At 44.4% G+C, this 144179-nt stretch overlaps 1 non-coding gene across 1 annotated transcript; it reads left to right on the forward strand.

The window, feature by feature from the left end:
• Positions 1–97926: 97926 nt before the first annotated feature.
• LOC129336394 (U11 spliceosomal RNA) lies at positions 97927–98066 on the forward strand. Its single transcript, XR_008597710.1, has one exon. It is a non-coding gene; the product is annotated as a U11 spliceosomal RNA (small nuclear RNA).
• The last annotated feature ends 46113 nt before the right edge of the window (positions 98067–144179 follow it).

The raw sequence follows: 144179 nt of genomic DNA on the forward strand, positions 1-144179 counted from the left end.
ACTCCACCTCCTGGGTCGCCCTGGAGGAGCAGAAGTGTACTCCCTTCTCCACCGAGCACTTTGGAGGCAACTGCGGGGCCAGTAAAGGTGGAGCCACCTAATCAGGCTGCAGGCTCTGCCCCCGGCCAAGTCCCGGATGCCCTGGAACAGGTGCCATCTCCCCTCTTTCCATGGCTGCAAAACATGTCCCCCGTGCTGCTGGCCGGGAGTGCCGCATTGCAGTTGTATAATTTGGCAGCTGGTCAGCCACAATAATGAATTCTCTCTTCCATCTCCATACTTTCCTTTGTACATGACTTCATGCAAGACTTGTCCTCTGTGGTAGCCATGTTCATAAGCAGTATTCTCAAATAACTCATGTTGTCCCTGTGGCATTCACATGGCCACATTCTTTCTTTGTATGTATAAAGAACATACTTTATATCTATCAGTCAGTCATATTTTTTCCTTACCTTTGTTCCAAGCAGCTCAAGGCAGCTACAAAGTTCTCATCTCATCCATATTTTCCTCAGAACAACAATGTTATACTGAGAGATAATGGAGAATGAGCCTCCCCAGTTCTAGTTTGAGACTGTAGTAACCATTATACCATACTGATTCTTTCTCTCATATGCATAATGTTGCTTTTGAAATGCTAACTAAAACTCAAGTTTTCCATCATTAGATTCAATCTCTTAATAATGACTCTTGGAACAACTCTTCTAACCTTCCACCTAAATGAGTTAAAACAGAAAACAAGAACAACCCTTGTGGTTACTTGATCTTAGGAAGGTCGGGTTTTTTTATGATAGTACAGATGAATCTGTCTACAGTTTGACAACCCAGATGGACAGTATATTTTGTGAGACCAACAAAAGCAGCTCTTTTAGTCACGCTTGCTTTGTTCTGTAGCCCTCCCCCAAACCAATACTGTCAGAGTTCCAAATGTCACATTGTCTTGCTTTCAACTGGATTGGCTTCACATCAGATTCTGCAGCCCATTTTAGGGGCTTGGAACTTAGTCTACCACACAATTTCCCTTCTTTTACTTTCCTGTTTCGTAGTGATGTGTCAGATTTTTAAGGCCTGTGGATTTTAGTATCAGAAATAAATAGCAAACCCATTATTTTCGATAAAAAGAGCATTTGGAAGCTTGTTTAGACATGATGAAAAGGTAACGTTGTAGCTGCCAGTCACACAACATATTTCTTGGTTTGCATCTTATTTCCTAATAATTTGTGGGTAGTTTACACACGCAATATTTTGTTTATTTATTTAATTTATTTTTATTTGTTTAAATTTGTATTATGCCCTCCCTGCACCAGCAGGCTCAGGGCAGATCACATTTACAGACATTAAAATTACAAGCACAATTTAAAACATAATAAATACAATATAAATATTTAAAAATAAACACAAGCAGCACAAACAGTTCATTAATCCATTTCCAACTGTCACTGAAAAATAATCAAAGAAGAAGGAGACTTCTTTTTTGGAGGTGGATGTTCTAATGGGGGTGGGGCATTCTACCCTATTTCGGCAGGCGGGGACCCTACCCAGCATCAACCAAACGCCTGGCGGAACAGCTCTGTTTTACAGGCCTGGTGAAATGATAACAAATCCCACCGGGCCCTGGTCTCATTAGACACCCAAGTTAAGTGACAGCCCTAGGGCTGCTCAGTGGTTCCTTCTATTTGGCTGAGTGCTTTCCTTGTTATTACTGGAGTTGTGTCAGAGCCAGAGAGACATTTTTGCTTCCCTTCCTGGGAAAAAGTCAGGGTAAAGTATCCCTCACATACCTTAGGGAGAAAGAGCTTATTGTCATTTTCTCTTAGTAAATGAATCCAACAAAGGCACACAGAGAACAACCCAGAAATGACCCCAAATGCCACAGAACTTTGGACAGCTAATCATGCATGGCTGTATGTGATTACATTATTATACCTACAAAGAGAAAACAAAGGAAAAATAAGTATCGTTTTAATTTTGGCTAGTTTTCTTGCTTTCTGCTTTCTTATTTCTTGGTTTCTTTAACTTTGTTTCTAATTGAAATAAAAAAGGTTAAACAAAAAAGGAAGTTGCTTATTAAGCAGCCCATACAGATTCCTCATGTCAGACCCTTTAACTCATTCTGTGTGGCAGTTGCTTTAGAGGTTGCCAGCAAGCCAGAATATAGCTAGCTAGACAGAATATAGCTAGCTAGAATATAGCTAGACAGCAGAGAGACAGACAGACAGATTTGGTGCTTCATTTCTACAAGATACATGCTTTTAAAAATCAGAAGATGACATACAGCATATCTTCTGAAACACTGTCCTAGTATAGCACGCTATAAAACCCTGTATCCCACCAGAAGGGGAAAAATGTTTCTGGCATGTGGACTTCATATAGTGAGCTTTTCCAGCTTCCCCCTTTCACCTACTCTAAGACAGTATCAGCTGAAAATCTGAAAATAAATTTCTACTGCTTCTTGGTAGTAAATATCTATTGCAATAACTGAGAGAATGGATTCCTGGGAAATATATCATTATTATTTTTAGATAGACAAACACTAAAACACCTGGCTTTTGTGGTCCTATAGTTTGTAATCATAGATTTTGTTTTATGGAAAAGAAGAACATTTGCTCAGGGCTTTAAGTTTTATTCTCATTTGCAAAGCATATTTGTAATAAGGGGATTCCAGCAGGAGTTGATGGAAGATGTTGAATGGTTTGATTTGAAGACAATGGAATTGTTTTGTCAGAAAATGTAACCCATTCAATGAATAGGGTGTATTTCATTCACTTGGATAGATGGCATTTTGATTGAATAACTGGAAACTCTGATGCAAACAGTGATTATTGCCATGGCTACAAATCACATTAGTGGAGGTGGAACCCTCAGGAATACATCATTTTTTGAATGCAGTCCTGTATTTAAATGAATGGCCAAGGGGCTCAGCAACTCTCCCCTCAGCTATTCCTAGCAGGTCCCCCATCCCCAAGAAGCAGCTTTTGTGGGAGAGGGAAGGCGGGGGCACTTGTGCCATCCACAGAAATTTTAGGCAGGGTAGAAGCCCAATGTTTCTTATACACCTAGGAGCCTCTCAGGTAATGTGTTAATGGGTTTGTATCCTGTAGATTTAAATACACTTGGTTGGATCCTATGGATCCCCTCTGTCCATAGAGACACTTTCCTTCAGTCAATAATAATAATAACATTCGATTTATATACCACCCTAAAGGACAACTTAACACCCACTCAGAGTGGTTTTCAAAGTATGTTATTAATATCTCCATAACAATCACCCTGTGAGGTGGGTGGGGCTGAGAGAGCTCCAGGAAGCTGTGACTGACCCAAGGTTACCCAGCTGGCTTCAAGCGGAGGAGTGGGGAATCAAACCCAGTTCTCCAGATTAGAGTCCAGCGCTCTGAAGCACTACACCAAACTGATTCTACACCAAACTGGCTTGTGTAGAGAGAGACTGAGTTTAAATGCTACTTGTCTCAGATGACAGCTGAGTGGCTCCTAATATCTCCTGCACAACAGGATTCGAAAAACAATCAAAAGTGTTCTGATATGAATGCTAAGGCAGATGTGATGTTGTTGGAATAAACAGCAGCAAATCTTTCAGGAGAGAATACTTTCAAGTTGCCCAATTTAGAATATATGAATGTTGTTGGCCAGCAACTATTAAGAAAGAATCCTGATTCCTGATACCTGTAATGCAAAATTCAAAGATAAGGTAACAATCAACAGCAGAATGCAGAAATTCTGACCACAAAGAATCTGCATGAGAGTTTTCCATCCTGTGAAGCCACCTTGCCATATTTCTCCCACAAACATTGAACAAAACAAAAAGAAGCGCCTCTGTAATGTAACTCAAGTTTAAGAACTGCTGTCACAGTCACACATCCTAATACGCCCAGGGAAGCCTGTATACAGATATTAGGGTCTAAGTACTGAACAAGATTTTTACAAAGCTTCATCCTTCAAACCAGGCTCCATGCAGAATGACCCTTACTAGTCATTTCTATGTGCACACCTGTTAAACAGATGGTCTACTCCATCCGTTCCAACACCTGGTTAGGAGTGGGACTAAATCCAGTCACCCTTTACCACTATACATCCCAAAGGGAGAGCATCACTGTCAATGCTAATAATACCAACAACCAACCATCTGTTTATAGGAAATCCTTGCATGTGATATTTAGATATCTACACATACAGACACCTAGAGAGCCCAAGCGGCAATGGACCAGAGAGAGGAGGCCTCATTATTCTAAAAGTTCACACTGCTGGAATGAAATATTCCTCCCTCCCTAATTCATTTTTGAATCCTGCCCAACAATACAACCCCAACTGGGTTGTCATCAACATGGCCTATTGTCAGCATGACTATAATGTATTCCTGCCAGAGAATGTGCCTGCCAACAACAGCACAAGGTCTTTTACAATGCCATCCCAAGTAGAGTTCCACTCTTCTAAGCCTATTGACTTTGTAGACTATGGAGGATGCAACTCTGTTTAGGATTGCACTGTGAGCCTCTCACCTTATTCTGGTAGCACAGCTTGCAACCCAACTCTCAAGCAAATGGCAACACATCAGGATGCCAGACAAAATTATTTCAAGGCTGACATTTATAGCTCAGTATTAATTCAGAGCCACAGCGGGCAGCAGTAGTTGGATTAATGACAGTGACCATTGTTTTGTGGCTCATAAACCATCCTTTTTCAGTCTCATTTTACTCTTGGGTACCTCTATTTTGGAAGAAAAACCTTACAATTTCTTGTTTAGGATCTTGTTGCAAGCAGCCACCAACAGGATTCATAGCAACTGGAAACTGTATGGTCTGTCTTCTCCCTTTACATATCCTAACCTGATAAAAGAGGATTTAACTTAAACAAAAAGAAATCTATAATATATTGAATGTACATTTGTACAACTGTACTTCTGAGTCTGCAGTGTTTGTATTTTGTCCCAAATCTGGATATCTGAATTCTCTATTCATAATTTGTTGCTTTCAAAACCATTCAAGATATACACTGGTCTTAGGGTTACCAACCTTCCAGCTGGGACCAGTAATTTTCTAGGAACTGCAGCTGATCTCCAGACTTTAGAGATCAGGTCCCTTAGACAAAATGGCAGCTTTGGAGTGCGGACTGTATGGCATTACATCCCTCATGAATTCCTTCCTCCTACAAAATGCCACCACCCCTACTGGAGAGTCCTTAGATACTGACCCCAAATCTCCAGGAATTTCCCGAACCAGATTTGGCAATGCATTACTGAATTCTTAGATGCAGGTCTTTGGGGGAGGGGAATCTGTTACTGCCCTACAATGTCTCCACCCCCACATGCCAGTTCTTCCTCTCTCCAAGCCACTTTAAATCAGACCTAAATCATGTTGAATACCATATAGATAATATTTTTGTTAATGTTTTAGGTTTGTTACTGGGGTTAGTACATACTATCACAGAATCTCTGCATCCATTCTAAGTCTTTATTATTCATATGCTGCAGGAGAAACTCATTGGATTGATGGGGTTTTGGATGATGCCTAACGAACAGTGTGCGTGCATGCTCATCTGCCCAACACTCATCTTGATGCATACCTTCCCCATTCCTCAGAGTCCATTAACACAGATCCCCATTGTTGTGTGCTCTCAAACTCAGTGGGTCAATGGTTTAGAAGGAGGACTGTGTTTTCTGTGCGATTTTGGTGCTGTTGCATGAAAAAGCATCTGCCCTAGATCCTTGCTTCCTTGAAAAGAAGTGTGTGCATTTGCACATGCATGGCCAACACATGCCCAAAGGGCCAAAACTCATGAAATGAAACAAACAAACAAACAGATCAGTTCTGAGCCAGCATTGCCGTAACTGGAAGAAACCGGTAATGAGATGCAATTGTTCTGTAACTCCCAGAACTGAAACTGAAATGGAAACTTTCTAGATTCGTGCCCTAGTGGGACCCCAAATGGTTCACATTGCTCCTCCATTTTATTATCACAATAACCCTGTGAGGTGTCTTAGGCTGAGAGTATGTGACTGACCCAAGGACTCCGAGCAATTTTTTATGGCAATGTGGGAAGTTGGGTCTCATAGATCCTTGTCAGAAACTCCATCTGGGTGACCTTGGATCAGTCACATGCTCTCAACAGATCCCTGTTCAGCACTCTAATCATTACACCACACTAGCCTATTGCAGAAAACATGCTGCTCTCCTTCCTTGGGTAAAGCAAGCTTTTTCCAAATTGATCCCTTAATGCCAATGTCATTGCCTGGGAAGCTCCAAAGACAAAATGCACTCATGTGCAATGCACACATTCTTGTCCCTGCCAATGGAGTTATAATACTCTAGGGCTCAGTCTCTCCCCTTGGGATCCAATTGGTTGGTTGCTATTCAGGAAAACTGTTAGATCTGCTGTTGCCTTCTGCTGCTGGCCCTGTGCCTGCCTGCCTGCCTGGGCTGCCACTGCAGTGTAATCAAGAGAATATTCAAGGACGTATTTGTGCTTAGTGAACATGTTCACCAAACAAGGTGCTATTTGAGGTAAGGCAGGCACTCTGCAGCAGCTTTATGCATGGAGGTTTGATCTTGAGAAGGAAGTCCTGTACTGAAAGATTCATGTAGACAATGCATGAAAGAGTCATGTAAATTCATGTAGACAATTCATGTAGACATGTAGCCATCGTCCTGGGTGAGCTATGCAGGGTGGGCCTATCCATCGGGTGCACGTAGGGTGCCAAAGGTACCCAAGGTGAAGGGGCACTGACCAGACTAGTTCCCTGCCTGACCACAGAATCAGAGTCTGCCACAGCAAGCAGAAGCCCTGGGAGGTGCCCTGAGTTCGGGACATGCCCCAGCAGGAAGATCATGGGGATCCTGCTCCTTCCCTCTGTTCCTCTGTCAGTTGAGCAGGGTGTGGGTGGGCCTGGGCAGGCCTGAATCTCTTCATCCTTCCCACAGTATTTCTACCTTCTTCCTGCTGCTGCACCTTCACTGCAATGCAGGGGGCTCGAGGAGGTGGGAAGATGGATCCTGCCATGCCAAGGTGGGTATATGGCAGTTGAGAGGTTTCAGGTGAAGCCTTCAGCTCAGCTCAGTGCACCTCATTGCCTCACTTTGCAGGTGTGTAGGAGAGACAAGGAAGCAGGTGGCAGTTCTAACTGCACATCAGTTATTTGATGTGTTTGATGTAACTACACTTAATAATATAACTTTGAAACCTTATATTAAATTTTTAGATAACAGTAACCATAGGAGAATTTTTACTCTTTTAAGGTATAATGCCCTACCATCAGCTATATTGGAGGCCAGATTTACTAGATCTTCAAAGAAAGGCTGCATGTGCAGGATGGGAGCTGATGAAACATTAGAACATGTTATTTTTGAACGCAGCCTATACCAAAATATTAGGGAAACTCTGGTTATGCCTATTGTCAATTCCAACCGTGGTTGCAGCAGAACGATACTTCTGTCAATTATGCTTGCAGATGATAATCAAAAGCTGACTAGGATGGTCACCAGATTTGGTTGGTTGGCTTACCGAATTAGGGAAGAGACAAAGAAGCACAAATAGGGTCATTTGATCTTAATATTAACTTTTAGATCTTAAAATTTTAAACTTTTATGTATAATTTTAGAAAGTATTCTATTTTATAATTGTATTGTTTTTACTTGTTATTCAATACTTTTATTGTACTATTTGCTGGTCTTGGACCATAACAATAAATCTATGAGCTCAGTGCCAGGGAGTTGAAAGTAAGTGGTGGCTTCTCAGTGGTACTGGGGATGGGGTGGCTTCCCTGTAGTGAAAGAAAGGGGTTGCTTAGGGTGTCAGAAATCCTTGGACTGACCCTGGAGCCATGGTGGTGGAACCAGCCACCACCTCATATGACTTTGTGACTTGTAACCTGTTTAAGAGTGTATTGGGAGTAGAGATGGGCACAAACCGCATTACAAACATCAAAAACCCACGAAAATGGCGATCGCGCGATCGTGACCTGGCGGATCGTGATCAGCCATGGCCAACGAACCAGCGGTTGGGACAGGCCTGGTTCGGGGCATTTGGGCTTGGTTCGGGAGGCCAGACACTCAGGCGCCAGCAATCTATTCCCCTGGCAACAAAGCCAGGGGAATGCCTGAGCTCTGTCTGCCCTCCTTCTCTCGCCCTGGAAACCCGAATGGAAGCCCAGCTTTCCTTGATCAGCAGGGCTTCCTTCCAACCATGGAGCTGCAAAGCAGTTACAAGTTGGGAGAAGCCACCCAGGGGAGGAAGGGGGAAGGGGGTGTTCTGTAGCCATGGGCATTCCAATCTCATCCCTGCAAACCCTGATAGGTAGCTCTGATGGCCAAACACAAACCTTCTGTGTTGCTGAATGGGACCCATGCTTATAAATAGCCATGGTCTCCCAGGCTGGGTTTCACTTTCTGCTAGCAGTGGAGTGGGACAGAGCTCTTGCTTGCCACTTGCTAGCCTTTGGAGAGAGAGACTGAGAGAGTACAATTGAGCTTGGCTTTGGGGGATAGGGATCTATCTCCTCTGGTTCCAGGGCTGCTGCCGGGCTCTGGGGCCAAGCTCAGTGGGCACCTCGGCTGAGGGCTCACATTGATTATTAATCAGTGCCTGATCTGTTCAGGTCTGTGGGAGTGGTGGGCTAGGGCTCTAGTCCCTCCATCCCTCTGGTGCCAGGGCTGCTGCCAGGCCCTGGGGCCAAGCCTGCAAGGCTTCCCCCTATCGGTCGTGGAGGGCGTGGGCTTCCAACTGCTGCTCCAGCACTTTGCCCCATGGTTCACCATGCTGTCAAGGTTCACCGTTGGGTGTCGAGTCATGCCCGCCCTGTACAAGACAGTGTGAGACATGGTGTGCAGAGACCTGCCGGCCACCCAAGGCAGAACAGTGCACTTCACGGCCGACTTGTGGAGCAGCTGCCATCACGGGTACCTCACCATCACTGCCCTCTGGTGGCAACCAGAGGACCTCCGCCTCCCCAGGTCAAGATCTGTCAGCCATAAAAAGGTGCCCAGCTTGAGCCCGGGCTACAGGGCAGTTCTCCTTCAGGCCTCGGGGATGGACGAGGTCCACACAGGGAAGAACATTGCCACCATCATCAAGGCGGCTCTGAGGAAGTGGACGTCCAGGGTGGAAGGGTTTGTCCATGGCTTCATGGTCACGGACGCGGGAGCCAACATGTTGGCAGCCCTGAAAGAGGCATCCCTCCCGGGCTGGGGAGCAAGCCAAGGGAGAGCTGGGACGAGGGAACCTTGAAGACACGCAGTCTGCTGGACAGCTGCCATTACATCGCTTCCCACTTCACATGCAGCATCAACTCATCCCGCAAGCTGCTCTAGAGGCAGGGGGAGGAAGGAGACCCCGAGCACCAACTGTTCCAGGACCTGCCCACCCACTGGAACGGCTCCTACGACATGATATGTTGTTTGGTGGAGCAGAGGTGCATGGTGCAAAACATCCTGTCCTCTTCGGATGAGCCCTCTTCGGAGGGGAGAGGAGTTGGGCCTCAGCTCCATGGACTGGAGAGTCCTTGCACAGATGTCCCTGATCCTGAAACTGTTCAAGGATGCCACGGAGCTCTTGTGCTCCTACCAGGCCAGCCTGGGTCAGGTCCTCCCTCTGATCCACGGCCTTGACCAGTTTCTGGCCCAGGAGCTCCAGCAAGGGCAAGAGCTTCTCCCCAGGGTCCGGGACTTTGTCCGGAGGATCCAGGCCTGCGTTGCCGAACGCCTGCATCCTCTCCGCTGTGAGGCATCCTACCAACTTGCCTCCCTCTATGACCCCCTCATCAAGGGCAGCATCGCCACGCAGGCAGGTCAGATGCAGCACTGGAAAAAGGAGCTCTGCAGAGCGGTGCTCCGTTTCCAGAGACAGAGGGCAGGAGAGAATGAACTGGGCAGCGGTGAGGGGCAGGCGGTGGAGGAGGAGGGTGAGGGCGAGGGGCAGGAGGTGGGAAGAGAGCCACGCCAGGGAAGAGCCACCCCAATGGACACATTCGATCTCTGGGCCTCGTGGGTGGGCAGTGTGGTTGGCTGCTGCACAGCGGGCGCATCCCACCCAGTGGAGGACTCGGCAGGGGCCATGGTGTGCGAGTACCTTTTGGAGCCCACTGAGCCCCCCCATGCCAACCTGTTGCAGTATTGGGCGAGGAAATCGGACCGATGGCTGGAACTGTTGATCGTCGCCACCAACATCCTTTCCTGCCCTCCCACCAGTGTGCAGAGCGAGCGGGTGTTCTCCCACCTGGGAGACCTCCTCCGTCCCTACCGCGCATGTCTGCACCCGGACCTGGTGGACATATTGATATTCATCAAGGTGAACCTCAACCTACTGGGGCACCCTCCCATGGACCTGGACCTACCCGGGGACTGAGCCACCCGGGGGTGGTAGCCGGCCCAGCTCGTCCACAATGGGCTCAAGCCTCCCTCAGTTCTCGGAGCTGCTTCCATGGATGGTGACCCTTTGCCCTCCTCTCCCAGAAAAGTTCCCATTCCCTCTTCACACCTCTCCCTCTCCGGATCTGCTCAGATGCCTCCCAGCCTCTCCTTTCTTTCCATCCCGTCCTTTCTGCGAGGGCAGGAAGATGCCGTGCTGCCAGCTGATGCTGCTTCTGGCCAAGAGGAACAGCTCGGCCACTGTTGCCGATGTGAGAGTGGCACTGTGCGGAACCCCCCCTTTCCATGGGCACCGGCTACCCCCTCTGAGCAGGGGGGAATGGGTCCCTTGCCCTCACACCCTTTCCGTGAAGGCCGGACGGTGGGTGTTGTATGATGCTTTGGCTTTAGGCCAAGAGGGACAGATCAACTACTGTTGCACATAAGATTGTACGTCACGGTGGCCCCTGCCAACAGCAGCAGCGGTCCCCTGTGGGCAGGGGTGAATGGGTAATGCCACCACGACCAGTCACGTCCTTTCCGTGAAGGCAGGAAGGTGTGTACTGTTGGCTGCCACCACAGAGTAGCTCAGTGGGAGCTTCGGAGGAGGCCTCACGGCTGTTGGTGGATCTTCCCACTTCCCCTCCAAATGACATCTCCTCTCCCTCCCGTCCTTTCCTGCAAGGCAGGAAGGTGGGTGCTGTTGGCTGCTGCTGCACTGTTCATCAGTGGGACCCTCAGGTGAGGACCCTCGCTTGCTGGGGCATCAGGCCCCCGTCCAAATGACATGTCCTCTCCCACCCGTGCTGGGAATACCAGTGTGCTCCTCTTTGGCCTGGTGGGTGGGCACATGGGGGGTGCTGCCAGCGAGTGGCCAGACCCCCAGACCCCTAAAGGGGAGGTGGCTCATTGCTGCCTCTCCATGTCTGCTAGGCTCGGCAGCCGCCAGGCTCAACCACATTCCTGCCCTCACTGGGAATACCAAGGCACTCCACTTTGGCCTGGCGGACGGGCACAAGGGGGTTGCCACCAGCAAGCAGGCAGACCCCCCGCCTCCTCCCCGTGCTCACCAGGCCCAGCAGCCACCAGCATCACCCACCATTCCTGTATCGCTGGGAACAGTGGTGTGCCCCGCTTTGGCCTCCATGAACCACGATCTGGTTCAGTTCGGGAACGGGAGATGTTTGTTGCTGTTCAGGAATTCGGGGTCATGGTCCACACCCAACCATGATCCTCTGGATCATTAATTTTTTTTGGTTCGTGCTCATGTCTAATTGGGAGCCTGTTGTGTTATATGTCTTTGTTTAAATTGGGGTAAAATATTGAAAAAATATATTAAATAGAAGCTTTCATATCACAAATTTAAAAGTTTTTTTTTTTAAATCTCAGATAGGATGTGTCAGTGTCATCTGTATGATGTTGTACCCTTGGCCTAGTCATGGATACAGCCTTGTATTCATGCCTCCATTCAAATAAAAAAAGCAATGTGAAGGCTAACAAATGCATTCTTGCATAATGTTTGAACACTACACAGCACTTTACTGGATGCATAAAATGGTCAAGAATCTTTGTGAGCAAATAATGTACACTGGAAGCTCATGTTTCAATGCAAAAGTCATGTTAGACTCTAGGGTGCCATTAACCTAACTGAAAAGAGTCCAGTAGCACCTTTAAGACTAACCAATTTTATTTTATTGTAGCATAAGCTTTCGAGAATCAAGTTCTCTTCATCAGATGCCTGATCCGAACTGGTCAAATACAGAAGAGGAGGGGAGGGGAAAGAACAGGACATATATCACAAGAAGACAGGATGCAATTAGTGTGAAGGCAATCAAAACATTCCTTTGCTTGTAAATGTAAACATCTCCTTTTGGTGTGGAGTCAGTTTGCCGCAGTGAAGGTATACAATTCCTATGTAGTATAAGCACCATCACAGTAGGAGTCTCGGGATACATGGACTCTATCCTCAGGCCCTATGCCACCAGCACACGCAGCTACTTACGGGACACCACTGACTTCCTCAGGAAAATACAGTCCATTGACAACCTACCAGATGACACCATCCTAGCAACCATGGATGTGGAGGCCCTGTACACCAATATCCCACATGCAGATGGACTGCAAGCCATACGGAATATTATCACGGACAAAACCACAGCACACCTCGCCACTGAACTTTGTCACTTCGTACTCACTCACAATTACTTCGAATTTGGTGACAACTTATATCTACAGGTTAATGGCACAGCCATGGGCACACGCATGGCACCACAATATGCTAACATATTCATGGCGGACTTGGAGCAACGCTTCCTCAGCTCCCATCCACTGGAACCACTACTATACTTAAGATTCCTGGATGACATCTTCATCATTTGGACCCATGGGAAGGAAGCCCTTGAGAGATTTCATCAGGACTTCAATAACTTTCACCCTACTATCAACCTAAGCCTGGACCACTCTACACAACAGGTACACTTCCTGGACACCACTGTACAACTACATAATGGACGAATAAATACCACCTTATACCGGAAACCAACAGACCAATACTCATATCTACATGCCTCCAGCTTCCACCCTAAACATACCACTCGGTCTATTGTCTACAGCCAAGCCTTACGTTACAACCGTATCTGCTCTGATGCTCTCGACCGAGACTCACACTTAAGAGATTTACAACAAGCATTTTTGAGACTACAGTACCCACCAAATGAAGTGAAGAAACAAATCAACAGGGCCAGACTAGTACCCAGAAACAGTCTGCTCCAGGACATACCTAAAGGAACTAACAACAGAACACCACTGGTTGTCACCTATAGCTCCCAGCTCAAACCCATCCAACGTATCATCAGGGAGCTACAACCCATCCTGGAAAATGATACCTCTCTCTCAGAAGTCCTGGGTGGAAGACCTTTCCTTGCCTACAGACAGCCCCCCAATCTTAAACGACTTCTCACTTACAATCATGCACCCAGATGCCAGCTCTGCCCCTATATCTACCCAGGGAATACAATTACAGGACCCAATGGCATCAACTACACTGTCTCTGGCTCTTACAGCTGCTCATCCTCCAATCTGATATGCCCTCATGTGCCAACAATGTCCTTCTGCTCTGTACATTGGACAAACCAGCCAACCTCTACGCAAAAGAATAAATGGACACAAATCTGACATTAGAAATGGAAACGTCCAAAAACCAGTGGGAGAACACTTCAATCTACCAGGACATTCCACCAAAGACTTAAAAGTCGCTGTGGTTCAACAGAAACCCTTCAAAAACAAAATCCGACGGGAGGCTGCTGAATTGGAATTCATATGCAAATTTGACTCTGTCAAGCTGGGACTGAATAGAGACTATGAATGGTTATCACATTATCACAGGTAACAGATTTCCTTTACAGAGGCGTGGTCTGGGGGAGCCCAGAGACGCCTGGTGTGGGCTTTGTTTGTCAATTATCTCAGCCTGAGTGCGTATGGGCTTTCGGGGACCACAGTTCTCTTTGTCAGATGCAGCTGGCAGGGAGAGCTGTGGTTATTGAGGGCTTATACTACATAGGAATTGTATACCACTGCGGCAAACTGACTCCACACCAAAAGGAGATGTTTACATTTACAAGCAAAGGAATGTTTTGATTGCCTTCACACTAATTGCATCCTGTCTTCTTGTGATATATGTCCTGTTCTTTCCCCTCCCCTCCTCTTCTGTATTTGACCAGTTCGGATCAGGCATCTGATGAAGAGAACTTGATTCTCGAAAGCTTATGCTACAATAAAATAAAATTGGTTAGTCTTAAAGGTGCTACTGGACTCTTTTTGATTTTGCTACTACAGACTAACACGGCTAACTCCTCTGGATCTATTAACCTAACTGATATGTCACAATTAGGGGTATGCGATTTAGGTTTCCAATTCGGGATAAATACCCAAATTGGACCCAATTTGTAAAGATTCGGAATTTCTGAAACAAAGCTTCCCGAAGTGATTCAAGTCACTTTGGGAAGCTTCAGGGCATTTTCAAACCCCACAGCTGGCTCCAGCTGACAGGCTGAGGAGGATCCCCCCCACCCCACTGGGCAGTTGAAGTTTAAAACTCCCTTTCCATGCCACTTGCAAGCAGCAGGGCCCTTCCTGCACTTTAGCTGGCTGGCAGATGTGTGGAAAGGGCCCCTTAAACTTCAGCTGGCTGGCGGAGGGATCCACCCTGTCAGCCAGCAGCAGTGCAGGAAGTCCTGCTGCCATTTATTTCACCCAATGGAAGGAGGAGGAGGGAACCCCCCTTCAGGTGAAATAAGTGGTGGGGTGGGAAGTTTCGGTGTGCTCCGAATCTTCACAGAGCATACCGAAGCAGGGCAATAAGCGGTAGCTTATTTCTGATTTCACCCCCCCTCACTTTGGAAATTCCAAAGCGGGAAAACCAAATCTTTCTGTCCCTGCACACCCCTAGTCACAATAGATACACGTGGGAATTTTTCTGGAAGGCACAGTTGCTTGAAACACCATGCAGCTATTTCAACTGCTTCATTATATTCAATTCTAGGGCAAAACCTACTGAGCATACCATTTTTTGTACCAAAAATTAGGCTTCATGACAACTTCTATAAGAACACACTGAACACATGGTGTCAGACCACTTGTCCAAGGTCAATATTGCCTACTCTGACTGGCAGTAGCTCTCCAGGTTCTTAGGGAAAGCTCTTTCACATCATCTACTGCATGATCCTTGTTAAACTGGGGATGCTAGTGATTGACTCTGGGGCCTTTTGCATGCAGAGCAGATGCTGTCTGGATGAACCATGGCCCCTCTCTTGTCCAAGTTGAGGAAACATTAGCCATTGTTAGATATGGGTACCTAAAAGTATCTGCTTTGGTCATACATTCCATACTCATATATCATAATACTAATGGGCAGTGGTACACATAGCACAGCAGAATATGTATGCTGGCTGCTGAGGAACAAAGTTTCACATAGAGCCCACTTTTATCTTAAGTAAAGATATAGGAATCCTTTATTTAAAGGAACTCTAAATTGGACAGAATAGAGTAGAGACAGCACTTTAAATACACTAGGATGAAGAGAGATGGAGAAATGTGTCCTGCTTTCATGGCAGAAGATGGAGAAGAGAGCAAGAGAAGGTGTCAACCAGAAGGAAGAAAGATTCCTTAAGAGTAGCAATCTACACTTCAAAGGGCTAGCATCAGAGCAGTAGAAATGAAAGCTGCACACATCTTGACTTACCTATTTCTCTAGCTCTCTATAGTCCCTCTTTGGAGAGTGAGACTAAGAGATAGTGTGTATTCCTTCCCTTCCAACAAATGCAACTGCAATACAGCCATTATTTCTCATCTAAGAAATCATCCACCGCTTGGTGGTTTGTACTTCTAGAAACTTACAGCTTTGCTGAGGACTCTGTTATACATGTTTCTAATTTGGAACCGCCTAATATATGTACAGATTATTTACCCCTCTACAAGAAGTCTGAAAATAACTTGACTTGAGCCTTTTACTTGCAGGTTTTTCAAACCACCATTTTTGCTTAGAATCAATGCAGTTATTATGGGGAGGGAGGGTGTTCTACTTTCTTAAGAAGGAGATAGAATGCCATGTAGCTAAGGAAAAATATTGATTTAAAAAAATGTAAAACAAGAAAGGCAAGAGAGAAGACAGAAAGAGAGAGAGAGAAAGAAAGAAGCAGGAAAGCTATTGGGGATGAATACTTCTTTTCATAGTTCACACACAAGATTGAACTTGGCGCAGAAACGGCTCTTAATTCAATCCATCTGCAAATTGCCCACTGCTCTCTTCAGTGCCAGCATTCAAGAGGAAACAGAATAGAAACTGTACCTTGAATTTGCAAGAAATGTGAGGGCCTCAAATTCATCCCTTCATCAAATATAGAATCTGCACTAAGTGAATCACTTGAAGTCCTTCATGTCATATATTTATGTTTCTTAGTATAGAATACTGCAATATTATAAGATTATAATAGCATAACTTTTATGATAATAATAATACCAAACATACCCTAAAAATAGAATCAACTTCATGCTAAATCCACCTTAATAACAATCCCAGTTAATAAAGTCGAGCACTGTAAGAAAGAGGCACTGCACACCATGCACAAAGCAAACTCTGAGCTTGTTAAATCTTGGATGATGAACTTTTAGCAACTAAGCTTCAAGTTCCAGGGCAGTCAGCATTACCTAAGGATAACTTAAAGCTTATATTCATCTAACAATTATAGTAGCTTTCTGTTTCTCTCTCTCATTTTCCCCTCTGTGTCTCTGCAATAGGGCTGCAAGTGCATACTATATATTAAAACAACTCGTAAAAGTTTCTAAGGCAAGTTCTAGAACTTAAGCAAACTGCTAGTTCTTCACCATGTTACATGTAAGTGAATGTTTCTAAATTATAAATTCTATCACTATGAAGTCTATCAATATATAACTCTTAAATAATGATAAACTTTGAATTGGGGAGTACTACCGCTTAAGCCATAGCACAGCAGTGTTAAAACATTCAAGCATACAAATTTTGGTAGGTATAAAATTATATGAAGCACCAAATGGAATTTGCGTATCATTCCTTTTTCTGCAGACACTCCATTTGTCTTTTGTAAGTTACTGGGTTCAATTCAAGGTGCTAGCTTTCACCTACAAACCCTTTACAGGTATTAGACCCACATACTTGCAGGACCGCTTCTCCTGTTATGTTCCACTAACTGAGCAAAACTTTCTGAACATGCTACCCTGCAAATAGATAAAATTGGCAACTGCCTATTCACATGTCTTCTCTGTGGTGACTCTTTTTTGAATATTTGTAATTTGACTTGGTCCCAGCAAGAAAAGGGGTCTATAAATCATAATCATAAGAAGCAGCAGGAGCGGCATGGGGTCAGAGAAACCTCTGTCAGTCTAAAAAGATTGATAGGGGAAGATAAGAAATTAGAAAATTCCATTATGGAAAGAATTTACTATATGAAGGTAGAGAAAAATCAGATGTAATGTAAAATGACCAAGATAAAGACTAGGTTTAGAACTTTAATTGGGTCATTTCTTTTGTTCCCATAATTTCAACAAAAACATATAATTAGACAAATAGGTTCAGATCTCTTTTTTAAATTAACTATTATTGTGTATATACTGGAAAAAGTCCGCATGAGTGACTCCCCACAGAAGATATAGAGCCAGGACTATGGAAGATTAGGGTTTTTGTCTATCATTTTCCTGAGTAAACCAGCACAAATGAAATTTGTATTCCATATGCCTTCCACATTTGTCATTATTCTGTTCCAGTGTCCTCTATCTGTCTGAGAAGTTCTCTTAGTGCATGCTGAATTCCCTTAAAAGATCAACATAAGAAATATTTCCAGAGCTGCTCATTTTTCTTGGCTGTATGTGAGTGAAGACTGTTGTCCCAATGTCTTTTGTAATAAGATAAGTGAATGTTTTTTTTAATTAATTTTTCATCACTTTATTTAAAACATTTCTATGCTGCCTTTCTACCACAATGGGGTCCCCAAGGTGACAAACATCAGATGTTAAAACATTTCAACATTAAAAACATTTTAAACCAAGTATATATACAACAGTTCAGTAAAAATATATGAACACACATAACACTAAAAACCAGAGAGGAGGCCAATAACAATTATTGAGGATATGCCAAACAGAACAACAACAACAACAAAAAGTCTCCACCTACTGCAGAAGGCAGATTAAACTCTTTGGGGAGAAAGTCCCAAAGTGCCACAATCATGAAGGCTCTTTCTCAGGTTGCCACTAGAGATGGGCATGAACAGAAAAAAACCCAGAACATGATGTTCGTTGTTGGTTGCCATCCACGAACAGGGACTCACGAACAACCACGAACATGGCCCTGTTCACAATCATGTTCGTGGTTGGCTGTTCGTAGGGTCCAGCAGACTCTCCAGCCATCATCCAAGTTTGGTCAAGATCCCTACTGCACCACTCCTAGAAACCTGACCTGAGCAGGCACCAGGAAAGGTACCAATAATAAATAATAGCTGGGTCCTAGAGCCTGGCAGCAGCCCTGGAACCTGAGGGTGGGTAGATCCCTACCGCACCACTCCCAGAAACCCTACCTGAGCAGGCAGCAGGAAAGGTACCAATAATAAAAAATAGCTTGGCTCCTGAGCCTGGCAGCAGCCCTGGAACTTGAAAGGGTAGATCCCTACCACACCACTCCCAGAAAGCCTACCTGAGCAGGCAGCAGGAAAGGTACCAATAGTAAATAATATGTTGGACCCAGAGCCTGGCAGCAGCCCTGGAACCTGAAGTGGTAGATCCATATCCCACCACATACAAAGAAAAGTCAAGCTCCAATGCACTCTCCCTGTCTCTATCAAAATGCCAACAGCAGCTGTCTCTCCCTCTCCACTGTCTGCAAAAACTAGCCAAAGCTGGGAGCTCCCCCTCCCCCATGGTCTTTGCTCTCTTATAACAAATTTGGAGCTCCACACTTGGAAGGAAGACCTGCCTATCAAGCTAAATTGGGCTTAGATTGGGGTTTCCAGGGCAACAGCAGGAGTTCAGACAGAGTTCAGACAATCCCTGCCTAAGTTGTCAAGGGTATTGATTGCAGGTGCCAGACTATCTGGCTTAACAAACAGCAATGAACAGCAACAAACAATGCTTGCAACGACCATGTGTTTGTTTAGAATGGGGCCTCATGAACAGCTTGTTCGCGAACAGCAGATTGGGCTGTTCGTGGCTTTTTTCCGTATTGTTGTTCATGCCCATCTCTAATTGCCACACCTCTAGTCTCAGAGGGAAGGGGCAGGGCTTCCCAAGATGATGAATGGGTGCATAGATTGATATGGGAGAAAGTATGCTGGTCCTGAAGCCATATAGGGCTTTAAAGATCAACACCAGAACCCTGAACTGAGCCTGAAAATAAATTGGGAGCCAATATAGATGGAACAAAACCAGAGTGACCCACTTTACTCAATGTTCTGATCACAGTATTCTGTACCAGCTGTAGCTTCTGCGTAGTCTTCAAGGGCAGCTCCATGTAGAACACACTGCAATAATTTAATCTACATGTTACCAGAGCATACACCACAGCAGCAAGGTCCACCCCGCCCCAAAGGGCTGAAGCTGGTGAGAAACATTCCTGACCACCGTTGTCACTTGTTTATCCAACAAGAGGACAGGTTCCAGCATCACCCCTAAGCTACAAACCTGCTCCTTTAGATGGAATGCAACTCCATTTAGAATAGATAACCATTTCCTGAGTCATACCCCCCCCCCACACACACACACTAGTAGCATCTCTGGTTTGTTGGGATTAAATTTCTGTTAGCCTTTATCCATTCCAAAACTGCCTCCAAGCACCTGTTCATAGTTTCCACAGCCTCCTGGGATCTCTTGGAAGCATGTATTAGAGCTGAGTATCATCTTCATGTTGGTGGCAACTCGACCCAGTTCTCTGGATGGACTCTCCCAGCATCTTTACATAGATGTTGAAAAGCAAAATGGAACCTTGTGAAACTCTGTAGGCCAGAGACCAAGCAGAGCAGGAGTCCCTCATCATCACACTGAAATCTACCTTTGAGGTGGGTTGCAATAATAATTCAATCCAAAGCAAAGTTATGCCCTTTTAAACCCATTGACTTGCAGTCATCTATAAACAGGTGTAACTCTTCTTAGGACTGCATTGTAAATAATCCAATATTTTGACCTTGATTTTAAATGTCATAGACTTCTATCACTTAAAATTATTGCACAGAATTTTTCAACATCGTTAGCTCCTTACATCATAAATAAATGCATGAGAAGCATTAATATTGCATAAGAATGCTCAGTATTAAGAGAACTCCAAGAACTAAAATGATCAGTCTTAGGAATCTACAATGTCAAATGCCAAGTGTCATTTTATTTCTCAAGTGCTGCAGAATTATAAAAAAGTACACATTTTTAAAATCCCTTCCATTATTTAGGAACCAATATGTCAAAATTATTTTAAAATGTATCTCACAAACAGGTATATCATGTACCATAACCAAACAATATCTTTAAACGCTGGCATTATTTCAAAACAACCAGTGAAGCCATTTTGTTCTGGAATAAGCAGTAATCCATATGTTACACAAAGGTTTGATGCTCTAAGACTGGAGAGCCCTCAAAACATTAGAGACCATCCTGTAATATTAGCCCTATCTGGAAATCTTGGTTAGTTTCATTTCATTTATTATTATTATGGTTCATAACTAGCATATATCCATTAAACAAATTATACTGAAGAAAAACAATAGTGAGCCAATGAAAGCTGAGGAATTGCGTGACTGTCAGATAAAAATCTCTTCGTGTTATCTGAAGGAAGATATTTGGAAAATCTCTTATGCAAGGTTTGTAGGATCTTCACATGAACATCCTGATAAAAACAGTAATGAAGCATGATATGGTCAATTGTCTCAACCTTGCCTACTCCACAAGGGCAGGTCCTCTCTGCCTTAGGGAACTGTGGTTTTTCTTCAGATCACATAAATCTTAACTAGTTCTAACTTTGTTCAGCTAATTGCCTGTCATGTTTACATTCTACTTTTCCATCTGAGAAGGGCGCCCAAAGTGGATTTTACTTTTAAAAAGAAAAGGACCAAGAAAAGTATTAAAGTACAGCTTTTAAAACACGACATTAAAAAAAAAAACTTAAACAGAAATTCAAATTAAAAATGTGCCAGCTAGCAATAAAATGTCAGGGTCTACCAGTGAAATCAATGGGCTCAGACTGGAGTAACTCTACTTCGAATTTCACTGTAAGTTGTTTGGAAGGAACAGTAGCCTTATTAAAGCTAAGCAGATCTGATAATGTATTGTCGATGTATTGTCGAAGGCTTTCACGGCCGGAGAACGATGGTTGTTGTGGGTTTTCCGGGCTGTATTGCCGTGGTCTTGGCATTGTAGTTCCTGACATTTCACCAGCAGCTGTGGCTGGCATCTTCAGAGGTGTAGCACCAAAAGACAGAGATCTCTCAGTGTCATCTGATAATGATGAGAACAGCTCATCAATATGATCCTGTGAGGCATTTAGCTCAAGAGAAAACATCTTTTGATGTAAGCCATGTTTGATTTTTGAACATTTTATTTGCAGAAATCAAATCCCTGCTAATATCAATCACTAGAAGAACCATGAGTGAAGACAAGTTCTCCCTGTACCAACCCATCCGCCAGCTGTTGCCATTGCAGCAACTCTTCTTAGTACCTTCCCCGTGACATATTCAGACTCTGCCTACCGTTGGGTTTTATCAAATGCTACCTTGGTGTTATGGACCAGCTTTCTAGAGGATTTTTGGAGGACTGTTCCCTGATAGGCTGTAAGAGAATACTCTTTTTGATGGCCTTTTTCATGATGGAAGTGTCCTTGGTAGAACATGACTTGTTCGACAGACCATTAATACAACTCCAATTCTGGTTTTTTAGATGTTTTTGTTAACAGAGTGCATAGTAGGCAGAGAAAAATGCAGTGTAGGAGTTGTGTAGTGAGTGTGCAAGAGAGAGAGAGAAAACAAACTTACATTCAAAGCCTTGTTTAACTTAAGAAAAGAAATGAGTTTTTTATTGTGTGAATTCCATACAGGATAAGAAATATAAGAGATAGATTCCTATCTAGCTGTCCAGTCTAAGGATGCCAATGGATGGCAAGATGAGAGGACCAGGATCCATAGTACAAGATGGAGAGGAAAGATTGAAAGTGTGACAAAGAGAGGAAGATGAGATGTTCTGAAGAAGAAGTCTCCAAAAATGGCATGCTATACATCAAAGGATAGTGCCAGGCCAGTAAAGAGCAAGCTGTAAACAGATCTCTGACCTCTCTATCTTTCTAATTATTTGTTTTATCTCTGGGCTAATAGAAAGAAGTATATATATATATTAAATAAAATAGATCCTAGCAAACAGTTTATTAAAATGAAATGCAGTAGTTCAAGGCACTGGGATAGAAAGCTACTTCCCCCCAATTCACCAGAAGGTCAGGTGGCAGGGTGAGGTGATTGGTGGAAGCTCCTGCCACAGTGGCTTGGCCTAGGCAGCTTCTTTGGGCTCTGCATGACTGCATGGGAGCCAATGGTGTGCAGAGATCTGGCTAGCCAATCAGGACCAGCCAGCCAGGTGTGGGGGCATGCTGTGCAGGAGGACTTGGGTGGCCTAGTTTTCCCTCAGGTCCTTCCAGAATGCTTATCATGCTGAGCTACCTGAGTACCATGTGTTCTGCCACGGTCTGCAAGGCTCAGGCAAGCTGTACACAATAGAGTTGTGGCCTTTTTATCTCCAGTCTTAGTCTCTGTGCTTCTGTTCTCCACCCTTGCCCTCATCCCTCAAGCTGGCACAGCAATTAGGATTGCCAGCCTCCAAGTAAATCCTGGAGATCTCCCAGAATGACAATTGATCTCCAGACTACAGAGATCAGTTCACCTGGAGAAAATGGCTGCTTTAGAGAGTGTATTCTATGGTATTATACACTACTGAGATCCTCCCCTCCCCAAATCCAATTTCCCAATGTTCCACTCTCAAAATCTTCAAGAAGGGAAGGAAGAAGACTTCACGGGATGTTCCCTAACATATCTTTCTGCTGGCAGGTGAGACAATTTAGCAGCTTGCCCTGCTCAAAAGCTTTCAGTTGGTTCTGAATCAAATTCAAGGTATTGTTTTTAACCATTAAAGCCCTTGCTGGGACCCTCACACCTACAGGACTGCCTATCATGGTACAACCCCATGCATGCCCTACAATGTGCAACTCAGGGCCTGTTGGTGGTTCCTGGCCCTAGGGTTATTTGACTCTTTTCGACCAGAAAGGAGGTTATTAACGGTTGTGGGTTCCTCCTTCTGGAATGCATAAACAGAGGAGACTCCCTCCCCCCTTGATTTGGTGAAATTCTGGAGGGCCTACCAAGCAGAGATGTTTTGTCTGGCATTTGGATGCTGATTTAGATAATTTTAAATTTATTGGCTTGACTCCATATGATTTATTTATTATAGACAGTGGGCATGAGCAGGATTAAGGGATAGCACTGTTCTTTTAGATGTATAGGTTTTAATGTTTATATTTTACTATGTTATTGGTTTTTAACGTCTGTATTCCATTTTAATATTGTATTAATGTTTGTATTTTACATGTAAGCTGTAAACCACCTCAAGCACCAGACATGGTAGAGAGGTGGAATGTAAGTTGAATTAAATAAATAAATAAATAAATAAATAAATAAATAAATAAATAGAAAAGAATTTCCCGACCTGGAATTGGCAACTGTGGGCCAAGCTACAAGTGACGAATGACACTTGAACGGCAAGTGGATTGAGTGGAGCGCAAGTGAACAGGGAGAAATACACTTGCCGTTCAAGTGTCATTCGTCACTTGTAGCTTCACCCTCTGACAAAACTCTTCAGAGTTTTAGCTAGTTCAAGGGAAAACATAATAAATATGATCTTATGACAGAATTTAATAAATCAAATTGCCACTGAAGAAGGGTTTCTCCCTCAAATGTACTGAATTATGGAAATTAATTTCAACAAACTATCTCTTTCTACCTCTCCTTTCTTATTTATTTATGTAATGTTGTTTAGATGCTATCTTTAGAGTTATCAGGAATCCTGTTATAACAGAAAACCTCCTGGTGAAACCCTTTGTTGAACCCCTTCATTGAGGCCACTAAGAAACAGTGGGGGGATGGGTATGCCAACATTGTGTCAGTGTACTAATATCACTTCTGTCAAAAACCAGAAGTGACATCATGATGTCAGGGGGATACTCTAGGATTTGCAGTAACTCTATTGTGACACCAAATCCTAGAATGTTCCCTCTCATTACATAACTCTTTTGACAGAAGTAATGTCAGAGTGCCGGTGTGATGCTGCGGCACCATTCCTCACCCCCACAAAGGCTCACAGAGGTTGCTGGCTGCAGCCTGGTAATCCTAGCTGTCTTACTGCCTGACAACAGGCCTTCACAGTTGCTCACAATAAGATAAAACTAAGATGCTATGAAGGACAATATGAATGGCTCACTCCCTCGCCTGCTTACTGCAACTGCTGTTCAATAAAGTTTCTGTGATGGCTGAAAGGGAAATAGCCCCAGAACTGTGCTACTGAGGAAGCAGGGTCAGGTAGCACCAGATGTTCTGGGCCTTCTAGTTCTTTCCAGCAGCAGCACTGAAAGAGATGCACCACCTGGGGATAATAGGAGATATGAGATAGGATTGTTTAAAAAAATATATCTTTTTTTCATTGCGTGAAATGCCCCCCTAGACTGCAGTCCTAATTACTTTTATTACAAACTGCATTCTCTAAAAAACAATGAAACATAAGGCCAGTTCACTTATGGCCCCAAATTCTCCACATGGCAGGTCAGGAGCAAGGTTTGCACTGATAATACCCTCTCATATTCCCTTTGTGAAACTTTTAATGTGAACTGGAGCCTACGTATAGAAAATCCTGCCTGAGAAGGCCCATCTGCTACTAAAACAGTAGATTGTTCATTCTGGATACACGATTCATCTGCTTCACTCCTAGAAGACCTGTTTTCAACTCAAGGCCACGAATGGCCTGAAACTGCTTAACTTGACGCAATAAATGCAAACCAGCATTGTGAAATAAAATAGCACTGGTACATTTAGAAGGCGAAACTGTGTATTAGCAGCTATTGCTCTATTACAGTTCCCCAGTCAGGAATCTACAAAATGTCCAGTAAGTGCAATTAGTTTTCAGTGCACTGCTTGCCTTTCCTGTGCTATTGGCTGCGGTGGCGGGAGATGGGGGTGGACAGAACAAAAAAATTTCATGGCAATTGTTATCTAGTATCATTATTTCTTCTGTAGCCCCAGGTCTCTTAAATAAATGTTTGGTGCATAGGGCTATTTATTCTATTGTCAGTGATTAATGTGACTGTTTAATTTAATTCGGTATGCATTTTGTATTAGCCATTGTATGTTTTCAGACTTATTTATTAAGCACTCTCTCTTTTCCAAAACTGTAAGTGTATTTGTTATCTAACTTAAATGCTCACACTTGTTGTCTAGTAAGTATTTTAAGGATGCAAATCTATGAATGCTTGGACATTTAATTGGGCAGCTAGGAGAAGACATCAAAATGCTAAGATGAACAGGAAATCTTGAACAGGAAATCTGATGAGAAATTGGAGGACATTGGATCAGTTGATATCCGTTTCTTTATAGATGGACCAGTCAGCAGTAGCTGACTCTCATACTGAAAATGGATGATAGAGAAGCAATATATCAGGCACTAAGTTTGTTCTCACTCCCCACCCAACAGGTTATAGGTGAAATGAATGTACTGACCCCATCTTAGGCAGCACATGTACTAGATGCTAGGAGAATTTTCTTACTCTTCAGCAGTACTGTGCATTTGAGGTATATGTTCTTTTTCTACATGGCTTGGTTTCACTGGAATGGGTCAATTGATCTCCGGATTGGTCTTAGAGAGCTTCTATGTATTTAAAAGGAACTTGCTCAGAGAGCTGCTGTTCAGATTACTGAGATAATATGATATCCACTCCTAAAGTAATATACTCTGGACAGTCTCAAATGTACTATTCTTGAATAAGGTGACTGAATGACCGATGGCTAGGCAACTTGAGGGATTCCTAAATGAAGTTGATTGTTTGGATCTGTTCTAATCTGATTTCAAGCCTGGCCATGGAACTAAAACAGCCTTGGTCGTCCTGGTGGGGGACCTGCACTGGGAGACAGATGTCAGCTTGTGGCTAGATAAGGCTCTTCCTACAGGTTCCCTTTCAAAAGCAAACAAGAGTCCATTGATTGAATAAGGAAACTTTACTGCAGAAAAGGTCCATTATAGTCCACTGTCCTGAATAGGAGACTCAGGATGGTACACAGTCATTGTTACCAATGAAGGGCAAAGCATGAGGTACAGAGTAACAGTTCCCATCTGCATCAGCCTCCCCCCACAGTTCTCAAAACAACATCTTTCAGTCTTGGGAAGCTGCTCTCCGTCAAGGCCAATGCCTGGTGGAACGGTATTAGACAAAACAGTCTCCTCCGGTGGGAAAGCTGCCTGGGAACTGGTGCACCTGCGGGGAAAGCACTTAGACACTAGAAACATTAGAAAATGGAGTCAGTACAGTTCAAACATACACTGGACCTGACATTCTGCCCCCCTTAAAATAGATCCCCCCCTGGCTTATATGGGTAACGAGTATGGAAAGCTTTGGTTAATCTAGGAGCATGAACATGTACAGAGTTCACCCACTCATCGTAACCAGAATCAAAGTCCTTCCACCTAATGAGGTAAAAAAGCTGATTCCGTTTGATCTTAGAGTCCAAAATTTGTTGCACTTCGTAGTGTACTTGGTCGTCTATCAAAGTAGGAATGGGTGGAGCTTTGATGTGCCACTTGTCATCGGTGGGAGCTCTTTTAAGGAGACTGACATGAAATGTATCATGAACGTGGCTCAAGTTCTTGGGTAGATTTACAGCAACAGTCACTTTATTAATTACTTTGCGGACAGGGAAAGGCCCAAGGAACTTTAATGCTAGTTTGCGGCTGGTTTGAGCTAATTTCAGGTTCTTGGTGGAAATATAAACGTGATCTCCAGGTTGTAAATTCCATTCGGCCACACGATGGCGATCTGCGTACTTTTTGTAATCCAGTTTGGCTTTTTCGAGGTGTTTTTTAATGAGAGTCCATTGCTGCTTGGCCTCCCCCCACCAGGAAGATACATCAGGCAAATTAGAGGAATGGCGGGGGGGAGTGTCCAACGGGAAGGGATTGAAGTGAGCTCCATATACAATTTTGAAAGGGGCCTCCCCAGTGGAAGCATGCACACTGTTGTTGTATGAGAACTCAGCTAAAGGAAGAAGGTCCACCCAATTATCTTGTTGGAAATTAATGTAGCAACGAAGGAACTGTTCTAAAATTTGATTAGTTTTTTCGGATTGTCCGTCGGTTTGTGGGTGGTGGCTTGAACTGATTCCCTGCTCAATATTCAACATTCGCAAAAGCTCCCGCCAGAAGTTGGCAACGAACTGTCCGCCGCGATCCGAAATTACCTTGGACGGAAAAGAATGTAATTTTACGATGTGTTTTAAGAATAAATCTGCCAGTTTTCGAGCAGTGGGTATAGCAGTACATGGAATAAAATGAGCTTGTTTGGAGAACAGATCTACCACGACTAAAATGCAATTATGTCCTTTCGAAAGGGGTAAGTCAGTGATAAAGTCCATAGATATTATTTCCCACGGTCTGTCAGGCGTCTCCAATGGTTGTAGGAGGCCTGGAGGTTTCCCTTTCCGGGTTTTGGCGCTGAGGCAAATGGGGCAGGAGCTAACGTATTGGGAAATGTCTTTGCGCATGCCCGGCCACCAGAATTGCCGTTGTATTAGATGCAACGTTTTCAGATACCCATAATGACCCGCAGTGGGGGCATCGTGACATCGTTGTAATACCTCCCGTCGGAGGCTGTCTGGGACATAAAATTTGCTTCCAGCTAGCCAGTCCCCCTGTGGGGATTGAGCCAGTTTGCTTTTAGGCGCTCTACCCCCCTCCTTTTCCACTTCAGCTTTAAGTTTCGATTTCCACTCCTGGTTATGCGGGAGGGGCTGTCTTGCGCGGCTGCGTGTAGTTACCACGCCTCCCAATTGCGTAGGGGAGAAGACCGTGTCTACAGTCTCCTCCCGTTTGCTCTTGTATTGGGGCATGCGCGATAGGGCGTCTGCAAGAAAGTTAGTTTTGCCCGGGAGGTAATTTAAAGTGAAGTTGAATTTGGAAAAGAATTCTGCCCATCGCAATTGTTTGGCGTTCAGTCTGCGAGGGCTGCGAAGGGCTTCCAAATTTTTATGATCTGTCCAGACCTCGAAGGGATATCGCGCCCCCTCCAGCCAATGTCTCCAGTTAGTGAGGGCCGCTTTCACTGCAAAAGCTTCCTTCTCCCACACATTCCAATTCCTTTCTGCTTCTGAAAATTTTCTTGACAGGAATGCACAAGGCCGTAGTTTCCCATCCTCCCCCTTCTGCAATAATACCCCTCCTATCGCCGTATCGCTGGCGTCGACTTGCACTATGAAAGGGTAATTTTCGTTGGGGTGGCAGAGGATGGGTTCCGTTACAAATTGTTCTTTTAGGCATTCGAAAGCAATTTGGCAATCGGATGTCCACTGTATTTTGGAGGAGGGTTTTTTAGCCTGGTCCCCTTTATTTTTTGTCCTTAACAATTCGGTTAAGGGGAGCGTGATTTGAGCAAAGTTTGCTATAAAGTCTCTATAGAAGTTGGCAAAGCCCAGGAAGGACTGCACTTCTTTGCGGGTGGTGGGAGTTTGCCATTCTTGGATCGCTTGTATTTTGGCTGGATCCATTTTTAACCCCTCTTGGGAGATACAGTACCCCAGGTAAGTGAGCTCCGTTTTGTGGAATTCACATTTGGACAGCTTAATGGGAAGTTTATTGTTCATCAAAGTGGACAGGACTTTTTGCACAATTTGAATGTGTTCCTCTTCCGAGTCTGAATAAATTAATACATCATCAAGGTACACCACTACACCTTTATAGAGGAAGTCGTGTAGAACTTCATTTATCATGGACATGAATACCGACGGGGCTCCCGCCAATCCAAAGGGCATAACTAAATATTCATACTGTCCGAGGGGTGTATTAAATGCGGTTTTCCACTCATCCCCTGCCTTGATACGGACATGGAAGTAAGCATCTTTTAAGTCTAATTTTGAGAAGACGTTGAGAAGATCTCGGATGAGTGGGATGGGATAGGCGTTGTTGGTAGACACAGCATTAAGTCCTCTAAAGTCCGTGCACAGTCGAAGTCCCCCATCTTTTTTCTTCACGAAGAGTACCGGAGCGGCATGGGGGCTATTGGCTGGACGGATGAACCCTCTTTGAAGATTGGTGTCAATGAATTTTCGGAGCTCCTCTCGTTCATGGAGACTCATGGGGTAGAGTCGTCCTTTGGGCAGTGAGGCTCCAGGTACTATTTCCACCGCGCAGTCAGTTCGTCGGTGCGGGGGTAGAGTGTCAGCTTCTTCTTCGGAGAAGGCATTTAGAAAGGGCCAGTACGGTTCGGGAATTTGGTTTATTTCTTCTTGGGTGAGAAGTGCCTTCTCGGTGTGAGTTGGATCACTACCCCAGTTTTGGTTCCAGCGATGGTTTTTACAGTTGGAGTGAGTGAAGGTGATGCACCCCTCTGCCCAATTTATGTAGGGATTGTGATCACATAGCCACTTGCTGCCTAAAATTAACGGGTATTTGGCAGTGGCGCTGATGACAAAAGACCTTTTCTCCCAGTGTTGGCCCATGCCGGTGCTTATTGGGATGGTTTCAGTGGTAACAGGGTTCATATTGGTGCCATCCATTTGTTCAAAAATCACTGGGTTTTGCAATTCACGAGTTGGTAGAACTAGTCTGTTGACTAGGGCCGGGGCGATAATGTCTCTCGAGCAACCCGAGTCGATGAGGGCTTGCACTCGGATGTGCATCTTCCTCTCCGGGTTAAGTAAAGTCACTGGCATGAATAAGATGGACCCAGGTGGCCGGTCCCGTGCAGGGACGGGCTTGGGGCGGATCTGTCGTTTGGGCCCTTTTACGACAGATCCATCTCGTTTCCCGACTGGGGGCTTTCTGGATTGACTTCTGCGTTTGGGGAAGCGGGGTCGTATTCCATAACTTCTTCCGCTTCCAGTCCTCTCTCTGAGGCGGGCCTTTGAGACGCGCCGCGGCCTCTGTTCGCGCGTGGCGCGGGAATCGGGCGTTGGAGAGTAGGGAATGGAGCAAGGGTTGGAAGCCGTAGTTGAAGCGGAGGTCTTTGCACAGGCCGGTAGGGGCATTGTGCTGCAAAGTGACCGGCTTGTCCGCATTGCAAACACAGCCCTTGTTGCCATCTAGCATCTCTCGCTCCACGGGTGGCATACCCAGCTCCCCGTCCTCCCTTCTGTAAAGTCAAGGGTCTTCTTTGTCCCGTTTGTTGTTGTTGTTCAACCAAACGGACTTCCAAAATGCGATTCTCAACTTCGCATGCAAGTTGGATCCAACCTAACAACGTAGGGGGATTGTCCTGCATAAGGGCTCTATCCAGAAGTCTCGGGTTTAGCCCTTGCTTGAACAGAATGATTTTGGTGGACTCCTCACACCTAGGGCATTTGGCAGCCAATTGTCGGAATTTCGTGATATAGTCTCTCGCCGACATGCTGCCTTGTTTAATGGCTTGCAATTCTGTTCGGGCACTGGTTTCCTCTAAGGGGTCTTCATATTGCGCTCGAATAGCATCCACCAACCCCTGGAGAGTATTGAGTTCCGGGGCCCCGATATTGTATAGTCCTACATACCAGTCCGCTGCTTTGCCTTGTAAGCGGGAGCCGAGATGTTCAATTTGACTGGCCTCGCTGCCGAAGAGGTGTCCCCACCGGTTGAAGAATTGCACGACTTGCACTAGGAAAAATCCCAATTTGGAGGGATCCCCATCAAAAGTAGCTTCCAGTTTCACCCAGCCCATCGGGAGGTCTTGCCTCGGAGCCGGTGCTGGGTAGAAGTCCATCGGAAGCATCAATGGCACTTGAGGTACGGGGGAACCCGGTTGTGGTAGCGGCGCTGGTTGCGCTGGCGGCGGCATCACCGGCTGAGCCGGGGGTGGCGGCCTCGGCTGGGCTGGCGGTGGCGCCCTCGGCTGGGCCGGCGGTGGTGCCCTCGGCTGGGCCGGTGGCTGCAGCCGTGGTCTGGCAGGCGGCTGCAATCTTGGTCGGGCTGGTGGTGGCGAAACCGGAGGTGCTGGCAGTAGCGGTTGAGGTGGAGGTGGCCGTTGCGGTTGAGTAATGACCGGCCGCTGAGGGGTGGGTTGGTGGGGTCGTAGTGGTGTAGGTCCTACCGGTTGGTTCGGAGGTGGTAACACGGGTTGATCAAGTGGCAAACGTATCGGTTGCTGCAACGGGGTTAATTGCGGTCGAAGCGGAAGGGGCCGCAGCGGCGAAGGTCTGATGGGTGGTGGGCCGCGCGGGCTTGCCCCTCCCGGCGTCGTGATCCTGGGAAGCAGAGGCTGATCCTGAGGTGCCGGTAGGCCGTCCCTCGGGGTTAGTTGAATGGGGACTGCTTCTCGCGGTTGTTGCGGCAATTCCTCCCCAGGAGGAGCCGGAGGCTCTTCCGTCTGAGTCGGCCGAACCGTCGTTGGAGAAGCAGGAGGGGGTATCACCGTCGTCTCGGTTGGACGGGTTGGCCCTTCTTCCCCCTCTCCAGGCAGCTCAGCTGGAGTCTCCTCAGAAGGTGTATCCCCGTCCGATTTAGGGGTTTCCGTTGGAGTCTCTCCGGGTGCCTCAGCTGGAGTATCCCCGCTAGGCGGAATTTCGTCTAATCTAGGGGGTTCCTCGGGCGTTTCCCCCAGTTCTCCAACGTCCTCCACTGGATAGGACATAACGCTTTGGAGGGTGGCTATTTGTACAGCCATTTCTTCAGGTGAAAGCCTCTCTCCTGCCCCCATCGCTGAGATTAGGTGAATGGCATGAGCCAAACTTTCCTCCATATCAATCAGTCTAGCTTCCAACTGTTGCATTCGGCTTGGACCCGGTTGCTCCGTAGCGGAACCTCCCTCGGTTGTACTCACCGGGGAACACGGCCCCCAAGGCGGAGGATCTCCTTGATCGACTCTCGATCTCGCTGCTAGAATTCCTTTGGCTAGACCCGTCACTGCCGAGATGCCGGAATCTACAGCATGGGTGCGACTTTGCATCTGCACCCAACTTTGTTCAGGAACTTCCGTTGGCTCTTTCCATGGAGCAAGTTCCGAATAATCCCAACTCAGGGCGCCGCGGCGGGATGTATTCCCGTCCGTCTGTTCGGTCGTCCTGTTCCAAAACAGCCACGGTTGGCTGCTATCCAGCTCAGGGACAGTCCCTAGGCTTCGGCGCCCGTCCATCGAAACTCTAGGATGTAGTCCTCCGGCCCGGCGCTCTCGCGTTTCTCGGGGTCTGGCTCCCCACTCCGACGGGGTGGGTAACGAGATCAAGGGGAGAGCGGCAGCCGTCGGCCTGGTCCCCTCACTGCCGAGGTCGATGAGAGGCGGTGTAGAAGTCGAAGCTCCGGCCCCGACCGACACCGGTTCTTGAGATTCTTGGGGTTGCGCTGTTCGACTGTCGGGGGACGCATACGGATCAAACAAGGGATCCTTGTCCGGGACTCCCTTGGATTCCGCTGGGCCCGACTCAGGCAGGATTGGTAACAAAATGTCAGCTTGTGGCTAGATAAGGCTCTTCCTACAGGTTCCCTTTCAAAAGCAAACAAGAGTCCATTGATTGAATAAGGAAACTTTACTGCAGAAAAGGTCCATTATAGTCCACTGTCCTGAATAGGAGACTCAGGATGGTACACAGTCATTGTTACCAATGAAGGGCAAAGCATGAGGTACAGAGTAACAGTTCCCATCTGCATCAGCCTCCCCCCACAGTTCTCAAAACAACATCTTTCAGTCTTGGGAAGCTGCTCTCCGTCAAGGCCAATGCCTGGTGGAACGGTATTAGACAAAACAGTCTCCTCCGGTGGGAAAGCTGCCTGGGAACTGGTGCACCTGCGGGGAAAGCACTTAGACACTAGAAACATTAGAAAATGGAGTCAGTACAGTTCAAACATACACTGGACCTGACATTAGAAAGGGGAAGTGCGACCCATTCATTCTTTTGGACCTCTCAGTGGCTTTTTGGATATACTCCAAGCATCTGACAAAGAGAGCTGTGGTTCTTGAAAGCTTAAGCTACAGTAAAGTTGGTTAGTCTTAAAGGTGCTACTGGACTCTTTTCTGTTTTGCTATTACAGACTAACACGGCTAACTCCTCTGGATCAGTGGCTTTTAATACCATCCTTTATGGTATTTTTCTGGACTGCCTTAGGGGGCTGGAGCTGGAGCTGGGAGAAATTGTTGTGTGGTGGTTTTGGTCCTACTTCAAAGGTAAGTTTCAGAGAGTAGTGCTGGGGGACTGCTGCTCTGCTCCTTGGCCTCTGGCCTATGGGGTTCCACAAGATTCTTCCTTGTCCATACTTTTCAACATTTATGTAAAGCTACTGGGGACATCATCTGGAGATTGGGGCTGAGTTGTCACATATGCAGATGATACTTGTGGTCCAGAATATATGTCGAACTATGGCGAAGGATCATACCCTGAGGCAGGATTTGTTTTCTGCCCCAGAACAATAACTTAAAATGGCTGTCTCCAGGATGAAACAATAAAACTGAGAAGGTTTGTTTAAACCTTCCTGGGCGAAACTAAAGTTATCAGTGATGATTGATGATCCGCAATGGCTGTATGGGTGAGGCTATCAGAGCCCTGAATAGCTTGGAATGGGAGACTGGATAAGGAAAAGATTGGCAGTGTGTGTTGAAGGGATTAATTCAGAAACTAGAAGCCCTTATAATCTTAATTCTTGCACATTTCCAGGATGTGGAAGAGCAGCTAGCCTGTATGACACACCTTCTAGTAGTTTTTATACTCCAGCCAGAATTGGCAACTGCGTTCTGCCCATCCATGCCATTTGGTGCTTGAATCATGTGAGGGGAAAGGGACTTACGATATTTCATATTCATAAGCTTCCCTTTCCAATATAATAAAGGGGTATGACTGCTACATTTCAAATATTATTGTGCATAATGTTTTAAATGATTTAATGTCTGAGGTTTGCTTCCTTGGGGACACTGTCTGGGTGGAAAGGCAGCATATAAATGTTTTAGATAAATAAAAATAAATAAATGACAGGGAATGACAGTGCCGCCTCATCCCACCGGACTAGTAGATGCTCTGGAAGGAAGGAGGAGAGACTGGTCCCTAACTGGTTGCCTTGCATGCCAGGCAGGCTATTTAAGGTCCAGCCCAAGGCTGATGCCCATTTTGTCTAAGGGGACCAGACTCATACCCGAAACCTTGTTAGCTGATCACCAAGGCAAGCAATGGCAGCCAAGGCCAGGAGCTGCCCCAGCTTCAGTGCATCAGTACTTAAAATTCCCTGGTGACCTGCAGCTATGCAGCATCTGGGACAGGAGGAGGAGAAGTGACCAATGCACAGATGGGGGGAAGAGATCCCAAGAAGAGCCAGGCCCCAGGGTAAGCCTTCAAGGGGAGTACAGGCAATGAACATAAAGGAGGCCAGTCCTCCCGACGTCTCATGGAAAGGCAGGTGGAAGGGTTTAAAGGACTGCTGGAAGAGTCAAGCAAGGAGATCTCAGTGCTTGTCTCCTGAGCAGAAGAAACAAGGCTGAGTAGGGGAGAGAAGCATTTGGGTGCTGCCTAACAATGAACTGAACAATTTATTGTGTGCTGTAAATAATGTGTGAATAAATGATTGGGGGCAACAAACACTCAAAGCAATGCATGCCAAGACCCAAGGCAGTGAAGAAATCATAAAGATAAAGAACAAATTATTACACTGCAAAACCATCAAGCTCCATCCCTGAGGCATTCTGCCCTACTGTCCCCTGCCCATCTTGTTAAAAGCTGAGCTTGCTATGTCCCACAGGAAGTTCATAATTACCTTTTTGGAGACTGACCCAGTGATTCAATCTGGCAAAACTAGGAAAGGAAGATAGTGTATCCAAACTTGGTTTATGTACCCAAGAGATAGCATCAAAGTTTGGATACTTTTCCACATCCCCCTGATATGATTCATTTTCTTCCACTTTACAATAAGCAGGTATCTCCTGTATCACTTGACTTGGGTCCTTAGCTTTATAATGGCAAGCCATGACCCTGATGCTAGCACCATCCAATCAGGTTCCTCAACACAGTTATTTGTAATAGAGTGAAGAACTAAGCTTTGGCTCAAAAATGTATGCTGAAATAAATTGTGTTAGTCTTTAAGATGCTATTTACGCGTGCTTATGTTTTATTGAATTGGTTAAATATTTTGTAAACACATTTTAATGATGCTTTAATGTCTTGATGTTTTAATGTTGATGTTTGCTGCCTTGGGGACCCTAAAAGGTGGCACAGAAATGTTTTAAATAAATAAACAATAAATACTTGACTCCTGTGTAATTTTGCTACAGCAGACTAATACAGCTGCTCCTTTGTTCATCATAGGTGAAAGTGGGACAGGTCAACTCAAAATGGTTTAATGTTTTGCAAGTTGGCAGGACTAGATTAAGTCAGCTTCAGATTTTTTTACCTGAACAACAGTAACAAGCATAATTACCTAGAATCAGGATAACTGTAAGGAGGTTTGTGTATGCCAGACTCCAGGACCCATTAACACAGACATGATAATTCTTTCCCATTATCTTGCACAAAATGTAAGTTGAAATTAATGTGCATTTAATGCTTTCTGAACTAAAAACAGCAGGAAGTCAGTGAACATGCATTTTTCCTCTTAGGTAACAGGTGCATTTCCAGACTAATCAATCCATAGCTTCAAGTATTTCATTCTTCTCTAGATGGTGAGAACACATGACATCACTCTTATGATCTCTTCTCTACACATATGCTGAGAGAGTGGGAAGTAGATGGTGCTTTAAATAAAACAGGTAATATGGTGCCGAATATTTACATAGAATATGTATGTAGAATATTTATTCTGTTTCAGAGATAGATATTCCACCAACTATTTACCAGTACCAAAAAAAAGAAGGGAAGGGCAAATTGGGATTTTAAAGTAATCATTTTTTCTAACCTTCACTTTGATGAAGTTTCATTGTATCCACACAGAAATTCAGGAGCTCAGCATGGGATAAATGATGTCAATCATTCATTTTGCTCCCTAACATATTTCTATTCCAATCTAAGATATCATTTATGCTTCCCAGCATGCGTGGGATTGAACTTAGTTGGTAATGAATGTTGATGCAGTACAATTCTGGAATAGGCTGTTGTTTTGAGACATTTGGAAGAGGTCGCCTTTATTCAATGATGAACAACTGAAAGATGAATATATACATCAGCCACCATATATATTGTTATACAAGTTGTTTTTCATGTTTCTATTATCTATTTATTCTATCTCCGTATAAATCCTTTCCCCCCCTTTTAATATTTGTCTAGCCTTTCTGTCTCGCTGACAAGTTCTTGCTCTGGGACCTGTAATAGATATAGTTATACAAACAGGAAATATTTGAAATACATTTAACTTGGAAAGAAATTCGAGGAAATTCACCTAGGGAGAAATATTCATAAACACAGATATTCAATGGCAGAGAAGATGCTTGGAAAATGCCAAAAGGAAACAACAGTTTGGCTCCAAAAGAGCATTGTACAATCAGCAAAAGAAGGCTTAGACTACTATTACATCAGAGATCAAAAAAGTAGTCCATTGCATTACAGGAACATCTGCTTGTAGTACACTGATGGAAAAACCACCTCTAACAAAAGGGAACTTGGTCCAAATGTTTCCTCAGACCTTGATTCGAATCCAAACCTTTTCTGATGTTCCAACATGCCACGGCTAGCTAAATCATGAAAGTGCCAAAAGTCTGTGAGAGAATCTGTTCTTGCTGTGAATGCAGGAAGAACTTAAAGTCTCATGAGAAAATGTGTCTCCAGTTTTCCATTTGAATATTTCAAGCCCTTCCCTCAGATTATTTGGATGAATGTTTTTCTGATGAATCCAGGAACATGTGTGGATGCAAATGAACTATAGAAGCTTTGGCAACTTTGTGCCTTCTAAAACTTTCTCTTTCATCCTTGCCATACTTTACTTTATTGAAGATGGCAAGAAACAGAGGGATTGGAGCATTTCTTCTCTAGAGGGTGCTCCATCCAAGGAGGCCACTGACCTCCTCACTTCAATATCCCAGGGCCAGAAAAAATGTTCATCTTCACCCAAACCCAAGCCTTATACTATCTACTAGTTACATTTTAGGCTATAATTAGATTCAAGGATGAAAAAACAGGCCTCATCAATTACACATTTACACAATTTCTTGTTTGGATGATCCTTCATATTTTACATAAGGAAACAGATACTGAGATGTTGTCGTAATTGCCTGAAATTGCTTTTAAAGCTGGGAGAAAAACTGTGTCCTGTCCAAAATATGCAACATCTGGCTGTGTGATTAAAACTGGACTAGCCTATGTAGTCTTCAACTGTATTGAGTTTGCATAGTTCCACTCACTCTGGGTATTTTATATCTGCTTGAGTTGCAGCTTCATTCCTCCAACAACATAGATCAAGATTACTAGGAGACACATTGTACAAAGGCATGTGCATTTGTCAGATCTGGGAGGGCACTTTTTCCAGAGAGGTGAAGGGGAACGCTACTTCAGCTATGTGACAAGATTTTAAATTCTGCATTAGTTGTACTTTGCTGGACATTGGTGACAACATGTCATAACATGTCAGCACACTCAAACAGATCTAATTCCTGTAAATTCTCATAAAGTGTCAAAATTGGCGCAAACACTTCTTTAAAAATTTCATAAGGAAAATAGGCAGTGGCAACAAATGGCCATAACCTAGGAGGCAGGTCTGCTTTTGTATTACTGCAAAAGGGCTATGTGTTCATTAACTTGGGGTGGGGGCTGATTTTGAAATGCTTTTTGAAAAAATTATTACAGTCCTGTCCTTGCTTCTGTTTTATGCCCTCTGCCTGTTTCATAAGGAGGAAAGTGACAGTTCCTATGGGTAGACGACTAGCTTACTGGGATTAGATTTTAAAAAGTGACTTTCCAGTTAGAATGGTTCAAACCCTCAGGCTGACCACACCTTGCTGGTTTTCTGATTATGTGAATGTTGTTTAGGGTCTTGAAGCTCTACCAGTGGGAGGTTCTGGGATTGGGGAGGGAAAGAAATGACATTGTGATGCTGCAACAGTATTTCCAGCAGAAAAATTACAAGTGATTCTCTAGGAAGCCTGCCAATCTTTGCTGATTAACCATAGAGATCCAGGGATCTGTAGAGTGTTACAGCAATGTGATGACATCACTTCTGGTTTTCTAGCCAGAAAAGACATTGTGGCATCATGCAATGCCATTTCCCCCTTCCTTGTTTTCACCCTGCTTATTCTAGCAGCAGTGAGGTCAGAGATGATTGATGGGGATTCTCCCATTCAAAGAAGGTAAAAAAGCATACCTATTAGGGCACCTGTCAAAACTCTACCAATTGTCACAATTACTCCTCTACCTTCTCTTCCCAACTAGAGCTTGATTGGTTTCCTCATTTCTTGGGAGAGTTTAATGTTTCTGTTTAATGATAGCATTCTGTTTTATTTGTTTTTGTCTTCTAAAATGCCTAAGAGTTTTTGCCCATGGTATAAATAAATATAACAGTTGAGGCATGCTAGCATGGCTTTGACCCACATGCCTAGAGTAACACATTCTTATGTCTGATAGCTAAAAAATCAACTGAAAGCATACAAGGTAAACCAGTTATGCAAAAGATCTGAGAAAATGCCTTCTGGACTATATTCCTTTGGTATATCCACTCATTGACTTAATTCTTCCTTTTGCAAGTCACAAGAAGCATTTTATTTTCATTTTAATTATTAAAAGATTTGCCAACAACTGCCTGAAGCTCAACAACATTCATCTCAAGGGACAAGCACTTCTGCACTTCAGTTTTCTGCTTTTACCAGAAGGATAATCTACTCCAAACAAGCAGAAGGCTTTCAAAAGAAAGAAGGAAGTGAAAAAGAAGATCCCCTCCTCCACATCTGTTTACACAGAGAGGAGTAATTTGTGGGGAAATTCCTGTTGTCAACATTCTGCTACTCACCCAAACTTATCAGGGACTATAAGGAAACTGCACTAACAAATCACTTCACATTCCATTTTGTATAAAATAATATACTAAGCCACAAGTGTGTGTGTAAAATGTTTTCAGAACCTGTTAGTCATGTGGCCTTGGGGGTTTGTTCTTTTGACAGGTTTTCGTATATTTATTTTTATTGTACACAGTAGGTTTTCTAGAGTTATTGTTGTTGGGGAAACTGATTGCTTTTGATAGAACCTTTCTCCAGAAGGGTTAAAATAAGTTTTATTGTCTTTTATAAAACAGACTGGAAAATTTAGTCTCAAGAACTAGAACATAAAAATATATGTGTTTTTAATGTGGACTATCAGCTCCACAGCCAACATCAGAGTTATTCTGGTACATGCTGAAGTTCCATCACTGACAAGGAGGTTCATGTGGACATCTCTATGGCTGTTGTTTGGTGATCTTGGGTCCCTCGCGCTCTCTCAGCCCAACCTATCTCACAGGGTTGTTGTGAAAATCACATTGGGAAGGCAGAACCATGTGTGCTGCTCTGAGCTTAGGGTTTTTTCAGTGGGAAGAATTTCTTTTTGATTGATTGATTGATTGATTGATTGATTGATTGATTGATTGATTGATTGATTGATTGATTGATTGATTGATTGATTGATTAGTTTTTTTAGCCCGCCCTCCCCACAAGCAGGTCAGGGCAGGTTACAATCATAAAATTTTTCAAAATTTTCTTTTTTAGGTGAGGTAATTTGTTAATCTTTCCCTCTTTTAAAAGGGAAATTCTCTTTGATTTCTCATTAATTTATCTTTGACACTTTTTTCTAACCATGTGATAGTGTAGATATCTCCATCTGTAGATTTCTGTCAGCTGTTGTGCCAGTGTAATATGATACAAAGGGTAAAGAGCAGTCTGATGCAGCAAAGATATGTTCAGTCAAATCCTGGCTTGTGTTTGTTTGTTTAATGGCCCACCTTGTTTTTAATTTTTCAGCAACACTCATAGTATGTAAATAATAAAATAAATAAATGCATTAGCGATCTAAATCAAATTTTCCTCTTCATAGAAGAGGAATTGATTCAAAACTGACTCATATTCCTAAAAAGAAGAATAGAAATGAATTGCTGGATTTCTGGGAGAAATTTGGCAAGGAGGAATAAAGAGAAATCTACATAGCCCAATCTCAACTCCTTGAAGGATGGTTGGGCTGAAAATGCCCTAGATAGAATGATAAATGATGGATATGTTCTGGGAACAAACAGAGAGAGCTCTGCAAGACAGCTGTCACCCGGAAATTACAAAAGTACTATTTACCAATTTTCCCTGACCTAATTAGCACAGGCAAGCCACATCTCATCTGATCTTGGAAGCTAAGCAAGGTCAGCCTTAGTTAGTAATTGAATGGAAGACCTCCAAAGATGATCAGGTATCCAAAGATGACCAGGGTTGCTATGCAGAGGCAGGCAATGGTAAACTACCTCTGTTAGTCCCTTTCCTTGTAAAACCTATTAATTTCCACCACCATTTAACAATTTAGTTAACTTTTATATTAATAAAATTTTTATTAATAACATTATCATTTGTATTATCATTTTAAAGTATTCAAACTTCTTATGACTGTGAAAGAACAATCTGCAAATCATTTCAGATGCTATTTCCCCATAATTGTGTTCATCTCACATGTGTATGTGAGTGGGGGAGGGGGGAATAAAGGCACTATAGCACTATACAGAAAACTTTCTCCTATAAAACTAGAATGAGTACACAGCGATGTCAATGGCCAGTATATTCAATCAGGGCAACAAAGGAAAGTACTATCTCATTTTCTGCCCAATTTGTGAAATTAATTGTAATGTAGTGACACTGTAATTTAGGCGGTTTTAAAAAGGATTAGATAAACTGGTGGAGGATAGTGACCCAACAGGTTTCACTGTTAGCATGTATGGTCAGAAAGAAACATGAACTCTAGATGTTAGTGTCCAAATCCACATTAAAACAGCTTGAGCATGATGAAAAGCCTTCTTCTACTGCTTCTCATAATTAAGAGTTTCTGGTTTAGGTTCTTTACCTGGTTTAAGGAATACCCCTCATCCAGGCACTGTCTAAATATAACAGTAATAAGCAACTTGTTGATAAAATGGTGAGGCGCCCCTATGAACTTAGAAGGAATACTGAGAATCCAGATAGCAGGAAATCAGAAATAAAGTTCACTGAGGAGACAAAAAACAATATTTGGGGTGGAGAGTTAGCAACCTAAGTGGTAAAAATAAGATTAAGTGTTCAAAATAGTGACCATCTCACTGGTGACCATTTCACCAGTGCCGATGGGAGGGTGAGACGGTCGCCTTGAAAGAGCTGGCTCCCCCAGGGTTCCCGGTCCTTCATCAGTCCCGGACAGATGGTCAGGGAGGTGGGATGGCAATACTCATTCGACAGTCTTTCTCCTTCAGGACACTCCCTGCTCCAAAGATTCCCAGTACTGATTGTGTTAGCCTGGCATGGGATGCTGCGGAGAGTTTGGCTATCTACTTAGTGTACTGACCACCTAGCGCACCAGTAGCTACCCTGTCAAGCTTGTTAAAGGTGATATTGGGGTGGGCATTGGATCATCCTAGACTGTTGGTACTGGGAGACTTTAACGTCCATGTTGATGATGCCACCTCTTCTCAGGCTATGGACCTGGTGTCTTCCATGGCAGCACTGGGACTCTCCCAATTTGTTTCAGCTCCTATGCATCAAGCAGGCCACACACTGGATTTGATCTTTGGGACAGGGATTCAGGTGGATCTGGATGGTATTGAAGCTGTGCCGTGGTCAGACCACCATGTCCTGAGGGCTTATCTGGGTGTGTCAGCCCCCTCCTGCATGGGTGGTGAGCGGATTTACGCCCTTGGAGACTTATGGATCCAATTGGCTTCCAGAATGCTCTGCGGGATCCGATATCCCCCGGTGGTTCATTGGATGAGCTGGTGGGGGACTGGCATGACCGCCTCTCAAAAGCTATCGATGAAATCACTCCCCGTCGCCCTCTCCATCCTCACATCGGACTGGCTCCCTGGAATACAGAGGAGCTACGTCTGATGAAGCGGGAACTGAGACACCTAGAGCAAGTATGGCGGCGGAATCAGGGCAAAGAGGTGAGAACATCTTATAGAATGTTTATGAAAGTATATGAGGTGGTGGTGAAGGCGACAAAGAAGGAATATTTTGCCACCTCCATAGTGTCGGGGGGGGGCTTCTCCGGTAGTGACAGAACTCGCAACTAAAGAAAAAACCCAGAGAGATAATCACCAAAATTCACCCAAGAGAAATATCCAAAATATATATAATATGCTGTAAGGTATAACTCATAATATATACAATAACTTACATGCAAAAACCTTACAGTGTCATTAAACAACAAGATACATAACCAAGTAAGTAATAGTTCTATCCACACATAATATATTATAGGTACCAAAAGGAGTGCACGCAGGTACCAACTAATGCGACAATATAAAGGTGCTCATAGGCACTCAAATACAATCATAGTACCCAGAAAGAGTGCACGCAGGCACTAACATGTCAATATCTATGCAAGTATCCAGACGGAGTGCACGCAGGCACTAACATGCCAATATAAAGGTGCTCACAGACACTCAAGTCCAATCTTGGTGCTCCCAGGCACTCAATAGAGTTAAATCCAAATGGTGGCGTCAACAATGTCAACAATCAAGTCAGACATTAATTTGCAGATATGAGGCTGTGATGTAGCAGAAGCCACGTCAGCCACGCCTACGGGATTTGCTAGCATATATTATTCCAACCCGTTTCGTGAGAGTCACTTCTTCACAGGCAATAAATTCTCTTATCTAATAAAAGACAATGCAAAATAAAACAATAATATGCATACACTACGAACACTAATCATATCCACCATATATAGAACTCCTGAACTCACTGCGTCCTGGTGCATGTCTCCTTTCGCCATGTTAATAATAGCCCAATGGTCCATAGTGTCTGCAAGCTCATGCCTGGCAAAATTGTTTCAGGAAGTTCGGTCCTTGGTCTCCCTATCGCAGGGAGACCGTCAAATTGGAAATTTGGCTATTAGCTGTGAGGCTTTTGGGAACTTTTTTGCAGATAAAATCTCGTCCCTCTGTTGTGATCTGCCGGCCACGATTGATACAGTAAGGGAACTGGAGGCCCCTTGGCCGTCTTCTGGCCCATTTCTGGATCACTTTGGCCTGGTCTCCTGGGAGCAGGTGGACAGGATCCTGCAGCTGGTGAGGCCCACCACGTGCCCCTTGGACCCCTGCCCCTCATGGTTGGTGAAGACCAGTGTGAATGGGTTGGGAGCCCAATTGGAGGTCATTATTAATACATCATTGAGCTCTGGGGTTTTTCCTGGGGCACTAAAGGAAGCCGTAGTGAGGCCTCTTTTGAAAAAAACATCTTTGAACCCCACTGACCCATCCAGTTACTGCCCAGTATCGAACCTCCCATTCCTGGGAAAGGTGATTGAGCGGACGGTGGTGGATCAGCTACAGGTGTTCCTGGAAGAGATCTCTGTCCTGGACCCATACCAGTCCAGGTTCCATTTGGGTCATGGAACGGAGACAGTGTTGGTCGCCCTTGCGGAGAATCTCCATAGGCATCTGGATCGGGGTGGGTCAGCACTGCTCATCCTGTTAGATCTTTCAGCAGCACTCGACACGGTTGACCATGAGTTGTTGGCCCATCGCCTCGCTGATGTGGGGATCCGAGGGATGGCCTTGCAGTGGCTTGTCTCTTTTCCCCACGGCCGGGGACAGAGGGTGGTGCTGGGGGAGAGACTGTCCGCACACCATCCTTTGGAGTGTGGAGTCCCACAGGGGGCAATACGCTCTCTCCTGTTGTTCAATCTTTATATGTGCCCCCTTGCCCAGTTGGTGAGGAGTTTCGGACTGGGTTGTCATCAATATGCAGATGACACCCATTTGTATCTGTTGATGGGTGGCCAACCTGACTCTGCCCCTGACACACCGTTGAGAGCTCTGGAGGCTATGTCTGGGTGGGTAGAACAGAGCAGGCTGAAGTTGAATCCCTTGTAGATGGAGATCCTGTACTTGGACCATGGGCTGTCGGAAGCGGGGATTCTTCTCCTGACTTTTTTTGGGGGGCACCTCTTGGCCCGTACCATTGGTTAGGAGTTTGGGCATGATTCTGGACTCCTCCTTGTCTATGGAGGGCCAGATTGTGGCTGTGGCTCGGGCAGACTTTTTCTACCTTCAGCAGGCCTGGCAACTGGCACCCTACCTCTTGGCCCAGGACCTAATGACAGTGATCCATGCAACAGTCACCTCCAGGTTGGACTACTGTAACTTGCTCTATACAAGGCTGCCCTTGGGCTTTATCCAGAGACTTCATTGGGTCCAGAATGCTGCTGCACATGTCCTAACAGGAGCTTCATGTAGGACACATATTACATCTATCTTGCAGCAGCTTCACTGGCTCCCAGTAGAATTCTGGATCTGGTTCAAGGTGTTGGTTCTGATCTATATAGCCCTAAATAGACTGGGACCAGCATACCTAAGGGACCATCTCTCCCCGTATGTGCCCCAAAGAGTGCTTCGTTCAACTGGAAAACATCTACTGGTGGTCCCTGGCCCTAGGGAGGCTCGGCTGGCCTCTACCAGGGCCAAGTTCTTTTCGGTCCTGGCCCCAACCTGGTGGAACTCTCTGTCTGTGGACACTCGGGCCCACCATGATCTTGTATAATTTAGGCGGGCCTGTAAGACAGAGATGTTTCACCAGGCATATGGTGGAGGCTAATTTTAGTCCATCAGTACTGAGCTTTCCATCGGTCTCCTTCTATGAGGGGTTATGGAGGGTCCACTGCTGGCTGCCCTGAAAAGGGGTACAGTAATCTATCTGTCTGCTACTACCTCCCCTTTTTGTATGCTGATGGGCAGGAGTGCAGGACTGCCCGTCTTGGAATGGTTTTATTGATTGCTGTTTTTATGCTGTGTTTATTGTTTTTATGTTGTATTTTAATCAATGTTGTACCTTGCCCTGAGCCCATTTGCAGGGAGGATGGTTTAAAAATAAAATAAATAAACAAACAGATAAATAAATAAAAACAAGTAATCAATTTTAGAAACTCCACTAAAGAGCCAGGTTCTTAGGATGGTTCTGATAAGTTCTTTATATTCCTGAGAGGATGGCTGACATTCATTCCTATGAGGAAAAGGAGAAATTAAATGGTAATTTGGGACAATGTTGTGGTTAGAGGCTGTCCTATTCTTGGCAGATGATTTATGCATATCAGAAGGATTTGTATGTTTCAAAGGTTCCTGGGATCTTCTGTACACAGAGATAATTTACTCTCCTGCAGGTGTTGTCTTAGTGATGGCTGGGCCACCTAGCATCTGATGCAGAGGATATCTCACAGTAGCAAAGGAGTCATTGTAACATACACACAATGTACACACCACTACACCACTTGTCACACTTACAGTTATAGTGTTTTGCAAATATAATAATAAAAAGGTCTCTATAAATTTATCCAGAAGTTTATTTATTGCTATTTATATATTTATTTATATCACACCTTTCTCCCCAGTGGAAACCCAAAGCAGCTAGCAACACCATTCTCCTCTCCTCCATTTTATTCTTGCAACAACAACCCTGTGTGGCAGGTTAGGTTGAGAGACAGTGACTGGCTCAAGTTCACCAAGCAAGTTTCCGTAGCAGAAAAGGGATTCGAGCCTGGGTCTCCCAGATCCTCAGCCCACACTGGGACCCCTACAGTATGCTGGTTCTTCTATTTTTGAAAATCAAGTGAATATAGATGTCTTATTATGAATAAATCATCAGTTCCAAGCTCTTACTTATATTCCCGTTTGTATTTTATTTTATTTCATCTTGAATAATTAATTATACTTTTTCAGACTGCATTTTTTTCATATATGTGGTTTATTTCTTCGCAAAATGCCTGAAACAAGGAAATGTTTTCACTGCTTTTCTAATTTAATTCCCCTCACACAGATTGAATTCTTTGTAAGTCATTTCTTATGTTTATTCTTTTACAGCCTGAAACAGTTTGTCTGGGCATGTTTTCTATCACTGTTGTTTATTTTGTTTCATGGCTTAAAGTATTAGATCATGGAATGAACCAGCTTGAAACAGGTGGGGCTTAGAAGAAGCTGATGGCCTATATCAGACTAGGCACAATATTTTCCCATAAACATGCATGTTCTTTATAATCCATTTGAAAGTCACAAATGGGATAAAAATCTCATAATCCTCTAGAATGAATGAATGTCTGTAACATACTACAAAGTATCTGTGTTTCAAATATTTTTTCTTAAAGTGAGAAAAAATGGATATTAGTCTCTCTATAACCTAGCTAGCAGAATATCTTAACATACTCAGATTTGGCACTTTAATCCTGAACACTCACAGAAGTAAAATGGGGGATTTATTTCCAAGAAATTATATATATAAGACTGTTGCCAGGGAACCACACAGCTGTAAAGGTCCAAATGTGTCTAAAAGTTCACCGAATTGAGCCATCTGTCTCAAGAGATGACCATTCACCGGCCTGAGGCCAAATGATACAAGCTCTGAAGGTTGCCATCCACAGAGCAAGCACCCCAAATGAGCAATCTAGCCATGCAGTACAGAAGTGGAGAGGTATTACCTATTATAGAAGAAATTTCCTGCCAGTCTCAAATACGGCAACATTCCAGATTCCAATATGTTTGTTCAGTACAGATGACAGAAGATCTGTCCTGCTGGAACAGCAACAGAAGTTACAGCCAATAATTGTCAGCTCCTTCCAGGATATACTTTTCCCATCACTTCCAACGGGGTGTAAGCATCATTGCATGAAATGGCCGAAGGGGCACAGGCAAAGATGAAAGCAGTGTGAGAAACAAGGAGTGTTACCTGCTAGATTCCCACAGTCGGTTCCAAGGCTGCTTCACAGATGAGTCAGCTATGTTCACTGAACAACTTAGCATGTGAGCTAGTCACTCCAGTGCCCATGATCAGAAACACACATTTTTAAGAGGGGGTGGGGGTTGAACTGCAAAAATCCACACAAAACTCTCTCTTTACCTGTCACATTTTTATCCTGCCCTTCCTCTGAGGATCTCAAGGCAGTGTACATGAATTTGAACTTCTCCATTTTATTCTCACAGCAATCTTGAGAGATTACACTGAGAGAAAGTGGTTTATGCAAGAACACTTGGTGATCTTCATGACTCTAAAAGGATTTTTCACCTTAGGCTCTTTACCTTAATTCTTCAGCCCCCTACATAATACTGGGTCTCCACCCTGTGACATCCTGGTTTCACCATTACAGTTTCTACTAGAGATGGGCACGATCCAAAAAAAAATAACGATCCAGCTGATCGTGGATTGGCGCTGGCAACGATCCTGAATTAACGATCCACACCGATCATCTCCTGTTCCTGATCCGTGGATCGTAGATCATGGATCGTGGAGGCCAAACTGGAGCGTGCTGGTATTCCCAGCAAGAAAGGAATGTGAGTGATGATGGTGGCCGCCGGGCCTGGTGGGCACAGAGAGATGGCGACGAGCTGCCTCCCCTCAGGGGGCGGGGGGGTCTGGCTGCTCGAAGGAGGGCAAACAGAGTTCAGGCTTTCCCCTGGCTCCATTGCCAGGGGAATAGATTGCTGGCACCTGAGTGTCTGGATCCCCAACCCGAGCCCGAACGCAATGATCCAGGCCTCTCCCAATCGCTGGATTGTTGGCCGTGGACAATCACGATCCGCTGGGTCACGATAGTGCAATCACCATTATCGTGGTTTTTTTTCGATCGTAATGCGGATCGTGCCCATCTCTAGTTTCAACACATCCAACAAATCAACATATAGGACTGGATCCAGCAATGAGCAAGCAGAAACATAAGCAGACTTAGTGCAGTCTTGCTTAAGCAAGATCGTATGCAGCACACCTACTGCTTTCTCTTCTGTATCTAATACTGCCCAGAAGTTGTTTGCACAAAATCTCGGTCAAGTGAAAAAACAGTTTTGGATGCATTATGTTTAATTTAGTGCCATGGGTTGAAAAGAGTATTTTTTCACCTTTCCATTTGCTCAAGGACAAGGCAACCTCCACCCATGTGCTCAATCCCCTATGCTGGATTGATAGAGGAAGGGGAGGGAAGTAGGGGATGACATCACGAATACTGTAACCTGACTTCTTGGTGGTCACCTGGATGTGACATCATCATCCTTTTTATGGCATCCAAGATAGTCCCCTGCCTCAGCCGACACTAATGAAATGCACCTGGGGATGACCAAAGAAGGGCGGCAACCCTATCAAAGACCCTAGCACATGTGGAAATCTTTTGGTGGATCCAAGCCTTCATTTGTGTGCATGCACGCACACAGACACACACAAAAGAAAAGAAAGCAAGTTTGTGTTTTATGCAAGAGAAGGCATATGTATGTTTTATTCAACAGAGCACAGTAGCACACTTTAGATTAACAATGTGGCCCCCAGACCACAAAAGGATAAATTCCTATTTTAGGCTGCTATTGAGTGTATTTCTCTTCAGTCCTGTACAATGTAGATTTGAATGAAATCTAAAACAATAGTCTTGTATTTGGCAAGTAGTCTTCTTTAAATCAAAGAGTATTTAATGAAGCAATTTTAGCATTTCATTGCAAGAAACAGTTTTGAATGCTAGTCCTCAGAGAGTATGAAATGTATTTAAAAACATATTCAAACATGTAGTTAAATGCCTCTAATCGTACATCCTGTAGTGAGTGCAGTGGGACTTGCTAAGTACCAAATAAGATACTCTTTGTTTTAATTTCGTTTTGACATATAATCATTCCCACCCCAATACTTCAGGAGGTACTTGCTTTGTGGACTTATATGATGCATGCGTATGTTAACAATGATTTTTTTGCATTCATTCTACAGAAATATTATGGGTGATTGTTAATTAGCATCTAACAATTTCATGAGAATAGTTTAAATCATGCTTCCCAATAGGGCAAGCTTATGACAAAATAATTGATTGCCTTGTTCTTTTATCATGCCAAGAGGTCTGGAAATACTCTGTTGTATTGATTAAGGGCTCAGCCTCTCTCTGTGTAAAGGAGATTGTTTGTACATCTGGCAACCGGCCAGCACCAGAGGCTCAGGATAAGCTAACAAATGTATTTTAAAAATTAAGTTGTGTATTGATTTGTATTTTTATTACATTTACTGTAGTAGATTGGAGGGAAAGAGGCTCCCAAGTTTTCCTTCCCTTGAGAAGAAAAAACTTATTACAGCATGGTTTCAAAAAATGACTATTTTCCTAATAAATCACAGAACCACATGTGAAAGTTGCTTAGTACACCGGAGAAACAGCAGACACATTTGCTGCATTCAGACAACTGAACAAACTTGAGAAAGTTGAAACTCCCAGTCTGAATGCTCTTTCCTTCTCATATGCACACTGCTGTAATCCCAGGCAGTAGCCTAGCTTGCATGATGAGTGGGGAGGAAAGGTTAGCAAAAACAGGTTCCGTAGTTGCCTTTTAACTTCTCTTCAACAGCCTTTGCCATTGCCTCCCGGTGTGTGTGTGTGCGTGTGTGTGTATTTCCCCAAGCGATGTGTAGCAGTTCTCCAGTAACTTATTTACAAGTTTCTTATAGCACCCAACCCACAAGCATCAGAGAAAGAATTGGTCTTTAGATACAGGGTGGGAAATAAAACTTCAGAGATTGACAGTGCAATTCTAAGAGTGCTTTCCTAGGAGTAAGAAGGTGTCTTAAGACATTCAGGATGGTCCTTAGCTTATCTGAAAACACCAAAGAAGAAAAAAGGATGGGGGAAGCCCCCACAGACTCAACCCAAACAAGCATAGGAAAATACAGGGGTCAAGTTACAACCTAAAATGTAGAATATATTACAAAAAAGTATTTATTATAGGTGTGCACAAAGTTCAAATTAAAAACATAGAGCCTGAATGGCAGGCTGCATGCATATGTTAAAAATTGTTAACATGTTCTCCATACACAGACAATGATACAGTCCCATGACTGTCATGGAAAACGTTTTACCTTTTTGGAATATATTTTACATTTTAGGTTGTAACTTGACCTGAGCCAGTGAAGATTTCCGCTTGGGCAACACAGGCTCTGACAGCAAGTGTTACCAACTCTAGGTCAATGAATTAAGATGTGGGGGTAGAGCTGGGGAGAACATGGTTTTGGAGGAGGGAAGGGACATCAGCATGCCATTTAAAGCAGCCATTTTCTCAAGGAGAACTAATCTCTATGGTCTGGAGATCAGTTCTAATTACAAGAGATCACCAGGCCCCACCTGGAGATTAGCAACCCTACCTAGAGTGGCTGTAGCAATTACAGCGAGACACCAGGGGAAGCCCTGCCCAACAGTAGGTGAGGAAGGACTGAGAGGGGGCAGTACAAACAGGAGGAACTACTTTGCCACCAAGCCACGCCCACAAGCGACTTCACGGATGAAGCCAGCAGTATCCCCACTTCTCTTTGGAGGTCTTCTAAGGTAGCAAAAGAGGGAGAGGTGCAGGATATTAAGGCCTAGGCCAGGAACCCAGCCACTCAGTAGGACCACATCCTCTTTCTTACGGCTTTAAATGTGCCCAAAGCTACCCCACTGGCCAACAAGCCTGCGTGACTAAGGCTGCCCCACTGCACATTTGTTCTGGAAAGGGTACAGTTCCCATTCCCCAGTGGGGATGGGGGATTCCCCACTCCTAGTCTCTGCTGCCCTGTTGCCTCTTACTTGGCTGGCAGGGGCAGAAAGGTGTGGGGAAATGACCCAGGAGCTTTGGTGCATGCTCCCGTGCACTCCAGAGACTTTGTTGTTGGTCTGGGAATGATGTCATATCCAGAGTGACAACAAAGGCTCTTTGCTCACATGCATGCCAATTTCTCCCCACATGGCCCTCCCACGACACCCCTGTCCCCAGGTTTTGACCTTGGAACTCTAGGAAGGGAGCCTTGCAGCTCTGTTTTTCATCAGTTCTCTCTCATTTGCTGTCACTTGAAGTAGTGGTGGGAGACTTTTTTTAAAAAAATGTATTTAAAAAGAATACTATCTATTAATGTCAATTAAGTGAATAATCAAGCACTCTCCTTCACATATATCTTTAGATTCATATGGACTCTCTAACTTGAGTTTGAGATATTTTCCCAGAACTGCAACCAATTTGGGGGGATTAAGCTCAGTGTCAAAGGGAACCCTTGTCCCAATTCTGGCTAACTTGGAGGAGAGCAGAACATGGCTTTAGGGGTCTTTTACATGGGTAGTGGTCAAGCAAGCTCAAAGTGGTTCTAATAGTCTACCACTAACCACAAAATGACCAGATCTTTTCCAAAGTAACTTTTAGAATTTATCGAGGGAAATATAGGGGTACAGGAATTGAAAAGGTACTCAAACATAAATGCAATTATTGTGTTCAGAGATTGCCAGATCCCTGGCACTAACCTTTTGAGTACATCAGAGGAGAGAAAGAGAAAGTAAAAGAAAACCAAGCCTCTGGCTGAGTGGATATTCTGCACCTAGGAATCACCACAAGGAGAAGAGAGGGGGGATTTAAAGAAGGGGAAAGGAGAGTTTTTCAGAAGAACAGAGTAAACAGAGAAGGAGTTTATCTAGCCTCAGTCTGCTGAGCTGCGTAGAGTACGTTGTCCGCTTTGATAAGCCATGGATTGAGAGTAGAGGACTTCAGGGAGACTTCAGGAGTTCAGACAGAGTTCAGACAATCCCTGCCTAAGTTGCCAAGGGAATTGATTTCAGGTGCCAGACTGCCTGGCTTGACGAACAGCAACAAATGAGGCTTGCAGTGACCACCCGTTCATCTAGAATGGGGCCTCATGAACAGCTTGTTCTCGAATAGTAGATTGGGCTGTTCATGGCTTTTCTTTGCTTGTATTGCTGTTCATGCCCATCTCTAGTCCTAAGGAAAAGTTTAGATGGTTTAGAAAGAGAAGAGTGGACCGAGTAGCTGCTGAGCCAACAGAGAGGGTTAGACTGCATCATTTTGCTGGCAGATTGTTTTAGGAGCCAGCACAAAAGAATATCAAAGAATGCAGGAATTCAGAGTGATTCCAGAATGAGAATCTAGGTTTTCTGACTTGAGTTAGTTAGGAATGGGGGGTTCCAAGAAAGGTAACAAAAGGGGATCTAGCAAAGTGGACAGAGAGGGCCAGCAGGGTGAAGACTTCACCCATGACTGTGACATGTTGGTAGCATACATTCAGACTAGATCGATCAAAGTAATCAAGCCCACTGGGCTCCTTGATAGTAATTAGATTTTGTGTTTAGGAAGATTTGTGCTTGCTGATGGGATTACATTGATAGATCTAGGTGGGTGCAAGCCCCTGTGGCAATGGTAGGCATGCCTCAGTGAATCAGTTAATCAGTCTCCTGCCCAAGGTTTTGGCCACTTGTTAGCATAGCCTGAGGAAACTTTTGGCCTTACCTTCTCCAAAGTATGGTACTGTTAAATCCTAAAATGGCTGCCAAAGTGAATTTATCCAAGATGGAGTCAGAGCAGACAGCACATATCTGGGAAGGGAGTCCCTGATAATAGTAAAAAATTAATGATCACGCCGGAGCAGAAGTTGGATCATCTCAAAACAGCAAGTAAGAGTCCTCAGCAAAAACAGCCTGTTGCAATATACACACTACTGCACCATGGTATTTGCAGTTACAGTGAGTCCACAATGGAGAATCATCACTGTGTGGGAGCAGTTCTGTTATGTCTCATTAAAAAAAATAAAGAACACTGTAAGATTTCTTTTGACTCATTCCTTCTTCCCTTTTATGACTGCACTCTAGCTTCTCATGTAAACTTCTAGAATCATAATCGCCATTTTTAAAACTTTTGCACAATGCAATGCTGTTCATTTAGTCAATAGATCACATCATGCTGGGAAACAACTTCACTTATAAGCACTGCATTATTGCTCTAATAAAGAGAATGACAAAATGGTCTCATTCTTCATCTTCCTCTCATAATAAGCAGATCTGCTTTCTAATTGCCCCTTGAATTTTAATTCCTCCCACATTTGTGAAGCAAACAGCCCAGAAAAAGAGCCCTGCCAAAGGAGGAAGGGAGAGACAGCCTGCCTGCTCCTTCGCCCTCTAAAGGGGTGAAGTCAGAGTACACTAGAGGAGAGAAAGAGAAAGTAAGGGGAAGGGAGGAAAGAGGAAACAGGGAAGAAAGAAGAGGTAGCCTGCCTGCCTAGCAAGTCACCTCTTTCCAAGCCCTGCATGGGCCTTGGGCACCACTTGCCCTGGGCCATGCAGTCCTCAGGCAGCCAAGGGGCTGCTTCCCCCAAACTGGTATGGCTTGCCGTTAGGCTGGGCCAGTCCAGGATTGGGAGGAGTCCATCAGCCCACAGGGAGAAGTCCAAGAGTCTATAATGGTCCATCTATTCCTGCTGGCAACCCTAAAATCCTAAATATACCAATTTATCCTAAAAATCTCAAAGTAATATTATCCTTGTGGCAGGATAGCAGGAAATCAGGCATTATGGATATGTTTTAATGCTATAGTCTTCACAATCATACGACATTTCCATATACCACTGTTCTTGTTTGCACTTTCTGACATTAGTATTGTGATGTATTCATGTGACTCCTGCAACATGTGCATATGCCAATACTTTTGGCTTGCTACACTTACTGTGGCAGGCTAAAATAAATTGAAAGTGGTTTGAGGCACTGACACACACATTGTTTTGTTTGGCCATGGTAGAACAGCATTCTCATAAGCTATAGCTACCAGGAGACTACAATAATGAATACAGTTCTTCTAGGTATAAGGTTGTGTGATATGTTATATGTGTATATAGATTTGTTTGAGTATGAGGGCAGGCTTGTGCAGAAGATGGCAATAAAGCAGACTGCTGCTCTGAGAACAGCATTGCTGAAACAAATGAAACTGCTTCTGAACTCCTTCAATCATCATTGTCATTGGGAACAAGAGGTTGGACCCCTGGGAGCTCTTTTGTGGAGTTCCACAGGGGTTGATCCTTGCCCCATAAATAAATATGGAATAACATTGAGAATTCGGAATTTGAGAGTGTGGATTCCAGGTTTCTATGCAAGTGTCCATTGTGGTGAGGTCAGCATTTTTCCAAGTCTCCCAAGCAATCCAGTTATCATTGTATGTGACCTTGCCAGAGTGATTCATGCTATAGTCACCTCTCATCTAGACTACTGTAACTCACTCTATGTAGGACTACCCTTGAAAGTGCTTCAGAAACTTCAGGTTATACCATGATCAACTCATATCACTTTGATTTTGAAGCAGTTGCGTTGACTTCCAATTGATCTCCAAACTAAATGCAAAGTGTTGATTTTAACCTTTAAAACCCTTAATGGTCTGGGACACTCGGACCTACGGGACCGCCTCTCCTGGTATTACTCCCTCCATGCCCTGTGGTCTGCAACTCGGAGCCTGTTGGTGGTTTCTGGCCTTAGGCCATTCAACTCTCTTTGACTGGAGGGAGGGCTTTTATGGTTGTGGCTCCCTCCCTCTGGAATGCTTTAACAGAAGAGACTTGCTCCCTTCAGCATTTGATGAGATTCTAAATGGATGGCAAAAGGGTGATGTTTTGCCTGGCATTTGGATACTGATATTGATACTGTCGTTGGCTTGAAAGCACATGACTAATCTATTATGGGCAATGGGCATGAGTATGACATAGTAATGGTGCTGTTCTTTGTGATTTATGAGTTTTAATGTTTGTACTGGTATTATATAGTATCATCAGTTTTAATGTTTGTATTTATGCTATTGTTCATTGTATTTTAGACTATTAATTTTAAAGTTTTGGTTATTTTACATCTTACGTTGTAAACTGTCTTGAACACTAAACATGCTAGAGTGGCAGTACAGAAGTTAAATAAATAAATAAATAATATTAATAGATTTAGGTATCATTGCTGAATTGGATTTAATAAGAAGCTTGGTTGCTTTTGTTTTAAAGTCTGAAAGTAGTTTTCTGGAAAGATAGGAAATGGTGACTGTCAATAGAGTTACGTGAGCTTATGTGTCCTCCATACTGCTGCATTCTGAGGTCACTCCAGGTAGAAGACTTTTGAGCAACTTGATCAGGCTTTGGGAAGAATAAGTTAACCAGGATTCTGATTTGTCTGCTAGGTTTTGCACTTACTGAAAGCGAAACCATTTTGTTAACATTTAAAGAATTTGAGCAGGCAAAGTGATGAGTTCTATTGCAGATAATTTATCTCTGGCATGCTAAAAAAGTTCCAATTGATATTCAGATGAGTAAAGGACAGAGCCTCCTCTGTTATGCCTATTTCTGTCTCGAAGAAAATAAAAGCTAGTATTAGGCACTGTGGAAGTGCAGTTGATATCAGAAGGATGTGCAAGTCTAGGTTTGTGTTTCATATGGAGGTCTGTGCCTACATGACACTGAAAAACAAGAAACCACACATAGGATGCAAACGTTACCTTAAGAACAGAGTTTTGGTTCTCTTATTATTAAGGTAAAAAAGGTAAAGGTGCAAGCACCAAGTCATTACTGACCCATGGGAGGACGTCGCATTATGACGTTTTCTTGGCAGACTTCTTACGGGGGGGGGGGGGGGGTGCCATTGCCTTCCCCAGTCATCTACAGTTTACCCCAGGAAACTGGGTACTCATTTTACCGACCTCGGAAGGATGGAAGGCTGAGGGCGAAGCTACAAGTGACGAATGACACTTGAACGGCAAGTGTATTTCCCCCTGTTCACTTGCGCTTCACTCAATCCACTTGCTGTTCAAGTGTCATTTGTCACTTGTAGCTTGGCCCACAGTCAACCTTGAGCCGGCTACCTGAACCCGACTTCCGCCAGGATCAAACTAAGGTCATGAGCAGAGCTTGGACTGCAGTACTACAGCTTACCACTCTGCGCCATGGTGCGCTTATTACTGAGGTAGAGAAGGCATTATAAGGGAAAATTAAAATGATAAGTAGTTGCAAAATCTTTCCTGTCAAAAAAGGCTGAAATGGGGATTTTCAGAGCTTTTAAGAAGAAGATTACAGGGAATGTTATTGAAGGTTAACACAATTATGACTAGTATGGAAATTTTATCCCACTATTAACTTCTAGAACATAGGGCCATAGAAAAAAAGTTGCTTGGTGTTAGATTTAGGTTAAACACAAATAATTAGTTCTTAATGTGGTGCATAATTAATTTGTTACCACAAAATGGGGTGATGACTACTGGAACAGATGGATTATGAAAAGATTAACAATGAAATCCTAATTTTACTGATTTCAATGGATTTAGACTGGAGTAACTCTGCTTAGGATTTCACTGAAAATTAACAAAGAGTACAGTAGCACCTTCTGATGAAGACAGATGTGGCTCTCGAAAGCTTATGCTACAATAAAGTTGTTTAGTCTTAAAGGTGCTACTGGACTCTGCTATTTTGCTGCTGCAGACTAACACAGCTAACTTCTCTGGATCTATGACTGTAAATTAAGTCATGAAAAATAGATTTATCAATGACTATCAGGAATAATAGCTAAATGGAAACTCCCTGTTCAGAGGCAGTATACCAGAGAAGAGCAGACGCCTCTATACAAAGAACCTATTGTCTGCATCCATCCAATCAACAGCTGCTAAGTGCAAAATATCCTTGATATTGTTCTCCCTGTGCTACTCAGAATTCAGTGGCTGAATATGCTCAGTAGCAGTAGTAGTACTGAGAAAATGTTCATTATGTTAGGATCCGGGCTTCAAAAGCAAAATTTTTACTGTGGTTACTTATTTCTCGGAAGGACATTACTAGTTTGGAGCTCTAGGAGTATTATTTTCAATGGGAAATTGAATGCCCTCCCCTGGGCAGCTGCACTAACTTCTCTCTACCAATTCATAATACAACCATCAAGCAGCAGCCAGCAGAAGTGCACCAGCATTTTGAAAAACAAAGCCCTGTCTGCATTCATTTCCCTATTCTCATAGTGACTGACAATACTTTTTAAAAATCTTTCCACTAAAAACTCTGCATTTGCCATCCTTCCTTGTTGTAGTTTGTGGTTTGCTTCCTTTCAGAAAATGAGGAAGGCTTCCATTGAAGACTTCAGCCATTTTCATTTCGTGCAAGAACGGCAGTTCTCACGTGAAATCATGCCAGGAAGACGCTGTTCTTCTGGAAGCTTGGCATGATGTTCTGTGGCCGGTAAGCAGTATGAAAATGGCCTTCCACCCTTCCTGTTGATATGCCATCATTCCGTATGGGAAACATTTTGGTGGGGGTGAGGTGGAAGTAATTGATTTTCAACCAAATGACACCAAAATTTCATCAGAGCTTCAACTTGTCTTACAAAGTATTGTCTTGTTTCAACCAAATTGGAGAAAGGAGGTTGATTTTTCAGACCCCCAAATTAGGTTCTTCTCTGCACAGCTACCCTAAGTTCACTTTACTGGTTTCTAAAATGGCTGTAAAGCAGCAGCCATCATGAAAGCTCCAGCTGGCCACTATCATTAAAAAAAAACCCTGTTGCAGTCATTTCAGTTTTCTATGTGTACAATTACTGACGTTATTATTTTACTTCCTTGCTGAAAACTCTACATTTGTCATCCTTCCTTGTTGTGGTCTTCTATTTGTTTTATTTCCCACAATGAGGAAGGCTTCCTTTGCAGAACCACTCTTGCCAACAGTCTGCCATTATTACCCATGGTGGAAAATTGGGGTGTGTGCATTGTTTGTCAACCAAATGTAATCAAAATTGCAGTAGAGCTTCTTTTGCCTGTCCCTCAAAGAACCCTCAAGTTTTAAGTATATTGGATGAAGAGTTTGAATTCTATGGGTCCCTGAACAAGTCCAGGCTTTCAACTTTTAGAGGGAAAATATTCTCTTTCTACCTCACAAAGGACAGGGAAAAGAGAATGGCAGTTCTCTGCAGGTTGGTGTTGGTTGGGAGTGATCTGTGCTCCAGCCTTGCAATGATTTGAAAGGAGAAATGCCATTGTCCAGGAAATCAGTAGAATCAACTCTCTTTTTTTGATGCACACCCCTATATAATTCTGGAAAATCAAGGTAATATTTCAAAACAGCATTTCCCATGCATGTTTTTGGCTCAGGAATTCAGACAACTTGCTGCCTAGAGAAGACAGCAGAGGGCAGGAAGCAGGAAGATGGACCAGAAGAAGCAAAACCCGGAAGCAAAACAAGGGAAGTACTGGAAAGGCTACAAAGACTACAGGAACAGGAAGTATGCCATTTTAAGTGAGGTATGAAACGAAGCCAGTAACCATAGAGAAGCGGCTAAGAAACCATAGAGAAAAAATGCCCGACATTTTGGAATCAAAAGGAACTATTTTTAATTGTTAAATAAAAGTTATTTGAATATATTGAAATAAGAGAGGAACTAAAAGAATTCAAAACAGGTTTAAGGAAAAGAGTGGATATGTGGGGAGGCGTGAAGCCGAGTCCCACGATGGCAGCAAAAAAAGCAGACAGAGAATGGCAAGCCTCAGTAGATGCAGCAATTGAAGGATTAGAAAAAAGAGTTGCAGAGAATCACAAAGAATTGCTTCAAAAAATGCAGGAAATGTTTTCAAAAGATTTAAAAGATATGAAAGATGTTATTAAGGTGGAAGTAGCGGGACTGGCAAAAAATATAGATGGAATAAAAAAGGAATTGCAAGCAACCAACAAAAAACTTGAAGAGGTAGAGCAAAAGACTAAGGATTTAGAAACGAATATAAAGCAGGAAAATCAAGGGATGCAAGAGAGAATAGCGTTGATGGAATGCAAGGTGACGGAAAAGCAACTAAGATTTCACGGTGTGCAGGAATCGGATACGCAAAATGCACAAGAACAAATGACAGAAATTCTGGCAGAATTTCTAAATAAAGAAACAGAGGAAATATCAGCAAATATGGATCTGTCATACAGAATCAACTCAGCTTATGCACAACTAAAGAAGATACCAAGAGATATTATTTCCCAGACCATTAAGAATTTAACATAATAGAATACAAATTATTATGGAATGTAAATGGACTAAACTCACCCCAAAAGAGAAACACAATTTTAATTGGCTAAAAAAAGAAAACTGCAATATAATTTGTCTACAAGAGACACATGTTAAGGATCAAGATACTAAATATCTAAAAAATAAACTAGGAAAAGAATATATAACATCGTCCAACCAAAAGAAAAAAGGAGTAGTGGTTTATATTAAAGAGACTATAGACTCTAAATTAATTTTTCAAGATCAGAATGGAAGATATGTCGCGGTGGAAATTATTATAAATGCCAAAAAAAATTGATAATAGGTCTCTATGCACCCAACGGTGCAAAAGACCAGTTTTATAGAGAAGTAATGGACAAATTGGATCAAGACTCATATGACCAGATGATAATGGATGGAGACTTCAATGGTGTTGTGGATTTACAAATAGACAAGAAAATCCCAAAGGCAAAGACTTCACATACTACTCCGTGAGGCATTCATCATTTTCAAGAATAGATATGATTTGGACATCAAAAGAACTAGCTTTAAGTACAAAAAAAAGTGGAAATTTTGGCAAGGGTGAGTTCCGACCATAATCCAATATTATGGAAAGCAATAATGGGTCGGAGAAAAGGAAGATGGAGAATAAATGAAGATCTATTACAAAATCAGGACAACTTGAATTATTTGAGAGAGGAGACAAAAAATTTTTTTCAAATAAATAATCATAATGAAGTTTCAATCCAAATGGTATGGGAAACATACAAGGCAGTTATAAGAGGAAATTTAATTTTATTAAACAACAAGGACAAGAAAAAAAAACAAGAGAAATGGCATGAAATACAGGAGAAATTGCAAAAAAAAGAACAGGAACTAAAGAAAAAACCTGGGAAAAAATCAATAAGACAAGAAATTAAAATACTGCAGGAGCAAATAAGAGCCATTAGCAACAAGGAATTAGAATGGAATTTAAAGGTATTAAAACAGAAGTCATTTGAAGGAGCAAATAAACCAGGAAAGTACCTAGCCTGGCAACTGAAGAAGAAAAAAGAGAAGAAAATCATTAGTAGGATAATGGAGGAAGGAAAGGAATTGAAAGATCATCAAACAATTAAGTGTGCCTTCTACAAATATTATGCGAAATTATTCCAGAGGAAAGCAGTAAATTTGGAAGAAATAGACCGATATTTGCAAAAAACAGATCTACCAAAGATAACAGAAGAAATGAAGCAGAGACTGAATGCTCCAGTAACAGAGGAAGAAATTGTACAAGCAATAGAAGCAGCAAAGATTGGGAAAGCACCAGGACTGGATGGGATCACTGCTAAATTCTACAAAGTAATGAAGGAAGACCTTGTATCGATAGTAAAAAATATAATGAATGATACACTTCAAGGAAAAGGACTTCCAGATACATGGAATGAAGCGAGTATTGCTTTGATCCCGAAAGAATTACAAGACTTGACAGATGTGAAAAATTACAGACCAATTTCGCTTATAAACAATGACTATAAATTAATGGCAAGAATATTAGCAGACAGGCTTAAAATATGGTTAATGGACTTTATAGGAGAAGACCAGGCTGGATTCCTACCAAACAGACAACTAAAGGACAACTTGAGAGTGGTTATAAATGTCATGGAATATTTTGATAAGCGACCAGACAAAGAAGTTGGCTTTTTCTTTGCAGATGCAGAGAAGGCCTTTGACAACTTGAACTGGGACTTTATGTTCGCATCAATGGAAAAGATGGACCTAGGCAAAGAATTTATAGAAGCAGTAAAAACAATATACAAGGAACAAAGAGCGACAATCTGTGTCGATGACGACCTGACAGAAAAGTTTGAAATAAGAAAAGGTACAAGACAAGGATGTCCACTATCACCGTTGTTGTTTGTGATGGTCTTAGAAATATTACTAAGGCAGATCAGAGAAGATGATGACATAAGAGGAATAAAAATAAAGGGATCTTCCTATAAATTAAGAGCGTTTGCAGACAATGTGATGTTTATAGTAGACGATCCACTACAAACTCTGCCAAGACTATTGGAAAAAATTAAGGAATTTGGAGATTTGGCAGGCTTCTATATAAATAAAAAGAAGTCAAAAATAATAACTAAGAACTTGACCAAGAAGAAACAACAGGAACTAAGTGAAATAATAAACTGTGAAGTGGTACATAAGACTAAATATTTGGGAATAGAGCTGACAGCTAAAAATATTGATTTATTTAAGAATAACTATGAAAAGCTCTGGACACAAATTGGAAGAGATATAATAAAATGGAATAAACAAAATTTGTCGTGGTTAGGTCGGATTGCCACAGTTAAAATGAACGTGTTGCCTAGAATGATGTTCCTAATGCAAACAATACCAATTGTAAAAGACAAAAAACAATTTGAAAAATGGCAGAAGAAGATATCGGAATTTGTGTGGGCAGGAAAGAAACCAAGAGTAAAGATGAAAATTCTTTGTGATGCTAAGGAAAGAGGTGGAATGCAGTTACCTAATCTTTGATTTTACCATGAAGCGATATGTTTAGTCTGGCTAAAAGAATGGATGTCTTTAACCAATCATAAACTACTAACTTTGGAAGGTTATAATAAACTATTTGGATGGCATGCATATATGTGCTACGATAAGCATAAAATGGACGCAATGTTTCAGCACCACTATTTGAGAAGAAATGTATTGTTGACTTGGCTAAAGTACAAAAAATTTATAGACCAAAAGAAACCATTTTGGATTATACCAGCTGAGGTGATCAACCCAAACTTAGAATATAAAGGAAAAGAATGGCTTACTCTCAAAGACTTAACAGAAGTAACAGATAATGAGTTGAACCTTAAACCAAATGAGGAGTTGCCATTCAAATATGGTTGGTTGTAATATAGACAAATCAAAGACTTATTTGATTCAGACCAAAGGAAAAAAGGCCTTAGAACCAAGAATTCAGAGCTAGAAGCATTACTGTTGGGAGATAATAGTAAAATAATTTCTAAAATGTACAAATTGTTATTGAAGTGGTTTACAGAAGATGAAACAGTCAAGGTGCAAATGGTAAAGTGGGCTATAAATTGTAATAATGAAATAATGATGGAAGCATGGGAACAATTATGGAAAAATACTTTAAAAATATCAACATGTACCAGTATTAGAGAGAATGGATATAAAATGTTATATAGATGGTACTTAACACCGAAAAAATTAGCCATAGCCAACAAACAGCTATCTAATAAGTGTTGGAAATGTAAGGAGCATGAAGGTTCTCTATTTCATATGTGGTGGACTTGTCGTAAGACTAGAGACTTTTAGACTAAAATATGTACTGAGATGTCTTTGATACTTGGTTATAATGTTGCAAAAAATCCAGAAATGTTGTTATTATCATTGCATTTGGAAGATGTTAATAGAAATGATAAGATATTGTTATATTATATGATATCAGCAGGTAGAATACTATATGCTCAGTAGTGGAAGAGAGAAATACCTGAAATTGAAGAATGGACAAGGGAATTGTTGTGCATGGCTGAAATGGACAAACTAACAAGAAATTTGAAGGAGCAAGATCCAGAAGCATTTTTGGAAGATTGGAAAAAGTTGAAAAAATACATGGAAAAGAAATGGAATGTTAAGGGACAATTATGGTCTTTCAAGGGGTTTTAAAGAAATTAAGTAAGATAAGATATAATTAAGATCTTTACTAATAATAAGAAAAGAACAATTTTAGTATAGAAATAAGGTATTATTAATAATGGGGGGTTGGAGTGCTGTTGGAAGTCATTAGTGAAAAGGGGGAGGGGGGAAATATACACAGGGGAATTGAAATGGAATGTGTTTGTATTTGAAATTGATTACATATTGACCCATCCAATAAAAATCTATTTTAAAAAAAGGAATTCTATTATGCACACCCCTAATGCTCAGCACTGGGCCAATAAGAAACTCTCACTCACTTTGCTTGGTTTCCCCTGTTTACTAAAGAACCTGATTTTTAATCTACCTCCTTGAAACCATGCCTAATAATTCCATGATGAAAGGAAAATTCTATGTTCTGGTAATAACTGGCTCAATATTACTTATCCTTTGAGGCTCATGTTGTGCTCCAGTCTGGGTTGCATCCAGAAGGTTGATCTGGCCACCTGGATTCATGGCACTGTAACATCAAGACTAGACTACTGTAATGCACTCGATAGGCTTCCCCTCAAAGTCAACTCAAAGACTCCAGCTGGTGCTGAAGGCTGCAGCTTGTTTCCTCTCAGGAGCTAGACAGAGCAATATATCACTCCCATTCTGCAGTCACTCCATTGGCTACCCATTAGTTACCAGGCTTGATCATCAAGGTCATGACAATCACGTTCAAAGACCTTCATGGCCTTGCTCCTCATATCTGTGCAACCATCTCCATCCCAGTGTTTTGCCACAGCGACTTTGTTCATCTGAACAGGGCCTTCTGTAGATACCACCTTGGAGCTGGGCAAAATCAACAGCTGCCCATACAAACACTTTCTCTATGGTAGTCCCCATCTTATGGAATGACCTGCTAGAGGAGGTGAGGAAAGCTCCCAGTCTCTTGGCTTTCCTTAAACTGCAAAGATGAATTATTCAGGAGGACTTCCTACTCAGATTATAAATCTGTGTCATAAGAAATAGCTCTGAGAGATGCCTTGGTAAGGGACAAGGACTATAGACTATGCAGATGTAAATATGCTCCTACTAGGTAGTTTCCATGTTGCTAAAGATGCTATGTCAATTAGTTATGCTTTGTTTCAGAAAGATTTCATCTCTACCAAGCCTTGTTGTACCTGTTCACTGAATGTTCTTTCTATTGATCATATTGTATTTTGCTCTGCAGCAAGCTGTTGATTATATTGTATTCACTTGCACAGTGTAATCCACCTTGGGTCTTAGTGAGAAAGATGGACTATAAGTAAACAAACACACAAGCAGATGAAAATCCTAGCTTGGACATGATGCTCCCTGGGAGGGAAAGCTGCTATATCTTCACAGGTTTATGATAAGAATAATGTGCATGCTGCCCTGAACTGCTTGAAGAAAGGAAGATACAAATGTGATAAATGAATTTAATCTAGTCTTTCAGAGGGAACCCTTACGCTGGGTTCCAATTTCCTTGGCAAAATCTTCCCTCTGTGAATTTAAGGGAAAAGAAAAGATTGTAGAAAATATCTTTAAAGTCACTTTGAGGTTGGATCCTACCAGCTTTTTAGGATTGCAAGAGAGATCTCTTTTGACCCCTGAAAAAGCTATTTTGGAAGTCATGGAGTACACACACACACAGTCACATGGGATGGGACTGCTGCAAGAAGAGGATGAGATTACCCCCTTTCTCTTATACAGCAGCAAGTCTAGCAGAATGCAACTACTAGTAAATATAGTTTTTAGATATATAATTGTATCAAAAGACTACTAAAATGTGCTTAGCATAGTGGCATAGAAGATGTCATTGCTGAGCTTAGAAAGTTTTTATTTACTGATCTTCAAAAGACTGTTCATACTTTACTATGATATTTCTGCTGATTAAACTGAATCCTGAAGTAACAGACCATGAGCAGATAAGAAATTTCAAATCCCTGGCATAAGGATGGATAAAACATTTTTATTGTCTGAAGTATACCTGTAAGTTAACTGTTGGTGATAATAAATGTTTTAATTATTTCCCATCTGTTATGATTTCAATTAGTTTCTGCCCAGTTTGGATAGCTACAATACTCATCATTTTACTTTGTATTCCCTAGCCAAGCAAAGAGTACTTTGTTATTCTGAACTAAGATATCTTTTTTAAAAAAGAAACAAAATCATCCTTATTCTGTTATTGTGGCAGATGTTTTATCTAACCAGTTAGTTTTGTATTCTCCACTGAGGACCAGAATAAACGTGTGCATTTTTTAACATAGCCATTTATATTCCTAATTTCAATGCATTCTAAGATTACAGACAATTCAGCATTCGTGAACATGTCCTTATGGTTCACTGCAGTCTGAAGATTGCATATTTGAAAGTGCTACCACATCTAAATCTCCCTGCACATGCAAAGGCAGTAAATTTTGGACACTTTCAAAGATTTCAAAGTAAATACCCACAGGCACATTTTAGGCATATTTTTAGTGTTACAAGTTATATTATGTTTCTTGCTGAATGTTTAATCCTGTTATTTAGGTCAGTTCCTCAAGAAACACACCATGTTGTATTTCATATGTGCATCTAGAGTAGAGGTGGGCACGATAAAAAAAAAATTACCAATCAAACTGATCGGGGATCAGCGCCAGCGACGACCCCAAATCACTGATCCACACCGGTCATCTCCCGTTTCCAATCCATGGATCGGATCGGGGAGGCCAAAGTGGAGGGGCGCCCCGCTATTCCCAGCTATGTGGGAAGGTGGGTGGTGGCGGCGACCGCTGGGTCCGGTGGGCATGGGGAGGTGGCGACGAGCCGCCTCCCCTCAGGGAGGGGATGTTCACATACACACACACACACACACACTTAGAGCAGAGGGGGGGCGGGGGTTAACCTGTCCCTGCCTCTCCAAATAGATAGAGAGAGAGACCCCGTCAACATGTTTCAGCCAGCTTTTTAAAAAAATCAGGGACAGAATCCTCCATTCCTCCCCACCCAATTTTAAAAGCAAGCAGCCAGTCTTCCAAAAGCATATTTTAAACACACAGAGAGCCATGAATGAGGTTTTCCCACAAAATACAGTATTTTAAAAGCAGGTTAAAAACAGAGTGTGACAGACAGAAAAACAGCCATTCCTCCTACAAAGCCCCGTTTTTTTAAAAATCAAAAAACATTTGGAGTGCCCATGGCTACAGAACACCCCCTTCCCCCTCCCTCCCCTGGCTGTCTCAACTGGTGAGTGCGTTGCTGCTCCGTGGTTGGAAAGAAGCCCTGCTGATCAAGGCAAGCTGGGCTTCCATTCGGGTTTCCAGGGTGACAGAAGGAGGGCAAACTCAGCTCAGGCATTCCCCTGGCTCCATTGCCAGGGGAATAGATTACTGGCGCCGGAGAGACTGGATCTCCAATCAGATACCGATGGCCCGATCAAGCCCCGATCAAGTCCCCCACCCCCGAACACTGGATTGGTCGCCGTGGATGGTACCGATCCGCCAGGTCCCAATTGCGCAAACGCCATTATCGTGGGTATTTTTCTATCGTAATGCCGATCATGCTCATCTCTAATCTAGAGCACTAGTGTTGTGTGGCACTTAGAAGTACTAGTGTGATATAATAGTTGGAGTATTAGACTGAGTTCAGATTGCTCTAGATGATCTTGGGACTATCATATACTTCATAGGGATGTTTTGGGAATAAAATGGATAGGGACAAAATGTACCCTAATTATGAGTTCCTTGGAGAAAAGGTAGGATAAAAATATTAATATATTTACATGTATTGGATTGTGTCTCCTACTCAAGCCTGGAACCATTAGCATTCCTAATCTCAGTTCAATGCTTCATGTTTCGTATGGTTCCTATCTGCAGGGAATGCAAATTTTGCATGAAGATGTCCAGTCAAACATATATATGATCTGCATGATCTCCTCCTCCCTTTTATTCCCTTTTATCCCTTTTACCCCACCTATCAAAAGATCATGTGGAACATCTGCATCATATGAGATGTGATCTATGTGGTAGAGGGGAAGACCTTTCTCAAATAGCAAAAGACTTGCTTGAATAGGAAACAGAGCTATGTCCATTGATTAACCTGCTCAAAGGTTAGTCTTTAGTATCCTGCAACAAAGTAAAATCCAAAGTAAAATCGGTAGATGATTCAAGGAAGCAGAATATGTGGGGTCCATGATTTCTAAGGCCATTTTCTGTGTGAGAATGTTGACTCATGAATTCTGGTCACACGATTTTATTAACGCGACAATTCTAATACAGTATCATGTTCACACACAGGGTAATATGTTTTAGCAACAGCAAACTAAAGAGAGCTGTAACCTTATTTCAGGCAAACTGACATCTTTTGATATTTTATTTGTCTTTGAAACTATAGAAACATATTCTTCTGGAAGGACACAATTTTTAAAAAATCTTTATAATCTTATTCAGCACTGGGGAACTCTCTTCAGACAGATGTGAAGAGCCTCAGGTGATATGACTTAGGCCAATTGTTCCACTTATCAAAAGCAGATAGCATAAGCCCTAAACAAATCCAGCTGCATGGCTGTCTCTGACCTCTTATTGAGCTGTTGTCAGATGTCACTTTGACTTACATTCCTGCATCAACAATGCAGTCCGAAGCAGAGATACATCCTTCTAAACCCGTTGGCTTCAATGGACTTAGAAGAATATGATTCTGTTTAGGATTGCACTGTAAGAGGGCTAGAAATTATTGGTTTGCAGATGTAGACATGCTGTTAAAAGTACTTCCTCCTTGCCTTTTAGCAAAACATTTATCTATGTAGTACAAAGAATAATGGGGTAATCTTTTAGGCAGTGCGGTATAGTAGTCTTAGTGTTGTACTAGGACTAGAGAGAGAGACAAACACAGATCTGTTCTGCATCATAAAGGTTAGTGGGTGATCTTGGGGCAGTCATTTTCTCACAGTCTAAACTTACTGACAGGACTTTTATGGTGGTGGAGAAGAATCATGTGGGTAGCCCTGGGCTTCTTGGGAAAAGGCTGGAGTTAAAATATAAATTAAATTATTATGGTTTCTGAATGATGGGAAGACCTATTTAGCTGTTATGAATACTTGTACCTTGTTTGTTCTTCAAAGGAGCAGTTTGTGTATGGTGTTCCAACTGTCCCATCTAAGACTTCAGGGCCAAATCTGTTTAACATCAATACTAGTTTGGTGTCATGTTCCTTTAGACCAGGCCTTCACCATTTATTTATTTAGAGAAAATGTTTGTATTTCACTTTCCAAAGGGATCATTAAAAGTAGTTAAAAGAATAATTTGTACTTGCTCCTTCCATCACAACTACCATCTCTCATTTGGTATCACCTTCTACTCTCAAATGATGCTACCTTAGAAATTATTACCAGGAAAATCTGGCACCATATGATAGTTAAGGGTGTCTGAAGTTCTACGATCATCTCCCATCTTCTGTCTCTGACTTTCCTTGCCCCCGCTGGGGAGGGGCGGAGACAAAATCCTCCCTCCCTGAAGAGTCCTCTCCTTGGTCTTAGTTTTCTCACTGGTGCTGCTTCAGACCCACCAACTCAAACACAGACATCATCAGCCAGGTATTGCAGCCTCAAAACTTCATCAACTTCCTATCTGTGCTGCTTGCAGGGAATGTGGGTGGCTGATGGGTTATATTTGTTTGCTGGATCACAGGTTCTGTAGGCTTGCTTTAGATAATTCTCTAGCCAATGAATAGAAGCCCTGAAGGTGGGTGCTTCCAGAGTTGGTGGCTGGCATGACTATTAAAACATGTGGCTCAATACAGCATCTCCTGCCATTTAGGTATTCATTACTATTTACTTATATGCCAAATTGGATGCAATGCTATTTGCCAGCACCACTTCCCACTGTAACATAGAGGTCAATAGAACAGAGTCAAATAAACTACAGGTCATTAAGTATAAGTAGTTGTCAGACCATGTTAAGTATGGCTGTACTTTTTTCCCTCAGGCATATGGAAGAACAGGAAAAAGTCTATTCCATACCTGGGTTATCAAGATTAGAGATGGGCATGAACCAGGAAAAAAATGAACCATGCAGTTTGTGGTTTGTCATATTTCACGAACCATGAACCACGAAATTTCACGAACCTGCCCTGGTTCATGAATCAGTTCATTTTGGTTCATGAAAATGTGACTTCCGGGCCAGCAAATCACCACTTCTGGGCAAGCAGAAGGTCACTTCCGGGTCAGCAGAAGGTCTGCAGGAAGTCCATCCCCTGTTGCCTAGGAAACTGATTGATCGTCACCAGGCTGTCTGCAGTGAGGAACCAAAAAACGAACCAAATGAACCAGCCTAAAGTTTGTGGTGGTTCATCAGAAATGGGCTCTGACAAACCGCTGGTTCATGAACCACGAACCTGCCTGGTTCATGCTGAATTTTGGTTCATATTTCAGTTCATGCCCATCTCTAATCAAGACTGCTAGGCAAACTAGGTGATTGCTTACACCAGATTTTGAGGGGCATCTAAAGGTGAGTAGAGGTTCCTCGCCTGACTTAAAGGGAATTTTGGCATTAACTGAATTTCCATGACCCTGGTCTTCTATAGCTATCATGATCAAATATTGAAGGCTTTTGAAGAGCTTATCTATTTTTATTTTCATGTCGTTCATTTTGAATGACCAGTAAGAAAAACTATCATTCTAGACTTTTCACTTTCCACTCTATTGAGGGTAGTGCCAAAGTCACAGTTTGCCTAAGGCGCCAAAAAAACATGGGCTGGCTTTCTTCCACACAATGACTATTTTGTGCTGCCAAACCATTACTTTCAGGCATTGAGCTGCAAGTAGAATTGAAACAGGGACTTCACTCTGTACCTCATATACTACTAGACACCTCTTAAAATCTGACACTTCTCATTTTCAAGAGCAAGCTGCTACTATTATATTTACTTGGAGGAGAAGCCTTTTCAGCAAATCTTACTTCTTCCCACAATTGTCCCTTCTTCAGATGCTTACTTCCGTTCCTAGCCCATTTTGCTACTCAAAGTTAGGCACCTCAACGTCACTGAATGGATCCTTAACCTTTGTGTACTGGGGGGAACTTCAATTACTCCTTTCTTCCTTTCCATGAACTGTGATGGCTCTTTGGTGGGGGGTAGGGGAGGGAATAAATGTTATTATCATAATCCCTTAATTATATTACCATAATTTTTTTTAATGAGCAGGCAAAAGAAATTCGTATTGAAAGCTTTCACTATTCCCCTCCTACACACACACACACACACACAAAGAGAAGGAACTGAATAGGAATATATTCATGCCAAGGTATATAAGTTTATACCTGTTTTTCACATGAAGTAACAAATGAAGTACCACAGAAAATTAGAAGCTGATTTGAAACAGTAGCAGTGATTGCTCCTGGTTATCCATTTTGGCAATTGCTGCTGTCACGAGAGTGGCATCAGTTATATAAAATTGCCTTCTACTGACTGAGACCAAGAGTTTGCTATCCGTGTACTGTCTACTTTGACTGATAGCAGTTCTCTGGGCTCTCATTTTTTTCAGACTTCATATCCAAGATCTTCAACTGAAGATTGGCAGACAGGGACTTTATATGTGCAAAGTTGATGGGAAGGAGGAAATTTGGACTAGCAGTTAGAAAACAAGGAACAACAGCAAAGGTTGGTAGGCCTGATTCACGGAAATCAAAGTGCTATGGGATAACAGAAGTAAAAAAGCTTTGTCCAGTATGGGGAAAGGCACATTTTGCAGGAAGCTGGAGATTTGGTGGTGGTCAACACAGGGAAAATTGGAGCCTGATATATAGGGTGTGGGTGGTGTATGGGTGGGTGGTATCTATAGGGACATGAGGAAAGGAGCTGAAATCGGGATTCGGTTTCGTTTTCGCAGCCATGTTGGACGCTCCTCTCGGCAGGTCTGAGAAGAAGCGGCCGAGCCGCCTGGCCGGGCGGCTGATCTGCAAAGGTTAGCCCCCAGACTCTCAGGCAGGGAGTCTGAGTCCGGGGCGCGGCGGGAAGAGCCCTCTGACAGATCGAGGCAGGGGGTAAATTGCCCATTTGTCCCTATGGAGGCCGGCAGGCGAGCACGGCACCCAGTGTGCTGCCGGGCTATGGAAAACGGCAAGGAACAGGATTAGGCGAAAGCCTGCAAGTAAGCGAATCCCTTCTGTTACTACAAGCGTATGTGAGGAGTGGGGGGGTCTGAAGGTTAGAAGACTCGGATTCCCCCCCCCTCATAGAGTCTCGGAAGATTGGCGGTTCCCCCCCCTAAAATGGCAGCGAAAAAGCAGAGTCCTGCTCTTGGCAAGTCAGTTACGGCTGCCTTGCAGAGGGGCGAGACGCTCGAGGAACTGGTTAAAAGAGCGGTTATGGAAGCCATAAAACCCTTTGTTGACAAGCTGAATGAAACAGATCAAAGGGTGGGCTTAATTGAAAGCGATGTGAAAGCCATTAAAGAAGCAGCGAGGGGGGCAGAGAAGTCTGCCCGGGAAAGTGCGTCACTTACGAGAGCAACGAACAGGGAATTAAAGTTGGTGGAAAACCAGCTGATCGGACTGCAAGTGGAGCGAACACAAACCATTTTGCGTCTCCAGAATGTTAAAGAGGAGGAAAATGAGGATTTGTGGGATCTCGCCTTGGAACTTTTAGCGACACCCGCGAGGGCAACTAAAGAAGAAGTGAAAAGCGCCATTTTGGGAGTCCGTCGGGCATCTTCAAAATATGCAATGAAGCGGCAGCTGCCTCGCGAGATTGTCATCGAGTTTTCATCTAAGAGGGTCCGGGACAGTATCCTATATAATTCATACAATGCGGAATTGGACTTTCTGGGAAATAAAGTCAAGATATTGAAGGACGTTCCATTTTTAGTTCGGAAGCGAAGATTTAAGTACAAGAAGTTGGCAGCTCTTTTGAGGGAACGTGACATAAAGTACAAATGGCTACTCCCGGAAGGAATCGGGTTTAGTTATAAAGATCAAGCTCACAAGATTAATTCGGAAGATCAGCTAAGGGATTTTGTGGATAAAAATCCAGAATTTGGACCAGACACCAAGCAAAAAGAAGAGGATCCGAAGCCTGAAGGGAGGGGGGAGGCAATGAGCGCTCTGGCGGTAGCTGCGCAGAGGGAATTGCGTCCGAGGCCCAGGGGAGGGAAAAAGATTTAATTTGAACTGTAATTTGTAATTTGTATGATCAACCACTCCGTCACTACTTTATTAAGCTATTTTTTTTTACTATGGCAGTATGAAGGGAAAGCATTGAAATGTAGCGTTTAGTGTTTGTAGGTTACCTTCCCCCTTTTTTTCCACCCCCCCTTCCCTTTCTCTTTTTTCTCCCTTCTTTCCCTTCCCTTGTGCTATTGTAGTCTTTTGTAGTTACTGTCATTGTAGTATTGTATGTTAGATATTGAAAAATAAAAAATTATTTAAAAAAAAAAAGGAAAGGAGCTGAAATCTGGTATGTGCTTGTAGTTGCTAGCCACGTGGACATCTGTATATGTGACTTTTAAAGATGGGAATGTCACCCATGTTTGTAGTAAAAGAAGTCAAACTGTATCAGTAGATCATACCATGATACTTTAGAAGTGCAAAAGGCAGGCACAAATATATTTACCCTACATAATTTAATAAACCAACCTTTGAATGTAAATGGTTAAATTACAGTCAGGTGCTGCCTGCAAAGCTTGTAGCAGGCACTATATTTTAATTGTGTTATGTTGTAACAGTGTCCCATGACACAGTTGTTTTTCCAGTCTAGATTAGCCCTTTAAAATTCTTTCCATCTTGTTCACTGTTTACACAATGGAACGCGTGAATCCAGAAATCACACTTGTGTTGGGAAATGACACACAGTGAATAAAAAGCTCATTTTTTGGAAACAGTTTGTATTTTTGCCAGGTCCAAGTAAGACTCATTTAGTGCACAGCTATGAAATGAAATAGTGAACCACCAACTTAGTTAAATTGGTGGCCAGAGGGCAAGCCTGCATGGTGGCTGTAGTTTATTCTCAATGTTCATCAAGCATAGGAAACCTTCACAGAATTTGGATTGTACATTTGGAAGTGCTACAGTGCCACCTACTGCATATTCCCTGACAGGGTATACAATTTTTGAATAAACCTGATGCCATATCTTATTTTAGATAAAAAATAACTTGTTTTGCCTCCCCAAAATACACTATTCTGCATGTCTCGTATTCATGTCTTGATGGTCTAGCAAATCCATGATACCTTTAGAGAGCTGCTTGTCATGTAATTTCAGCCATGCAGAAAGGAACACAATTCACAGCCTCAGGAACCATTCAACATCGTGCAAATGAAATAGTTCCCTATATATGGGAAGCTAAGGAATTACATGCAACGATACATTTTATTGCCTTATGTTCTAAGGCCTCACTAGCAAATAACAGAAAGACCTGAATGATTTCCTATAGATGCCAGGAACAAAACAGTACAAGCACAACACAGGAATCTTCCAAGATCTGGGCAAGTCTGTTAATGACAGGATGTTTTGTAGGTCTTTCATTCATAGGGTCACCATAGGTCGGAGGCAATTTAATGGCACTTAACATAAACATCCTAAAGCTGCAAACCTGATAATCCAAGACACCCTATTATTTTAAATGCTGTCACTATCGATGCCCAAGATGAGGTGAATATCTGATGGCCTGTTCTGAGTACCTTCAATGAAAAAAATGAAGTTAATTGGCATGCAATTAGGGTTTTTTTTCATGAGTTTATGGAATTCCCTACCTTAGGAAGTTTGTCTTGACCCATCATGTTTCTATTCTATTCTATTCTATTCCAGAAAGATACGTACAAGAATAATATAATGTAAAACACTAAAACCATACATGTACACAACAAAGTAGCATTATTGTTTTATGAATTTGTTTCATGAACTATTGTTTCATGAACTATTAATTAGCTTATTATTATTACATTTGGCTCGGTTTTGTTGATTTTAACTGTTTTAGTTGTTTTGTATTGTTGTTAGCTTCTTTGAGTGTTAAGACAGATTAATAGAAAACCCTAGATATTTTTTTTTCTTAAAAATTAAGATCATAGTAGAGTATCTGGCTGCATGGACTCTATGTTCAGGCATTGCACAGCCGCCACTCTAAGTTATTTGTTGGATACTTTCCTTTCCAGAGGGTTCTACATTCATTATATTTGAAAAAATTACTGGTAACAAAGGATAGAGAGATTCTGGGCATTGGCTTTGGTACCTACATGACAGTATGTCAGCATGTACAAAAATGATTCCTCAGATCCTATTCCTCAGGACTATTCCTCCATCTGAGATATATTGAGACATACTGATAACATCTCTTCATAATAAAGATCCACTGAAAGGACTCTCTTGATAATTTTGTTGAAAACTTCACCAGGATTATTTTGATTACTCCACTAGGAATTAAACAACTTTCAGTCCACCATTAACCTAAGCCTGAATCAGTTCATGTAGCATTCCAAGTATTAGGTGGTCATATAAATACCAACTTATACCTGAAACCCAGCAACTACTACATATGTGTCCAACTTAGGGTTGCCAGGTCCAGGTTAGGAAAGTACTGGAGATTTTGGGGGTGGAGCCTGGAAAGAGTGGAGTTTGGGGAAGGGAGGTGTCTCAATGGAGTATAATGCCATAAAGCATACCCTCCAAAGCCGCCATTTTCTCCAGGGGAACTGATCTCTGTGGCCTGAAGATCAGTTGTAATTCCAGAACATTTCCAGCCACCACCCAGAGGCTGGCAACCCTAGTTCAACTACTGCCTAGAACACACCACATGATCTATTGTCTACCTATCCAATAATACAAATGTATTTTTTCCAGTTCCTTATGTAGAAATTCATCCTTGAAGGATTTACGTGAGGAATTTTAAAAACTGTAATACTTGCTGTAATACTCAATACCCAGTGAAGAAACAGACTGATAAATCTGATACCCAAGATGAACAGCAGAGCTTATTTGCCACTTACACCTTCCAATAAAACAATCCTAATATGCCATATCAGCCATCCGTAGCCTACCTAGTACACTGGCACTTTTCATCATACCAGGGTTAGGTATTAGGCCTCTCCTTAATTCCAAATAGCTCCCTGTAGACTCTCTGGCAGACATAGATTCAGAAACTGGAACCTGCAACAAGTGCCAGTGACAACAATGATCCCATATCTATGCAGGCAGCATGATCAGCCTAATAATATTAGCCATACCACCAGGTGCTGTTTCATCTGTATTTCATCCTCTGTGGTATATTCCAATACCTCCAAAAATGCTTTTTCTACTGAGATGAACAAGGCAGCCTTAATTTAAGAGAATAAATGGAATGGACATTTTTTGTTGTTGCAAAATTCAAAAAGCAGAGGGAAAATATTTCAATCTTCTAGAATGCTCTGCTGTTGACCTCCTACTTTAATTAAAAAAAACCCACTTCAAACAATAACTACAGCGCCATAACATATGGCTCACATACATGGGTTGTACCCTCCAGATGTGTATTTGTGATGTAAAACATATCAGCAGCACACTAGCTTCATGCAATTCACCTTTGCAAAGCACTTTCTCCCATCAAGCTGCTGTTCATCTGGAGATCCCCCATTGCTTTATTTGCTATAATGTTTCCTTTTCTATGTGGGCTCAGAAACATGAGTCAAGAGAAAACTGCTTGAGGGATGAAAGATTATTCAACCCATGCCCTCCCAGCTCCTCACTGCAAAGATGCCCTCTGCCAGGGTGTTTATAAATGTGAAAGGGTTGTCATACTAACATTACATGTGGCTGCTGTTGATGTGTATTTTGACTCTAACAATGCAATCCTGAGTAGAGTTACTCCATTCTAAGACCATTCACTTCAATGAGCTTAGACTGGAGTAACTCTGCACTGTAAGTGTAATATAGAGATTTACGTGACCTCGGGTGCCACGCTAAACATTGCAAGAAATTGCAATGAATCTTAGGATTTTCTTCGTAAACTGGTTCAGGTTGGGGTGAGTGCCTGGCATAGGCTGCTGCTTTAGGCTCCATGGTGCACAACAGTAATTGCATTACAGCAATCAATTTTGCTTTGTGGGATTAGACTGCCTGGCTGCTGCTCATATTGTTCATATCCTTTGTGGGACAAAATGAATGTGAGCCAACACATTTGGTATAAAAGACAGCACTGTGCATGCCAAAAAATTGAACAGTTTTGCTCTCTCTTGAGCATCAAAGTACCCTGCAGACTGTATGAACATGAGTAATAAGAAAGCATTATGGCAAAGCAAATTCTTGCTTTTAAGGCAATAATATCTATAGATCGAATAGAAATATATGTATGATTGTCTAATTTAGTATACCAACCCAATGTGATTGCATAGCTGTTTCTCTGTGTTCCCAGCCCCTAGTGAAATTGCTTGCTTCTCTAGAATAAACGCATGTGGAGAAATGGCTATGCTGCATGAAACTTTCCAGTATTTATTTAATCGTAAATCGGTACATGAAAATGAAGTGCAACAACCTTCATGCAGCAGCAATAGGATGGTCACCAATATCAATAATGAATCCCCCCTCTCCTGCAAAAACTGACATGGAGTGAAAAAGTAACTTGCCGATAACTATCCTTCCATGCTTCGCTGCAGCATTTTTACAGTACTTCCTAGTTCATTGTTCATAGAAGTAGACAGTTGGGTTGGAGGGGGTTGTAAAGAAGCCTACATTGCATAACTTAAATTATCCAGGTGCTTATTCAATATGCATTTTTATTTAAGGGGATTTTGATTTTTTTAAAATTAAATGTTTTGTACAAACATACACATATATGCCATACATATAAATGATGAAACTTTGAAGGGAGGGCAAATCCTGTCAAGAATTCCTTTATTAAAATTTAAAAGTGTGTGTTAACAACCCATCCAACACAAATTTCATACATATCAGATGGTTGTCAAGGCGTTTCCATTCTGAATAGGTCATCCTTTCCTCTTCACATTGGGAACAGTTGCATTAGGCCAGTAAATAGTTTTCTAGCTATCACAGAGACAATAAGCAGAGAATCAGAAGGGACAGCACCACACGATCCAAACTAGAAGTGCTGGAAATTTCACAGGGAACTGTTTGGGCAGGCAAACAAGAGAAGTGACCACTTGCAAACCGACCCAGAGATCTCTTGACTTTGCTGCACTCAGACTTGAGCAGCTGCCACACAGCCTTGCAGCTGCACGGGAACTATGGCGGTGACTTGACTGCCACCTCCTTTGTGGTTGCTTTTGCATCTATGTAGTAGGTGAAATTGATTCTCTTCCAGTGTCATGGATGTCCCTATCAGGTAATTAAATAATATGAGGGAGCAACTATAACTTCCATTGTGGTGGCGGAAAATGTAGCTGACTCATAGCGACCCCTGCTGGGGTTTTCAAGGCAAGAAATGAATAGAGGCAGTTTGTCATTGCCTGCACCTTTATAGCGATCTGGGTCTTCCTTGGTGGTCTCCCATCCAATTACTAACCAAGATCGACCTGTCTTAGCGTCCCAGATCTTACAACATTGCGGTTGCCTGGGCTATCTAGTGTAGGATTATGACTTCTGTAAGGCTGTGTTATTTCGTATGCATGAAATATCAACAACACAGACTTAGATAAACAGCAGATTATAAGGCTTTTTAAAATGCAGTGTTTATAATCACTGTCTGGCTGACTGGTTTGCTTACTCTTCATTTAAATGATCAGATTGTGAAGGGTGCACAGCAATGATCAGGTTAGGGTGGGAGAATCTAGGTCTCCCATTGGGCTGTGTGAGAACATACATGCATGAAATGCTGCAGGTTACACTGTGCTATATTGTTTCGAGATACAGAAAGTAACTTGCTGGACATGCTAGTGCTGCTTTTGAACAGCCAACTGCTTTATGAAAAACTAGCTCCCAGTTCATAGTTGGCATGCTGCATCAGCAGGTATATAGCATCCCTAGTCTAAAGACACCCTGACCTGGCAAGTCCAATCTCATTAGATCTCGGAAGCTAAGCTAAGGCCTTGGTTAGTAATTGGATGGAAAACCTCCAATAAAGACCAGGATTTCAGAAACAAGCAATGACAAACCACCTCTGTTATTTTCTTGCCTCGAAAATCCCAGCATGGGTTGCCATAAGACAGCTATGACTTGATAGCACTTTCCACCACCAATCGAAAGACATTAACTAGCATAGAATAGCTATCCAATGAAGAAGCCTGGCTTCTCTCAGTATCTGGCCATTAAATCATTAATCAAGGACTCCTGATATCTAGCCAGTGCATCTTTAGCCACAAACAGAACTTGTCACATTAACATTTGCCAAAGAATGGGCTTTCTTCTTTTGTCTGCAATAGATTTTTATTAGGTTTTTTAAAAAGAAGAAAGAAAACTTTATAGTATCAGGTTTGTGTACAAGATAGTCATTATACATCAACATTTCAAGAAATTTGCAACACCAGCATCAATCCATCGAAAAAGAAACTGAGTAACCAACTACCCTCCCTTTTGCCCCCATTTATACAATACACAGTCCATTTAGATCTCTCCAAGCACCTTTTAAAATCCTTGCTCTTTTACCCAACTACTCAATTCCTTTTCTCATTTCTTACAATTATTTAGAATATAAGTGAGCAGCTTCTTAAGGCACACTTCAGTACTTTAATTCTTAAGCCCATAGCCAGTCTGGCTATGGACTGGCCACATCTTTATATTCTATTATTAGTCCCATTATTTGTGTATATCATTGACTAAATAATTTCTTAAAGGAGAAGTATACAAAAAGATTTTTGTAACAGCCTACCCTCTGTCTTTCATACATCAAAACCCAAGCCATCTGAGGTTTTGTACTTGTATTTTCATTACAAAAGGCAAAAGAAAGTATATTGGTAGACTTAGCTTAACCAATAGTTTTAAGTTTTGAAATTTAACAAATTTACAAAGTTCCCTCTACCTCCCTGGTGTTTCCCCTATTAGTCCTAGAAGATATCTTGTCTCAACATCTTTCTTATACTTTTATTTAAAGGAAAGAACTTCAAAGAAGAAGATAAAGGGTGAGAAGGAAAATAGAAGGCTACAAAAGACCCATTTGCCACACTCCCTCTAGTCCAGCGATTAAACATAAACAATATCTAATGTGTTAGAAAAGCATAGAGATTCGGTTTTGTTTTCCCGGCCATGTCGGACGCTCCTCTCCGCAGGTCTGGGGGGAACCGTCTGAGCAGCCTGACCGGGCGGTTGACCCGCGAGGGTTAACCCCCAGGACTCCCAGTGAGGGAGCCTGGATCCGGGGCGCCGCAGGAAGAACCCCCTGGAAGTAATGCAGGGGGTAAATTGCCCGCTTGCTCCAACGGAGGCCGGCAGACTTGCGCAGCACCTCGTGTGCTGCCGGGCCATGGAGAACGGCAATAAGCAGATTTAAGGTGAAGACCTGTAAGTAAGCGAATCCCTTCTGATTTTTAAGCGTATGCGAAGGATCGGTGGGAGTTGAAGCTAAAAAGGCGCAGACTTCTTCCCCTGCACCGAGTTTTGGAACTTAGTTGGGCCCCCCCCCTAAGATGGCGACGAGAAAGCAGAGCCCAGCAATGAGTAAATCGGTGATGGCGACGTTACAGGGGAAGGGGGAAACTTTGGAAGAGATGGTGAGACGAGCAGTCTTTGATGCTTTGCAGCCCTTTGTAGCAAAACTGAATGAAATGGGGCAAAAGGTTGATTCAGTGGAGAGCGAAGTGAAAGCCATTAAAGAAACAGCGACCGGAGCAGAGCAGTCTGCGCACAAGAACGCAGTACTCATGAAAACAACAAGTAAGGAAGTGAAGCTTTTGGAGAATCAAATAATAGGATTACAAGTGGACCGTGCTGAAACGGTATTGCGTCTTCAAAATATAAAAGAAGAGCAAAGTGAAAATTTAAAAGATTTGGTGTCTGGACTTTTGGCGCCATTCGCAAAGGCAACTAAAGAAGAGTTAAAAAGTGATATTTTGGAAGTCCGGTGGACATCTTCAAAGTATGTAATAAAGCGTCAGCTGCCTCGCGAGATTATTATTGACTTTTCATCTAAGAAGACTTGGGACACCATCTTAGACAATTAGTATAATGTGGACTTGGATTATTTGGGCAATAAGGTTAAAATATTGAAGGATGTTCCATTTTTGGCTCGTAAAAGAAGATTCAAGTATAAAGGACTTGCGGCTTTCTTGAGGAAATGTGATGTAAAATATAAATGGCTGTTCCCAGAAGGCGTCTGGTTCAGATATAAGGATCAAACTTACAAGATCACATCGGACACGCAGCTGACAGACTTTTTGTTCAACCATCAGGAGTTTCAGCAAGAAGAAAGTTCGAAGTCTGAAGGGGAAAGTGGGGGGGAGGAAAAAGCGGGTGCAGCTGCTCCAGCTGCGCAGAGAGAATTGAGACCGAGACGCAAGGGGGGGGGAGAAGTCCTGATCCTGAATATAATCTGTATTGTACCAATCTGATAGCATATTAGAAAGTTAACTTTTAAGAAAAATTGCAGCATGAAGGGAATACAAGACATGTAGTGTAGTGTTTGTTGTTTGTATGTTGCTTTTCCCTTTTCCCAGTCCTCCCTTCCCTTTTTTCCCCCCTCCCCTTTATACTTTTGCAGTCTTTTGTAGTTTTTTATGTTAGATATTAAAAAATAATTTTTTTTAAAAAAAGAAAAGCATAGAGGATTGTATTAGGTCTATATTAAACCGCATAAAACAGAAGGAAGCATATTAAGCCTAGTTTCTTTCCAGATTCTCTAAGTTTTATATTAAAGCAATTTAGATAGCATTTAGAACGTGGACATATATAAATCACAATATATCCCATATACCATTCTTATTTGCAAAAGCCCCTATTAACCCACCCTTTTAATCTCACTTCAGTTTAAAGCTCTATGCTATATAAACAGAAGAGAGAGGGGAAGGAAAGATAAAGGAACAAGGGTCAAACTTTAAGTTTCATATTCTTTCTTCTTCTTTCTCCCTCTGGAATAGTATTGAAACTCTTTCTTTCCAATGACCAGCCATAGCCGACTCTTTTTGCCTTCTAGCCATTCATGCAAGGTGCCGTTAAATACATTATAATGTCCCTGTTTATCTCTCTTCATCTTTGTGATATGTTTCTTGATTGGAGTATGTTGTATGCTTTGTACTTCATACAGAAGCAGTACACTAAAACTCTTCCTCACAGTTTCCTTTTCACCACGCTCCTCCCACTTCTTCTCCGCTGTCTGTACTTTCACAAAAGAAAGCTGATTTTCTCCTCCATTTTGTTGGGAGTATTTTTCACAGTTCTACTCTGATTTTCTTTTAGGTAAGTCTGTCCCATCAAAATTCTCTTCTAACTTGGCATCTAACACAGTGCTCGTGCCTGTTTTTATTCCAAGTGTTTTGTCTGCTTTTCTTAATACACAATTCATCAGTTTAGAAATTTGTTGCAGCTTTAAAAGTATCTCTTCAGAAAATGCCATTTTGCCCACTCACTTACAAATGTTCAATCACAGATCTTTTAAAACTGGTAAAAGGCTCCTTTGCTTTTAGAATTTGTAGTTATAAAGTTTTTTGCTCCCCAGCTCTCCATCCCAGGAAACCTCTTCTTACGCTTCACTTCTTGAGTGTCAGTTTCCTAGTCCATGAGGCAGCCGCCTCTCTGGGAGATAATAACCCCCCCTCATCAAGCTGTTTAGCTGTCATAAAGCAATAAACAATACTCTTACTTGGAGGTGTCAGGTAAAATCACTCTTTATCGGCCTTTCAGTTGTCCTTGCATCTATCTTGTCAGGAATCCTTGCTTTGTTTTCGCTTGTTTCAAAGTCTCAGGGTTTGTAGCTTATGCACCATTAAGGCTTATTCCTCGGTCCTTGCTTTCGAGCTGGTGCAGGGGCTCAAACAGGGGGTTGCCAATCCCTGTGAGCTCCTCCACCTTGCTCTGGCCTATCCCCCTCTCTGTGGGGGGGGGGTCTTGGAGGCCCAAATCCTTGGGTCCCAGGGGATCAGGAAGATCATGGTACTGAGCTCATAAACTCAGCTACTGTGACATCACCACGCCATTCCGGATCAAGGCTTTCTGCTTTTGGACTGTCAAAAATTATTCAGTTTAGGATGCAGAGAAGGCCTTTGACAGTTTGAATTGGGACTTCATGTTTGCATCGATGGAGAAGATGGATTTAGTTAAAGCATTTATAAAAGCAGTAAAGTCAATTTATAAAGAACAGAGAGCGACAATTTGTGTTAACAATGACTTGACAGAGAAGTTTGAAATAAGAAAAGGAACAAGACAAGGTTGTCCACTATCACCGCTAAAAATGACAGCTAAAAATATTGATTTATTTAAAAATAACTATGAAAAGCTCTGGACACAAATTGAAAGGGATATGATAAAATGGAACAAATTAAACTTATCGTGGTTAGGTCGGATTGCCACAGTTAAAATGAATGTGTTGCCTAGAATTATGTTCCTAATGCAAATGATACCAATTGTTAAAGACAAAAAACAATTTGAAAAATGGCAGAGGAAAATATTGGAATTTGTGTGGGCAGGAAAGAAACCTAGAGTAAAAATGAAAGTACTTTGTGATGTTAAGGAAAGAGGTGGAATGCAGTTACCTGATCTTCGACTATACCATGAGGCAATATGTTTAGTATGGCTAAAAGAATGGGTGTCTTTATCCAATCATGAGCTGTTAATATTGGAAGGCTACAATAAACTTTTTGGATGGCATGCATATTTGTGGTACGATAAACACAAAATGGACGCAATGTTCCAGCACCACTATTTGAGAAGAACTTTGTTTTCAACCTGGCTGAAATATAAAAAGTACATTGATCAGGAGAAACCATTGTGGATTGTACCAGCTGAAGTGATTAACCTGAACTTGGAATACAAAGGAAAAGAATGGCTTACCTTTAAAGAATTAACAGAAATAGAAGATAAGGAGCTAAAACTCAAACCAAATGAGGAATAGCCATTCAAATACGGCTGACTGCAATATCGACAGATTAAGGATTTATTTGACTCAGATCAAAGGAAGACAGGTTTTAGAATTAAAAATTCAGAGTTAGAAGAACTTTTGTTAGGGGATAACAATAAAGCAATCTCTAAAATGTATAAACTGTTATTAAAGTGGTTTACAGAAGATGAGACAGTCAAGGTTCAAATGATAAAGTGGGCGATAAATTGTACTAATGAAATAACGATGGAGGCATGGGAGCAATTGTGGAAAATTTCAACATGTACCAATATTAAAGAGAATGGCTATAAAATGTTATATAGATGGTATTTAACACCGAAAAAATTAGCTGTAGCTAATAAACAGCTGTCTAATAAGTGCTGGAAATGTAAGGAGCATGAAGGTTCTCGATTTCATATGTGGTGGACTTGTGGCAAGGCTAGAGACTTTTGGGCTAGAATATGTGCCGAGATGTCTTTAATACTCCAGTATAATGTCGTTAAAAATCCAGAAATGTTGCTGTTATCTTTACATTTGGAAGATGTTAATAGAAATGATAGGATATTGTTGTACTATATGATAACAGGGGCAAGAATATTATATGCACAATACTGGAAGAGAGAAGAAACACCAGAAATTGAAGAATGGATACGAAAACTGTTGTACATGGCTGAAATGGACAAATTAACGAGAAAACTGAGAGATCAAGATCCAAAGGGATTTTTCGAAGATTGGAAGAAAATGAGAAAGTACTTAGAAAGAAAATGGGATGTCAAAGGACTATTGTGGTCTTTTGAAGTATATTAAATAAGATAAGATAGACTTTAGATCTTTACCAGTAGTAACAGACTAATAATTATAGTGTAGAAATATGATCAGAAAACGGGGGGTTGGAGTTTTTTTTATCTTGGTTTTTTAATCAAAAAAAATGATTCAGTTTAGACTATGTAGGAGGGTAGCTGTGTTGGTCTGCAATAGAACAGCAGAACTTTAGTCCAGTTGAAATGCCTACCAAAGCTCGACTTTCTGATGCAGCTAAAACTATCTCAGATAGGCACCTTCCCTGCCTGGAAACATCCCCTCTTTTACCTTATTTGAAGATTATATCAACACATTGGTCCACTCATTTCCCCCCTTACTCAGGATATTTTAATGTGTATTTGAACTCAAATAGGAAAGTCCACTATATTCTTGCCTACTCATGTCTAGGATTCATGTGTCTTCTGACCACACAGAAGTAATGATAAAGAGATGACTTACTCATACACACCAATTAAATAAATGAAAATGTTCAAACATAAACAAAAAATACCTCATGCAATTTAATCTTTCAAATGCACAAACATTTTGTATTGAAAAATCTGAACACTATAATGGAAAAGCCAGGAAATTCGTATCCCACTAAGGCCTGACGTACACCTTTAACATGTGATCACCTTAGGGACTTCTAACCATAAAGCAATTGCTAAATTCCTTATGGGAACTCAGGTCATTGCAAAGGAACTCAGTTCTAAAGCTCTGCAAGGGTCTGATTTTGATCAAGAATGTCATCCTGGAAGAGAAAGGGTTTCAGACTCCCCTCCTGCCCCGTGCCATTTTCCTGACACAAAATGGCACAGGAAACATTATTTGCCCTATTGGGATGGGGCTCTGTGTGTGAATGCTTGCAGTGCATCCCTTCAAGAAGAAATAATTCCCCCGGGGCCATTTCAGGTCAAGAAAATGACACAAGGAGGAAGGCTGGAGCCAACCTCCCTCCAATGCCATGTTCCTAATCCTGTGCCACTTTATGAGTTCCCAAAGAGAACTTACAGCTGTTATATGACTGAAAGTCCCCATGGCAATCGTGTTAAATGTGACTTGTAACTTGGGCCTATGAGTCTATATAGGACACTGTACATCTCAGGAAACACATTCCTTTTCAGTGACTCCTGATGATTACAGGTGATAACCCGACAACATAGATAAGAACTGGATAATACCTTTCCCACATGTGTGGCCAAAACCCGCTTACGCTGTGTTTATAATGATACAGATAAGCAACCAACCAAATGGTAAAAAGAACCAAGCTAGTTTGCTATATTGTGATTTAGAATATTCTCTGCTTCAGATCAGAGATGAGTCAATGTTTGCAAACAGAAGTTGGAAAATTAACTTTTCCTTACAAAATTGATTTTCACCTGAGTTGAGCATCCCACTGGATCACTTTGAATTTTTTTGCAATTTAAAGCAAACAATATTTGGGTGGGCTTGCATCAGCAGAGTTGGGGGTCTGCAGTGTGAAGCGAGTGAAGCATTTGTGATCCCATTCAGAGTACTTGATTAGCACAAATATACCTGATACCTGATACTGACAGTTAAGACAGGAGATGGATGGAGAAAATTTTGTTATAGTTTCTGATCCAGGCTTTGTGGAGTGGGATTTTTACCATGATTGCTTATTTCCAGATAGAATATTACTGATTTGGGTGTCAAATCCATGTAGTTTTTCTTTAGGATCTATTTTCAATGGGAAATCTATTCAATGGTCTAGTGTCGCTTTTATAAAGATAATGGTACCAAATTTACCTAGTACATAATGCTTCCTCCAGTGTAAAGACTCCTAATGTTACAAGTAGATTGAACAAAGGGGGTTGATTTTACAGACCACCCTAAGTAGGTCCATCTCTGGGCAGCTGCACTTCTCTGTATTGATTTCTAAATGGCAGCAGCCTAGCAGGAGAGCTCCAAATGGGAGCCAGCATTTAAAAAAAAATACTGCCTGCATTCATTTCATTTTCCTACTCTTACAGCAACTGACAATTTAAAAGTTTTTCACTGAAAACTCTCCATTTGACATGCTTCCTTATTGTGGCCTGTTTAACAAAGGATAGAGGGCCTGAGGAGGCTGTTTTTCAACCAAATGATACCAAAATTGCAAGGAGCAACTATTGCCTTTCCATGGAAGTCCACCTAGATTTCAAGTGAATCGGACCAAGTATTCAGATTTTATGGCTGCTTATTTCCCCACATTTTCAGAGGGGAAAAAGCCTCCACTCCCACAAGAAAGAGGGGGAGAAAGTGTGTTCTGAAGTTCTGCTATTATTCCCTATGGGGGACTTTGGGGTGAGGGACTAGGGAGGCTGATTTTCATCCAAATGACACCAAAATCTCAAGAAAGATAGTACTGCCTGTCCACTAAAGACTGTCCAAGTTGCAAGCAAATTGGACCAAGCACTCCATTTTAGACCATAGTTTGGGTGGAAAAGCAGCATATAAATATTTTTAAAAAACAAACAACATTCTGAAAATGTGCATAAACAAATGTCTTGCAATACAATTTAGAACGACTTTGAGCATATGATCAGAGGCGAATAAAAAGGCAAGTATTTAAGGGTGCTGCTCACAATTTGCAATCAAAATGAGATACAAATAGAGCGAGATTAGTCTTCTCTGCTTGAAATCTCATAACACTAAATCTAAACCCTCATTTATAATATGGAAATAACAACCTTCATTTATAATGTGGCAGTTTCCTTCATGAGGATGTTAAATAATTACTAAGATAATGGATAAGAAATATTTTATACACTTAGAAAAATGCCACCAGTATGTTTAGTATTATCATAGCATCTATGAACTTTGGATATACAGGAAGGAAGGAAGGAAAAAGAACTTATTCATTTGAATGTCTCTCTCCCCCACTCCCCAAAATAGAGTGGGCAGGTTATCTGGCTTTCAAAGCCCAGGTCTAGTTCATATGCATTTAAGACCTCCACACAGCAAGGTTCAATGAATGCAGCTGCATAGAGGAATGTATGTGAATAAGCACAGATTTGCACAAGTGTGGGAGATCAAAATTGCTTTCAAGTTTGTATGAATCCTTTCCAGGAATCAGTGTAGCCTCAAAGATCCATACAGTACTTCTTACAAGGGAAGTTATCAAACATTTTGCAATCCCATTGTTTCAACTCAAAAATCCCTGCTTTGTTTTTGATTTACACTGTTAAAAATTGTTTCTAAAGTGAGGTGGGTAGGCATGTTGGTCTTCAGAAAAAGAGCAAGATTCAAGGCCAGTAGCACCTTAGAGACCAACTAGATTTCCAAAGTATGAGCTTTCAAGAGTCAAAGCTCTCTTCATCAGATATAAGGTAGGAGTTTTTATAGTCCAGGCAGAGGGTGGGAATAGTAGTGCAAATTAGAATGTCAGAAGCTAGCTGTAATTCGAGATGGGCACGAACAGCAATACGAACAAAAAAAGCCATGAACAGCCCAATCTGCTGTTTGATAACAAGCTGTTTGTGAGGCCCCATTCTAAATGAACAGGTGGTTGTTGCAAGCCTCGTTCGTTGCTGTTCATCAAGCCAGACAGACTGGCACCTGCAAACAATTCCCTTGGCAACTTAGGCATGGATTGTCTGAACTCTGTCTGAACTCCCAATCTAAGCCCAATTTAGCTTGATAGACAGATTTTCCTTCCAAGTGTGAAGCTCCAAATTTGTTACAAGAGAGCATAGACCATGGGGGAGGGGGGCTCCCAGCTCTGGCTAATCTTTGCAGACAGTGGAGAGGGGAAGACAGCTGCTGTTGGCATTTTGATAGACAGACAGGGAGAGTGCATTGGAGCTTGAATTTTCTTTGTGTGTGGTGGGATATGGATCTACCCCTTCAGGTTCCAGGGCTGCTGCCAGGCTCTGGGGCCAAGCTATTATTTACTATTGGTACCTTTCCTGCTGCCTGCTCAGGTAGGGTTTCTGGGAGTTGTGCGGCAGGAATCTACCCACCTTCAGGTTCTAGGGCTGCTGCCAGGCTCTGGGGCCAAGCTATTATTTATTATTGGTACCTTTCCTGGTGCCTGCTCAGGTCAGGTTTCTGGGAGTGGTGCAGCAGGGATCTTGACTAAGGTTGGATGATGGCTGGAGGAGAGCCTGCTGGCCCCTATGAACAGCCAACCACGAACATGTTCATGAACAGGGCCATGTTCATGATTGTTCATGAATCCCTGTTTGTGAATGGCAACGAACAACTAACATCATGTTCGTTTTTTTTTCTGTTCGTGCCCATCTCTAGCCGTAATACATGTTATAATTCTGTGTCTCAAATTCAGTTCAAGGGCAAACCTTTCCTTGCCCTCAGACATCCCCCTAACCTTAAACAACTCCTCACTCAGAATAATGCACTTCCCAACATGGACACAGACTCTGGAACCTGGTCTTGCAATAAATCAAGACAGCAACTATGTCCTCATATTTACTCTATTACCAATGCTGATGGTCATAGGAATCTCAAAGACAAAATGACATATGGCATGGAGGCTGCAGAGAAAGGGAGAGTGCAAAGAAACCCCTCCCCCCAGTTTGCATCATCAGAAAGCTTGCTCTGTTACTCCTTCTTAATCAATGAAAGAAAGAATGGGTGGGGGGGGATTTCACTTGCTTGGCCTTCCTCAGAGCATTCCATCTTACTCCAGGTTTCGTGGCATTTTGTCTGTGAGGTTCTGCCAACCCCCTAGCATTGGTCTTTAGATAGTCCTAGGATCTGCTGGATAGGAAGGAAAGTTTTGGGGGAAACTGAGCTGTCTGAATTCAATCTGACCCATTAGTTGCAATGTTAAGAACCCTGAAAATAAGCCTCATTGACTCAAGTTAGAATTACTTCTGAGTAGACCTGCTTAGGATCATTTCTCCTAATTCTTTTTTTTTCAGAGCAAGTGTGATTCTTTGATATTATTTTATGTATCATATATACCTGAAATGATTTCATCAGAGCTTGGAAGCTAAGAGTGGTCATCCTTGATTAGTACTTGGATGGGAGGCCACCAAGGAAATCTAGTGTTGTTACACAGAGGCAGGCAATGGCAAACCATCTCTGAAATCTGTTGTCATGAAAACTCTACAGGGTTGTCATAAGTCATCTGCAACCTGGTGGCCCTTCCACCACCAAAGTGATTAGTTACTTCTTTTCAGCTGAACACAGAAGGTCTTTATTCTGCATGAACAAGCACAGGATTGTACTGCATATAAGCACAGGGATATTTAATTTTTTCTTTGAAGCCAAGTAGGCTTAAGTTCACAGAATTATCAAATTTCATGAGTAATATCTATATATAATAGCAGGATCTGAGTCCAGCAACACATTAGATGCCAACTACATTTTCAGGATATAAGCTTTTGAGACTCAAAGCTCCTTTCTTCAGTTACTGCTATTCTACTGCAGACCAACATGGCTACCAACCTGAAACTGTATTCATATATAATACATAATTAATATATTGTATTTCTTTTCCTATGAATTATTTCAGTGAACCTTACAGTCTATTCTAAATGTTCTCTAATATTTTGGAGAAGCAGGCCATTAAATATGTTTCTGTCTTGTTGTGTATGAGTTGACAGGCACCAAAGACCCCTTCTGATAAATTAGAATGCATCCTCAACAGAGGAATTGCCCTCACTTAGCAGAAAGGAATCCATGAATCATATATGGTCTAATCGATAGAAGCCTATGTAGAGGTAAAACAAATATATAAAAATATTCAAAATATTCAAAATTTGATATGATTTCTATATTCATTATTCACATTTTGAAGAAAAATTATAAGGTTAAAGTTTCACCTTAAAATCCAAAATTTGATTGCTGTTGACTTGTGAGCATGTTAACTATCAAATGCTGTCGAATTCAAAATACTGTAGTGTACCAATCACCAATACTATTAAATAGCGTTTAAGAATAAGATATTCACACCTACAGGTCCTACTAGTCCTCCATACAGCAAAATAAAGCAAAATATGTGCAAATATAGTATAGGCAAAATATATTATGTCTGCCATTTTATATTACACCAGGGATCATTTCATAGAGAAAGAGCTGCAGGAACTCATTAACATAACTCATTAGCACAACTCATTTGCATATGCCACGCCCCTTGCCATCACCAGAAGTGTGTCATTAGCATAACTGATTTGCATATGCTCCACCCCCTGACATCACCTATCCTGGCTGTTTTGGACCCAATCCTGGCCATTCAGGGCCGAAATTGGGCCCAAAATGGCAAAAAGGGGCTGAAAATGGCTGAAAAGGAGCCCAAAATGGTCAGGATTAGGCCGCTGCTGAGTGGGAGAGTGATCCACCACCCATCAGAGGCCCAATCTTGGCCATTACAGGACCAGTCCTGGCTCTTTTGGGCCTGATCTTGGCCATTTTGGGCCCAAATTGGGTGAAACCAGCCCAAAATGTCCAAAAACCAGGTGGGTGGGGCCACCTGACATGTGACCTTTTGGGAGAACTACCGGAACTGTGTTCCTGAGCATTCCCCCTCAAAATGAGCCCTGTATTACACTACCATATTTATGATCTGCTAACAAAGAAACACATGACATAATTTTGAGCACAGGTCAAAGGAGTGGCTGATATTGATAAAATTACTACCTGCTTTTGAGTTGTGTAAATTTGATCCATTCATAGTGGCTGGGTTCACTGTGCAACAACTTTGGAAAGAATATTTACAGAGTCCTAAGCAGAGTTACCCCTTCTAAGTCAATCTAAGTAGATGGGCTTCGAAGAGTGCAACTGTGTTTAGGGCTACATTGATAGAGTCCCATATTATCAGCTGCCAGGTTTATACTGAATTTTGAACTTTGTTTTAATGTCTTGTTGCAATGACTGGTCAAAACTTTATTGGTTGGTTCAAACTGAACTCAAATTACTTTCTGGGGATATGGGCCTTTTGGTCCAAATGACCCCCATAACATAATCCAAAACTCTCTTCCCTGTGCAGGGTTCTGTTGCATTCAGGCTTTCTTGCAGACCAGTCAATGTGGACAAGTCAACGGTAAAAATTCTGAAATTATTTGCATATCTGCTAACACTATGTAATGCTAAATGCCATCAGAATTTTTTTTTGTCATGTCAAGTACTGAAATCAAGTCTAATTGACAGCCTCAGACATTAATATTCAGTGAACATGCAAGAATTCAGTCAACAGCTGACTATTCATCATCAACATTCACAAAGGAGAATTTTTAGAAGACAAATTTCCTTTCGCTCTACTTTTTAGTTCTTACATAACTCCAAGTGAAGTTTGACTCTCCAATCTTTAATTCAGTTCCCCCAGGAAAGGCTGTTGGGCTGTATAAAATTCCTCCTGGCAGAAAGGCATGGTGAAAACTTCAAAAACTGTGATTGACTTTCAGACTTTGTCTTCAAACTGAACAGTTATAGGTGAGGAACTCCTCAGATCATCTTAACATTGTTTTGAAGATGAATTAGATACGATGGTAGCGGTTAGCACCTGCACAGTTTACAGCATTCAGCCTTGTGGGGTAGCCAAATATACAGAAGGTCCATAGGCTATCAAGTCATGGGATGGTTTGCCTGAATATAACCTACATGCGTATCATCTTGCAGTAGCTTTGGTTTGTGCAATCAGCAGATGAAATTTTCTGTCAAACCAGTGAAGGGACATATCTTCATGTCTCCTGTCTCCTCTTTGCGCCTTCGCAATCAGATGCATCCTTTAAATTAACAACATTGGTTTGATTGTATTGTCTGAGGGCCAAACTACAAGTGACAAATGACACTTGAACAGCAAGTGTATTTCTCCCTGTTCACTTGCGCTTCACTCGATCCACTTGCCATTCAAGTGTCATTTGTCACTTGTAGCTTGGCCCTCAGACATTGGAGCCATGTAGAAAGTAATTCTCAATTCTCACCCCTCCCTTAAATGAACCCATTTTACTACTGTGGGTGGCAGCAGATGAGTAGTTGGGGGTACAAGAAAGCCATCGAATAATACAAGAAGCCAGTGTAATTGTGCACGTCAGATACATCTGAGAGAATTCAGATATGTCTAAACAGCTTGACAAAGATATAGCTCTTACTTGTGACTAGTGGGCAGGACATGAGCCAAACTAGGGTGTAACTAATAATATAATTTATGACTAACTAATGCAGTGTACTAAGACATGCTTTTCTAGGTTGACATAACATTCCAACACCGGGAGAAGCTCATGTCTAGATAATAATACAATCAAAAGGTACATTCAGTCAGCATGATTTATTATCGTTCCACCAGACCTATAAGATGGAGATGTTCTGCCTCCTTTTAGGCCTCCTACCGGTGGGGGAGCCCCCCTGGCCTCTGTTCTATCTGCTGTTTGCCATCAGCCACTGTGGCCCCAACGATTATGTGGGATTGTGCAATGCACGGCCGAGGGTGGGTTACAAACTTTTTATGCTACCAGTTTTTAACTGTTTAATTTTATACTGTCCATATTGAATTGTCACAGTGTACACTGTACTGTATTTTAATTTGGTTGTGATCCACTCTGAGACTGCATACAGGGAGAGCGGACAATAAATCGAACAAATCAATCAATAAATATTCAGGTGCTGGGAACCAGTTATGAACACATGAACTCATTTATCCAAAGTCAAACCATAGGCCTATCATTGTCAGCACTGACTGATAGGGGTTCTGCAAGTTCTCAGGTAGAGGTCTCTCATATCACTTACCACCTCATCCTTTTAACTGGAGGTGCTGGTGATTGAACCTGAGACCTTTTGCATAGAAATCCTTACCACTGAGCCTCTTGCTCTGAAAACCCCAGCAGGGGTCACCATAAGTCAGATATGGCTTGATGGCACTCTTCACCACCATTTTTTTAAAAAGCTTGTACTAAAGCATTGTGGAAACAACCACCATCCTAAAGGAAACATGCAAATCTCATAGCACAGCTGCTAAAGTCCCCTCTTCCTCTCAACTGGGTCATATTGTATGGGAGAAAGGTTTCCAAATAATCCTCTCAGTTTATTTATGTGCTAAACAGAATACTCCTCCTTAATTCTCTACATAGGATTTTCTGCCAATGTATATGTCAAGGCATTTTAGAATGCTGAGTATTTTACAGTGGTTCTAATCTTTTAAATCAAACAAAAGTAGAGGAAAGCAGCAAGGGTCAATGTTTTGATAGACTAGTTGTGGAAATATATCCTGATTTGGGAGTTAAACTCTGTGAAATCAGCAGTCAGAATTTCCCTTTGGTCTCACCGCTACCTTGCAAGACCGTGAAGAGAGCTGGAGCAGCAATTGATGGCTTTCTTCAATTCCAGTGCACCTAATCGTATTCAGAATAGTGTACTTTTTCATCACGGCAGGAGATAACAGACTTTTGTGACAATTCAGGGAAATGCTTTATGATTGCCCCTTCTATGAATCATGAATGTTTCACAAAGTACTGAAGTGAAGTAAACTAAGCTTGATGCCTCCATTGCCAGTTGGTGGTTGGCAGTTAGATTTTTTGATCTTCCGAAATCTGCTTCACATTTGAATGAACCAAATATTAGCATTCATTCTTATTCGTATGTTTGTGCTCAGGATGATGTATGTTTATGCTTATGGGATGATACGGTGGTGGATGGCTAAAGAAGACCAAATCAGGAGAATGCTTTGTAGATGGACGACCAAAGCAATTTCATCAAACAGCACATGTTGTTGAGCAGTTGTGGCCATGCCAAGCTTATATTGTTTTTCTTCTTGAAATCAGCTCCTCTTATAAAATTGTACATCTATATAGGGAACAAAGGCAAGTGTTGATCATTCAGACAACAGTACAGCCATGCTCCAGCATCTGGCTTCCTTCATGAAAAAGAATTGTATATGGCTAGCCAGAAAAGGATCCTTATTGGGCCATCCTACGGGATGAAACTATGCTCTGTAAGTGTAAGTATAGTTGTGCTCTCTCTTCACTGCATCCTGAGAGTAAACCTCAAAGCAATGGTGCAGAAAATGTTGTTTTATAAGCAATAGAAAGCACAAATTCCAAAGAAAAATCTAGCATTGAGATGGTAAAATAGACTCAAAGAAAGTCTGCTGCAATAGTTAATGCTTCAGTGGTCACACGAAACAATTATGTATAACCAAATGTTTCATTTCATTTGTTTCATATTCATTTCTGTTTTGTCAGTTGTTTTGGTTCTGTACTTTTTACAGCAGTTTTGTAGAGTTGCTTATATTGCGCATTTATTCTTTATTTATTCAGATATTTATACCCTGATTTCTCCCCAATAGGAACACAGAGCGGCTTACGACGTAATTCTCCCTGCTCCATTCTATCCTCATAACAACAAGCCTGTAAGGAAGGTTAGATTGAAAAAGCAAGCTTCATAGCAGAGTGGGGGTTTTAACTTGATTGTCTAAGATTCTATTATGCCGCTCTGACCATCACACCACACTTGAGCTAAACGGATTAAAGATAAATCCAGTGCAAGATTTCTGCTTACACTAGTGTTCTTCTGCAAACATAAATGCCAGAAAAATACTGTCAAACCTGTTGTATTTTCACTTGTGTTTCTCCTTGTGCAAGATGTTCAACCAGTTTCTGGGCACTGTAATATATAGGGAAGAAAGTGCTAGGCATTGCATAAGATCTTCCACAAGTGGAACAGAGTTAACTTTATGTTTCTGCTTGGGTATCGCTAGATTCAAACAACGATACGCCTGAATGTTGTATGGTATTTATACTCAAAAATCAATGTATATGCACTATTTATGCATACCATATACAGTGTTAATATATTTATGTATGTATGTACTATGCATAATGCTATTTACTGATGCACAAAAAAGGAAAAAGAAAATGGTGCAAAATCACAGATATGGTTGCTTAACAGAAAAATAAAACAAAAATGGGAATTTTCAACAGTGTTCTCACTGACTAACAAACATACATCTGATCTATGTCTGGGATCTTTATGCTTGTGTATAAACAAGAATGCTTAGAAATGATGCTTTGGCAAGGAAAGATCAATTTTATTGACTACAAGGTTAAAACATGGAAAACAACTTTACTTGCAATTCACAACTAAATAGTTGGCCTAATATGCAGCAAAAAATAACCCCTTGTTGGAATAAATCCAATAGGCTTTATGGAAGATGACTTGCCAATGTGTGTGGTTGCGTGTGAAATGTGCCAAAGAAAGAAGTTAAAACAAAGTAGATGAGGTGGAGGGGTGAAACAAGGAAGATAGCAAGAACTGGAGTGGTGTGAAAGACTGACTTGTAGAGGATCTGTAAGAAGAGAGAATTGCTATGCAATGGAAGAAAGGGGGAAAGAAAATCATTTGAAGATGAAGAACTGCAAATGCCAAGTTGGGGGAAAAGGGGAAACCTGATGATTCATCAAAGGACAGCAAAAGGGATGGAGTAAGAGCTGAGAAAGCCAGAGGAATGGGAGAAGAGTAGAAGTGGGCACAGACTGGGAAAACTCCATGGACCGCCAGCCCATGGTCCGTCAATTTTCACAAACCACGGACCACGAACTTTTCACGGACCAGCCCATTTATGGACTGTTTCGTTGGTCCATGGTCCATCACTTCTGTGGGCCCTGGCATCACCCCCTTCACACCCAGAGATCCCAAACTCACAGCCAATCTTCAGCAGCCTCTCCTCCAGCCACGCACCAAGTTTGGTCAAGATTGCATTTTGGACATCTTGAGTTACAGACCCCCAAAGTGGCCACCCTCAGGAAACTTTCAGTAGATACTAGGAGTCGCAATTACCAATTGACTTCCATTGGCTTGCAGCACCAAAAAGTTGCAATGAAGCAAAACCAAACAGAAAAGGGTGGAGGAAGATCCCCTTCACCACACAGACACCTTCCCAGCTGTTGCCTAGGAAATTAATTCTTGCTTCTTACTTGCATAGAGCAGAATGGGAGCTCTCTGGTTTGCAGGCAGAGCTGCCTATCAAGGTTTAAGGTCTAGGATTGGTGTTCCCATGGCTACAGAACATCCATCCCCTCTATTGCATGGGGAAATAATTCTTGCTCCCTGTTTGCATAGAGAAAATGGGAGCTCTCTTGTTGGCAGGCAGAGCTGCCTGTCTAGTTTTTAAGGGCTGCAGAAGGTCAGTTCTCTGTTGCCTAGGGAATTGATAGATTGGTGCCAGGGTTTCTGGACTCGCGGACCACAGACAGATGGACCAGCCCAAAAGGATCAAAGATCATGAAAAATGTGTATCCCACAAACTGTGTGTTCGCTAATGAGGAACTGGGCTGGTTCGTGTTAAATTTAGGTCCATTTTCTGGTCCGTGCCTACTTCTAGAGAAGGTATAAAGAATGGAGTGTCAGGGAGCCTTTTATGTGAGGAAGAGACAAAAGCTTCTTAGGAGAGGAGACAGTAGAACTGAACTTTTGCACAAGACAGTTGGGCAGGGTGGAGAGGGCTAGGGATGGGTTGCAAGCATGTCTCTCAGTGAAGGCTTGGGGAAGAGCAGGAATGAAGCAAATGAGGGAAGAGAAGCCTTTTAGAGTCAGGTAAAACTTTGCCTGGTCTCATTGCTCAAGCAAGCCTTTGGCTCGAGTCCTGCAGTCTGGTGGTAGAGGCAGTCCTTATGGGGAAACTGAACTAATCTTAGAGGACTAGCAGGTCCCCCTTTAACAGTGTTTTGGTGGGCATTTTAGTCATTTGGTTTTGAAAGGAATGGTAGGTGCTCAATTAACAAGGTTAATGTCACTCTGGAGATTTGGGGGCGAAGCCTGGTGAGGGCAGGGTTTAGAGAAGGGAAGGACCTCCATGGGGTTATAATGCCAGAATCTACTCTCCAAATCAACCATTTTTCTCCAGGGGAATTGATCTCTGTAGTTTTGAGATCAGTTGTAATTCTTGGAGAACTTCAGCCTCCACTTGGAAGTTGGCAGCTCTGTCTACAAGAAATGAACATTCTATTGTTGTTTACTTCCTGAACAGAAATTTGATTGCCCTGTCTGACAAAGCTGGATTTTTCATGAATATTTGTGAATAGGTTTTGACGGTCCATGGGCACCCATTATCCTGTTTTATTATTTCTAGGGGGTACTCTCAGCAGATCAAAAGATAAGCCTCTCACAAGGGCTTCACAACTTTTTTTATCTAAGAGGTACAACCCAATTCTGGTTTACTTCAGTTACACTTCTGCTGTAGCATGAAGTACTATGGACTTCCCAACATGGAGTCAGTGTTGAGCTATTGTTTTCATGACTACTGTGAAATGGGGGAGTACTTCTTGCTAATAGCCAGGACAAGAAATGTAAAATCATCTTTAGGTACAAAATATAGTTACAAAACTATGGCAAACAAGTGTACTGATTTCATGCCTGGATCATCATTTTGAATTTGTTACTGATGAAGCATGTAAGTCTGTGACATCAGCTTATTATTTTCAGGCAGTCCTGATCAAAGTGTACCCTCTGTATAGGCAATCATCAAAAAATGAAAGCTTAGGGTGCTGTAGAAACTGTAACTCAACTCCTTGAGATCAGTGTTATAAAGGATCTCAAACAATTTCACATCAATGCAGGTTGTTTAGATGCCTTTTTTGCCCTCTGCAGACATTTCTGCAACTGTTCAAAAAGTATAACATGTTCTTAAACTGAGTAGAGAAAGTACTCAGGCCTTCAAAATAGTCTGGCCCCTGTGTCAGTTGTGAAAAGCTTGATTGTAATGATGGATGCACTGCGTGTCCTAAATATGTAGTCATAAGCAGAGCTACACCTTTCTAAACACATTGACCTTCCATCCAGTCTTCCAAATCCAAGAGTGTATTCTGTTTCATCCTGGTGTGAAAAGGATAGACCACTGCCCATCTCCTGGAAACTTGTTTTTGATCTTGCTGTGTCTTCCACAATCCAGTTCACGTATCAGTGTGAGAAAGTGGATTTATTACAATGGAAAATTTCTTACTTTGTCTAAAAGGAAATGTGCATACCATATTCAGTTTCTTTATAAAAAAGAGCCAGGAGTTTTCTTTACAGGAATCCCTAGGAAGGGCTAAAATGTGCGAGAATGGGGAACTTTCTGTTTCATTAAGGAGCCCCATAACTCTCCATAATTAAAGCACTCCCTGTCCTTCCTCTCCAATCATGATGGTAAGACAACAAAGAGGCCTGAGTAAAGTAGTACTATTCACATGGGCATGAACCAGAAAAAAACAGAACCATGCAGTTTGTGCTTCATCAAATTTCACAAACCACAAACCACAAACTTTCACGAACCTGCCCCAGGTTCGCAAACCGGTTTGTTTGGTTTGTGAAAACGTCACATTCAGGTCAGAAAATCACTTCTGGGTCAGCAGAGGTCACTTCTGGGCCAGAAGGTCACTTCTGGGTCAGCAGAAGGTCTGCAAGAAGTCCACCCCCTGTTGCCTAGGAAACTGATTGATTGGCACCAGACTGTCTGCAGTCACGAACCAAAAAATGAACCAAACAAACCAGCCTAAAGTTCATGGTGGTTCGTCAGAAATGGGATCTGATGAACCGCGGTTCGTGAACCACGAACCAGCCTGGTTCGTGCTTAATTTTGGTTTGTATTTCGGTTTGTGCCCATCTCTATTCACAATCCTAATGAATTGTATTTATCTATTACATTTTTATCCTGCTCTTCCTCTAAGGGCTTCTGCTGTGAGTGGCACATAGAAGGGGGTGGCTGCAGTTTTGCCTCTTTCTATGCGGAATCACTATCAAGAGATTTTGGAAATTGAGACCCAGTTTGGTGTAGTGGTTAAGAGTGCCATACTCTAATCTGGAGAACTGGGTTTGATCCCCACTCCCCCACTTATAGCCAGCTGGGTGACCTTGGGTCAGTCACAGCTTCTAGGAGGTCTCTCAGCCCAACCCACCTCACAGGGTGATTATTGTTGTGGGGATATTAATAACATACTTTGTAAACTGCTCTGAGCAGGTGATAAGTCATGTATATATCATTTGATATATAAATCAAATGTTGTTGTTATAAGGAGCCCATGAACAGTACATAAGGTCAGTATTGTCCCCTCCTCAATATTCTCCTCACAACAATCCTAACAGGTAGCTAAAGAATGTAACTGGCCCAATGAACTTCATAGCTGAATTGGGATTTGAACCCATGAGCTCTCTAGTCTGACTCTAACAACTTACTCTTATTTATAGTCTTCAATTTGCCTTCCTGCCTATCATAAAGGCAGGGGAGACAGAGAAAGAGATTTCCATTTCTTCTGCATAAATATAACTCAAACTATTGGTGTAATGTCATATTAAAACATCACAGTATGACAAATAAAGCAATCACCAGAGACACAAACTCTTTTTAAAAACTGCCTTGGATTTGGGAACAACAAAGATTTAAAAAAAAAACACCAAGGAAGAGTAACTGATAAGAGACCACATAATCTCATTCAAGATATATTACACATACATACCTGGAACGAATTCTCCAAATGGTGCTCTATTGTTTAATCACATTCACATTGCCCTGCAGGGAGTAGCTGAGGTGGCACAATTTCTAATAAATTTTTACACCAGTAAACATGGCTTGAAGAGCAGATGTAAAAATCCTGCTGATTGTGGTATATTTAGGCACTCATTCATGAGAAAGCACACAACTGTGCTGATGTGGGACAGGAGGTTTTGCTATGCCCAAACTGAATCTTCATGCTGTTGAATTTATGCATTTCCTGCTGCTACTCAAAAATGCTTGTCTGAATGTGCAGGCAGGGGAGAGCTCTCTCCATGGAAAAGGCTTGTCTTCTGTTCAAGTCAAAAGGTCTGACTGGTATTTCATTCCCTATTCAGTGGTAATTTGCTGCCCATGTTTGCTTTATCTTTAGGGAGAAAAAAATTCAGCAGGAAAGATTGTAGAGCTAATTTTTATCTCAGTAAGATGATGAGAAACATGTTACAAATGGAGTGGAAGGCTAAAGAGAGAGAAAGGAGAGGAAAATAAAAAACAAAGGCTTTGCCAAGATAAATGCAACATCCCTGTTCACCCTTAGGAAATGAAATTATTCTGACAGGGTCGGACAATTCCGCTTGGCAAACCATCTTAAATTAATTACCTTCTTGACATTTTAAAGGAAGGTTTCGGATTGTAAATTTAACCCAGACAAAGCATTCCTTTTAATCTTGTCAGTATGCAAACTACTTGCCACTGCAGTCTCTGAATTATTTATCAGAGAAATGAACCCAAAGGGTGAAAAGGAAAATTGGGAGTATTTGATCTAAGATTCTGAAGTCTGATGTAGTTGCCAGCCTTAGATCTACACCTGTTGCGATGGCGTGCTTGCGCATCTTTTGATGCTCTAGCTCCTCCAGTGCAATCCTAAACAGATTTCTACCCTTCTAAATCAATTAAAGAAAATGGGCTTAGAAAGACATGACCATGCTTAGGACTCCATGTTAAAATCACATTTAGTACATTTGCTATGGTTTTAACACACATTGATGTAGATTTCTCTCCCCTCTTCCCTAAACAGTATACATACTTTTTCTAAAATTTGCTTTGTGTGTGATATAGTTCCCAGATATGTGTCTTTTCTTGGTTTTGTACTCAAATGAAAACAGAATCTGTGGAGTATGAATCCAAATGACATTATAAATCACCAGGTTCAAATAACAGAGGGATGACAATCATTTTTCACATTACAGTCTCCAAGGCCAGATGGTTTATAATTAGAAAAATAAAGTTGGGAACTTGGGGGGGGGGGAATCTGTGTTGAAATTCCAAAGGGTTTACAAATTCTCTCACTTTTACTAGCAGAATTTCCATGCCAGCATAATAGCTCCCAGAAAGCTCAGCTGTCATTTAAAATTAAATCCCTGTTCCCATATACTGTTGCTGAATATATGTACATTTGTCAAGCTTAATACCAAGACAGGCCATAGGTTCATCTAGCTTAGTACTGGTATTCACCTCATTTTCAACTTTATTTTCTTTTTATGCATGCAACTGGCTGCTTCACAATATGTCACATAAATGCACTTTTGAAAGTTTATTTATTTATTTACTTCACTTATACCCTGCTGTCAAATGGGAACCCAAAGCAGCTTTCATTGTTCTCCTCCCCTCCATTTTATCATCACAACAACCCTGCGAGGTATGTTAGGCTGAGAATGTGAACTGACCCAAGGTCACCCAGCAAGCGTCCATGATGGATTGAGGTTTGAACTAGGGGCATGCATAATGAAAACCATAATGAAAATGGCTGTTTCAGTTGTGACTCTCTGGAAGAGGTAGTCATGAAACCTCTCCTGGGGAAAAATCATATCTCTCCCCCCCACCCCACCTCTCTTTTGATTGATGATTGAGCCAAGGAATAGAAAATCTTGAACGATTTCAATTTCCTCATTGTCAACTTTAAAATTGTGTCATTCCTCAGTAGTCATTACTTTTTGTATTCTTAATGTTCAGCTGTAATCCTGCTTCAACACTTTCACCTTTCACCTTCATCAGTAGTCATTTCAAGTCTTCACAATTTTCTGCCAGTAACATGGTGACATGTGCATATCTCAAATTGTTAATTTTCCTTCCACCACTTTCACTCCACCTTCTTCTAGATCTAATCCAGCTTTCCTTATGATATACTCTGTGTAGAGGTTGAACAGGTAGGGAGATAATATGCATCCTTATCTGACACCCTTGTCAACTGAAAACCATTCTATTTCCCCCATATTCTGTCCTGACAGTAGCCTCTTGTCCAGAGTACAGGTTGCACATCAAGACGATCAGATGTTGCGGCACCCCCATATAAACATATATAATTTTTTTTTAAAAAAACTCTCCTTCCTAGAAATTTAACAAAGCTTGATGGGGGCATGAAGGTGTGGTCCCCATTGCAGCTCTGCAGACTGGAGCAGGGGCCACCCTCTTTATGCCCACCATCATGCTTTTTCGGATCCTAAGTTAATTTGGGAAGCTGGAGTGACAATCGAACCAGTTGAAATCTATAGTCTGTATATGCTCCAACAGAAGGAAAGAACATCTTCCTTCTTTGGGCATTAGGTGAAAACATTAAGCAAATAAACAAGCAAGCACTGATGTCTTGTAGAAATACTTTTGGCAGCATGCAGGGTTTTTAAGCATTTTATTGCGTTTCCTGGTGATTAGTCTTGCAACATCTGTGTTGACTTAGGAACCTGTAGCTAAAGTAATTAGTAGCAGGTGGCCAAGAAATTGCAAATAATTTGTCTGCCTTTTAGATACATTGGTTTTTTTCTCTGTACATTTGACTTTAAATTACAAATAATTTGCATTGGCTATGTTATTAACAGGATGTGGAATGGCATGGTGTAGCCTGACCTTGTCAGATCTCAGAAATAAACAGGTTCTGTACTTGAATGGAGAACACCAAGGAAGACTCTGCAGAGGAAGGTAATAGCAAACCATCTCTGCATCTTACTTGCCTTGAAAGACCCTTTCTGGGGTCACCATGTCAATTGTGACATGATGGCACATACATGCATAAGAATGTTATTAACACTCACACAAGCTGTGCATTGAATCTATTTTTCTCAACAAGCAGTGATGCCTTGGACTTCTGGTTTGGGATTAATGGTGATCTAAAGGAGCCTAGAGATCTGGACTATCCAAGGCACTGTTTTTTTGGAAAGCGAGGCGACTGTACTCCTGCTACCAACCCCCCTTCAGGGAGAAGGGGGTCCTGAACACTACGTGGCCCCAAGAGAGTGTGATCTCGGTGGAGGGGGGGTTCTGAATCAAGGACTCTCCCCACCACCTTGAGGTCCCCTTGGAGAAGGGTGAGCTACTAACTCTGCAGTACCTCTGGAGTCATAAATTGGCATAAGATCATCAGAAACCAAGCTTCAGTAACAGCTTTGACCATCTATAAGTGAAGAAAACAACATAGACAACCCGCAAAAGCAGCCTAAGGTAAAGATTGATATTGGACTTTCTAACTGATAAAGGAGGCAAAAAGACCAAGATAAAAATATCAAAAAGACTTAATCTAAGAGAGCAAACAATAATGAACAATTATTGAGCAAAAATTTAATACTGGTGAGATTTTAAGGACTAAAAAAGCGATAAGAAATATTGTTTATGCATATTTGCAGTTAGAAGAGTGATAACCAGCACGGAAGAGGAGGAGGGAGCTGGGGGAAGCAGCGCGAGACAGGACGAGATGGAGGGAAGAGACAACTCGGTGCCTAGAGTAGGCAGGAAAAGACAGGAAGCAGGAAGAACAGCAAGAAGAAAGAAGACCTGGAAGCAAAACAAAGGAAACATCGAGAGAGTGCAGAGACTGGAGGAACAGGAAGCATGCCATCTTATATGAGGGAAGAAGCAATTCCAGTAACCATAGAGAAATAGCGCCCAACATTTTGGAACTAAGGTAAAAAATGTTTTTAATTGTGAAACCAGAGACAGTGAAATATATTAAGAGAAGAAAACAAAAGAAGGCAAAACGGATTTAAGAAGGAGAGCAGATACGTGGGCAGGCACCAAGCCAAGTCCTACGATGGCGGGGGGAAAAGTTGATAAGGAATGGCAAGCCTCAGTAGACGCAGCAATTGAAGGATTGGGAAAAAAAGTCACGGAAAGCTATAAAGAACTGAGTCAATTGTTACAAAAATGCATGAAAATTTGGCAAAAGACTTAAAGGATATGAAAGATACGATTAGGGCGGAAGTAGCGGAATTGGCCAAGAATGTGGAAGGAATCAAAAATGAATTACAAGTAACAAATAATAAAGTGCAAGATGTGGGGCAGAAAACTAATGACTTAGCTACAAATGTAAAGCTGGAAAATCAAGTGTTGCCGGAAAGAGTGGCTATGATGGAATGTAAGGTGACGGAAAGAGAATTAAGATTTAGGGGCATGCAAGAATCGGATACGCAAAGTGCGCAAGAACCAATGATGGATATTTTAGTAGAATTTCTGAATAAAGAGCCAGAAGAAATAACAGCAAACTTGGATCTAGTATACAGAATCAATTCAGCCTATGCACAACAAAAGAAACTACCAAGATATATTATTGTGCAACTAATAACAAAAAGAATGAAAGAGGACATCATTAAAAGGCACTTTGAAAATCCCCTATCACTGGAGGGAACCAGAATCAAGATAATGAAAGAGATGCCTAGAAGGATTCTCCAAGAAAGGAAAAAATACAGAGAGCTGGCCCAAAGATTAAGAGAGAAAGATATCAGATACAGATGGGAACTACCAGAAGGGCTCAGCTTTTACTTCAATGGTTTAAGAGTCTGGCTAGGGGTGGCACTTTGTATGCAAAATGCCCCCAAACTTCAGGGGCCCATCTCCCACCTGTCCTCCCACCCTCTACCAAGGCCCAAGCTGATCCCACTTTGGGGTGCCATTTTATGACCTCCCAAAGATGCTGCTTTTAGCCTCCCCTTTCTCCATTATTTCCCATGGGGGAAATAAGAGAGGCTTGTCTGGCTAGGGGTGGTAGTTGCTGTTACCCTCAGATAAGAATACAAACATGCCACAGACTGTACATGTCACTGCATCAGCTCTCTCATAGGGATGTGCGTTTCAGCTTTCCGAATGCCGAAATAAAGCCGAAAGAAACGTCTTTCGGGTTATTTCGGGTTATCCGAAACGTTTCGGGGAAAGCCGAAATGTTTCGGGTTATCCGAAACAAAACAAGCCGAAACGTCTCGGCTTGTTTCGGCTTTCTTTCGGCATTCAAGAATCGCCATTTTGTTTTTGCTAGGCGTTTGCCTTAGCAAGCGTCTAGCAAAATCCTGCTGGAAGCTAAGGCTTCCTGCAGGCTCTTCGAAGAGGGGAGGGGGGGAGAAGGAGTGAATCACTCACTCCTTCTGTCACCCCCCACCCCTCTTGCAAAGGAGGATAGGGAATCCTGTGCTTTGCCTTGCAAATGCAAGGTGCGTTGCTAGCATTGCACTTTGCATTTGCAAAGCAGTGGAAGCAGAGATTCCCGCCAAAATTAACAGGTAGGGGAGGGGGAGCAGGAGGTGACTGTTGGAGTGTGGGTGGGGAAAGGCAGGGGAGGGGGGACTTTAGGAGTCACCAATCCCACTGCTGCATCCTTCTGCCAGCCAATAGATTTAAATCTTTGGCTGAGGCTGCAGCAGGGGATTTAAATTTGGGGCCAGACTGGTCTGGAACACTTCTGTTGCTGCTAATGACCAAGAGAGGAGAAGAGAGACTGCACCTGGAGGACATCTGCCTGGAGGATCAACTGTGCTGGACCTCCTGAGAGGACACCTGGTAGGCCTTTTTTAAATTTTTGTAAGTTTTTTGATGCTGGGCACTGTGCTGCTGTGGCCTGCCTCTGCAAAAAGGTGTTTCAGTTAAGTCTTGGCATGGCCTGGGGGGACAGGTTGAGCAGACAATGTTTGGGGGTGGGGGTGGGGTTCAGCATTGGTTGTTGTGCTTGCCTTCTTTAATGTTTAATTTCTCATGCTTTAGTGTGGGGTGGGCTTGATCTACTGTTTCACAGGAATTTAAAAGGAGTGTGCCAGCTTTGGGCCTACACAGGCCAGAAGCTCTGCTGGGTGTCTTTGGTGCCTTTCTTCTGGCTGGCTCTCACAGTCATGCTTCACAAACTGGAATGGTGTGAGGTTGTTTTTCTGAACAAGTGTGCCAGCCTCTGGCCCACACACAGGCCCGCTGCTCCGGCTTTGGTCACCCCTCAGGTAGCTGGCCTGGCACTCACAGTTATGCTTCATAAACTGGAATGGTGTGAGGTTGTTTTTCTGTGTTTGGTCCACTGCTGCCAAGGCTTCCCACCAGGCTCCTGAACAAGTGTGCCAGCCTCTGGCCCACACACAGGCCTGCTGCTCCAGCATTGGTCATCATCCCCTCTGGTAGCTGGCCTGGCACTCACAGTTATGCTTCACAAACCGGAATGGTGTGGGGTTTTTTTTCCTGTGTTTGGTCCACTGCTTCCAAGGCTTCCCACCAGGCTCCTGAACAAGTGTGCCAGCCTCTGGCCCACACACAGGCCTGCTGCTCCGGCTTTGGTGGTCACCCCTCTGGTAGCTGGCCTGGCACTCACAGTTATGCTTCACAAACTGGGATGGTGTGGGGTTTTTTTCCTGTGTTTGGTCCCCTGCTTCCAAGGCTTCCCACCAGGCTCTTGAACAAGTGTGCCAGCCTCTGGCCCACACACAGGCCTGCTGCTCCGGCTTTGGTGGTCACCCCTCTGGTAGCTGGCCTGGCACTCACAGTTATGCTTCATAAACTGGGATGGTGTGAGGTTGTTTTTCTGTGTTTGGTCCCCTGCTTCCAAGGCTTCCCACCAGGCTCTTGAACAAATGTGCCAGCCTCTGGCCCACACACAGGCCTGCTGCTCCGGCTTTGGTCATCACCCCCTCTGGTAGCTGGCCTGGCACTCACAGTTATGCTTCCCAAGCTGGAATGGTGTGGGGTTTTTTTTCTGTGTTTGGTCCACTGCTTCCAAGGCTTCCCACCAGGCTCCTGAACAAGTGTGCCAGCCTCTGGCCCACACACAGGCCTGCTGCTCCAGCTTTGGTCACCCCCCTCTGGTAGCTGGCCTGGCACTCACAGTTATGCTTCACAAAAAGGTTGTTTACTGTTCGTGGACCTCTTCTGGACTGGACTGCACTTGGTGGACATCGGCCTGCAGATCTCTGCGTGGAGGATCAACTTTGCTGCTGGACATCTGGAGAGGAGGACTGGTAGGGTTGTTGAAAAAATGGTTTTTTGTACTTATGTCTGCTGCTGTGGCAATCTGCTAGCATATGCTTTAGTTTGGTCTTTATGGCTTGGGCTAGGGGGGACATTTTCTAGTTGGGCAACAGGGCATTGTTTGGGGGTTGGGGGGCAGCATTGATTGCCGTGCTTGCTTTCTTTGATGTTTCCTTTGTCATGTTTGAGTGTGGGGTGGGCTTGATCTACTGTTTCCCAGGACTAAAAAATGAGTGTGCCAGCTTTGGGCCTACACAGGCCAGAAGCTCTGCTGGGTGGATGTGTTTTGTTTTACCACTGGTTGGCCCTAGCCTTTCAGGGGGGTGGCCTTGACTTGACTTGTAGATCAGGGCCTTGACTTTTGGGGGTTGCATGTGCGGTGTGTAGTATTGACTCTGTTAACATTTCCAACTTTCTTGACAGCATCGCGGAGGAGAGGAGGACCAGCTGCAAGACCGCCTGAACATCGCTGGACTGCAGGACTGGTGGTGGTGAGTGAGTCCGGGTTCATATTTGGGTTGTCTTAGGGGTGGGTTCTTGCTAGCTTGGGAGGGGGGAGGCTCATCTTCAGACCACCACATCCACACCCCACACCGACACACCACAGAAACATTGTTCCCACTAAATAGTGTCTTAGGTAGGTAGGTTGGTAGGTGAAGTGGCTAATTGCCCTCAACGTAATCGTTAGGGAAACCAAGCCTAGTTTTTTTAAAAAAACTAAATAGGGACTCAGCAGGAAAAGCATTAGTGAGTGAGAGTTAGGTTTGAATTATATATATATATATATATATATATATATATATATATATATATATATATATATATATATACAAATTTGGAATAGCTGTCAATAGGCTTCCCATTAGTGCCTCCATAACTAGGGTTCCACTGCCCATCTCTGGCACCTGTGGTGTTGCCAGGCCGGCCTGGGCATAATAGTGTGTGAGTGTCTAAGGCTGTGTCACCTGTTATTGGGGTTTAGGGCCAGCTCAATTCCGGAGGAATTCAGCTGTTTGGCAGGCACAGGTTCCCCGACATAAATAGAGTCGCTTAAAAAAGGCACTTGATTGTTCATCTCCAAGTCACAGAGCCACTAGAAACACAGATTTATAGCAGGTAACTTAGGTCTCGAAAACAAAGTTGACCTTTGTTTTCCCAAGCTTTTCTGATTAGTTAGGGTAGATTTCGGGAGGGGAAAGTATGTCAGAGAGGAAAGCAAAGAGGGGACCTGGGGGAAAGGCTAGGGAGAAATCTAGATGGGAGGAGGGGAGGAAGAGGGGGACTGCTGCGGCAGCCCCCCCATCTGAGCAGAGGAGGCCCTCCCCTGCACTGCTGCCGTTCACCAGCCTGGCTTCTGGTGACAGGAAGAGGGTGCGCAAGGCTCTCTTTCCTGAGGCAGCTGCTGGAGGGCCACCCCCAACACAGGTGTCTCAGGCAGGGGCTGGCACTGGGCAGGGGCCTGCTGCTGAGGATCCTCCTCCTCCAGTGGTTGCGAGCCAGCTGCTGGAGGAGGGGCAGCTTGTGGTGTCTCCTGGGATGGACGTGGGGCATGTGACTTTTCCATCCCTCACGATCACCCCAGGAACCCGGAGGATGTTGGAGGAACTGCCCGTGAGACCCCCCCTGGGGCGGTCCACCCCAGTTTCCTCTGAGGCCAGCAGCAGGCCTCTCGCGGCTGTGCAGGAAGGGAGGATGCAGGAGGAAGAGGCAGAGACTGTGGTGGAAGAGCCCACATCTCTGCCCCTTCAGCCTCGTCCTTCCCCACCTGCCCGGCCGAGAGTGGGACACGGTGTGTCTGGCCAGAGCACCTCACAGGAGGTGCCTCAGGGTGGTCCCGAAAGTGCTTCTCCTGGGAAGCGTGGGATGCCCTTTTCCTCCGAAATCTGGAAGCACTTCCAGACAACGGAGGATCCCTGAGCAGCCCAGTGCCTGCATTGTAGGCAGCGCGTCAACCGTGGCAGAGATGTGCGGCATCTCTCCACGTCTGGGATGAGGTACCATATGAAGAGGCACCACCAGGCGGTGCTTCTTCGGGAGGAGAGTCCAAGTGGCACCGCATGGCCGCCAGCTAGCCAGAAGGAGGCAGGCTCCTCTGGTGCTCTCCCCCCAAGGTTACCTGCAGGGAAGGGATGCCAAGCCTCTCTCCCGGAGATGCTTGGTATGCAGGGCACTAGTGTGCCCAGAGAGGGGATCCGGAGGGCGAGCCGGCGCATCACGTGCCACATCGTCAACATGGTAGCTGTGGATGGGAGACCGTATTCCATAGTTGAAGACTTTGGCTTATCAGGGCTGCTCCGAGATTGCTTTCCCTGGTACGCCGTCCCTGCTCGCACGACGTTGAGCAGATCGGTGGTGCCCTCGTTTTACAGGGCTGTCAGGGATCATGTGAAGGCACAGCTGTCCCGGGTTGCCGGGAGAACTGTGCACTTCACATCAGACATCTGGACCTGCCCAAGTGTGCAGCAAGCGTACCTCTAACTTACTGCTCACTGGTGGGAACCTGAGGTGGTTCTGGGTGGGGGCTGGGGGGAGGTGCCTAGCACAGCTAGCCAGGGAAGGATGTTAGACCGCCGGGCCGGCTACTGCAAGGCCTTGCTTCACACCGAGGTGCTCGACGTGTCCCACACGGCGGAGAACATCGCTGCCACCTTAAGGAGACAGTTGGAAGACTGGGTAGGCCAGGGACCTGCCACCATGGGATGCATGGTGATGGACGGTGGCAAGAACATGAGGGCGGCAGCGCGTCTAGTGAGCCGAGAGTGCATCTACTGTGCGGCTCACAAGCTTCACCTAGTGGTGAGAGACGCGCTGTGGTTGGGCTTCTCGAAGAAACCCCTTGATACCCAGACTCGTGAACTCCAGTTACTGATCCAGAAATGTTGGAGGCTCACGGGTCACTTCTCGCGCAGCGTGAATTCCACGCACGAACTGCGCCAGACACAGGTCAGGACAGGTGTGCCAGAGCACACTCTGATCATTGACGTTAGCACTTGCTGGAACTCCACCTGCGCCATGCTTGAGCACTTGGTGGAGCAGCAGGCCGCACTCCACACGTGGCTCTCCGAGAGCCGCAGTGTGAGTCAGGTGGGTGAGTTCAGCCGGGAGGATTGGCTCACCGTCACCCAGACAGTGGAGGTCCTAAAGCCCTTCAAGGACTTCACTGTGGCGGTCTCGTCAGACACGGCGACCCTCGGTCTGGTCATTCCCCTGGTGCACACGCTCCAGAGGAATCTGGCCACCCTTGCAGACCAGGTCGTGCCCCGTGCTGACCTTGTTCCAGCAGTGCGCGCACTAGTGAGAAGGCTGCAGCTTGGCATAGCTGCCAGGCTAACTCCTCTCACTAAGGACGAGTCATACATGTTGGCGACCATGTGTGACCCGCGCATAAAGGGCACTTTCACCGAGCGGGACGGGAACCTCACCCAAGCCAGAGACGGGCTCTGCTCTTGGGTGAGGCGCAGGCAGGCCACGAAGGGACGCCTGTCGACAGGGGGGACGCAAGAGGGGCCCTGCCGTGCGGGTCCCTCTGACGCCCCCTCTGCGCAGGCCCCCCCCGCGGCCACCACCGGAGTACCGATGGAGATGGAGCTGCTCTGGTGGGCCCTCGTCCCCTCTGGGGTTGTGAGGACCGTGAGAGAGGATCCGGCGGAGGCAATGGTCAGGGACTACCTTGCGGAGCCCTGCGAGTCGCTCTCCACCGATCCGCTCAGCTACTGGGCCAGGAAGGAGTCGGTCTTGCCAGACCTCTCCCTCAAGGCGCAGAGGCTGCTCTCATGCCCTCCGACAAGCATGGAGAGCGAGCGCATCTTTTCACATGCGGGCGACATTGTCGGCCCACATCGCACTCGCTTTCTCCCATGGAGAGTCGAGCAGTTGACCGACCTGAAGGTCAACTCTCGCCTCTTCGATTTCTCAGGACTGGACTTCCAGAGTGACTGAGGTGAGCCCAACTTGTGGCCTGCATCCTCTGCGAGTCCAATCCTTTGGAATCACGCTCTCCCCTGCATAAAACCCTGTATATGCAGTTAAAACCGGCCAGTAGAGGGAGGGTGGTTAGGAACCAGTGGCAAAGGGAATCTACCCAGCAATTTGAAAGCCCCCCCCCACACCGGAATTAAAAACCTCTCCCAGCACTGAGACAGACCCTGTGGGACCAAATTTATTCAGAAAAATAATGCCCCAGAAACATGGATTGCCACTGGAGGGAGAAATAGGTTAGATAGGGATTGCTTAGGTGGGGATTAGGGAATGGGAAAACATCAGATCCTGCTGTGAATGTTTAAAATGTTTTTCACCGTTGAAATCTTTGTAAAAAAAAAAAACCAAAAAAATGTTGTGGTTATGTTTTTTCAAAGTTGATGAAATGTTCATGTTTTTTTTAAAAAATGTTGTGATTATGTTTTTTCAAAGTTGATGAAATGTTCATGTTTAAAAAAAAAAACCCAAAAATGTTGTGATTATGTTTTTTCAAAGTTGATGGACTGTTCATGTTTAAAAAAAAAATTGTTGTAATGTTAATGTTTGGTTTGCTGGGGCGGGGGATGCGGGAAGAGTTGTGGATGGGCACCAGCCAATGATGATCTCTCGCAGATGTTTCCAGGTAAATGCTGAGGCTGGTGTGGGGGTGGGGGGAAACCTCTGCAACACTGCTCCAGAAATACCAGTGTCCAGTGCCTTGGCAGTGCCCAGTCCAGCTTTTTGTGCCTGAACTGAAAGCATAGCCGCAGGAAATGACATAGGTTCTGCTGGACCCTGTTGCAGTGGTTTCCCCCCATCAAGTTGGGTTATGGAGGTTGTATTAAGCTGGTAGTTATGATAATCTTGTCTAGTGTGGGCTTCTTTTTCCATGCCCAGTTGTGTCCTCCTACTATGTAATCTGAATATGTTCTAAAATTTAGAGTCTGTCCTTTTCAAAAAAAAAATTTTTTTTAAAAGATTCTCTGATGTGTAGTGAATTGTGTAGTGCTTTTGAGTTGGGGACAATTAGTGTGATATGTTGTGATTTGTTGACCTATTGTAATTTGAAAGTGATAAAATAAAGTTTTTTTAAGCTTGAATCATTGTGTGTGTGTTCCCTTCTTTGATGTGAGGTTGGTTCCCATCATTGGGAACAATGGGGCAGGCTGGCCAGCCTTCTCTGTAGGTGGTGGTGGGGAGTCAGGGGGTGGTTGTCTGTGTGCCAGGTCAGGTGCTCTTTCCCAGGGACGAGTTGGCACTCAGGACAGGAGTGTTCCCATTGTGGCACCCCTGGGCTGTGCGGAATTGCCCTGGGAAAGAGAGTTTAGAAGTTCCCAGCATAGGGAACAAAGGAGGAGGGCTGGCCAGCCTGTTCCTGGGGTTATGGGTGTGGGGCAGCTGGGGGTGGATTTGGGACTTTGAGGGGCTAATGGGGGGATTTGGGTTTGTGTGTGGTAGCTGGGGGGGGAATCGGGTTTGTGTGGGCCTGTAAGGGGTGGACTTTGGGGGCTGAGAACACCTACTTGGGGACTTTATTCCCTGGTAGTCCTTTGTTCCCAAATAGGCCCTGGCTACTGTCTTGGTGAGGGCTTCCATGCCTCTATCAGTTGCTGGCCCTCCTTTGCCATCTTTATCAGAAATTGGCCTATGGCAGCCAAACTCCAGGTAGGGCCTGGAGTTCAGGTTACAGAGAGTAGTTCCCTGGAGAAAATGGCAGCTTCCAAGGGCAAACTCTTTAGAGGGCAAAAGTTGCCCATAGATTCTAGGGGAAATCCCTACTCAGATTTCCCTTTCCACAAGTCCCACCCCCAGATTGCCAGGAACTTCCAAGGCCAGAGTTTGCAACCCTACAGAGATCCCATTTCCACACTCATAGCCTTGGCACGGTAGGTGTAGCCCCCATGGAACACTTTCAGGTTCCTGATTCCAAGTTCAATGATGCCAATGTAAGTCAATCCAGACCATCATCAAAAATGGGTTTTAAACAGCAGTGGCATTGGGCTGTGTTTAACTCATTCACTTGTCTAGTTGTACCCAAACATTTTGCTTATGTTTTTAAAATCGAAGAATTTTAAGTGTGGCACTAAAGACATTTTTAAATGGTTTTTAAAATATCTTTTTATTTTGTAGTATTTAATGTGGCATTGCTCAAGGCCTTTTGTCCAAATGAGCAGTTTCATTAAAGTAAAAGTTAGACAAGGCTGACAGGAAGAAAATGCATTCAAACTGTAGTGTAGGAAGAAAGTTTTAATTTACATATACCATGGACTCCAAAAAAGACATGTAAGCAGCTTCCATCCAGACCAAATCAAGCCTGAATTCTCCCTTGAAGATAAAATGATTGTGCTTTGGTCACATCATGAGAAGACAAGACTCACTAGAAAAGACAATAATGCTAGGAAAAATTGAAGGCAGTAGGGAAAAGAAGAAGACCCTAAATGTGGTGGATTGACTTCAGTTTGCAATACATGAACAAGGTTGTTGGGATATTTTGGAGCTCATTAATTCTTAAGTTCACCATAAGTGATTTGAATGCATAAAACATACACACATACACATAAAATATATATCTTAGTGCATATATTACCCCCCCACACCCATTTATTAGTTTATCTTATGCCCTGGTTTTCTCCCTATAGTGGAAACCTATAGTGGTTTACACACTATTGTTTTCCCTTGCTTTGTTTTAACATCATCATAACAAACAGGATAACAATAGACAGCTGCTCCATGCCCCACATTGGGAGTGACTTCAGCCGCCGATGGCCTTCTTAGTAGTTGAAGGGGGTGGAGGGGAGGGGAGGGAGACAACACACTCCAGCCTACTCTATCTGGGGCCTAGGTAACAAAATGGAAAATGGCGGCAGCAGGAGCTCCTGCCCACTCCACATAGGGCAAGGGCCACCCATTGTTTGGCCTTGGCAAGGAGCCAGTGGTGGGGCAGCACTGATTCTGGGGCCCCGTCCTGAACATTTGTCCAGGGCCCCAGAATCACTAAGACTGCCTCTGAAAAAAACAACTCTATGCGTTACATTGGCTGAGCCAAGAACATCCATCAAGCCTCCAAGGCACAGGATCAGAGTCTCCCAGATTCTAGTCCAACACTCTAGCCATTGCACTACACTGGATATCTTAAAATTGGTTATACCCCACCACCAACTTAACCATTCTTCTCCAAAAGGCACACAACTTGGCTGTGGCTCAAAAATGAGTATGATGCATGGGCCAGTCACTGCAAACTGGTTCTAAGGCTCAGGCCGGGGGGTGGGGGAGGGGCATTGTTCCAATGCTACCCTGGCTTTGGAAGGGTACAGCAAAATAGATGAAATAATCTAGGTTCAGTGCCTCCCTCCTTCTCTGTCTCTCTCTCTCTATAATGTGTGTGAAAACATTGTTAACATTACTACACCATCACTGAAGCCTAGAGGATACTTAGGGTCTGTTCACACATGCATGATCATTTCATGGCACTGCACTGGCATGATGATGTCTCTTCTAGGAAGTGATGTCATCATCACACAAGGCTGGGGAGCACACATACTTCACAGCAGGCTGATTTGGGCCACAAATGATCCTGCTTCGGCCTGTTTAGGGCCCAAATCAGCCCGCTGCAAAGCACAGGAATACTCTCAGGGCAGCCAGATGACATCAGTGACATTACTGCAGCAGCCCCAGGAGCGTACCCCGAAGGCTCATTCCCTGACTTTCCCCCTTCCAGCCACGTAAGCAGTGACAGGGGGTGAAAGGTGGGAGTGGGGGATCCCCCACCAGGGGAAATGGAGAATTCAAAGTGTGAATGGTTCACTCCATAGTGCTTCAGTCTTTGAGGGACTGACATGCACGTGATAGTAAAGTCCAGAATTCATAATTGTTAATAAGGAATGCATGAGGTGAGGGGTGGGAGTAGAGGTGGGAGAAGGGCCCCTGAGACTAGGTTTTTTTTTTTTCTGTGTTTGGTCCCCTGCTTCCAAGGCTTCCCACCAGGCTCCTGAACAAGTGTGCCAGCCTCTGGCCCACACATAGGCCTGCTGCTCTGGCTTTGGTGCCTGTTTGCTGGCTGGCCTGGCACTCACAAGCACGCTTCAAAAAACTTTTTTGTGTTGTGTTTTGTTGTTATGGAGGAGGTGTCGAGGGGATGAGCAAATTAGTATTTTATTTCATGATAGTTGTGTTATTTTCTGACTCAGAGTCTGAGACAATGCTGTGCTGCCTGTGAGTGTGCCTTGCTGCCATGTTGCCTACATCTGTCCAAGACAGAAAGTGTTTTTGACCCATTTTGCGCCCCCGCTGTGCAACCCACATCTTGTAATGCTGGTTACAAGTTTTGCTGATTGTCTAATATTAATTGAGTTGTGTGTTATGTTTGTGTAGTGTGAATCACTGCAAGCATGCTGTTTCCATGCCCTTTTGTGCCCTGCTGCTGTGTAAATTTAAGCAGTTCATGGAATAAAGTGTTTTTGAAAGCTCTTGTTATGGTTTTGTTTAATCTGTGATTTGAAGTTCGTTGTGTTAATTTTGTCTAGGGGACTTCTGCTTTCATGCCCTGTTGTGCACTCCTACTGTATAACCCAATTCAGTTCAAAAATTTTAGAGTTTGTTAAAAAAAAATTTTTTTAAGATTCTCTGATGTGTAGTGAATTGTGTAGTCCTTTTGTGTGGGGGACAATTTGTGTGATTTGTTGTGATTTTTTGACCCATTGTACTTTGAAAGTGATAAAATAAAGTTTTTTTCAAACTTGAATCATTGTGTGTGTGTTCCCTTCTTCGATGTGAGGTTGGTTCCCAGCATTGGGAACAATGGGGCAGGCAGGCCAGCCTTCTATGTAGGTGGGGTGTTTGTGTCAGGGGGTGGTTGTGTGTCAGGTGCTCTTTCCCAGGGATAAGTTGGCACTCAGGAGTGTGCCCACCATTGTGGCACCCCTGGGCTGTGCGGAATTGCCCTGGGAAAGAGAGTTTAGGAGTTCCCAAAGGGGGAGGGCTGGCCAGCCTGTTCCTGGGGTTATGGTGGGTGTGGGGCAGCTGGGGGTGGATTTGGGTCTGTGAGGGGCTACTGGGGGATTTGGGTCTGTGTTTGGCAGATGGGGGGGAATTGGGTTTGTATGGGGCAGTAGGGGGTGGACTTTGGGGGCTGAGAGCACCTACTTGGGGAGGCCATGAAATGGCCCCCCCAAGGGGGAGCAGGCTGAGCCTTGGTGGGGGGTGGGAGTAAGGGTGGGAGAAGGGCCCCTGAGGGTAGGGGTGGCATTTTGCATGCAAAATGCCACCCCTGGCAAGACAAGCCTCCCCCAGCTGTAAGCAGTAGAGAACAGAGCACCTACTTGGGGAGGCCATGAAATGCCCCCCCCCAAGTGGGAGCAGTCTGAGCCTTGGTGGGGGGTGGGAGGAAGGGTTGGAGAAGGGCTCCAGAGGGTTGGGGGGCATTTTGCATGCAAAATGCCACCCCTGGCAAAGGAAGCCTGCCTCTTCATTTTTTTCCCCATAGGAAATAATGAAGACGAAGATGAGCAGCAGCAGTCTAACAATATGCTGCTCAGTGCTTCTTAATGAGAGGATAGGGGGACCTGGTTTGGGGGGCCATAACATGGCCCCCCAAAGTCCAATCGGTCTAAAACTTGGGAGGTTGTTAGAGAGGGGTTAGAGGAAGGTCCCCACCAATTTTGGCTTGAGTCGGCGGGAAAATGCCTCCCCCAGGCGTCCGGGAAGACGGAGGCATTTTCCCATTGAAAAAGCCGAAAGCCGAAAGCCGAAAGAAGCCGAAACAAAGCCGAAAGCCGAAACGGCTAGCCGTTTCGGCTTTTGCCTGTATCCAAAACAGATTCTTGGAAACCCGAAACAAGAATAACGAAACAGAGTGCCTTTGCACACCCCTACTCTCTCACCAGCCATGCTGCTGCAATCCATTTCAGAGGTCGTTCAGGTTTTATGGTACTTCTCTGATAATTCCCCTGCCAAACTGCCTCAGACGACAATTTGTGAAAGATTGGCAGAAGGGAGAAAAAGCCTAATACCTATAAGATGTAAGAGATAATCAGCTTCTAACAGAGCCTGGAGGCCAGACCCACAGGCTAAGAGTCAAAGGGATGGGCAAGGAGGAGCCTAATTCACCCTGTTCCCCTTCCCCACGGCAACCTCCAACCTACATGACTATTATGCCCAGGGCTTTTTTTCTGGGAAAAGAGGTGGTGGAACTCAGTGGGTTGCCAGCACAGGGGACAACTCATGGTGGGAGGTGGTGCCCCAAGTAACACATGCGCACGCACAATGCTCCCAGGACCGCACAATAACATCACTTGAGGCCAGGGGGAAAAGGGGGGAGTTTTTAAAAGTTTAAATTGCCCTCGGTGAAAATGGTCACATGGATGGTGGCCCCACCCCCTGATCTCCAGACAGAGGGGAGCTGAGATTGCCCTCTGCACCGCTAGAGTGGCATGGAGGGCAATCTAAACTCCCTTCTGTCTAGAGATCAGAGGGTGGGGCTACCAGCCATGTGACCATTTTCAAGAGGTGCTGGAACTCCGTTCCACTGCATTCCAGCTGGAAAAAAGCCCTGATTATTCCACATGGGTCCTTCAACTTCAGAAATAAACTTCCTTAAGGTCAAAAATGTATCCTAGGGGGAAGGGAGAGCAACAGTCAGCTCTGCCACAGATGGATCGCAGGACCCAACCCATGTTTATCACAAAACTCAGCATAACATACGTCAAAAAGTCTGAGATGGGTAAGTGTTGACAGCTAGAAAGAGATACTATTTTGTTGCATGGAGTGGGGGTGGGTGGGTTGAAGACAAAATGTAAGGCTTCCATCCTACCATGTGACTTATCTGATACAGGGTAAGGTTATGTAAAAGAAGGTGGGTAGATTTTAGAACAGGATTTAATATCAGCTATAGAAACACTGGAGTTCAGCATTGGTGGTACAAGATCTATTTTCTTATCCTTAGGCATGCTAAGAACATCCACATAAACACAACCAGTAGATAAACTTACTATATTAATATCCATATGAGATTGGATCATCTAATTTTGACAAAATTCATCTTCATCACCATGCTGGACAACTTTTTACCTGCATAGTAGGCGTTTGCACTCTAGGGGCAGATCATGACTTTAAGTAAAATAATAATGACTTAAAGTAAAAAATAATAAATATTTACTAATTTATCCCCTGGGCTCAAAGGCAATTGTTAAAGTGACCAGGTTTTCAAGAACTGAACACCTACTATTCTTCCCTTCTTTAAACTTAAGCAGCTGGATTAATGAATGAAACGGCCAATATTTGATATATTGTATTGCCTGCTTTTTGTGCCTAGACAGTTAGTGGCATCTAGTCTATGAAAAGATCGTAAGAATTGATTGCAAAATTAGCTAGGTTCATTAGCAGACACCAAACGCATACAGACATAAAAGTAGTAAATCTTAACTAAAACATCTCAGACAGATTTCCCCCTTTCTACTCTGCCATTTCATAATTGGATGTGGTGTGTCAGCAGATGGATGAAAGTGATAGCTACAAGAAAGCAGTTTAATTCTGCAAAAAAGGTAATATAATCATAGAACCATATACAGGGTTACACCTTTATAAGCCCATTAAAGTTAAATGGATTAGAAGGCTCAGCCAATAATCATTGTCTTGATCAGGTGTGAAGGATGAAATGCAAACTGGTGGGTTCTCAAGCACTTCCTGTAACTACGTATTTTTGCGATGGAAAAAATTCCAGCTCAAAATAGAAATATAGTAAAGGTGGCAAGATCCACCCATATTTGACTCCATTGATTGGGTTAGATCCAGCCATTTTCTCCTTCAGTCTCTCCAATACTTTCCCATTTTGCAGTCCCCATCCCACATGGCTTTTGTTCATGTAAGTCCCATGTATCCCAGCATAGCATTTTTAAGGAAATTTGATTGGATCCAACCAAAGATAGCAAAATTAATGAAAATGTGTGTGACAGTGTGCAAGTGACATCAGTATGCAAATGACTTTTTGGAACATAATTTTCCATACTTTAAACAAAAAAGTAACTACCAGTTACAGCAGTTTTCCTTTGCAGCTTCCATTGCACTGGGACTTTTATGTACTAAATCCTGATGGCACTGTACTATACAGTACATATGCTAGTATTTTAGATGTTGTGGGGTAATCTCATCTTTGTTAGATATTGCAGCAATCTTATAAAAAGACATCGAATGCTGGGGAAAAGTAGGCTATGAAGAAAGGACATGAATCAGTACAATACAACCAATGTTTTATTTATCATAATAATCTTTAATAACTGCATTATAGTTGACAGACAGGTTATTATCAGAGTTCTCTGGAAGAACTCCACTGTAGCTAACCATAGTACAAGTCAGGCACAGTTCTGTATATCTTTTAGTATCAGGATGTTTTAATAAGCCACATGTCTTCATTGTTCTTGAATTAAGAAAATTATTCTTGTTCTGGTTCCACACATTAATTATAAGAATACAGCAAATTAAAGCAATGTTTAAAATGGGGATACTGTTATTTTCCCTTAAAAAAAAAATTAGCGTAACACATATCAAAAGTATATTTTACCAACATCAGGATTTATTTCTAAAATAGAGTTAAGGTTGCAGCAGATCAGTGCCTATTCTTAATAATCACAAATCTCATTACTGGCTGTTATATAAATCAATGATTACTTCATGTTCTTCTATGTGATGGTAATTCATATCATAGCATCATCGGTTTCTCCCTTATTGCAAAGTAATTGTTTTGGTTGCTGTTTACATTTCCTGATATGTGCATTCCCTGATGTGATTTGGAATCAGCACAGTTTCAGCCAATTGCTGAGATAATACCACATGACCAAATGGATTAGATCCTAATGGCCACCAATGGAATGCTGGTCACAGAATTTTCCTCACTTTCCTTCCCTGTCTCAAAGTAATGTGACTCCCAATGATCAGAAGACTCTCAAGAACAGCATGGGATCTGCTGTGGTGTAAGAATATTGGTAAAAATTGTCCTCCCTTACACTTGAATGAAAGTTGTCATTCTGCTGTGAGGAGAGGGACTCCGGATCCAACCCATAAGAACAAAGACTGTTGATTTTATTCTTTTCGTAAGAGCTTTGAGTGAACAAGTCACAAATGAAAACAATTTAAACATACGGTTGCCTCTGCAATGAAAAATATATTACTCAGCTGCGTATACTAGAAGAATAGGATATTTTGGCAAGACATTTGGTACACACCCCCTCGGACAATGAGGCTTGATAAGTCACATCTTAAACTGAACCATTCTTTGTCGCATTACTGGTGGGACAAAAGGATAAAAAGAAACACTGGAGGGAAGACAGCCCACTATATCGAAAAATATTCAACTTTTGAAATATTTTCAGTGTGTTTAGTACAGAAGTACTCTAAACCCACAAAATCTGGCTACAGTTCATATTCATTTTACATTTTTTCAGGTTATGATGTGACTTTATCATGTCAGTTTCATATGGCAAAATCTGAAATCTACCACTCTGTGATAAAACACTGAAACATAAAGTTTGCCCAGATGTGACAAATGCCAATTGTAGCCACATGAAGGCACATTAAAATAATGTGATATACACAAGTGATTTAAATATCACATGATTTTTTGTATTTACTGTTTAAGTTGTATGGTTGAAGTTGTTTATTGTTTTGTTGATAAATAAAATTTATTATTTAAAAATAAATAAATAAATATCACATGATAGTATGCCAGAATACTAAACACTAATCGTTCGTTCGTTCATTCATTTCCTCTCCAAAGGGACCCAAAGTATTTTACAACAACAATACAAGATAGGTAAACCAAAAACAAAGACAACAATAGGACTTGAGTAGGATGGGAATCAGTTGTTGGTCCATCCACAGGTAGCATCTGCAAGCCACAGGTTAAGGGCCACTTCACTGGCCACACCCAGCAGGAAGAGGAAGGCAAAAGTTGCCTAGATAGAACTCAGGCGCTGCTGGCTTGCGGGCAGGAAGCCAGAAAGATTTTCTTCATCCCCTCCCCGCCTGCCCTTCTCTTGAGCATACTAACTTATCTGTTACATTTTTTCCCACTTTATCTCTCTCAGAATACATACAGCCTTCCTCCATTTTACCATCACAACCACCTGTAAGGTAGATTAGGCTGAGAGAGGGTGACTGGCCAAATGGGGATTTCAGTGAATTTCCCCTTCCCCTTCCCCAACACACCATTTTATAAGTAGTACTAGAAACAGAGCCCATTGTGCAAATAAATTTAACGGGCTCTAGAAAGCTGGGGAGGGCTGGGGGGGGGGTGGTTAAGAAGGGCTGGCATGTGGGGGGCAAGGGGAGTCTGGGGAGAGATGAAAAGCAGGAGTGGTCTGGGGAGGGATGGCAGGTAGGGAGGCAATGGGGTTTGGGGAGGGTGGAGGGGTCTGGGGAGGGATGGCAGGCAGGGAGGCAATAGGGGTTTGGGGAGGGCTGAGAGGCAGGTGGGGTGCGGAGAGGAATGGCAGGTAGGGAGGCAATGGGGGTTTGGGGAGAGTGGAAAGGCAGGAGGGGTGTGGGGCAGGATGGCAGGTAGGAAGGGCAAGGGGGTTTGGGGAGGGGGGAGAAGCAGGAGGGGTCTGGAGAGGGATGGCAGGTAAGGAAGCAATGGGGGTTTAGAGAGGGTGGAGATGCAGGAGGGGTCTGGGGAGGGATGGCAGGTAGGGAGACAATAGGGGTTTGGGGAGGGTGGAAAGGCAGGAGGGGTGTGGGGTGGGATGGCAGGTAGCAAGGGCAGGGGTGGTTTGGGGAGGGTGGAAAGGCAGGAGGGGTGTGGGGTGGGATGGCAGGTAGCAAGGGCAGGGGTGGTTTGGGGAGGGTGGAAAGGCAGGAGGGGTGTGGGGTGGGATGGCAGATAGCAAGTGCAGGGGTGGTTTGGGGAGGTTGGAAAGGCAGGAGGGGTGTGGGGTGGGATGGCAGGTAGCAAGAGCAGGGGTGGTTTGGGGAGGGTCGAACGGCAGGAGGGGTGTGGGGTAGGATGGCAGGTAGCAAGGGCAGGGGTGGTTTGGGGAGGGTGGAAAGGCAGTAGGGGTGTGGGGTGGGATGGCAGGTAGCAAGGGCAGGGGTGGTTTGGGGAGGGTGGAAAGGCAGGAGGGATCTGGAGAGGGATGGCAGGTAGCAAGGGCAGGGGTGGTTTGGGGAGGGTGGAAAGGCAGGAGGGGTCCGGAGAGGAACGGCAGGTAGCAAGGGCAGGGGTGGTTTGGGGAGGGTGGAAAGGCAGGAGGGGTGTGGGGTGGGATGGCAGGTAGCAAGGGCAGGGGTGGTTTGGGGAGGGTGGAAAGGCAGGAGGGGTGTGGGGTGGGATGGCAGGTAGCAAGGGCAGGGGTGGTTTGGGGAGGGTGGAAAGGCAGGAGGGGTCCGGAGAGGGACTGCAGGTAGCAAGGGCAGGGGTGGTTTGGGGAGGGTGGAAAGGCAGGAGGGGTCCGGAGAGGGACGGCAGGTAGCAAGGGCAGGGGTGGTTTGGGGAGGGTGGAAAGGCAGGAGGGGTGTGGGGTGGGATGGCAGGTAGCAAGGGCAGGGGTGGTTTGGGGAGGGTGGAGAGGCAGGAGGGGTGTGGGGTGGGACGGCAGGTAGCAAGGGCAGGGGTGGTTTGGGGAGGGTGGAGAGGCAGGAGGGGTGTGGGGTGGGACGGCAGGTAGCAAGGGCAGGGGTGGTTTGGGGAGGGTGGAGAGGCAGGAGGGGTGTGGGGTGGGACGGCAGATAGCAAGGGCAGGGGTGGTTTGGGGAGGGTGGAGAGGCAGGAGGGGTGTGGGGTGGGATGGCAGGTAGCAAGGGCAGGGGTGGTTTGGGGGGGTGGAAAGGCAGGAGGGGTGTGGGGTGGGATGTCAGGTAGCAAGGGCAGGGGTGGTTTGGGGAGGGTGGAAAGGCAGGAGGGGTGTGGGGTGGGATGGCAGGTAGCAAGGGCAGGGGTGGTTTGGGGAGGGTGGAAAGGCAGGAGGGGTGTGGGGTGGGATGGCAGGTAGCAAGGGCAGGGGTGGTTTGCGGAGGGTGGAAAGGCAGGAGGGGTGTGGGGTGGGATGGCAGGTAGCAAGGGCAGGGGTGGTTTGGGGAGGGTGGAAAGGCAGGAGGGGTGTGGGGTGGGATGGCAGGTAGCAAGGGCAGGGGTGGTTTGGGGAGGGTGGAAAGGCAGGAGGGGTGTGGGGTGGGATGGCAGGTAGCAAGGGCAGGGGTGGTTTGGGGAGGGTGGAAAGGCAGGAGGGGTCCGGAGAGGGACTGCAGGTAGCAAGGGCAGGGGTGGTTTGGGGAGGGTGGAAAGGCAGGAGGGGTCCGGAGAGGGACGGCAGGTAGCAAGGGCAGGGGTGGTTTGGGGAGGGTGGAAAGGCAGGAGGGGTGTGGGGTGGGATGGCAGGTAGCAAGGGCAGGGGTGGTTTGGGGAGGGTGGAGAGGCAGGAGGGGTGTGGGGTGGGACGGCAGGTAGCAAGGGCAGGGGTGGTTTGGGGAGGGTGGAGAGGCAGGAGGGGTGTGGGGTGGGACGGCAGGTAGCAAGGGCAGGGGTGGTTTGGGGAGGGTGGAGAGGCAGGAGGGGTGTGGGGTGGGACGGCAGATAGCAAGGGCAGGGGTGGTTTGGGGAGGGTGGAGAGGCAGGAGGGGTGTGGGGTGGGATGGCAGGTAGCAAGGGCAGGGGTGGTTTGGGGGGGTGGAAAGGCAGGAGGGGTGTGGGGTGGGATGTCAGGTAGCAAGGGCAGGGGTGGTTTGGGGAGGGTGGAAAGGCAGGAGGGGTGTGGGGTGGGATGGCAGGTAGCAAGGGCAGGGGTGGTTTGGGGAGGGTGGAAAGGCAGGAGGGGTGTGGGGTGGGATGGCAGGTAGCAAGGGCAGGGGTGGTTTGCGGAGGGTGGAAAGGCAGGAGGGGTGTGGGGTGGGATGGCAGGTAGCAAGGGCAGGGGTGGTTTGGGGAGGGTGGAAAGGCAGGAGGGGTGTGGGGTGGGATGGCAGGTAGCAAGGGCAGGGGTGGTTTGGGGAGGGTGGAAAGGCAGGAGGGGTGTGGGGTGGGATGGCAGGTAGCAAGGGCAGGGGTGGTTTGGGGAGGGTGGAAAGGCAGGAGGGGTGTGGGGTGGGATGGCAGGTAGCAAGGGCAGGGGTGGTTTGGGGAGGGTGGAAAGGCAGGAGGGGTGTGGGGTGGGATGGCAGGTAGCAAGGGCAGGGGTGGTTTGCGGAGGGTGGAAAGGCAGGAGGGGTGTGGGGTGGGATGGCAGGTAGCAAGGGCAGGGGTGGTTTGGGGAGGGTGGAAAGGCAGGAGGGGTGTGGGGTGGGATGGCAGGTAGCAAGGGCAGGGGTGGTTTGGGGAGGGTGGAAAGGCAGGAGGGGTGTGGGGTGGGATGGCAGGTAGCAAGGGCAGGGGTGGTTTGGGGAGGGTGGAAAGGCAGGAGGGGTGTGGGGTGGGATGGCAGGTAGCAAGGGCAGGGGTGGTTTGGGGAGGGTGGAAAGGCAGGAGGGGTGTGGGGTGGGATGGCAGGGAGCAAGGGCAGGGGTGGTTTGGGGAGGGTGGAAAGGCAGGAGGGGTGTGGGGTGGGATGGCAGGTAGCAAGGGCAGGGGTGGTTTGGGGAGGGTGGAAAGGCAGGAGGGGTGTGGGGTGGGATGGCAGGTAGCAAGGGCAGGGGTGGTTTGGGGAGGGTGGAAAGGCAGGAGGGGTGTGGGGTGGGATGGCAGGTAGCAAGGGCAGGGGTGGTTTGGGGAGGGTGGAAAGGCAGGAGGGGTGTGGGGTGGGATGGCAGGTAGCAAGGGCAGGGGTGGTTTGGGGAGGGTGGAAAGGCAGGAGGGGTGTGGGGTGGGATGGCAGGTAGCAAGGGCAGGGGTGGTTTGGGGAGGGTGGAAAGGCAGGAGGGGTGTGGGGTGGGATGGCAGGTAGCAAGGGCAGGGGTGGTTTGGGGAGGGTGGAAAGGCAGGAGGGGTGTGGGGTGGGATGGCAGGTAGCAAGGGCAGGGGTGGTTTGGGGAGGGTGGAAAGGCAGGAGGGGTGTGGGTGGGATGGCAGGTAGCAAGGGCAGGGGTGGTTTGGGGAGGGTGGAAAGGCAGGAGGGGTCCGGAGAGGGACTGCAGGTAGCAAGGGCAGGGGTGGTTTGGGGAGGGTGGAAAGGCAGGAGGGGTCCGGAGAGGGACGGCAGGTAGCAAGGGCAGGGGTGGTTTGGGGAGGGTGGAAAGGCAGGAGGGGTGTGGGGTGGGACGGCAGGTAGCAAGGGCAGGGGTGGTTTGGGGAGGGTGGAGAGGCAGGAGGGGTGTGGGGTGGGACGGCAGGTAGCAAGGGCAGGGGTGGTTTGGGGAGGGTGGAGAGGCAGGAGGGGTGTGGGGTGGGACGGCAGATAGCAAGGGCAGGGGTGGTTTGGGGAGGGTGGAGAGGCAGGAGGGGTGTGGGGTGGGATGGCAGGTAGCAAGGGCAGGGGTGGTTTGGGGGGGTGGAAAGGCAGGAGGGGTGTGGGGTGGGATGTCAGGTAGCAAGGGCAGGGGTGGTTTGGGGAGGGTGGAAAGGCAGGAGGGGTGTGGGGTGGGATGGCAGGTAGCAAGGGCAGGGGTGGTTTGGGGAGGGTGGAAAGGCAGGAGGGGTGTGGGGTGGGATGGCAGGTAGCAAGGGCAGGGGTGGTTTGGGGAGGGTGGAAAGGCAGGAGGGGTGTGGGATGGGATGGCAGGTAGCAAGGGCAGGGGTGGTTTGGGGAGGGTGGAAAGGCAGGAGGGGTGTGGGGTGGGATGGCAGGTAGCAAGGGCAGGGGTGGTTTGGGGAGGGTGGAAAGGCAGGAGGGGTGTGGGGTGGGATGGCAGGTAGCAAGGGCAGGGGTGGTTTGGGGAGGGTGGAAAGGCAGGAGGGGTCCGGAGAGGGACGGCAGGTAGCAAGGGCAGGGGTGGTTTGGGGAGGGTGGAAAGGCAGGAGGGGTGTGGGGTGGGACGGCAGGTAGCAAGGGCAGGGGTGGTTTGGGGAGGGTGGAGAGGCAGGAGGGGTGTGGGGTGGGACGGCAGGTAGCAAGGGCAGGGGTGGTTTGGGGAGGGTGGAGAGGCAGGAGGGGTGTGGGGTGGGACGGCAGATAGCAAGGGCAGGGGTGGTTTGGGGAGGGTGGAGAGGCAGGAGGGGTGTGGGGTGGGATGGCAGGTAGCAAGGGCAGGGGTGGTTTGGGGGGGTGGAAAGGCAGGAGGGGTGTGGGGTGGGATGTCAGGTAGCAAGGGCAGGGGTGGTTTGGGGAGGGTGGAAAGGCAGGAGGGGTGTGGGGTGGGATGGCAGGTAGCAAGGGCAGGGGTGGTTTGGGGAGGGTGGAAAGGCAGGAGGGGTGTGGGGTGGGATGGCAGGTAGCAAGGGCAGGGGTGGTTTGGGGAGGGTGGAAAGGCAGGAGGGGTGTGGGGTGGGATGGCAGGTAGCAAGGGCAGGGGTGGTTTGGGGAGGGTGGAAAGGCAGGAGGGGTGTGGGGTGGGATGGCAGGTAGCAAGGGCAGGGGTGGTTTGGGGAGGGTGGAAAGGCAGGAGGGGTGTGGGGTGGGATGGCAGGTAGCAAGGGCAGGGGTGGTTTGGGGAGGGTGGAAAGGCAGGAGGGGTGTGGGGTGGGATGGCAGGTAGCAAGGGCAGGGGTGGTTTGGGGAGGGTGGAAAGGCAGGAGGGGTGTGGGGTGGGATGGCAGGGAGCAAGGGCAGGGGTGGTTTGGGGAGGGTGGAAAGGCAGGAGGGGTGTGGGGTGGGATGGCAGGTAGCAAGGGCAGGGGTGGTTTGGGGAGGGTGGAAAGGCAGGAGGGGTGTGGGGTGGGATGGCAGGTAGCAAGGGCAGGGGTGGTTTGGGGAGGGTGGAAAGGCAGGAGGGGTGTGGGGTGGGATGGCAGGTAGCAAGGGCAGGGGTGGTTTGGGGAGGGTGGAAAGGCAGGAGGGGTGTGGGGTGGGATGGCAGGTAGCAAGGGCAGGGGTGGTTTGGGGAGGGTGGAAAGGCAGGAGGGGTGTGGGGTGGGATGGCAGGTAGCAAGGGCAGGGGTGGTTTGGGGAGGGTGGAAAGGCAGGAGGGGTCCGGAGAGGGACGGCAGGTAGCAAGGGCAGGGGTGGTTTGGGGAGGGTGGAAAGGCAGGAGGGGTGTGGGGTGGGACGGCAGGTAGCAAGGGCAGGGGTGGTTTGGGGAGGGTGGAGAGGCAGGAGGGGTGTGGGGTGGGACGGCAGGTAGCAAGGGCAGGGGTGGTTTGGGGAGGGTGGAGAGGCAGGAGGGGTGTGGGGTGGGACGGCAGATAGCAAGGGCAGGGGTGGTTTGGGGAGGGTGGAGAGGCAGGAGGGGTGTGGGGTGGGATGGCAGGTAGCAAGGGCAGGGGTGGTTTGGGGAGGGTGGAAAGGCAGGAGGGGTGTGGGGTGGGATGGCAGGTAGCAAGGGCAGGGGTGGTTTGGGGAGGGTGGAAAGGCAGGAGGGGTGTGGGGTGGGATGGCAGGGAGCAAGGGCAGGGGTGGTTTGGGGAGGGTGGAAAGGCAGGAGGGGTGTGGGGTGGGATGGCAGGTAGCAAGGGCAGGGGTGGTTTGGGGAGGGTGGAAAGGCAGGAGGGGTGTGGGGTGGGATGGCAGGTAGCAAGGGCAGGGGTGGTTTGGGGAGGGTGGAAAGGCAGGAGGGGTGTGGGGTGGGATGGCAGGTAGCAAGGGCAGGGGTGGTTTGGGGAGGGTGGAAAGGCAGGAGGGGTGTGGGGTGGGATGGCAGGTAGCAAGGGCAGGGGTGGTTTGGGGAGGGTGGAAAGGCAGGAGGGGTGTGGGGTGGGATGGCAGGTAGCAAGGGCAGGGGTGGTTTGGGGAGGGTGGAAAGGCAGGAGGGGTGTGGGGTGGGACGGCAGGTAGCAAGGGCAGGGGTGGTTTGGGGAGGGTGGAGAGGCAGGAGGGGTGTGGGGTGGGACGGCAGGTAGCAAGGGCAGGGGTGGTTTGGGGAGGGTGGAGAGGCAGGAGGGGTGTGGGGTGGGACGGCAGATAGCAAGGGCAGGGGTGGTTTGGGGAGGGTGGAGAGGCAGGAGGGGTGTGGGGTGGGATGGCAGGTAGCAAGGGCAGGGGTGGTTTGGGGGGGTGGAAAGGCAGGAGGGGTGTGGGGTGGGATGTCAGGTAGCAAGGGCAGGGGTGGTTTGGGGAGGGTGGAAAGGCAGGAGGGGTGTGGGGTGGGATGGCAGGTAGCAAGGGCAGGGGTGGTTTGGGGAGGGTGGAAAGGCAGGAGGGGTGTGGGGTGGGATGGCAGGTAGCAAGGGCAGGGGTGGTTTGGGGAGGGTGGAAAGGCAGGAGGGGTGTGGGGTGGGATGGCAGGTAGCAAGGGCAGGGGTGGTTTGGGGAGGGTGGAAAGGCAGGAGGGGTGTGGGGTGGGATGGCAGGTAGCAAGGGCAGGGGTGGTTTGGGGAGGGTGGAAAGGCAGGAGGGGTGTGGGGTGGGATGGCAGGTAGCAAGGGCAGGGGTGGTTTGGGGAGGGTGGAAAGGCAGGAGGGGTGTGGGGTGGGATGGCAGGTAGCAAGGGCAGGGGTGGTTTGGGGAGGATGGAAAGGCAGGAGGGGTGTGGGGTGGGATGGCAGGGAGCAAGGGCAGGGGTGGTTTGGGGAGGGTGGAAAGGCAGGAGGGGTGTGGGGTGGGATGGCAGGTAGCAAGGGCAGGGGTGGTTTGGGGAGGGTGGAAAGGCAGGAGGGGTGTGGGGTGGGATGGCAGGTAGCAAGGGCAGGGGTGGTTTGGGGAGGGTGGAAAGGCAGGAGGGGTGTGGGGTGGGATGGCAGGTAGCAAGGGCAGGGGTGGTTTGGGGAGGGTGGAAAGGCAGGAGGGGTGTGGGGTGGGATGGCAGGTAGCAAGGGCAGGGGTGGTTTGGGGAGGGTGGAAAGGCAGGAGGGGTGTGGGGTGGGATGGCAGGTAGCAAGGGCAGGGGTGGTTTGGGGAGGGTGGAAAGGCAGGAGGGGTGTGGGGTGGGATGGCAGGTAGCAAGGGCAGGGGTGGTTTGGGGAGGGTGGAAAGGCAGGAGGGGTGTGGGGTGGGATGGCAGGTAGCAAGGGCAGGGGTGGTTTGGGGAGGGTGGAAAGGCAGGAGGGGTGTGGGGTGGGATGGCAGGTAGCAAGGGCAGGGGTGGTTTGGGGAGGGTGGAAAGGCAGGAGGGGTCCGGAGAGGGACTGCAGGTAGCAAGGGCAGGGGTGGTTTGGGGAGGGTGGAAAGGCAGGAGGGGTCCGGAGAGGGACGGCAGGTAGCAAGGGCAGGGGTGGTTTGGGGAGGGTGGAAAGGCAGGAGGGGTGTGGGGTGGGACGGCAGGTAGCAAGGGCAGGGGTGGTTTGGGGAGGGTGGAGAGGCAGGAGGGGTGTGGGGTGGGACGGCAGGTAGCAAGGGCAGGGGTGGTTTGGGGAGGGTGGAGAGGCAGGAGGGGTGTGGGGTGGGACGGCAGATAGCAAGGGCAGGGGTGGTTTGGGGAGGGTGGAGAGGCAGGAGGGGTGTGGGGTGGGATGGCAGGTAGCAAGGGCAGGGGTGGTTTGGGGGGGTGGAAAGGCAGGAGGGGTGTGGGGTGGGGTGTCAGGTAGCAAGGGCAGGGGTGGTTTGGGGAGGGTGGAAAGGCAGGAGGGGTGTGGGGTGGGATGGCAGGTAGCAAGGGCAGGGGTGGTTTGGGGAGGGTGGAAAGGCAGGAGGGGTGTGGGGTGGGATGGCAGGTAGCAAGGGCAGGGGTGGTTTGGGGAGGGTGAAAAGGCAGGAGGGGTGTGGGATGGGATGGCAGGTAGCAAGGGCAGGGGTGGTTTGGGGAGGGTGGAAAGGCAGGAGGGGTGTGGGGTGGGATGGCAGGTAGCAAGGGCAGGGGTGGTTTGGGGAGGGTGGAAAGGCAGGAGGGGTGTGGGGTGGGATGGCAGGTAGCAAGGGCAGGGGTGGTTTGGGGAGGGTGGAAAGGCAGGAGGGGTGTGGGGTGGGATGGCAGGTAGCAAGGGCAGGGGTGGTTTGGGGAGGGTGGAAAGGCAGGAGTGGTGTGGGGTGGGATGGCAGGTAGCAAGGGCAGGGGTGGTTTGGGTAGGGTGGAAAGGCAGGAGGGGTGTGGGGTGGGATGGCAGTTAGCAAGGGCAGGGGTGGTTTGGGGAGGGTGGAAAGGCAGGAGGGCTGTGGGGTGGGATGGCAGGTAGCAAGGGCAGAGGTGGTTTGGGGAGGGTGGAAAGGCAGGAGGGCTGTGGGGTGGGATGGCAGGTAGCAAGGGCACGGGGGGTTTGGGGAGGGTGGAAAGGCAGGAGGGGTGTGGGGTGGGATGGCAGGTAGCAAGGGCAGGGGTGGTTTGGGGAGGGTGGAAAGGCAGGAGGGGTGTGGGGTGGGATGGCAGGTAGCAAGGGCAGGGGTGGTTTGGGGAGGGTGGAAAGGCAGGAGGGGTGTGGGGTGGGATGGCAGGTAGCAAGGGCAGGGGTGGTTTGGGGAGGGTGGAAAGGCAGGAGGGGTGTGGGGTGGGATGGCAGGTAGCAAGGGCAGGGGTGGTTTGGGGAGGGTGGAAAGGCAGGAGGGGTGTGGGGTGGGATGGCAGGTAGCAAGGGCAGGGGTGGTTTGGGGAGGGTGGAAAGGCAGGAGGGGTGTGGGGTGGGATGGCAGGTAGCAAGGGCAGGGGTGGTTTGGGGAGGGTGGAAAGGCAGAAGGGGTCTGGAGAGGGATGGCAGGTAGCCAGGGCAGGGGTGGTTTGGGGAGGGTGGAAGCGCAGGAGGGGTCTGGAGAGGGATGGCAGGTAGCAAGGGCAGGGGTGGTTTGGGGAGGGTGGAAAGTCAGAAGGGGTATAGGGTGGGATGGGCGTTTCACTCGCCTGGCCCCGCCAAGAGCACCGAGGCGCGGCTCTGCAGGGCGAGGAGGCCGAGGAGTGCTTCACCTCCCCCATCCCCGCCCACGGCGTGGCTCTTCATGGCTCGGAGGGCGAGGGGCGTTTTGTGTCTGCCCAGCCCCCGGTGAGAGTGGCGCGCCATGGCGCGGCTCCAAGGGGGCAGGCATTTCACCATCGCCCAGGCTCCGCCGGCGCTTGAGCGTGTCGCTCTTCCCGCACCACCCTCTTCCTCCAGCCGGGCTAGCTCGCCCACGGCCTTCCCCGGCGCCCTTTTATGCTGGTGCACCCCGCGCAGGCTCACCAGCATCCATGTGAGTCATCGGATAGACGTTAAGAGAATTATATAGTAGGATAAGTAATGCTGCATCCCTATCACATTAATAACCTTTTTAATGTTGTGAGTTTAAACTTCAGTTTAGTGAGACCCCATTTTTTAAAGTTAAACTGTTGTGTATTTTTCTACTAGTTATTCTAATTGCTTCCTATTTATTTTGGACAAACTACTGTACATAGGAGGTTAGACTGATTGATATTGCTGTGGGCTGATATCCCACACCAGCCTCACACTGTCAGCACAGAAAAAAATGTGTATCAGAATCCTGACCCAGGTAAATGTAACCCTGACTGTATAAACAATCAAAAACATGGACAAGAGATGGGTAGTATCAGTGCTTAAATTATTACAACTACAGTAAAACATACAAAAATATAAAAATAATCATATATAAACAGTAATCAATAAATTAAAATGATAAAAAATACAATATAACTGGACAATTCTAACCCAAGTACAGTGTCCAAGAGACAGACCAGATAAAACGCTGTAGAGGTCAGACAGCAGAGATAAGTGAGAAAGAATCTGTCAGATCTAGACAGAAAAAGCAGGGTGGAACAGAACAAGAGAGGCCAGCAGGACAGTTCACCATTGCCTCAGCTATAGGAACATGTCCGTCTTATAGGCTTAGAGGAACTGCAACAGATCCTGCAGGACCTGGATCTCCACTGGGAGAGCATTCTACCAGGCTAGCACCAGAGTCGAAGGCTCTGGTTCTGATCAAGTCCAGGAAAACATCCTTAGAACCGGGGACCACCAGCAGGTGTTGATCAACAGAGCACTCTGAGGGACATACTGAGAGAGATGGTCCTGGAGGTATGTTGGTCCCAGTCCATTAAGGGCTTTAAATGTCGGGACTAAAACCTTGAACCTGATCCAGAATTCAGCCAGGAGCCAGTGCTGGCACAGCACCTGATGTGTGTGTGCTCTAAATGGCATCCTGGTAAGGTCACGTGCTGCTGCATTCTGGACTAGCTGCAATTTCTGGGTGAGCCTCAAGGGCAGCCCTGCATAGAGTGAGCTACCGTAGTGCAACCATTACATGGTGACCATTACATAGATCATTGTAACTATGTTGCAGGAAGTGAAATGGGGGCAAGCCACCTGATCTGATGAAGATGGAAAAATGCAGATCTGGAACTGCCATGACCTGGGCCTCCATGAAAATTGAGGCATCCAGGATCACACCCAAGCTCCTCACTGTTTGTGCAGGTGTTAATAACGCTCCATCAAATATAGAGATCTGGATTCCCAGTCCCATCAGCCTGTTACCCAGATGCAGGACCTCTGTCTTCATGTGATTTAATTTCAGCTGACCAATCACAGCATCCAAAGCCCAGGCCAAAACATCGGATGTGGTGTCAATCTGGCTGTCCATCACAGATATAGCTAGGTGTCATCGGCGTATTGGTGACAATCTATTCCAAAACATTGGACCACCTGGGCAAGGGGAAGCATATAGATGTTAAACAACATAAGTGAGAGGATTGCCCCTTGAGGGACACCGTATACCAAAGGGTAAGGCAGTGACATCTGCTCCCCAAATGCCACCCTCTGTCCACAAACATGGAGGAAGGAGACTAGCCACTGCAGGACAGTCCCACGTATCCCCATATAGGTGTGGTGATGGGTCAGAAGATCATAATCAACTATGTTGAACACTGCCCTTATGTCTAATAACCACAACAGCACCAACCCACCTCAATCCACGTGCCAACAAGGATCATCTATGAGGGCAACCAATGCTGTCTCCATCCCATGGCCAGGGCAGAAGCCAGAATGAAATGGATCCAGGACAGAGAGGAGTCCTCCAAGAATACCTGGAGCTGCTCAGCCATTGCACTCTCAATTACCTTATCCAGGAATGGAAGATGCATTGTAAAAGCAGCTGAAGTAATCAACATTAAGAATCAGTAAAATCAACGAGTCAATGAATGTCACCAAAAGCAGCAAAATAAAACAGCAGCATAAAACAGCAGAAGAATTCAGCAAAAGCAGTCAATGTAATGAGTCAATAACCTCCATCAAAGAAGACAGAACAGGACCTCAGATGCTACTTTTTACCTATTTTACTTTAGATCCAATTTTGTGTTGGAGTTACTTATGTTTAAAACGTGGATCATTTGATCATTCTATGTTATTTTTTAAATATCCTAGATCAGCATAAGTATTTTGTCGCACAGATATATCAGTGTACCACGTTTCCCCAAAATGACTGCTTTCTCCCATACTTTCATATCGACTGGGTTAAAGTTGCTTAACTGAATTAGAATGTTTTAAAATGTCTTTTTCCAAAGAGAAAAAGAGAGGGACTGGAGAAAAAGCTTTAGTATTGTAGTATAAGAATCTGATGATAACCCTCACATGCTGTGCTTAAACTACAGCCAAGCATGCTTCCCTTCCACTTAGCTTTTCCTTAATGGCTCAGCTGTGTGTTCATGCACAAACATAATCAGTTACAGCTGCAGAAGACATATTTAAGAAGAGAACAAATATCCAGCTCTGCATTAGAAGGATGCAGAGGCAGGAAGCACTATTAGCCCTATCTTTAAACAAGAGTCCTTAATATTCAGCAGGCTCAGCAATATTTTCAGGAAGGAAAAGAATAAGCAGCATGTGGGTGAGCAGTTCTCATCTGCAACAAAGGAAAGTTGCAAGGAACAAGCCTTTTCCCAAGTTTCCTGAAAGTGAATCTGAATGCAGTCTGAAAACTTTTCAGATCTCAGTGTTTCCATGTCCCATGATAAAGCTCAGTGGATGTTGGACTAGACTCATATTTAATCCTTTTACAGCCTGTGTGAAAAGCTTAGCCTTATGGACAGAGGTTGATGACTTCTATTTAGTCAAAACTTCCTGGGATTTCTTACTTGATGATTGTTCATTCTATGTGATTGTGCTCCTTTTGTGGACTTCCATTGTTCTTTCAACAGAATCGAAGGAAAAGAAAATTTGGAATGATGATGGGATAGCAAAATCCCACAGAGTTGAACTCCATACTATTAATTTGATTTGAGGTTCATTATCAAAGCAAAAATTGATAGTCTCTTGCTACACTGGGGTGAATACAGGGCTTCTAATTTGCTTCACAAAATGAGATGATTCATGGTTGAATTGGATCCTTATGAAGTATTGAGGATAAGTAATTGGATAAGGGAATATTGGTTGTCTCTGTAAACCTAACTAATTTTAAACTCCTACTGCGGACCATTAAATAGACTTAATATGTTGAAAAAATATAATGATTTTCACAGACTATACAATTTTTTAAAAAATCCAGGGTACTGGTTATACCAGTATTCTGTGTACTGAAATTAGAGTTTTTTTATTAGCAGTCAGAAACATTTCACACCAGGGGAGGTAATCAATTCTGTGTTAATGTGTTTTTAAAGTGACTTTGCCATTGAGATGATAGGAGTGAGAACTCTGCAGATGGTAAGATACTATCTACTCTCAAGGAGCAAAAAAAAGCCAACAATTCTACAAATGCTGCACCCCCCAAGCAACTGTCAGCTCAGCTGGTCAGCCTGACACCTGCTGTAAAATTCCACATATTTTATTGCAGAACAGCGACAGAAGATATAGAAGTGGCAGATTGGACATTTTATTTCTTTATTTATTTGCTCTCCAGTGAATACAATACCCATCAATGTCAGGAGAGGCACAGTGGCATTATAATGTACAGGTTTCTTCTGCTCTTTGGAAAAAAGGTCCTCAGCTGGCCAGCAGAATCAGCACATTTAATTTGTCACTGTACAAAATAACTTCCTGGATTTCAAATGCTGTTCTCTGTTGTCCGCATAAAAGACTTTCTCTATTATCTATGCTGGATGTGAGCGGGTCCACATTCTAGCCTGGTACCAAATGAATAAAGGATAAAAGCTGCCCATCTGTGTGCCTTTGAAATATGTTTCTCGTAAAGGAAGAAGTAACTGAAAAATAGTTATGAGAAGAAGCTGATCTTTAGCCTTGGCAAACTGGGTGGCAATCCTTTGTTTGTTGAAAATGAATTATCCTCCCTGATTCCTGAAGAGAAACGAAGCAAAAGTAGGTTATGTTTACGGAATGCTACAAATGCTTAGCCTGACTTACAAAGGACCACTTAGGCTACAGTGACTGCTCAAGCCACTGAGACAAGCCCGTATGAATGCCAAGCCATGAATTCAGGAGAGGAAAATAATGTTTTTGGCACCAGACCAATAGCTCAGTAACCATATGATTATGCTTCTGAAGACCTTGCTTCCAGGATATAGTGCCTCTGGGTAGGTCGTATTTATTTCTATGGGTCAAGTGCCTTTTTCATGTTTCCATGGTGACAAGTTTGAGTTCACTACCTGAGACATGGGTTAGGTACTTGTCTTGGATACTTATCTATTTCCCATCACAGTTTGTGATTCTAGAGGTACTTCTGAGGGAAGATGTTACTGTCATCTACTGCTACTAAGCTTTACTAGATAATCTTTGAAAGATGCAGACTAAGTTTCTTTTTTTTAAAAAAAAGATAGACAATGTTGGGAAAGTTCTTCAGCTTCCAAGAATCACATATGGCACAGCAGTTGCACCAAAGCACCCAAAGAAAGTTACTTATTTCTATTTGATATTTTCAGCAAATGTGCAAATCATATACAGAAATATTAAAATAATCTTTCATTTTAAAATATATGCACACAGTTGCCTAAGCTGTTCTAAATTGGAAAATGGGGGGCACTGAGAGAATTAACAATTACCTTGCCCTCATATTATCTCTTAATTTTGCCACTCCTTAGAGTTAAACTACACAAGATGCCAGACATGTGTCAGGTTCCCACAAGTTTACTTGGTAAGTATAGTTGGGCCCTGTTCCCCAAGCTCCCAGAGGAAAACTCGAGTGAAGCTCATTTTTGCAAGAGACTCCTTACAAAAATCCGCTCCACCGGGTTTTCCTCTGGGAGCTCAGAGCGGGGCCTGACTACACTTCCCAGGTAAACGTGAGGAAACCCGACACGTATCAGTCGTCTCGTGTAGTTTAGCTCTTAGTTTGCAGGAACATTATGGCATTTGACTAGATTTGAATCTCCACTCTGTCATGGAAATTCACTAGTTGACCTTGGTCCAGTCATTCTTTCTCAGCTTAAACACAGTGCTATTTTTGTTGAGTATAAAATGGAGGAGGGGAGAACAGTGTTGTAAACTACTTTGGGAAAAATGGAGAATAAATATCTAAGTAAGTAAATTTGATCATGAATTAAATGGAGTTCACTATTTCTTACAGAAATTAAGACCCACCTTCCAAGTATTTCAAAGGGTTTAGGGTGTTAAAGCAATGAAGATATTTGACCATTAGTAAATCATACCTTGATTTAAATTGGTTTGTACCCTACTTCTTAAGTGCTGCCAGAGCAAGGTCCTATCTTAACTCTTTAGGAATGTGCGTTCAAAAACATTCAGTTCACTTTGGTTACTTTTCTCCTTAGAATGGGGAGAATCAACAGTTATAGGCCCAATGTACTGGCCCTGCATGAACAGTAGATGGGTGTTAAGCAGACAGTGGCCATCTAGTTTCCACTGGTCTGACTGAAGCCTCACAGAGTCCTGGGGGTAAACAGTGCATTCAATCCCTCCTTGTATGTTGAGGCTTCAGTGGGGGAAGTAGATGTACTAGGAAGCCTTGTAAATTCTGACATGGCTGTTTTATGTGTGGCGTCCCTTATCCAGGCTCCATGTACTCCAAATTTAAGGGCTTCCACAGAGCTGTAGGGGATCTAGGTGGATACAGAAAGGGAGGCGCCAGTAGTTTGGAGTCTGCTAAGGGCTCCAAATTTATTGGAGGTTTACCCCAATTAAGTTAATATGTTGTATTTGAGCCAGGACGTTCCTAAAGGTTTTAGGATTCTGTTTAATGGAGTTGGGTGCATTACATGGCCAAGAATCTTAAGTTTGTTGCAAGTTGTTAACATTAAATTAGCTAAGGTGATTAAGGAAGGTAGGGTGGTTCACCCCCTTTATGGAGCTGCCCATGCCAACTTTACAGGTTTTCCAGTTGGGAGTTGTACCAAAGAAGGCTCCAGGTGAGAATATAGGTGTGACAGAATCCTCAGATTCAGTATGGCTGAAGAGAGCTACCTAGACTATCTGGGTTCTTAGAATTCCCTGCTGTTTACTTGAGAATAATACTTTATCTTCCATTCCATATTGGTGCTACCTGGCCAACTTAAACCTTTTTTAAAAAGTTTTATTTGAAAAGTAAAATAGAAATGACAATAGGGTTTCATCTTGTTATTTTGTCATTTTGCTAGGGTTTTTAGCTTGTTACTTTGTCATTTTGATCTGGAAGGGCACCTTCTTAGCAGATCAGTATAGATGTTCTCAGAAGGTCACCAAGTGATGGCAAATGATTACCAAAGGGTATTCCAACAAACCTTTAATCTAAGAGAGTTCCTAGTCACTTTGTCCCCTTTCCTAACTGTAACAATAGGAGTATTCGCCACTCACCATAACAGTGGGTCAAGAGTGGCTCCTGGGGCATCTGCCTCTTTGGCAGACATGGACTGTGCTGGCTCATGGACAGGGGCCATGCCCCTTCCTGGTGAGCCTCAACCACAGAGATGTGAGGGAAGAGAGGATGCCAGTGTGAATGAGCAAGTGAGCTCTTCAGCTCCTTCTTACCTGTTTGTGCTCCCTCACCCCTCCTCAAGCCATGACTCAGGAGATGGGAAACCTGTAAGGCAACTTGGATGGTAGTTGGTAGTCACTCAGTCTGGACTTAGCTCTCCTCCCATGTATCAGTGCAAGGTGTGCCCCAATTGGCTACCAGGGAGGGGGAGGAGCTGCCACAGGAGCATGAGCAGATTGGAGCATCCTATGCTCTGCTGGGCCATTTGGGCAGGGCCTGGTGGAGGGACAGCCAATTTTTCCTGGACAATAAGTGCCTATGGGCTACACCACCTTTTTAAAAAATGTAACTTTCTGCCACTGTTGTAGGCGTGCCTGGGCCTGAAACAGCTTAGGGAGCCAACTAACTCATGCCCTAGCTCCACAGCCAGCCCCCCCCCCGGTGCACTTATGCTTGCACTGCAGCTGGGCACAGGCAGGGAGTAGCAGCAGAGTGGTGCCATAGCCAAGCACTATCATAGGGGTGCTATGCTGGTATAAGTCTGGGATATCATCGTGTAACCCTTAGTCAGCTCCCTGAGTGCTTTCGGCCTCACTCTCAAGATTGGGCTTGTCAGTTGCTCTCTATTTAAAAATATTGAGAGAAAGTAAGATAAAAGGAGCTACTTTTGAACAGTCTATCCAGCATGGTACGTGCATCTCCATTGACAGCATATATAAGGCCAAGGGTATAGGAATGTCCCCTCTTTTACCTGAGATCTTTTAAATGAAAATGCTGGAAATCTAACTTGGGAACTATACTTGCAAAGCATATTTGAAGCAACTGAATCCTTGAAAGAATAAATTATGCCAAGAATCTAACTTTAAAATATGTGAGATTCCAAATGACTTTTCTGTTCAAAATTACATTAATCTCAGAAAAGGTTGTGAAAATGCCAGTACATTAGCATTTGTAAAAGAAAAAATAAATCTACATTCAGATGATGTTATAGTACATAGGCTGGTAATGATGGCTTGTGGATGCAAAAAAAAAAATCTATAAAATAACCTGAACAAGCATCCTGTGGGACTGAAAAGTTCTTTTTGTGGCTTGCCAACTGGATAGAACTTTAATCATGTTCCCATGGCTACAGGCCTGCTGTTTCATAATAAATCTGTAGAATTTTGAAAATAATAGGAAGGAGTAGCAATGGAGAGTCTTCAATTTGCATATTCTGATGATTCACTATTACTACTGTTAGGCCATTTTCTTACTTCCATTTCCCATCTATAATGTTTTCCCATTCACGTTAGTGCTGCCTCTTGAAATGTAATGTCTATCACTGCTACTCTTTCTGCCAAGCTAGAAGTCAAACCTATCCCACTGTTTTTTGATTTAACAGTAGAAACAACCAGACTGCCATGGTAAATGTCAGGTTGCCACTGACTGTACTTGACAGATGTACAGGATCATGGAAATATAGTATATATTGTATAGTACTTAGTGTGCCATTTTATTTACTGAATGCCAATGGTTATAGTGCAGAACAAAGAAAGGGAAAGTATTCTGTCATTTAGGAGGCTATACCTTAAACAGACAAAAAGTGTAAGACATAATTACTCTGATGCAGAGCCCTTTGCATGCTCTAATACATACACGAAGCTTCAGCATGCATTGGCTTTCACTGTTGAAGCAGATTTGTTGCTGGGTATTTGGTGGGCCAATTAGAACAGGATTTGGGGAAGCTACCCATGTTACCCAGGAATAGCCATTTTGTTGGGTAAAAATGACCCGCTTCTCTTTCCTTCATAACATGGTGTGCAATTTTAAGCTGGTTGCTTTGGGCCAAGCAGGAATTCATTTGGGTTCTTCTCAAATTGGCTTGGGGGAAATCCCATTTTTTGCCTGCTTCACATGGCTTGAAGCAGGGAGCTGACACGTTAAGCAGGCCTAATCCTTGAGACTGGTTTGGCCCCAGAGAAGGAGTAGGTAAGACTAATGTGGATTAAGTGCTTCAGTTTCATTAGACTTGGTAAGCACCTGGAGGCATCTGCAGCCAGAGGGAGGAGCTAACCAAATGAGATAATGGTCTGACTCTCTCACTGCTGGATCATCATCTCTTGAATTTGCATGCTGGCCAGTTCAGCATAGGAGCTGATGAACAGCTTCTCTTGCACATTTTTAGTGTACAGACAACGGAAAGGTTTTATTACCTCTCCAAGCTTTGAGCCAGGATGGTCCTGTGCATATGCTGGTGGAACCCATCAGGTAGCCTCTCAGGATACCTACATTGCTAAAAATGAAAAATTAATTAATTGCAGTTCAGCTGCTTTCAGAAACATAACATAAACGTAAGCTTTACTTATAACAAGTTTTACTTATAAGCTTTACTTATAACAACAACATTTGATTTATATATTGCCCTTCAGGACAACTTAATGCCCATTCATAGCAGTTTACAAAGTGTGTTATTATCCTCACGACAATCACCCTGTGAGGTGAGTGGGGCTAGGATTGCTCTGAGAGAGCTGTGACTGGCCCAGGGTCACCCAGCTGAATTCAAGTGGAGGAATGGGGAATCAAACCCAGTTCTCCATATTAGAGTCCCACTGCTCTTAACCACTACATTGAACTGTCTAGAGTCTTTGTTTGGGGTATGGGAGCAAAAAGATTTGAGTATATTTGATGTGCTTTTTTTTTTGAGACAAGCATTGAGTAGATAAGCCACCTTTTATCAGGAAAGCTCTCTGCTAGACTCCTCATCCTCTTTTAGTAATTCAATGAATTCCCTTTCTCAATTCATATCTATGGTCATCTGTGCCAAGCAAAAGAAAAAGGATTGCAATGATTAAAAAGTCAGAAAGCAAAGGCTGCAAAAATTAATTCAAACTTCAGAAGAGGTAAGCCACAGCCAGTAGAGTGACTCCATATTAGACATGGGGACAAACAGAAAAAAAAATGAACATGGTGTTCATTGTTCGTTGCCATCTATGAACAACGAACATTGACGAACATGATCCTGTCACAAAGATGTTCTTTGTTTATGGGGGCCAGCAGGCTCTCCTCCAGCCATCAAGATCCCTACTGCACCACTCTCAGAAACCCTACCTGAGCAGGCAGTAAGAAATGTACCAATAATAAATAATAGCTTGGCCCCAGAACCTGGCAGCAGCCCTGGAACCTGAAGGGGTAGATCCCTACCCTACCACACAAAGAAAATTCAAGCTCCAATGCACTCACCCTGTCTCTCTAATAGCAGCTGTCTCTTCCTGAAAGCCAGAGCTGGGAGCCCCCCTCCCCACTGGTCCTTTCCTCTTGTAACAAATTTGGAGCTCCAGTCGACACTTGGAAGGAAGACCTGCCTATCAAGCTAAATTGGGCTTAATTGGGGTTTCCAGGGCAACAGCAGGAGTTCAGACAGAGTTCAGACAATCCCTGCCTGAGTTGCCATGGGAATTGATTGCAGGTGCCAGACTGTCTGGCTTGACGAACAGCAACGAATGAGGCCTCACAAACAGCTTGTTCATGAACAGCAGATTGGGCTGTTCATGGGTTTTTTTAGTTCATATTGCTGTTCATGCCCATCTCTACTCCATATCCCTGCTCATAATCCTGCTTGTTCTACATAAAGTGTTATCCACAAAAATAAATCACATCTTTTTGAACACATTGATAAGAAAGAAAAACCTCTGTTTTCTTTCCCCTTTCACCCTTGAGCACTTGAAACAAGCATAGCTGAACAGCAGCAAAATACAAATATACAAAGAGAGTTAAAGATGAGCAAAAAAGAAGAAAAAAATCCAACTTTGAATAAATCCCTAAGACAAATTTTAGAAAGCTCACATTCAGAAATAAATTTTATATGTGCCTCTATTGGTGTCTAAGGTTTAGTTCAAATCTAATTTAGTTGCAAAACACTCAGAAATTACCAAGAACCAGCATCTTACTGGATAGAATGCAATTCTTTTATCTGAAGGGCCACCAAATCAAATTCTATCTTGTTGTTTACATAGATTCCCATTGAAACTGAGACTCTACAGAGACAGTATATTTGTATAAATAGTAATTTTGAGTAAGAGATAGTTGAATAATAGACATCTGGGGCTAACTGGGACATGATCAGCATTTAGAGGATCACAGCTACAGCAGTAAATCTTGGCAGAATCAAGGCAGGTGTGAAATCAGGTTGATTACATGAAATGAAGTTCCAGATCCAGGAATGTGTGAGCAGATAAATAAGTGCCAGACAGACAGAAAAAACAGAAGCAGAAATTCAGGACAAGGGAAGGTTTGAGAAAAAGGTCCGCAGAATGTATGGTGCAAAAAGAAACAAAGATCCAATGCTACAGAGAGAGTTTGGGAACAGGAAGCTCTTCAGGGTACAGCAGATTTGTTGTGCTTTCTTTTAAAAGTAACAAGAAGTGTAAAATACGGGTCCTATTAATGTGCTGAGTTGAATGATATACTACTACATATTAGATTATGTATTGGAGCTTGTATGTGCATGTGGGGAATTTTGCCAGTCCTCCCTCCCAGAGAAAACATCTCCAGGAACACGGGGTGGTGGTGGCCCACGAGAGCATGAGAAAAGTCACACTGCACTGACAGGAACCCTTCCAGCAGCAGAGATTTTCAGCAGGAAATTTTAGAGCTGAATGTGGGCCATTTAAAACCCTTTGAGGGCCTGATCCTGAGTGGGACCAGGTGGTCCTGTCCCCCATGGCTGTTTCAGCACTTGGAAAAGCACATGGGGGGAGGTGGGACAAGAGTGTCTGGTTCCACCACACTGCAGGCCCAAATGGCATTTTAAATCACCCACAATCCATTCTAAAATGAAAGTGGCAACCGAGGTTGTCCCTGGGGACATTGTAATATCCAGTTGTGCCCTGTGACTCACGGTGTTCACAGAGCTTTCCCCTTTAAACTGGATTTAAAATAAAAAATGCTTTAACTTAGCTTAAAGAGAAATTCGTGGAGTGAGAGAGGGGGTTGTGTCTTTGTCTTTGGAGAGGGGTGGAGCTAAGCTCCACTTTCAAAATAGTGCGGGTCAGTTCCTTTCCCTGATAAATCATGCTGTAGTGGTACATCTCAGCCTGGGCCGTTTACACACTACTCACCTTCATCCGGAACGGTGCGCAACGTTGCAAAAAAACTGTGGAAGATAGCGTTTTCTCATGCGAGTTTTGCACGACGTCGTGCAAAACTCGCGCAAGAAGACGCTATCTTCCACATTTTTTTTGCCACGTTGCACCCTGTTCCGGATGAAGGTGAGTAGTATGGAAATGGCCCTGGTAGAGAAAGTAATGGGAAAGAGGAGGTGTATAACATCTGTCAGTTCGCCTCCTGCTCCATGGGTTTTGGTGAGGGAAGGACAATGTGAGTGCTGCTGGATTTTATAAATTGAATCTGGTTTTATGGTGTGACCTGTTTTCACATTTTGATGTAATCTGCTCTGAGCCTACTTTGCAGGGAGAACAGAATATAAATATAATAATAAATAAATAATAATAGTGGGGGATTCAGCCAACTTGTGCTTGGGCCTATGCTTTTTCACAAGCTTGATAGGGAAATGGGGAGCAATGGGGCACAGCGGCAACAGCAAGCAGCATCGGAATGGAGATATGTGGACACCATTCCCACCCATTCCCACTCTGCTGCCATTGGTGACAGGGAGATTTTTTATGCCCTCAAGTGAATGCAGACTAGATAGCTGCCTTTGAAAAAGAACAAACATGGGTTTTAAATTATCATATAATCCCACAACATAATTTCCCTTTCAGTACAAAGCACAAGCCAGCTACATACTGGTGTCTATACAGAGGCGGGGTGCGGGTGGGGATCTTGTATACGCTGATCTGGAAGGATATATTTGATAGTGTGGTGTTTAAATATCTACTTCATGACAGAATGGAGTGAGATTCAAAAGCCATTGAGTCTGTGCTTAGGAGGCTGATCTTGCAGCAAAGCTTACTGACTCAATAGAATGAAAAATGAATAATAGCAAAAGGAAAAGAGGGATTTCTCACAATGGGGAAGCAAAGCAAATATTGAACGATTGTTGCAGAGGATGGCAGAAGTAATTTTTGGTGTGTGAAGTAAATATACTTGATATAATAGTCACTGAAATTTTGGTGAACACATATACCTTTTCAAGCATGTGTCTGGTAAAAAGGGGGAAAATGTTGAATATGTTTTTAAATAGTTGCAAAGGTACATTTTTTACTTGTACTTAATTCATACACCAAGAAGAAGTGGGGTGGCAAAGGATTAAACACAGAAGACTGACTACAAATGGATCTGAATAATAAAAAGGATCAGTCCTTGTATGGGTTTGCTCATCTAACCCCCACTTCATAGGAATTATATGCATGGCACATCAACAAGAAACCATACCTTGAATGGATAATTTTCAATAATAAAAGAGATGATCAAAACTTAAAGATCACATTGCAAATGTATTGTTTCCTCCCCTCTTTCCAGGAGAGGGAATGGGAGATTAGAAAATGTCAAGCTGCATGGCTGCATGCAGTCTCTTTATTCAAATAAACCATTATTTTATTGTGTTATAGCATTATTAAGTATTTGAGTTGACTGTGCAGGATAATAAGTACTTAATGATTAAATTGGAGGTTAAAAGAAACAACCACAGTGTTAAACCAGTAGATACCCGACTTCAAATTTTAACATTCCTCTGTCAAAAGTTAAAAGCGTGTAATTTACACATTATTAAAATTCAAGGTCAGCATTTCCAAGTGCAAGTGTGTAATGGGAAATGTAAAGCTATAGCTCTGTGGGTCCAACAGGCAATTATAAAAACAAGAAAATGGTCTGAGTATTTATAGTCCATGTATAGCTTAGGAAACAGCACTGGGGGGAAAAAAGCTAATAAAAGACAAAAGATGAGACTGGAGCTCAGATTCAGGGCAGGTGCATGAGAAAAATCACGATAAAAGGAATAGGTAGTGAGCATCTTACTGGATGATCAATTGGGTGGCAGAGTAAACTCTAATAAAGCAAAGGTGGCTTCTGATGAAAAGAAAACAAGAGCTGAAGTTCAGGTAGGAGTAGAGCAGGAAGAGTCTTGCTTTTGCCAAACTGGGATCCAATTGAAGGAAAAGCCCCTTGAATTTGGCTCCTAGGTGCAAGAATGAGAATGGCGAGGGGTTTGAGCAATGGGACAGCTAAACAGACAACTAAAGTTACTCCTGGGCATTGTCACTTACTACTTAACCCCTTCTAGAAGATGTGCTGGATAGCATTTAAGAACAAGTTTAAGAACTGCTGCAGCAAAGTGTCATCTCTCCACCACTATGATGACTAAAGGGAAATCTTCCCACTCAGGCAGTAAACCTCTGATATCCAGTGGTAGAGGCAACATCTGTGGCGGTGCCTAGTTTGATGGCCTTCCAGGGCAACAGTTTGACCACTATGTGAAACAGGATGGATCACTGATCTGATCCCGCAGGACTTTTCTTATGTTCTTGTGCTCTAATGAGTTAGCCTCAGCTTTGTTGCACCACCATTGCTAGATCATTGGAGATTAAATGGAATATTTGATGCAACATGGTCAAGGCGCAGCAGACCTGAAGACAGAACTAAATACAATTCATTCCTATCCTGTACTTAAGGTCTTTTGACCACA

This window comes from Eublepharis macularius, chromosome 9, assembly GCF_028583425.1.
Source record: "Eublepharis macularius isolate TG4126 chromosome 9, MPM_Emac_v1.0, whole genome shotgun sequence".
Lineage (NCBI taxonomy): Eukaryota > Metazoa > Chordata > Lepidosauria > Squamata > Eublepharidae > Eublepharis > Eublepharis macularius.